Source organism: Adiantum capillus-veneris, chromosome 22 (genome assembly GCF_014529385.1).
Source record: "Adiantum capillus-veneris isolate H3 chromosome 22, ASM1452938v2, whole genome shotgun sequence".
NCBI lineage: Eukaryota > Viridiplantae > Streptophyta > Polypodiopsida > Polypodiales > Pteridaceae > Adiantum > Adiantum capillus-veneris.
Window position 1 is genome coordinate 50100166 of NC_140952.1, and position 144179 is coordinate 50244344.

The 144179-nt window shown below is 44.3% G+C and overlaps 1 protein-coding gene across 1 annotated transcript; it reads right to left on the reverse strand.

The window, feature by feature from the left end:
- Positions 1 to 20742: 20742 nt before the first annotated feature.
- Positions 20743 to 99530, reverse strand: LOC147429327 (uncharacterized). Its single transcript, XM_086495468.1, has 9 exons — positions 98521 to 99530; positions 58415 to 58672; positions 58053 to 58295; positions 57701 to 57895; positions 56095 to 57608; positions 21569 to 21660; positions 21379 to 21460; positions 21128 to 21247; positions 20743 to 20914 (listed from the first exon to the last, which is right to left on the reverse strand). The coding sequence occupies exons 1-9, from the start codon at positions 98959 to 98961 to the stop codon at positions 20758 to 20760; spliced, it is 3102 nt and encodes a 1033-aa protein (XP_086351594.1). The 5' UTR covers positions 98962 to 99530; the 3' UTR covers positions 20743 to 20757.
- Positions 99531 to 144179: the final 44649 nt, after the last annotated feature.

Here is a 144179-nt window from a genome sequence, read left to right on the forward strand (position 1 = left end):
GTTCTTGTGGTACCAAGGGATCCCGAGTAGAACGTCACTCACGTGCCTTGAACACCCCTGTCATTGCAAACGAAGTTTGCCAATGCTCGGTGTAATGGAAACATCCCATCCGGGTGCCAGTCGAACTACCTCCGCCTGTGGCGTCAGTCTGTCGGGCGCAGTTCCAAATCGAGCCGCCAATTCCAAGTGAAACGAAGTTGGCCTTGGCTCCTTCAAAAGAGCTTCCTGATCCTTCACTTTGCCCCGAAAGCGGCAAAGTTTGTACTTTTGTTCATTAGATTCGGTGCAGGTCCCACGCCATGTGGTACCAGTTCTGCTTTTCTATCTGCCTTTTCTGCCACATTCCTCAGCTGCTCTCGAACTCTCAGACCTGTCGTCGTCTTTATCATTCTGTTCTTTCTGTGCCTTATCAGGGCACTTTGCGGAAATATTTCCATGTTCCCCGCATCCAAAGCACTTCCCCTCTCTGATGAAGCGAGCTGTCTCCTCAAGAGTAAGCTTGGGTCATGCATCCTTTTTTTTCTCTGGGTTGCTCTTTTTCATTCTACTTTCATTCCCAGAAGTCTGTTCGGCTCGTTGTGTCATGGCCTCATCTGTGGGGTAGGTCAGACTGCCAGAGTGAATGGCAAAGCCCCGCTTCGCATGACTCATCAACTCCTGAATAGAAGCTGACTTCTGTTCCAAGCAGTGATCTCGGATCTCTGTAGGTAGACCCAAGGTAAACCGCTCAATCTGTTCTCTGAACGAGATCTTCTTGAATGAAGAGGCGGGTAGAAAAGAGCTCCAGAATCTTTCACAATAAGAATTCACTGTATCGCTCTTGGTCATCCGGAGATGGTTCCAAGCAGCTCGTATATCTCGCTCAAACTCTTGAGTCAACCAAGAAGAAATAAAAAGCCTCTTGAATTTCAGCCATGTAACTGGCACAGTCTTGCTTAATAGAAGCGTGGACCACCAAGTACGAGCATTCCCCTCAGAGTAAGAGGCAGCTCTCCGAATCTTGGAGTGCTCTGAATAGCGTCCTCCCGCGAAAGCGATGTCAAACTGCTGTATAAAAGACAAAGCCTTCGAAGCATCTGAGTATCCTGAAAAGTATCAAACTTGATCGAGTGGCCACCTTCCTTAAACTCTCGGACTTTCTTGCTTTTATCTTCGAGAAAGTTATACTGGTTGGCTTTGTAAAAATTCTTCTTGTTCGCATAAAACTTTCCGTCATCGGAATCTGAGCTGTCTGTAGACGAGTCCTCAGTAGAACTGTCAGTCTCTGGGCGAGATGTAGCCTTCTTTGCCTTTTTCTTGCCCGTTCCGAAGCTTTGTGTCTTGCTTCGCTTTTTGCTTTTTTTATGTCTTCTTCGCTCTAATCCGAGGAGCTAGAAGAACTGTCAGAAGAAGAAGAAGAAGAACTGGGTACTCCTTCAAATAGAACACGCTTCTTCCGTTTCTTTGCTTTGTCGAATGTCGACTGATGACCCAAATATCCCGGGAAGTCAGTACCTTTGTTCTGCTTTTTGCCGTGCTTTTTGCCTTTCTTTTGCACGTCGAAAAGCTGAGCAATCCGTGCATCAACCACGTTCTCCAGTTCCTTCTCCGTATATTTCTTGGAGACAGAAGGTTTCTTGAGAGCGGGTTTCGGGAGTGGTGTTGTGGTTCTCTGCCACTCCATCTGTACCTCTTTCAAAGAGGTCTGGTTCATATATTTTACCATCTTCGGGTCCTTGGCAAAATTGAGCATCATCTTTGTTGCATCGCCAATCAATTGACGACGCTCCATCTCTGTTTGCTCCGCCTGAGTAGGCAAAGACGGGCCATACTCTCTGTCTGAATCTTCGTTGTGATCCCAGCCCGCATCTCCAGATCCAGAGGGAGTCGACTGATCATTGCCTGAAGCCATAGGTGCCGCGGAAAAAAAATTCGGGGATCGGATTTCCCGTAGAAGAGAAATCCGCCGTGCTCTGATACCACTGTAACAAACTTGGACACTCCAAGTCAAGAATCAACCGCGACAGCACCAAATAACCACTTCAAAACAATTCACAGATCACAATAGATTTGCACTTGCCCGGCGGAGTTCCGTGCCTAGAGATATTGGCCCCAAAGACTGGCGCCCCTTTCGGTATTTCTTTTTGTATTAATCAATCATCAAAGTACAAGAGAGCGGTTAGGGTTTCACTCTCAGACTCTGCGTCCAGATGCTCTGAGAAGTGAGGCCCTCACCACTAATTTAAAGGTTACAAGGGATGCCCAAAAGCAGAGCCCCAAAAGCTTTTAAAATCAAAAGCATCAGTTCTCTCTCTCTCTTGAGAGTCTTTTCTCTTTTTTTTTATAAAAAAAAGCAAAAGCAAAATTCGCGTCGCTCATCATTTTCCAAAAATAAAAAATAAAAAATTAATAATCCGTCTCCGCGATTTCCGGAATTTAGGGTTTTTGGCAAAATTAGGGTTTGCAGGAATTTTAGGGTTTCTGCTGTCCGCCACGTCATCACTTTGTGACAGGGGGGGGGGGGGGGGGGGGGGGAAGACATGCTATGCGTAGGAAAGGGGGGGAGACATTCTACGCGTAGAGGTTGGGGGGCTAGGGCAGCGCGTGAGCAGGGCAGGGCGGCGGGGGTGCAGGACGACGGGCGCGCGGGGCAGAGGCGGGGGTGGCAGGGCGGCGGGCGCGAGGGCAGAGGGGGGGGGGGGGGGGGGGGGGGGGGGGGCGCAGGGCAGCAGCGGCGCAGCAGCAACACAGAGAGGCTCAGCAGCGCGCGGGGCTGCAGTCGGGCAGAGTGGGGTAGGGGCAGGTGCGGGGGGCAGCGAGCAGGGCGAAGGGGCAACGAGAGAGAGAGAGAGAGAGAGAGAGAGAGAGCTGGCTCTCGATCGGCCAGTTTTTCCCTCGTCACGGCATGGAATTTTGAATGCAGCTATTTAAGTGATGGTCGCTTGCTCACTGCCAAGTAGCAAAGGTGCAAAGCGTGCCACAGGTGGGTTCCCTTTTTGGAGCAAAGTTTAGCAAGCATTTGATATGCTGCAGGAATTGGAGAGCTTCTCGAGACACACCCTTGCTAGCATTTTGAAACGCTTCAATGGGTGGTCTCCCAACGACTGGGGTTCTTTGAGCTTTGAAGTGGCGTATGTGCGACAAGTGGCCTCGGCATATCCAAAGACCACGAAGAACCAAGACCAACACCAACTAAAGGATATGAAAAGTGGATCAACCAATGCCCAATTAGCTGCCTTTGCACGGGCCAAGTTCTCAAGGAAACCATCGATTTGTTTGGCTCGAGATTGTGAAGCCAAAAAAGCAAATGCACAAGTTCGCTAGAGGACAAAGGCAAAGGCAAGCTTGACAAGGATAGCACAACCAGTACTCAGTTAGCTGCCTCGGTACCCACGAGGACCGAGATTTGTTGTTAAAAATGTGACACGACGCTTTGTTTGGCTCGGGAGTTTGAAGCAAAAGACAAGCACGAACTCACAACAAGACAAACGCAACAAAGATAACAGTGATAATGACTTGATAGAGGAGATCAGCATGCACATGCGTGGTGACGACCACAGTGGCCATGACACAAGATTTCTAGTCAAGAGGCAGTTGTTGCCACTAGCTTTAGTCAGAGAGAGGCTTGTGAGTGGCAGAGAGAGGCAAGTAGTGCTCACTGTAAATAGTTTGGACCCTTGTGTTGGAGTTCAAGTTATCGGTGTTTGAACCCATGGGTCAGAGTTAAAGGCACATGCAAAAGACAAGCAAGAACTCACAACAAGACAAATGCAATAGAGATAACGGTGATAATGACTTGATAGAGGAGATCAGCATGGCACACGCGTGGTGGCGACCACGCGTGGCCATGACACAAGATTTCTAGTCAAGAGGCAGTTGTCGCCACTAGCTTTAGTTAGAGAGAGGCTTGTGAGTGGCAGAGAGAGGCAAGTAGTGCTCTCTATAAATAGTTTGGACCCTTGTGTTGGAGTTCAAGTTATCCGTGTTTAAACCCATGGGTCGGAGTTAAAGGCACATGCACCTTGCAAGGAACTAACCACACGTGTCTAAAACACTATGGATGTGCGCACCAATCTGTTGTTGTTGGTCATATTATGGGCAAGATGTGTTCCAAAGTTCATTATCTTGGAGTATTTTGGACTTGATGTGTTCACAGTTCACGAATGGGGATTCTTGACGTAGTGTGATTTACATTCAATTTTCTACAAGGCAATCGATGCTCAAGATGGCATTCTTCTAAGGTAAAAAGCTTGGTGAAAGTATAATCGAGGTGTAACCAGTGGAGTGTACAGCTACTGGGGTGTCCACGGTAGCTTCTTCATCGACTTGATCTCACTATTTATGTCCACTATGAGCTGCAGAGAGGGTGTTAAAAGTTATGGCATCTAAAGTGCACTACCCAATGTGATCCCAATATTTATTTTGGCTTTTAGGTCTCTATTTCACTTATTTGTCAAAGTCTGGGTAGGGTAATTTACCGGGGTGGCTATATAAGCACACATAGCCCCGGTTCTATTAGTATCAACTTATTGCCAAGGTTGGTTGGTTCAGAACTCTCTCTCTCTCTCTCTCTCTCTCTCTCTCTCTCTCTCTCTCTCTCTCTCTCTCTCATGTATTTTCCCCATTGCTCTACGCTTTCGCATCGTCGAATTTGACAATCCTAGGATTCATTTTGTGCATTAGGAGGGGGTGATCAAGAGGAACTTCGGCATTTGCAGTCTGGCCTATGAAATCCTTGCTAAGATGCTAAATATTTGCCCTCAGCCCTTCAGCCTTACTGCGCTCTTATGTACTTAATTCAATCCCCTCGATCGAACTTATCATCCCAAATCTTTGCTTTTTGAGAGGCGACGGTGCTTCCATACTTGCGCAATGTTGAATGAGCACCAGTAGTTATTCCCGAATGCAAGAGGGGTTTGCAAGAGGGGTTAGAGTGGATTGGTCCTTCTTGAGGGCCCCCCATGGAGAGAACAACATTCTCCCCTGGAAGAGGTTTGGAGATGTCTCAACCTGGGCAGGCAAGAGGGGAGCTCTTCCTCCCCTCTCCCCCCAATTTGAGGGATGAGGGAGAGGCTCAGGTTATAAACCATCCCAGGCGGCTATAGAACTGATTTGTGGGATAAAGGCAAATGCTACACGGCAATCAGATTTTATCCTACTCCATGAGTCCTAATTGAACAAGGTAAAAAGAGGCTACGAGGCCATCTTCTACATAGGAGATGGAAGCACCATATCAATGGCACTGAGGGGAACTACCCTTTCGATACTACTTTTTATAATGATGAATCGCAGAGTACAACTACCTAGGAGTCATTGTACATTTCTGCTTCCAAGCTTAACTACCAAGAGTGATCCCTTGGGCTCACTTAATAAAGGCCCAAGCCAAAAGCAACTGATACAAAAAGCGGGTGCTGCCAAAAGAAACTGCTAAAATTGGCTAGCACCCAAAAGCTTGATTTGACACTGCGTAGAACCTGCCATGTCAAAAGCAGTTCAGATTTCCGGGTTCAGGCTGCCACATCAGTGGTGCAGATTTCGTACAGACAGCCACTCATCCGCAAAGCATTTGACATGGTACCGAGAGCTCGACTGATGCGCAGACTGCAGGAGATGGGGGTGCCCACAGTGTTGATTTGGGGGATTATGGCTTTATACAGATCAGTGATGGGACATGTACGCACCCCAGAGGGGATATCTCACTTAGTTCACTCCACTATCGGGGTGAAACAGGGTTGCCCATTGTCTCCTACTCTATTTGGTATGTATGTTGATGAGGTGTCTGATTACATTGACAGAGAGGGTGATAGAGGTGCCCAGCTGGCAGGGACGTGGATCCCATTGTTGTTATATGCTGATGATATTGTCTTGATCTCTGACTCACCAAAGGGTATGCAGCGACAGTTGGATGCATTACACAGTTTTGCAGAGGATAGTGGATTGTCTGTAAACCTTGGTAAAACCAAGGTCATGGTGTTTAACACCACACCGCAATGGATCAGGAGATCGGCACCGACCTTCACGTATGGTCAAGAGATTGTGGAGTATACAGATGCATACACTTACCTTGGGATAGTCTTCACTCGGCCGAGGTTTTCTTTGGGGAGAGCAGCAGAGACTAGACTGACCAGAGCTTATGCGGCCTTGGGAGGCTTGGAGAGGATGTGTTCGCAGGTTCAGTTCCAGGAACCTCGGACAAAGTTATGGCTCTTTGATACTTTAGTAGCCTCAGCTATGATGTATGGGGTACAGGTATGGGGACCTTCTGTAGGCCAGGATGGTTGGAGACGTATGGAGAGGCCCTTGGTATCTATGATCTCCCGATTGATTAGAGCCAAGGCCTCCGTACCTCACGCGATCATTCGAGCAGAGCTAGCTGCCCCCCCATGGAGATTGAGGCGCTTACCAGATCAGTGTCCTTTGTGCACAGCCTATGGGATACTACTAGAGACAGATATGCTAGACTGGCCCTTGAGTCTTCCAGACAGTTAGCTCTACAGGGGGACACTTCATGCTGGTATGCACAGATGACTTCATGGTTTCAGACGCATGGCTTCACCATGGACAGGTTGCCCACTTTCCAGTATTCTCTTCAGGCACCCTCGCTGTCTCTTACACGGGTGGAGATCACTAGACTCATTCGTCAGGACCTGATCCAGCTCGACACCAGGAGGACATGGATAGAGCCGCCTCAGGAGTTGAGCACGAAGATGGCTTTCTATAGAGAGCATCTTCTCCACCTCACAGGAGATGGGTTTGTGATTCGACCCAGCTACATGGACACACATATGTCTCATGGTTTGCGTTGTGCCATTGGTCAGATACGCACATCCTCACATCAGCTCGAGATTGAGACTGGTAGATTCAGAGGGATACCAACAGACAGCAGGATATGCCGATTATGCCAGAGAGAGCCAGAGACAGAGTTGCACTACATATGTCATTGCACAGTGTTCTATGAGATACGGGGGCGTTTCCACTGCTTATTCAGAGAGGGTTTTGGTCCTCTATCTAGGGTCATGAGTTATGAGGATCAGAGATGTCTTGGACTATATCTACTTGAGTTACACAGGTATAGAGACACTTTACTGGGGAGAGCTAGAGAGAGGCAGTCCCAGAGACACATTACAGATTTCTTTTCACTAGATATGGGACAGCCAGAGGAGCAGCCACCACTGTAGAGCTCGTCCCACACTCATTCGACCACTACTGGCACTCTCATCGACCGAGCATTGGAGCTACAGAGATACAGACGACCGCGACTGAGGAGAGGAGCTACACAGCATCGACGGAGACTACAACAGAAGATTCGAGCCATACTCTCTCGACATCCAGAGTGCAGATGAGGATGGATCCTCACCATTTCTTCCATCTTTGTTTCACACACTGTTACATCCAGTTTACCGGGTACCTATTGTATCAGCTGCTACACCCACGTAGTTTTAGATTGTAGTAGTAGTAGTAGTATTTTGTTCCACTTCTAGTTCTTTTGTACCCAGACATGGTATTAGATTCACTATTTTGTAACTGATTGGTCTCATAGGTCATTTTGGCCTTTTGAAGACGTTAATATAACATTTCATTTCATTTCATTTCTCTCTCTCTCTCTCTCTCTCTCTCTCTCTCTCTCTCTCTCTCTCTCTCTCTCTCTCTCTCTCTCTGTGGAAGTGCTACGCGCTGAAGGCTGACGGGCTCGCGCAGGTGCAACTGCAGGAGAACGCGCAGGCGCAGCAGAGGGGGAGCCTGGAGCAGCAGCAGGTGCAACTGCAGGAGAACGCGCAGGCACAGCAGCAGGGACCAGCGTGCGGGTGGCTGATGTCGTCCTCCTCCTAGCAGCGCACACTGGTGTAGAGTCACAGCAGGCAACGCGCGCGGTTTGGGGACGTCCACGCAGGCAGCCCCATGGCGAGGAGCTGCTGCGGCCCCATCGCGAGGACTCTCGCTCTCTCTCTCTCTCAGCGAGGCAGTGAGGCAGCGGGCTCACCCAGGAGACGCGGTACTCCGTGATTCCCTACGCGTAGAATGTCCTCGGCACCTCTCCTTTACCTACGCGTAGAAGGTCCTCGGCAGCCCTCCTTTACCTACGCGTAGAAGGTCTTACATTTTCTACGTTAAAGTTTAAAGGTTTTCTAAGCCTTGAAATAAACTCTTAAAGTTCAAAGGCTTTTAAGCTTTAAAATAAACTTTTAAAGTTTGCCTTATTCTCGGTCCCTTACCTTAATACCCTACCCCACATTTGCGGGGCGGGTTCGATGGATCCGCTTACCGAAGAGGAAGGGCCGGGTGTAGATAGCTACACCACCCCAAAAAAAACAACAGCCACATTTAAGCAGAGAAACAGAGATACTGTACTATCACCAGGATCATTACGAGTGGGGAAAACGTCCAAGGTACGTGATGAACTAATGATGAAGAAGGTCCAGATGATGCTCAAATTAGAGCTAAACTACATGAGAGATGACATCAGGAAGGAAATGCACACGAGCGCGGAGAGCTACAGGAACTCCATGTATGGATACATGATGAGAGAACTAAGGGGAGAGACCCGGGAGATACAAAATGAGGAGATTCAGATCTTGAAAACAGAATTACGAAACCTAATCAAGGCCAAAGTAAATGTAGCAGAATGCGTTATGCAAAAGAAACTCGATGAGGCAGTAGCAAGTTTCGAAGCATGGAGAACAAATATGGAAAAGCACATGAGGGAAAAAGATGCAATAATCGAGGAGCTAAAAGGAGAACTTGCGGCCTGCAAATCTACAACTAAGGAGAAGGGAGACGACCAACCTTCGGTGCTCAAGGAGCTTGAGGACATGAAGGATCAAATGAAAGCTCTACGGGAAGGAGATGAACAGAAATCGAAAACGGCATCTTCATGGGCGGAACGTCTCTTTAAGACACAAGAAAAGGTTGATGAAGCAGAGAAATGGATTGAGGATGCGAAGAAAGGAAGACCCAGATGCCCGAGACCACACCTATCTCCACCATTATTAATATGACTATTGAGGAAGAGCAGAAAAGGAAGACTCGGGCTCTGCATGTGCGGGTAACAGGAGTCAAAGACAAAGAGAATGTAGATGAAGAAGTGAAGGAACTGCTACAACGCATGGGCATCACAGAGCCCACTCATACGAGTGCATGGAGAGTGGGCAAGAAAGGAATCGATGAGAAGGGACACGTAAAGGATAGGGCACTTATTCTCCGCTTCCCAAATATAGAAATAAGGAAAGAATTTCTAAAGAAGAGGCCAACTCTTAAGAAAACCGGTATTTTCCTCGGAGATGACCTTACATTGGCACAAGTGGCACACATGCAAGAGTTGATGCCAGAGATCAGGGCTGCACGAGAAAAGGGGAAAATCGCCTTTTATAGAGGAGGGAAAGTAGTGGTTTTGGAAAAGCGCTCAGCATGACGGTGCGAGACCTATGGGACGACACTACAGATAGCGGCGTGGAATTGTAATGGATCATATAGGCTAGATGTAGGTGCCTTTGAAGACAGCTTTAGGGACAGAGACATAGTTTTCTACTCAGAGACACACCAGATACCGGGACAGCGTATGCCACATGTGAAGGGTTATTTATGGGAAACAGCTGGTCGACCAGACAAGAGATCTTTACAGGGTAGCCGGGGTTCAGGAGGAGTAGCAGTCTTATTTAAAGAGGAGCTGAAACCACTACTACAGATTATCAGGAAAGATGAGCAAGCAAGGTATATGTGGGTGAGATTGAGAGCCGAGACAGGTAGATTTCTATACATCGCTATATGCTACTTCCCTCCGAATACCTCAGTCTACTCCTCACCTAAAGGACAATCCCCTTTCTCCATATTGAATAATGACATATGGGAGTTCTCTAGAGATGGAGACATCGTTCTCTTAGGAGACTTTAATGCCAGAACGGCCAACTCTCAAGCAGTATTCTATGATACTTCTGAGGAAATGCTTGCAGAAGTGGATTTATCACAGAGGGGGCTTACTAGAAACTCACAGGATAAAGAACACACTGAATATGGGAGACATCTCATGGAGATGGCAACTATACATGGTTTGGCCATACTTAATGGTCTAGAGAATTTCCCGTTATCGGGGGGATTCACATGCTTCCCGCACAGGCATGGGGCCAGTACAGTGGATTATGTCATGACTTCACCAAGCTTTATTTCTAGTATCAAGGAATTTAAGGTGGGACCCAGACCGGTTGGGATTGCAGTGGATCATGCTCTATTGACCTTATCAATCTCCTTCCAATACAATGCCTCTCAAGTACAAAGGAAGAAGACACACACAAGATATATTTTCACGCCAGAAACTGATTCAGTCTATGTGGAAAAGATCTATAATAGGATGTGGACAGCCGAGCCAGTATATACTGTAGAGGAGATTACTTCTCAATTAACAGAGATACTACATGGAGCAGCACAAGAGGCATACCCACATACTCAACCTGATCAGAAGAGAGGAGCTGGGAACATGCCTCAAAACAGCTGGTATGACGAGGAATGCAGAGAGACGAGAACCCAAGTCCAGAAAGAGCTTACACTTGGGATCATCACATATAAGCAGTCTCGGATTGCTCTTCGGCATATAGTACGTCGCAAGAAAAGGGCATTTTTAGCCAAACTGGAGAAGGATTTATATCAGCTCTTCTTGAGTCAGGACTCACATGAGGCATGGCGCTTATTTCACGAGCACTCACCGCCTCTGACGATTACTTCTCCTAAGATATGGGGTCAATATGTAACATCATTATATATGGTATCTGGACAGCCTCCATTACCAGATCCACTAGAGCCATGCCATGCTACTAGTACTTTCTTTACTACGGAAATGGTGGAAAAAGCCATTGATAAGATGAAGACAAGAAGAGCATATGATCATGATGGTTTAGTAGCAGAACATCTGATCCATGCCAGGGATCTACTTTCAGAAGTCCTTGCTCGTCTGTTTAATCGGGTCATGTGTGAAGGATTCCCTGAATCTTGGAAATTATCTACTATCGTACCTATTTTCAAGTCGGGGGATCCTATGATACCCAGGAACTACCGTACCATTATGGTAGGACTACCGTACCATTATGGTAGGTCACACTTTGACCCGACTGTACGCATCCATTCTTGAACAAAAATTGAGTAGATGGGCAGAGAATCAGGGCATAAGGGCAACGGGACAAGCTGGATTCAAAAGGGGTTATTCCACTTTAGATCATATTCTTACGCTCAGAGCCATTATTGAAGAAGGAAGAGCAAATGGGAGAAGAATGTATTGTTGCTTTGTGGATTTTCGGAAAGCTTTTGATACAGCACCAAGGGCCAGATTGATGCGCAGGATGCAAGAGTTAGGGGTCCCCAAAGAGATTATTTGGGGGATCATGGCCTTATACGGATCAGTAACTGGTTATGTACGTACTCGAGAAGGGGATTCCGACATTGTTCACTCCACCGTTGGAGTAAAGCAAGGATGCCCACTGTCCCCAACTTTATTTGGTATGTACATAGATGAGGTATCAGATTACATTGATAGAGAAGGTGACAGAGGTGCTCAACTTGCAGGGTCATGGATCCCGCTGCTACTGTATGCAGATGATATTGTATTGATAGCAGAATCACCAGATGGAATGCAGAGGCAGCTAGATGCTTTACATAAATTCGCGGAGGACAGTGGACTGTCGGTAAACTTGGGTAAAACCAAAGTTATGGTGTTTAACACCACACCGCAGTGGGTTAGGAGATCGGCACCTACATTTGCATATGGCCAGGATACAGTAGAGTACACAGATGCATACACATACCTTGGGGTGGTATTTGCAGGACCGAAGTTTACTCTCAAGAAACCAGCGGATGCTAGATTATCCAGAGCCTCTGCAGCCCTGGGAGGGTTGGAGAGGATGTGTTCATAAGTGCAGTTTCAGGAACCACGAACAAAACTTTGGCTCTTTGATACTATGGTGGCTTCGGCTATGCTTTATGGGGTCCAGATTTGGCAGGAACATTTTTCGCCTTCATTTGCAATAGCCGATACAGATGGAGGCTCATGCTCTACCTTAGAGGGATTCAAATGAAGCCCCTTCGCCCGACCCCGCCGAGCCCACCATCCGACTTGCTCTATCGCTAGCAGAGCAAGCGAGCCTTGCAGCAGAGGTGGAGCGCCTACAAGCCACCTATGTGAACTGCAAGATCATTCGCAGTCGACCCAGCAGAGGTGATGTCACGTGACACATCCAACCCTATGTATCCATGGACAAGCTACAGCATGACCAGGGTTTAGTTCCGTCAAGTCAGTCTAGAATAGGAAGTGATCTGGCACTTTTGTGAGTCTGTTCGCAGACCGTGCATGACCAGTCACTTAGATTAGATGCATATCCTCCGGTTGCACACAGCATGATCATCAGCATTCCCATCAGAATCCATTAGGAGAATTTTCCAGTGCATTAAACCTATTTTCCCAATTTTTGACATTTTTCACTTATTTTTAAGTGACTTTTGTTGGAAAGTAGGTAGGGCAATTTTGCTAAGTTTGTATATATAAGCAAACCTAGCGCTAGCACTTTCTGGTAGAAGAGGCAGCAGGAGCACACGTTCGACAGGCAACTTCTCAGCAGAACCCCCAAGAGGCCTAGCGTTTTTGCTCCACAGCATAAGCCTAGCGTTTTTGGACCAAATCAGCCAGCGTTTTTGGATCTTGCAGATTCCTGGCGATAGCAAGAAGCAAAAGCCTCAGCGTCAGCAGTTTCTATAGTAGTTAGTAGATTTCCACCGCAGAAGATCATTTTCAGCCCTAGCGTTTTTGTATCTGCAAGGCACTTCAGCGTTTTTGCAGATCTTTGCGACGGAATCCCCACAAGCATCAGCGTTTTCAGTTTTCAGCAGTCAAACTCCACAGTAGAACCCCCGAACCTCGCAGATACTCACCTTCCCCCACAGATCCTCGCCGCACGATGAGATTCATCAAGGTTTACAGTTTCAGCCCGGAAAACGCAGATTTCAGCATCTGCGTTTTCAGCGCGTCGTCGTCGTACCGTCATCATCGACATCGTCACCGACATAAGAGTCAAAATTCAGCAGATAAAGATTTGCAGATTTCAGCCCGTCTCGTCGTCGTCCTCATCGTCGTCGACATCGTCGGCAAGTCAAAGCATTGTAGAGATTTGTGCAATCATAAGTAGACCGCTCTCGCCATAGAGAATGGGGCCTTCGGAGAAGGGTTTGACAACATCTCTGGTCTCGTATTCTCTTCTCTCTCTATCTCTCAGTCTCATGCAATTCCATTCACAGTGTTCATCCACTTTGTTTGTGTCCATTGCACTCTCTCACTAAAGGAACCGAAGGCTCTCCCTTCCGTAAGTAAAAGAATCCTTGAGCACAGTTCGGAGCATTCATCTTGAGCAAAGTTCAACGTTCATTCCGCTGCACCTTACAGGTGAGGTGCACGACCTCCTAGACGTCTCCTAATAGAGGTGGTAAAGATCATCGACGTACAGCTTCGCGGGCAAGGGTACTACCAGATCGAGTTTGAGACTCGTGAGATGGTTGTCGAGGTTATTTCGATGAGCCCGCTAGCCATTCAAGCGATCACGGCTCATTTCCGATAGTGGCGTCATGGTCTCGCCCCAGCTTTGGATGTTCCTGCCGAGGAAGGAGATCTGCCCATTTCGGTTTGCTTACCCGACCTGAGGAGAGCTTCAGTTGTTGCCAAGATTGCACGTATTCCCACAGTACGCGTTTTGATTCGACACACTCATACCCTCCCGAAGGTAGTTGCTCTCCTAGGGTGAGTGGTGGGTGGCTACGCCAGAGGGTGGAGTATTCTGGACTCCCAAACCAATGCTTCATTTGCAGACAGATGGGCCACTTAGCAAAGGCCTGTCCTCGCAGGAGGTCTCGACCCGCATCGCATGCTCAGCCTCCCAAGGCTGAACAAGCGCAACAAATAGGTACCCAGAACACACAGGTTGGCACTTCGACGGAGGCCAGCGACCAGCCAACTGATGGCTCGCAGCAAATGCACTGCCTCCATTGACAGGGAAGGGCTCACCACACCGCCCCCACTGGTGGCCAACCTCCTGTAGCCCAGTAGCATTGGGTTCCGACAGGGAACTGTTTCGACCCTTTGCAATAGGATTCCCCTCTGGAGACTTCCTCCACCTTAGCTTCACCGCCGTTAGCCCCCCCCCCCGGTTGGGCCCTCAGCTTCATCACCCGATCCAGCCCACACTCCTCCAACACAGAGGACTGGACACTCATCCCCAGCTCGACGCTCTCTTGGTAGTGCTTTCACTACGAGCCGAATGGCTTGAGAAGGACAACCGTACTTGCGGACGCCGCTTATAGTACAGGTCTCTCCTTTTGCGTCAGTCCCTCCGACTCCCCCGTGGGCTGACTAGTTTTGACATTGGCCGATGATGGAATTTCTTTGACTACATCTTCACCCGATTCCTTGGCGACTCATCTTCTGACCTTGAGGTGGCTTGTTTTCGAGTTCATGTCCTCTTTCTAGCCACCAGAGGCACCGAGGCTTTGGATATAGCGGTAGGCTTTTCCTTTCCGTTGTGTGGCAAGGATCACACAGAGTGGGCTTTGCACACGGTCCTTGACTAGCTTCTGGTCTAGGCTTTAGGTTTTTCATATCACACAAGGGACTTGGGGGTGATAGATTTGATACAGGCACTTCCGGATGCAGCTCAATGTAGGCACATTGTGGTTCACTTTTTTGCTGACACTCAGAGCTTCCTTTGCTATGTATAAGGAAATGAGGATTCTCAGACAGAAGATGTAGCCCTAAGGACTGCACGCTCTACTTGGACCTGGGTAGGACAGTCACTTCAGACACGCCTATCTTGAGGTTGCTCGGATGCGGATTACTCCCCATTCAAGCCGGCCTCGAAGATAGCGAGGTTGGTTGTTGTTACGGCATCAGTCTTTTCTCACTGATCCCATGAGGATTGTCTCATGGGGTGTGTAGGGTTTACCTTGTGGGTGGTATGATTGATATACTTATGCTTCAGGAGCACCATCTTTGTGAGAGCCGCATTTGGCAATGTGGCCAGATTCTGCATGGCCACTATGAGACCTTTTGGTCAATTGCTTTTGGGCCGGGAGGCATCCAAGGAGATGTATGTATGACTATTGCGCACTCATGGCAGCAGGCCATTGTGGGCAGAGGTATTATTGTGCCAAGTAGGGCCCAATGGATTACTATGCACGTTCACGGCAACCTCATGGGATTTCTGAATATCTATGCGTCCAACCAGGTGAGTACACAAGCCGAGTTTTGGTCACACATTGTCCTATCATGAAGGGCAGAGGTGTGTTAAGGGGACTATGTATACCATGAGGATTTCATATTTTGGCAGCATGCACACTTTGTGCGACCCCCAGGCAACCTATCCTTCTCTCAATCTCACCGCAGAGTAGGGGGGGTGAATCTATCTCGGATGGTTAGCTTCTATACCAGTGACCGCATCTGTGCATGGGAGGATCTGTATGCATTTTGACAACGACTACCTTCTGATATTGTTATGCCCTCTCATTTGTGACAAGTGCAGACCCATTTCAGCCGATGAGTTTGGTGCAGTGCCTGCTTCACAAGGGGGGAATCACTCCACTCCCTCGTCACACAAATCAGCACAGATTGGGAATAGAGTCGATCATTTTGTCTTGAACAGTTTGCAAACACTGAGTTGACAGTACTCTATTTTGTGCTTGCTTTGTATATATACATTTGTTTTGGTTAGAAATCAAAAGCAATTGGTTGAACAAGGATTACTGTTTCGAATTTGTATGTTGGTTTTAGTATGTGAGGTAGAATGTCTGCAACATTTTATATTTTTTCACAGGCAGCGGTGATAGTGCATCCAGACATTTGTGAGCCATCAACGCCGCTTGGATGTGATGGCTAAAGGATTTGTAGTGGATCATGGGGACTAAGATGTGAATGTGATTGATGATTCTAGCCTAACATTCAGTGTAAATTTGGGATTCGTGCTAGTGTAGTTTATTGATCCTATTGTCTAATGTGTAATGGTCAATGTCATCTCTGCATCTTGGCTTTCTGTTTGTTTTGTAGGACCAATTGAGGGCAATTACTCTTCTTTTACCAGGAAAGGGGGTGGGGGATGTGTGGGTTGTGGGGGGGACAGGGGGTTTGGAGAGGTGGGGGGGGGGGGGGGGGGGGGGGGGGGGGGGGGGGGGGGGGGGGGTATAGGTATATATCACAACTTGGTGATGTGGCGACAGTATCCGCAACTGGACCAGAAAAGGAACAAGATGATCCATGCCGAGCTCGCGCCAGAACGACTGCAAAACGCAGCGCAAATCGCACGCCTGTGCAGACATGTGCTGGCCTAGCATGTACGGACGGTTGATGACCTAGCTGCTTACAAAGATGCTGGCGTGGAAAATGTTTTTACACTAGGAGTATTTTGGGGCGCCCAATTATTGAAAGCCTTGAGTTTTGAATGCTTTTGGGATTACTTATTAAATGTAGACGCTTTGTGGGCCAAGTGCCTCTAAACATGGCCTGCAGTGAGCCAAAGCACTGAGAAAATTGGTGAGTGGGCTCACACCGTAACCAACACAAGTCGAGCTAATAAAAATAGATACCACAAGGGACGCCTGATTTAGGGACTAGTGCATCTGGTGGGAAACTCCGCCCCACTGTGTCTCATCGCTTGTGTTTTCTTTCAATTCAAGTCTAATGTTTTCAGCCTCTTCATGGTGGTGTTCTATTTTTGTCACGTGCACATCTAACCCTATGTGTACGTGGACAAGCTACTTCATGACAAGGGTTCAGTCCAGTTCAGTTAGCCTAGATTAGGAAGTGTTCTAGCACCTTTGTGAGTCTGTTCGCAGACCGTGCATGTCCAGACACTTGGAATAGATGCATATCCTCTGGTTGCACACAGCATGATCATCAGCATTACCATCAGATCCCATCAGGAGCACTTTACAGTGCAGAAAACCTATTTTCCCTACTTTAGCCATTTTTCACTTATTATTTTTAAGTGACTGTTGGGAAACTAGGTAGCGCAATTTTGACAAGCATGTATATAAGAAAAGCTAGCGCTAGCATTCTCTGGCAAAAGAGGCAGCAGCAACCGTGTGTTCAACAGCGCACCTTCTCCGCAAGATCCCCCGGGCATGATCACCTAGCGTTTTCAGCCAAGAACAAGCCAAGCGTTTTCTTCAAGTGTAGATTCAGCCCAGCGTTCTGCAGTTGCAACAGCTTGGCGACAATAGACACAGTAGATCCCCCAGCATTTTGCAGCAAGACTTCAGAATAGCCCTAGCGTATTTGGGACAGCAAAATCCTTAGTGTTTTTGCAGATTCCCGGCGGTAGAACACCCCTTGCATCAGCATTTTGCATTTGCAGCAATCAGATTCCGTACCGCAAGTCCCAAACCTCGCAGATTTCACCTTCCGCAACAAATCCTCGCTGCACGGTTACATCAGCCAAAGTTTGCAGATTCAGCCCGGAAAACACAGAAATCAGCATCTGCGTTTCCTGCGTGTCGTCGTCGCATCGTCGTCATCGCCGTCGTCATCGACATAGAGTCAGAATTCAGCAGATAAAGATTTGCAGATTTCAGCCATTAGCGTTTTCAGATTTCAGCCCGTCTCGTCGTCGTCCTCATCGTCGACATCGTCGGTAAGTCCACAGCAATATAGAGATTTAATCAATAGTAGACCGCTCTCGCCATAGAGAGTGGGGCCTTCGGAGGAGGGGAGGAGGGTTTGATAGCATTCTGGTGTCGTATTCTTCTCTCTCTATCTCTCAATCTCAGCACTTTCATTCACAGTGTTTACCACTTTGTTTGTGATCATTTGCACTCTCTCACTAAAGGAACGGAAGCCTCTTCCTTCCATAAGTAAAAGGAACCCTTGAGGACAGTTCGGAGCACTCATCTTGAGCAAAGTTCAACAATCAGTTCCGCTGCACCTAACATTGGGTATCAGAGCTTTGGCAGTGTTCTGTATCACTCAAGGAAAGAACCACAAGAATTCTTTTTGCTTGTTGCGGTCGTACGTAACCCAAGTCCACTTGGGCGTGTCGATTCCTAATCGTTTTTTGAAGAGTGACAAGAAACCCAAGAAAGAAGGGCTTGTCCAGCCTCCCTTGTGCCTCTTTTCACTCATTGAGAGCGGACCGTGCACTTAGCGGCCGGCCAATCCACGTGAGGTGGGAAAAAGCAACCTTGGTGTGAGCCGCCAAGGGGTGCGCCCCCGGAAAAGCGTAGAGCTCGGCTAAGAGAAAATCCTTCTCTAACACACATTGCAAGAGAAAAAAGCACCTCAAGAACCTCAAGAACCCAAGAACCAAGACCCACAAGAACCCAAGTTCCTCGTGAACTTAAGAACCCAAGACTTCAGTGTATGGTCATTACCCGAAGCGGAATGGATACTTCGCATGGAGGTGATGAGCATGGCAATGGCGCAGAAGAATTTCCCCCGCCAGGAGGTTTGTCTGACCCTCTTCCTTCCCCATCTACGCCAAGGATTGCAACAAATCCTATGGAGGCTTTGGTCAAATCGATGATGGACATGATGTTACACCAAGAAGCGCAACGCGTTACCTTGGAACGCGAAGCGCGCTTGGCGGCCGAGGAACGAAAAGAAAGAAAAGCAAAAAGAAAGGCAGCTATTGAGCGTGAGCGTGAGCAAGCGCGCTTGGCGGCCGAAGAAAGAAAAGAGGCGGCCGAAGAAAGACGAGCGGCCTTGGAGTCAGAGCATGAGGTGCAGAGAGACCTACACATGCAAGAGTTGGTCCGATAGGTTCTCACCTCGAAACCCGAGCCGGCCAAAGATGTTGGTGGTTCATCAAGTGGCACAAGCCGAGATTCGGACTCCAACAACCCCGTCACCGAGAAGTTGACTTTTAGTAAGTATGACGGTAAGATGGATGCTAGTGTTATTCATTCTTGGTTGCATCAATTTAATGCTTAATTTGCAGAACACTAAGAAGACAGGGAATAGCAAGGTTCTTACGGCAGCTATGTACCTTTGATACTTTGAGAGACTCCAGGGCACCTCCGACCGCATGCGGGAGCGCGCAGAGAGGCTTTCCTTCGACTCTGGCGCCCCGGGCCTTTCTTCACCATGGTCCAGGGTGTGCTCAGATGGCACTACCGTCCACCAGTGTGGCTCTTCCCTCCTCCCATCTCCTGATTTAGCCTGTACGTATGCTGTTTTTTTCATTGGGAGAGTCTCCCTGTATGATTGTTGTAGCCCTCTCTAGTATAGCCCTATGGACAGTTTCATTAACTAAGAGAAGGATCTTTTTCTCGGAGAAAAAAAAACTATACAATATGGTTTAAATGTATAAGTACTCTACCTTTGGCATGCAACCTCGTGCATACTCCCATTCTTTGTCGGTGATGTCCTCCCCACGTGCCTTCGCTTCGGTCATTCTCTCATGAATCCACTCGGGACTAAAGAGATCTGAAAAACATGCAAGGTGTTGAGGAGCTGGGAGTGCCCTCCTACCTCAATGAGCTTGCTTCCATGCTTCCCTCTCTTAAATATGTGCTACCTTTACCATTGTCCACGAGTCCACATACTTGGTCATAACCTTTGCGTTGAGGATGCAAAAATTATTGACCACACCCGAGCTCGCGCCGGAACAACTGCAAAACACAGCGCAAATCGCATGCCCTCCTAGCATGTACAGACGGTTGATGACCTAACTCCTTACAAAGATGCTTGAGTGGCAAATGTTTTTACACTAGGAGGCTTTTGGGGTGACCAATTATTGAAAACCTTGAGTTTTAAATGCTTTTGGGGGTACTTGTTAAATGTAGACGCTTTGTGGGCCAAGTGTCTTTAAACACGTGGCCTGCAGTGAGCCAAAGCACTGAGCAGATTGGCGAGTGGGCTCACACCTTAACCAACACAAGTCGAGCTAATAAAAATAAATACCACAAGGGACACCTGATTTAGGGACTAGTGCATCTGAGTGGGAAACTCCGCCCCATTGTGTCTCATCCCTTGTGTTTTCTTTCAGTTCAAGTCTCATGTTTTCAGCCTCTTCATGGTGGTGTTCTATTTTACCGCCTTGTCAAATGCCTTGTCGGTCTCATTTGGACCTTTCTAGCAAAGACAATAGCATTGAGCTGATTCACAAGAGGCTTTCCAACACAGAGGCATGGCAGCCCCTTGTCGGTTGAGCACACTAGAGCGTAATATAACAACCCCCCCCCCTCTCCTTGCCCGTCTCTCTCAACCGGGTTAGCTTCTTTTTCTTAAAAACTGGTTCTTTGGATAATCCACATTGATGGTGAGTTTTGGACCACTCATTCCCTGCTGTAATCTTTTGAGATCAACCCTCGAGGCTAAGGTGTAGCCTACGACTATTTCATAATTATTATGTTAACCGAAAACACTCACTGCAACAAACCCCCCCCCCCCCCCCCCCCCCCCCCCCTGCCCGTCTCTCTTAACCCGGTTAGCTTCCTTTTTTTTTAAACTGGTTATTTGGATAATCTACAATGACGGTGAGTTTTGGACCACTCATTCCCTGCTCTAATCTTTTGAGATCAACCCTCGAGGCTAAGGTGTAGCCTACGACTATTTCATAATTATGGCAGGATCTTTTACGTTAACTGAAAACACCCACTGCAACTGGGCTCCACTTAGGGTAAAACTGATGTTTTTCTTCAGTCTCCACTATCATAACATATATGAAAACACTAAAAGGTTTGAGCTTCCAGCATCCACACAAGCTTTGTAAGGTGTTTCTATAATTTTATACAATTAGTGTGAGATGTTTCTATGAGTAAAATTTATTATCACAAAACGAACCTACACATTAGCAATGGACTAAAATCCAGATGAATACCTCTTGAGTTTCCAGGAGAGAAGAATGGCATCAAATACATCAAGACGTTTGCCTGAGTACCTCCAAGTACAAGCTCCTCAAACATTTTGAGCTGCTTTTGCTCCCAGCTGGTCATGCAAAGACATGTTTCCAATGTCAATATAAGAATTTTGACATACGGTCATGCCATATACATAGGGCTAATTTCATTGGAAAAGCAATAAGCTAAATATGAGGAATCTAGACATGACGAGTTGAATACTAATAACAGAGAGGTGCACTATGGTTTCCAAACCATTCAGCAAGCTCAGCATGAAGTACAGAAAAGGGAAAAAGAAAACCTTTCAAAGTCAGGGGCAGGTCCATTGATTTCGACTTTCCGAAACATTTCTAAAATCTCTCTGGAGAGAGCTATATCACGTGTCAAGATTAAATATGACGCTCCATGCCCTATATCAACTCTTTCACCAAAAAAATTATGTACGTGATTTGTTAGTAAATGTCGTCTCACAACAAAATATTGTCTGATATCGATCAAACAAAAGAGTCAAAAGACCAGTATTGATCAAATGAAGAGTAAACAAAATGTCACCTTATGGCTTGCAAACCCAGTCCAACCATAATCTTCTTCACTTCTTGTAGACCATGAGAAGCCAATACATACATACCAGATCCTGCAACAGTAAAGAGTCCTCGACATCACTAAGAGGTAATTTTAATAACATTAAAGATGAGACTTTGCTAGCCTGAACATTGGCGCGTCAGCACCTGGATCTCCTTACCTAACCCTGATGCAGACAGTTCACTATCTTTGGAGATGGACTTTGCAATCATGTACAGGTTGTCCTTGTTACTCAATAGAAAATGAACATCCCTGCGCACACGATTAGAAACATTAATGACATCCCTACAAAACTCCTGAACAATTAAGAGCATTCACAAGCAAAGTGTGCACATTAGAGCACGTTGTGCTCTGATGGATAAGCTGCAAAATAGCACTTCAACTCAGTACACATTAGTTAATTTCCTAGTACCCACCAACTTATAAGAGTAGCGAGGGGCCTAATTGACAAACCTCAGATATGCTACCATTTGATTCTCTTGCTGCTCCAGAATCCTGTGATGAGCCGTCATCCAGTTCCCTTGATTCACTCTCTTCACTGGAAGACTATTGCCCTGTTGAGGTGGATACTATCCTATCTGTAGGATAAGTCAATGAGCCGGCATGCATTTTAAATCCTTGCTTAGGCATGTCCCATAAGTCTTTGAATGGAGTAAGACTTCTGTTGTAGACAATACTTTTGGCAAGCCACAACGAAACCGCTCAATCTGGTCCCTCAAAGTAATCTTCCGAAAAATCCGTGAAGACGTCTCTTTCATATTCATCTGATATACAAGTTGACATGAAAATTTTCTTAAAATTTACCCATGTCACACGTACTTCTCTGCGTAACAACAGAACAGACTACCATGTCTATGCAGTTCCTTTCAAGAAAGATGCCACCCTTCGCACCTTGGAGTGTTCAATGAACCAACTTCCAAAGAAGGCGGCGTCAAACTACTTTACAAACTCAACGGCTTAATGGGTGTCTTAGCCTGAAAACATCTCAAACCTGACGGCTTGACCCCCTTCCTTGAACTCCTTGGTCTTCTTCCTCATCTGCTCACTGTCAGAAGAGGTCAAGCTCTCCTCCCCTAAACTGCAAGATGGCCTCCCCTGCCATCTAGACTTTTTTCAAAAATCTACTTTCCTTGCTTTTCTTGCTTTTTCTCCTCTTCTTCCGCCTTTTCTCATCCTCACTAGCACTAGAGGACGACCAACTGTCGGAACTCTCTGAAGACGAACACAAACCTGAGTCATCCTCGAAACGAGCATGCTTCTTGGATCTGCTTGCCACCTCAAAAGTTAACTTCCGGCCCAAACAACCAGGGAAATCCCTCGATGTCCACTTCTTTCGAGAGTGCTTCAAGCCTTTCATTATCTGGTTCATCTTCTTGTAAAGAGCTTTGTCTAGCTCTTTCTGCAAGTACATTTTCCACTTTTCTGCTGCTTGTCACTTAGCTTGCTTCTCAACCTGAGAGGAGAATCAATGGCCTCATGCCATCTCGAGTGAATCTCATCCATCGGGTAATTCTTCAGGTGTTTCACATATTTTAGGTTCTGGGAGTACTTCATAAATCTTTTCACTACATGTGTCAAACTGCAGTTGACATTCGTACTCTACTCTGGCAAACTTCACCGTCGAAAATTTGCTCAATTCTTCATTCTTTTCTTTAGTTTCCACACGGGATTTCAACTTTTTCTTCGCCTTCCCGCTAAGAGGTGTCATCTCTGCCAGCTTCTCCACAAGAACCCATGTGTGATCTTGGGTTCTTTATGGCTTATGCCCCTTAAGACGGAGCGATGAAGACGGGAGAGTGCTTGATGCGTGATGGACTAATGGTGGGAGTGGCTAATAAGTCCGTGGCAGGGATACGAAGATTCTTTGACAAACAAACAAATCTTCACTGCTCTACAAACTAAATCTTGACTTCTCTGTCAGATTCTCCTCGAGAACCTGTGTGTGCTGTTGAAGAAATCGGATCCTCTGTAGAAGAAGAATCTTTCTGAGCTTTGATACCACTGTTACATGCTTGCACACTCCAAGCGAGAAATCGATAGCAACACACAAACAAAAACTTCAAAATCATTGAACTTTACTAGAGAGAGAGAGAGAGAGAGAGTCGACACGCCACGACGGAATTCAGTGCCCAGATGCATTGGCCCCAACAACTGGCGCCCCTTTCGGTTTTCCTTTATTATTGCTCACAGCTTTGTACAATTCCTGAGGATCCTTTGCTCTCAAACTCTGCATCCAGATGCTTTGCAGAGTGAGAGACCCAAGGGCTCTTTAAAACTTACATGGGATGCCTAAAAGCAGAGCCCCAAAAGCATTAGATTCAAAAGCACTTAATCCCCAAAAGCATCTGCTCTCAAAAGCTAGCGCTAGAAACTGCAAAAAGCAGCCAGCAAAAATTGCGAAAATCTGTACAGCCTGCTATGTGGCATCAGCAACGCAAAACACGAAAATTTTGTGTTGTCCTGCCACGTCATCATCCGTATGGACTACCATATCAACATGTCAATGCATTTTACGAAAATCCTCAAGCATTTGGTCTCTAAGGTTTTAGGCGCCTCGGCCGGTGCTCCACAAGTTCTTTTAGTTGGTTCGATCGGTTTCTCTTGTCCATCGGCCATTTCTCTTCCAATTGGACATGCCACATCATCAATTTGTGACACCTTGACCCTTCACATGGTTTACAAGGCATCACACGGTACACATGGCTTATAATATGGCTTCTCCTACATGGATAGGGGGAGTTCTTGTGGCGCAACAAACCCCCACCTCAACAACCCTCCCCGTGTGGGTTTTGTTGCACAATAGGTTGATAGTAGCACTCACACCAATTGTCTCCCCTCAAAACACACGAAGGGTGAGCTACACACATGTCTTCCCTAGCACAAAGGGTATAGATGCACAATCCTCCCCTAGAACAAAACTAGGTAGAAGGAACACAAAACCTCCCCTACCATACATCAGGGTTTAGGAGCACACTCCTCTACACAAAAGGGTGGGACACAAAGTGAGGCTACACAGTTTGTAGTTTGAAGGAGATTTTTTCTCAAGCAAAAACTGCATATTGCTATACTTGTCGTTGTTGCCATGGGCTTTTTACAGTTGATTTTGTTCTTTGATCTCTTGACATTGTTTGTTGTTGTTGTCCTTTTTTTTGTTCGTTGGTTAATGCTCCATGTGATGGTTTGAATGATCATGTGAGATTTTTCCTAGATGACTAATGCCTTCATGGTAAGAATGACATACATTTCAATTTGAGTGCACGTTTCTCTTGCCCTTAAGGAAAATAAGTGAATAGGCAATCATATAAACATACATATCAAGTGTGAGGTTAAAATGGTGTACATTGCTTTGGAAGTGTGTCGGTGCTCACAAATCGACACATGCTCTTCTTTATAAAAAAAATGGCACTGAACTTGTGGTGTGAAGAGCTCCTTAAGGCTTGAAGGTGTGTACTTGAAATTTTGACAGTGGAAACGAGGGTTCACCATAATCTTTTTGATGTAAGACAGCCTGGGAAAAGGCTCGATGCAATTATTGATGCAAGACAAAGAAAATGAGACTTTATACAAATGTAATAATGCGTACAAGTAAATGCTCACTAATTAAGCACACATCTATTGTAATTACTTCAATAAGGGTAGTGGCTCAAGGTATACACCAGGAACTTGCTCAAAAACTAGTGCAATTAACAGGTAGATTAGCGCTAATCTAAATGCAAATGCAAAGAAAATCGATTGATTATGTGAGCAAGAAGGAGACTCACATAATCTAGCATAGAGGGGATGAATAGATACGGATTGATTAGGATGACTAGGAGATTCTAATCACCATTATTGCTTTGATTTCCTGTTGAAATGTTATGATGAATTGCACAATGAACCATTCATGTTGAAAATGAGCATAGTGATTGCATTCGATTAACTTCTAAGTACAAATAGCCTTCTTATTTATATAGACAGCACTTGTAACCTGTCACAAGACGGGCACCACATGCCAATAGAAAAGAACAGACTGAACAAACTTTTAGCACTTTAATAACAAGTGAACTGAAAGAGAGAGACGACACGCGACACAGAGTGGCGGAATTCCACCCCAGAGAGTAAGGGCCCCAAACCTTGGCACCCCTTTCGGTATTTCTTTATATTGCATCAACACAGTACAAGCCGGTACTCCAGACTCTGCACCTTCTCCAGGAAGCATGCCAGAGAATGAGCCCTAATCTCATATGTAAAGGCCCTTGGCCTAAAAAGCAATTTTCAAACTCAAAAGCATTTGGTCCAAAAGCAAAACCAAAAAGTTGCTAGCATAAATCACGGAAATCCGTACAGCAATCGACGCAAAACGCGGAAATCCGTATAGCCTGCCACGTCATCATGCCAGCGCAATTTTCGAAAACTACCACGTCATCATCTGCGGGTCCTACTTTATTTTAATCCTTTATGTCACTTGGGACCCCATCGGACAGGGTCCCCATAAGTTGGGAGGACTTTTTTTATTACTTGCTCTTCTTAGGGTTTAGGCCCCTCGGCCGGCATCTGTAAGTTGGCTCCCTTCTTTAGGCTTTGACGCGTCAGCAGTTTGTTACATAACCTTTACACATCTCCAAAAGACATTAACTATTCTCCAAAGGGCAAGATGCTAACTTGGCCCTTGACTCTTCACATGGTCTATGGAGCATCACATGATACACATAGCTTCACACATATGGCATCCAACGTGGATAGTGTCACAAGACTGTGATGAACACTCTCTTTATTTGTTGGTTTCCTTCCCTTGATTTTTTTTAAATTTTTGGGACTCTTTTTGAAATCACAAATGCTCGGATATTGTATGGCCAGCATGCAACAGTCGTTGGCCGAGAGTTTCATCCGCAAAAGTCAAGGACAGGCAGCCACGAGATGGTTGGGCCGATCGGCACTGACATTTGACTAGTAAAAGGGTGGCTCGGCTCAATTAATGTCAGTTAGGCCCCTCGGCGGGACTTTACAAGTTGGTGGGTACTAGGAAATTAAAATGGCAACAACCCGCACGTCAACACTCATATCCAAAAGCCTCATCCCAAGAGGGAGTGCCAAAAATTGAGGTGGCTGATTTTTGCTCATTAAGTGAGTACAGTGTGCGCGTGAGTAATGGGCATAGGTGATCACAGCTTTACTGGAAAGCTTGCCCTCTCCCTTGTCTCATGTAGCGTGATGATTTGCTCTCGTGCATCTCTCTCCCCCCTTTGCACATATGGTAATGCCCCACTGTTGGGCTTCTTAGATGACCATGTACAGTTTTGTGGGCTTTATGTGTGTTTGCCAAGGCAAGAGCCTTCTGTACAAGAACCAGATTAGCTAATCGCTAATCCCCCGCAAGTACGCACAGTTCCGGTACGACAAATTGCAAAAATGGAGAGTTTTCTCGCGTGAAAACTCTTCCAATTCAAAGGGGAACAGTCCCATTGCATGCAGGAGCTCTTGAGACACGCATAGACATGTTTGCTCCACTCAAAACGATCCAAAACAGAGAAATACAGCCTGCTGTGTTTATTTGCAGGTTTAGGGTTTCACACCTAAACTGCAAGATAACACCGACCGGAAAGCCTTGGGGTGCTTATACAGGGCTTTGGGCACCTGAGAGTGACCAAAACAGGATATTACAGCATGCTGAAATTGACCTGCAGCTCATTGGAAAGCTTCGAAGTGCAAGGGAATCCGTCCTAAACGTGTACCTTTGACCTACAAGGTTTTGGCGTCATTATGCTGCTGAAATTAGGTCAAAAACCTGCAATAAGAGCCCTTGACAGGTTTGGACAGCTTGGTGAGAATTAGGTGAAAGTGTTCAGGTTGTTTATTTGCAATAGATTAAAGAAAGATGAAAGAAGCACCAGTCTTTGGGGCCTAGAGGGTGATATTGGGGAGCCCTCTAGCTCCAAGACTAGATTGTTTAGACGTGGTGAATTCCAGTTACTTTATGTCGTAAAGTACAGGGGAAGTTGACGGTTTATTTACGGGTGAAAGCCAAAGTTTTACCACCCTTCAGTAAGGCTACAGGCCAGTTTTCGATAGTGGGAGTTCTTGTGGTGCAACAAACCTTGCACCTCAACTGTTGGTTGTGCTCGGCCTTGTGAGGCTCTACTAGAGTCTAGGCATAATGGGGGATTTATCAAAGTTCGTCTAGACTGACCACCACTTGGCCACTTATGTGTGAGCGCCCTAGTTTTACAGGCTTTATGAGTCGTGGGGTTCTTTTGTGAAGAGTCCAGCAGACACGTTTCAACATATATGGGGATGTAACCATGTATGGCTGCAGAGCATGTATACTTTCTTGTGTTGCACAATGTGCCCTAGGAATTTAACACACACCCCCCCCCCCCCCCCCCCGCCTCTCTCTCTCTCTCTCTCTCTCTCTCTCTCTCTCTCTCTCTCTCTCAATAAACCTGGGGCTTTGACCCTTTGCATTACATAAAATTGACTATAGGTCCATATACAAGAAAATGGGAAAAACCCTCAAAGATATACAAGGAGATCATGGGGAAAAATCCCAAATCAATCCACACGATATATCAAGGGAAAAGATACTCTAATCAAGTGGTGAAGAATAGCTATCTGGACAGTGGATTGTAATCAAGTCCACCCAAATCTGCCCGAAGCTCTATCCACCTCAAGTGATGTAGCGAATACCACAAATTCTAGTGTTGGGTATCTGACTGATATAAAGCATCTGCTGTAACAACCTCCTATAGCAGCTCACAAAAGCCAAGGGACTGTAAAACCCCTAATCCGTGCCTCCAAAATCATCCGCATCCACTCTAACATTTCGTGATATGGACCCAAAAAAAGGATGCAGATCTACGACACAACCAAACTATAAGAGAGGCAGGAGGGACCCACTCGCTTTCCACCTCAAAAGCCAAAGGAAGGTACCAAGATGCACATCTCTCTAAGGCCTCTCTAAACTGACTCTCAAACAAATCTACAAATTGTCTGATATCCATAAAGTGATTGGCCTCCACCATTGTCTCCTCCTATATGGTATCATAGACAACCTCCCTCATCCAAAAGGAGTCATCATGTAAAGCCTGTACTCTAAATCTGATCATGGGAGCTCTCTCTCGACCGAGAAAAATGTGATGTGCTCTTGACAGATGCAGGAAAACCATGTCAACACATAGTGGCCCACTCCTCAAAGAGACATCTAGAGATCTCCATGGACCAATTGCAAAGAGCTAAGCACGCAAGATCTAAGAAACCAGGACATCTGCTGGTAATGAAGCCTACTAATAGCCAGAATCCGCTGCAAACTGTAAAGACTCACCCTCCTGCTCCCCCTAACACTTCCTACTATGAGAGGCACCTGAAACTAAATCTTCAAGAGATTCAAAGTCTTTTGGAGTTGCCTATCTTGGGGCAACTCAAGCTGCTCCTGGACTGCCATCGATTCTTGGTCGTCCTCTATCCCTCTATCCAATTGCCCCCTTCCAACTGCCCCGGTACCTCCTCTCGATCTTGATCTAGTAGCCTCTCCTCTAGGGGTTTGTCTGGGGGCTGCTCTGTCTCTGCCAACCTCTGTCTCACTACCCGTCTATAAACAAGGATAGGTTGTGCATGTACCTATCTGCCTACCTGTCTGTCTCTGTCAATATCATTGTGTCTCCTCAACACTGTGATGTTGTTGAACACTTTGCTGCTGCTGACTCTCCGTAGGGCCCTGTTGCTGAGTAAGAACTCCGCAATGTTTGTTGTGGCTGTGAGGATTGTCTCCTCCTGCCACCAGTCTGTCTCTGTTGTCACCCTCTAGGGCAATCCCTCACCAAGTGCCCGATCTCATGACATTTTAAGGCGGTCTTCCCGTAACCACAATCGTTTGTGCGTGTAGCACCCCTTTCCACTCAAAAGTGTAACATCTCGAAAGACTATGGAAGGGGTAGTAGCCATCTTTATAGATAGCACAGATATCTGAATTTGCACTCAACGCATGAATGGTATGCCAAAGATAGATTCCATCTGCCTCAACATGTCTAGCAACCAAACAGTGCAGGCAGCTCTGGAAAAGCTATTTTTACTGGATACTTTGTATCTGTCCTCAAACGCAACTTATGTAAAATCCTCGTACCACGAATGCAAAAAAACCAATCTGTCCGACACTAGAGGCAAGTTCCTTTAATGCGAAAGTAACAATGAAAGTACCTCTACCTAGCAAGATGATCTCCTCCACTTTAGTGTATGAGGCGGGGTTGGAGTGTGTGTGTGTGTGTGTGTGTGTGTGTGTGTGTGTGTGTGTGTGAGAGAGAGAGAGAGAGAGAGAGAGAGAGAGAGAGAGAGAGAGAGAGACGATGTGTGTGTGTGTGTGTGTGTGTGTGTGTGTGTGTGTGTGTGTGTGTGTGTGTGTGTGTGTGAGAGAGAGAGAGAGAGTATGAATGAGCAGATGAATGTGAGTGTGCTGCTACAGCCAAGTTGAAAATGAAAAACTTGTTGAAAAGCATGAGCAGGCAAAACCAGCGTGGCAGGTTGCAAGTACAACAAGCAACACCGCCAACTGAAGGGACAGTGGCTTCGGTGGAAGGGGGTGGTGCATCGGCTAGTGCAGGAGGTGAGGCTAAGGTGGTCGTAGCAGGTCCAAGGGGGTGGAGTAACGAAGGGATGCAGACAGGTTAGGGTTTACAGTTTACACGTCAAAGGGGGGAGCGAAAAGTGCTGGGGAGAGGCTCGTATAGCAAGAAGGTGTCCCTTTGACAAAGCCACAGTTGCCTACAACAGCACAAACTTGCTGCCTGCAAATAGACGTCGTTCACGTGGAAAGCTTCGGCAACACAAGTTCAAGGACAGGTCCATGCAAGTTGCAAGGTCCCTACAGCTTATTAGGGTTACGCTTAGGGCTCGCAACAGTCAGGGTTAGGGTGTTGGGGTAAATACCCAAACATCACCTCCAAACCGTTTCCACCGTGTATGTACAAGCATTATACTTCATTTATTGGCCTTTGGGCCACTTGGACTATTTTTAATATTTCACATTGTCCAAGTGGCCAAACGGCCCATTTTAATAAAAAGGGTCCCAAACCTCATCACTTGAGGTTTTTTGGACTTCACAAAATCGTAACTCTCTTCTGCAACTGTAATGGGCCCGAAGGGCGGTAGACATTAGCTTTCACCCGATCATTATTTTAACTTTACGACACAAAGGAACTTCACAAATAATCCTCTGACTAGAAATTACACTTCAAACAAACCATGGCTTGGCAAGTAGAGTGCTTCCAAGCAGACAGTGACACCGCGTTGGCCCCAAAGGTTGGCACCCCTTACGGTATTTCTTTATTCTTATTACACTTCAGAAAAAACTGTAAACTTCTACTAGTTGTCCCACTTTTGTCAGGCTGAAATTCCCCTACTCTAACCCGACTTCGGTAGCATAACCACAATAGACGCCTCCACGAACAAAATCCCAAGTAAACAGTGACTTTCCACGCACTTTAGAGCACTTTACAAAATCTAGCAAAATATTACAGCACGCTGAAATTTCTGTTTTTGGCCTCCAATTTGCACCAAAACACCTGATCAGTGATTCCCTAGCTTACCCAAAACTCTTGGGACCTATAGGCATCAAAACTGGCCAAAACCCTAAACCTGCAAAAAATACAGCAAGCTGTAATTCTCTGTTTTGCGTTCTGATTCGCGTGTCCATCGCTCCTGTGGGTAGCCCTCGAGCTCCCGCACCTGTAGAGTCACTTGCCCTTTGAATTTGACAAGATTCGTCGCGGGGAAATCTCTCTGAATCATTCTTTACAAGCACCCAAGGCTCTACCGAGGCCCTGGAGATATCTTGCCGTTTAGGTGCAAAACCCTAAACCTGCAAAAAAATGTAGCAAGCTGTATTTTCTGTTTCGCATCATTTTGAGCGGAGCAAACACGTCTACGCATGTCTTAGAAGCTCTTGCACGCAATGGGACAATTCCCTTGTGAATTGGACGAGTTTTCACGCGAGAAAAACTCTCCATTTTCGCATTTCTTCGCGATTTAACTGTGCATACCTATGGAGGATTAGCAATTAGCTAATCCGCTTCCTGTACAGAAGGCTCTTGCCTTGGCAAACGTGCATAAAACCCCCAAAATTGTACATGGTCGTCTGAGAACTGTGCATACCTATGGAGGATTAGCAATAAGCTAATCCGGTTCCTGTAAAGAAGGCTCTGCATTTTCGCATTTCTTCGCAATGGAGCTGTGCATACCTATGGAGGATTAGCAATTAGCTAATCCGCTTCCTGTACAGAAGGCTCTTGCCTTGATAAACGTGCATAAAACCCCCAAAAATGTACATGGTCATTTGAGAAGCCCAACTAGAGGGGCATTACCATATGTGCAAAGGGGAGAGAGAGATGCGCGAGAGTAAATCATCGCGCTGCATGAGACAAGGGAGAAGGCAAGCTTTCCATTAAAGTTGTGATCGCCTGCACTCGCTACTCACACACACACTGCATAGCACAATGTTCAAAAATCAATCGCCAACCTCAAATTGGGCGCCCCCTCTTGAGACCTTCTGGAGTGATTTTTGACCAGCAACCTGCTCTCCTACTGCCATGTGTCCACTTTGCTCCTTTGGTTGAATTCCTAGTACCCACCAACTTATAAAGTCCTGTCGAGGGGCCTAAATGACTTTAACTGAGCCTAGCCACTTCTTTACTAGTCCGATTCCAGTGCTAATCGGCCCAACCATCTCGTGGCTGCCTGGCCGTGACTCTTGCGGGTGAATCTCTCGGCCAACAGCCGTTTCATACTGACCAGGCATTTGTGATTTTAACAAGAGGGTCCCAAAAATTAAATAGAAATCAAGGAAAAGAAACCAGCAAATATATATAGTGGTTGTCATAGTCTCGTGACATACCCCCCTCTTAAAAAGCAAACGTCCTTGATTGCATGCCATATAGACATGCCATAGATGATTTAGTATGGTAAGCACCCTTTTATCATCGCATGTATCCGCAAGAAAGACTGTCAAACATGTGTACAAATGACTTAATGAGACCTTCATACTTTTGTCAAACTATGTACACTGCTATGGCACTGAATCCTTATGTACATATGAAGTGCTAGCTCTATCTTCACCCCTTTTTTGAGTACGTGTCAAGCCCTATGACCTTTGCTCTACCGAAGTGATCTAAGTTGGAGAATACACGGGTTGTAAACCAAAAGCTTCAAGGTAAAACTGCAACACACTTGGTGACTGTATCAGTTCACTTTCTTCCATCCACTTTGTATCCATAGGTGGATAGCTTTTGAAGTTTGAACTTCACCAAATAACGTCTTACAATTTTTCCCTTAACTTTTCTTTCTTTTGGTTTGTCCTTTAGAAGACTCGGCTGAGTCTTTAGCCTTCTCTGCATTTCCTAACCCCTGGGAAGCCTCAGGAGTCATTTTTGAAAAGGACCTCTTTGCTAAATTTTTCTTTTGCTAACCCCCTTTGACGTTGCCCTGAAACCCACTGTCCTCTCCCTTCAACAAGGCATGACCAATGTTGTCAACTTCCATAAGCTAAGGGTGACCACTCAATTCTTTGTAGAGTAGTCTAGAAGCCCTTTAGGAAGCCCACAACAATACTTCTCAATCTGCTCTGTCAAGTGGCACAAACCTGTAGGAGGTTACTGAGAGCAACACTTTACACAACCTCAAATTATACTCCTCAAGGCTCTTGCAAGTAGCCGCAGTGAGTTGGTGCAATCTCTCATGACACCGAATTCAAATTCATTTGACAGCCACGCATAGCAAACATTTGCTTGAAGTATTCCCACGTGGCAGGTGCATTGTCCTTGCATTAACAAAGTCGTCCACCATGAACGTGCATTTCCTTTCAAGAAAGTGGCAACTTTTCTGATCTTGGAGGCCTTTGTAAAGTTCCCCCTACATAAGCTGTATCAAACTACTGGAGGAGAGTAAGAGCCTTTGTAAATGCCCCCTGCATAAGTTGTATGAAACTGCTGGAGCCTTTGCCTTATCCTCAAATCCGTTGGAAGTCTCAAACTTCACAGTTGCACCACTTCTTTGTATGCTTTTGACTTTTCCAATGCTCCCAAATTATCATAGGAAAGTGTCTACAACATGGGCACTCTAATAGGGATCATCGGCGCCCCTTAGCCATTGACATTCTGAGTCACTAGTGCCATATTTGCCTGCTAGTCGGAAAAACCAGCCATGCCAAAATTGCCCTATGGCACCCCAAAATGGCCCTGATGGCACTGAAACCCTTGCTGCATGCCAATCTTACCATACATGGGGTTTGGCATCATGCCCTCCATACCCCCAAAGATTGTTCCTAACATGTGCTACTGGTTTCCAGGAGCATAACCAGCCATGCTTTGAAACACAGAATCGCCCTCGAAATACCCAGGATGTACCGTGGGTTGTGGAAAAAACCTGCCACATAGCATGGAAATTGATTCCCTGTCCATTTAAACCAACATTTGGACTCCCAAAGGTGGTTGGCTGAACTGGTAAAGCATGTGGAACTGGCATCCTAACCATCTGTTCGTGGATAGAAGGAATTTGCCTTGGAGGCCTAACTGACTCCGCAACATGCAAGTGCTCCCTGCCCTACTAGGACACATAAGGGACCTCGGCTTGAGCCTCGATGTCACCTGCACATCTAACCCTATGTGTACGTGTAAAGCTACTTCATGACATGGGTTCAGTTCAATTCAGTTCAATTAGTTTAGGAAGTGTTCTATCACTTTTGTGAGTCTGTTCACAGATCGTGCATGCCCAGGCACTTAGATTAGATGCATATCCTCTGGTTGCATACAGCATGATCATCAGATTTCCATCAAAACCCATCAGGAGCATTTTTACAATGCATAGACCTATTTTCCCTATTTTAGCCAATTTTCAATTTTTATTTTAAAGTGACTTTTGTTGGGAAACTGGGTAGGGCAATTTGACTCAGCCAGTATATAAGAAACCCTAGCGCTAGCACTTTCTGGCAGAAGAGGCAGCAGGGACCTGACATCCAACTGTGCACCTTCTCAGCATGACCCCCCCCCCCCCCCCCCCCCCCCCCCCCGGGCGGATGAGCTAGCGTTTTCAACCAAGAACAGCCAACGTTTTCTTCAGCTTTGCATATCAGCCCAGCATTTTGCATTTGCATCAGCCTGGCGACAGCAGGACACAGCAGATCACTAGCGTTTTTGCAAGTACCAGATCAGCCCTAGCGTTTTTGGATCAGATTCACTCATTGCGAGCCGACCGTGCACTAAGCAGCAGGCCAATCAACGTGAGGTGGGAAAAAGCAACCTTGGTGTGAGCGCAAGGCCGCCAAGGGGTGCGCCCGCGGGAAAGAGACGAGCTTGGGTAAGAGAAGATCCTTCTCTAACACAGATTGCAAGCTAAAGAAGAAACTCAAGAACCTCAAGACTCGAGACCCTCTAAGAACCTCAAGACCAAGACCCACAAGAACCCAAGTTCGTTGTGAAATTAAGAACCCACGACTTCAACGTGTGGTCATTACCCGAAGCGGATACTTCACATGGAGGTGCTGAGCATGGAAGAGGCGAAGAAGAATTTTCCCTACTAGGAGGTTTTTCTGACTCTTCCCCTTCCCCATCTACGCCAAGGATTGCACTAACTCCTATGGAGGCTTTCGACAAGATGATGATGGACAGAAAGTTAGAACACGAAGCAAGAAAAGCAGAAAGAAAGGCAGAATCTGATCGTGAACGCGAAGAAAGAAAAGCAGAAATGGATCGCAAACACAAAGAAAGAATGGCAGCCATAGAGCGTGAGCACAACAAAAGGAAAGCCGCATTATTCCGACTCTTTTTAATGTGCAGGCGCAGCTTAAAGAGATTCGGGAGAAGGAGACTCTCTCAGTCTTGTCTTCTCCAAAGCACGACACACATAATTTGCATGATAATGATGAGCATGATGAATTGCATGATAATGATAAGCATGATGATTGGCATGATCAAGACGTGATTATTCACGAGCATGATGATTTGCATGATCAAGATGTGATTATTCACGAGCATGATGATTTGCAGGATAATGATGTGATTGTTCACGAGAATGATGGTTTAGTTGATACTTTGTCTAGTGAAGCTAACCTCATTGCAGATTCGATCGATCACAAAGAACCGATCTTGGCTCTCGAGTCGAGGTCCAAAGAACCCCCACAGAAAGTATTCTGTGTTCGAATGATTAGTCAGCACGCATTGTTCGAGTGTTTCATTCGTGATGGTTTCCTGTATTTTAGTCACCGTCTTTATGTGATCCCTTTTCATAGGCATGCCATATTGCACGATGAACACGATTCACTCATGAATGAGCACGGATGTATGCGGATTACTCATGAAAAGATGAAATGTTTGCACCCAAGGAATTCACATTCCAAGTCTCTTCCTTGGCATGACATAGTATCCGAGAGAGCACAAGAAGGATTGAGCATCAAGCATGGGCATTTCCATTGTGATTTGCCACAGTTGCTAGATTTAGATCAGAAAGGCAAGTTTCGATTCCATTGTTGGCGTGTGTATGATGAATGGTTTGGCACTCCGTCTATATGTACATCTACATTGCATAGACGGTCTTTAACGAAGACTAGAATTTTTCCAGTCACTTGACATGGAATGGGTATGTTCATGTTTTTGTGTTGGAAGTGGTTTCAGGAATTTTCATCCTCGGAGATTCTTGAAGAAGGTAGACGCATGACTATAGACGAACTTGAAGCATTGAAGGAGCCACAGATGACTGTGTCGCTTTCGGCACGGCCCAAAGAAGCAAGTGTTGCAAACCTTTATGAAGTTCAAGTATCGCGCGACCCACACATCAGAGTGGGCCGACGAAGAGTCCTTCCCAGGATTCAAGAAGTTGTTGGTGATCTCCCTCGACGCCATACAATTCGGTACCAGTACCTCACTTTGAAAAGGAGGGGATGCGTGGACAAGCTCCTTCATGACATGGGTTCAGTTCAGTTCAGTTCAGTTAGCTTAGGAAGTGTTCTGGCACTTTTGTGAGTCTGTTCGCAGACCGTGCATGCCCAGGCACTTAGAGTAGATGCATATCCTCTGGTTGCACACAGCATGATCATCAGATTTTCATCACAACCCATCAGGAGCATTTTTACAGTGCATAGACCTATTTTTCCTATTATAGCCAATTTTCACTTATTATTTTTAAGTGACTTTTGTTGGGAAACTGGGTAGGGCAATTTGACTCAGCCAGGATATAAGAAACCCTCGCGCTAGCACTTTATGGCAGAAGAGGCAGCAGGGACCTGACATCTACCAGTGCACCTTCTCAACAAGAACCCCCCCCCCCCCCCCCCCCCCCGACGGATGACCTAGCGTTTTCAGCCAAGAACAGCCAGCGTTTTGTTCAGCTTTGCAGATCAGCCCAGTGTTTTGCATTTGTAGCAGCTGGCGACAGTATGACACAGCAGATCACTAGTGTTTTTGCATCAAGTACTAGATCAGCCCTAGCGTTTTGGATCAGCAGAGCCACTTAGCGTTTGCAAATTCTCCGCGACAAGACCATCATAAGCACCAACGTTTTCAGTTTTCAACAGTCAGACTCCGCAGTAGAACCCCCAAACCTCGCAGATCTCACCTTCCCGCAACAGATCCTCGCCGCACGGTCAGATCCACCGAAGTTTGCAGATCCAGTTCGGAAAACGCAGATTTCAGCATCTGCGGTTTCAGCACGTCGTCGTTGCATCGTCATCATCGCCGTCGTCACCGACATAGAGTCATAATTCAACAGATACAAGATTTGCAGATTTCAGCCATTAGCGTTTTCAGATTTCAGCCCGTTCATCGTCCTCCTCATCGTCATCGATATCGTCGGCAAGTCCATTGCATTGTAGAGATTTGTGCAATCAATAGTAGACCGCTCTCAAATCTCTACAATGCTTTGGACTTGCAGAGACGATGAGGACGACGACGAGACGGGCTGAAATCTGAAAACGCTAATGGCTGAAATCTGCAAATCTTGTATATGTTGAATTATGACTCTATGTCGGTGACGACGGCGATGAAGACGATGCAACGACGATGCGCTGAAAACGCACATGCTGAAATCTGCGTTTTCCGGGCTGAATCTGCAAACTACGCTGGATCTGACCGTGCGACGAGGATCTGCTGCAGGAAGGTGAGATCTGCGAGGTTTGGGACTTCTACTGCGGTGTCTTGATGCTGAAAACTGAAAACGTTGATGCTAATCTGGGTCTTGTCGCGATGAATCTGCAAAACACTAGGAGTCCTGCTAATCCAAAAACGCTAGGACTGATCTATGATCTGATGCCAAAACACTAGGTTGGTTCTGTTGTTCTGCTACCGCCGGGGCTGATCTGCAATGCAAAACGCAAGGGCTTGCTATTGATGGACAACCCTAGGCTTCTGTTGTTGGAAAAAACGCTAGGTTTGCTGATGGGGAAGGTCTTGCTTAGAAGGCGCCTGTTGAACAATGTGTTCCTGTTGCCTCTTCTACCAGAAAGTGCTAGCGTTGGGTTATATATTTGCTTGTCAAATTGCCCTACCCAGTTTCCCAACAAAAGTCACTTAAAAATAATAAGTGAAAATTGGCTAAAATAGGGAAAATAGGTTTTCTGCACTGTAAAATGCTCCTGATGGATTCTAACTAAAATCTGATGGTCATGCTGTGTGCAACCAGAGGATATGCATCTACTCTGTCTAGACATGCACGGTCTGTGAACAGACTCACAAAAGTGCCATAACACTTCCTAATCTAGGCTAACTGAACTGAACTGAACCCTTGTCATGAAGTAGTTTGTCCACGTACACATAGGGTTAGATGTACACGTGACAGGACATGTACGCACCTTGGAGGGGATATCTGATTTAGTTCACTCCACCATTGGGGTGAAACAGGGCTACCCATTGTCTCCTACTCTATTTGGTATGTATGTTGATGAGGTGTCTGATTACATTGACAGAGAGGGTGATAGAGTGCCCAACTGGCAAACACGTGGATCCTATTGTTTTTATATGTTGATGATCTTGTATTGATCTTTGATTCACTAGAGAGTATGCAGCGACAGATGGATGCATTACACAGTTTTGCAAAGGATAGTGGATTATCTGTAAACCTTGGTAAAACCAAGGTTATGGTGTTTAACACCACACCACAATGGATCAAGAGATCAGCACCGACTTTCACTTATGGTCAGGAGATTGTAGAGTATACACATGCATACACTTACCTTGGGGTTGTCTTCACTGGGCCGAAGTTTTCTTTGGGGAGAGAAGCAAAGACTAGACTGACTAGAGCTTATGCGGCCTTGGGAAGCTTGGAGAGAATGTGTTCGCAGGTTCAATTCCAGGAACCTCGGACAAAGTTATGGCTCTTTGATACTTTAGTAGCCTCAGCTATGTTGTATGGGGTGCAGATATGGGGACCTTGGGTAGGCTAGGATGGATGGAAACGTATGGAGAGGCCCTTGGTATCCATGATCTCTCGACTGATCAGAGCCAAGTCCTCCGTACCCCATGCTATCATTCGCGCAGAGCTAGATGCCCCTCCTATGGAGATACAGGCACTTACCAGATCAATCTCCTTTGTGCACAGCTTGTGGGATACGACTAGAGACAGATATGCTAGACTGGCCCTTGAGTCTTCCAGGTAGTTAGCTCTTCAAGGGGACACTTCATGCTGTTATGCACAGATGACATCATGGTTTCAGATGCATGGCTTCACCATGGACAGGCTGCCCCCTTTCCAGTACTCACCCTCGATGTCTCTTACACGGGTGGAGATTACTAGACTCATTCGTCAGGACCTGATCCAGCTGGATACCAGGAGGACATGGATAGAGCCACCACAGGAGTTGGGCACAAAGATGGCTTTCTATACAGATCATCTTCTCCATCTTACAGAGATGGGTTTGTGATTCGACCCAGCTACATGGACACACATATGTCTCATGGTTTGCGGTGTGCCATTGGTCAAATACGCACATCCTCACATCAGCTGGAGATTGAGATTGGTAGATTCAGAGGGATACCAGCAGACAGCAGGATATGCCGCTTATGGCAGCTAGCGCCAAAGACAGAGCTCCATTACATATGTCATTGCACAGTGTATCATGAGATACGGGACCGTTTCCACTGCTTATTCAGAGAGGGTTTTAGTCCTTTCTGTAGGGTTATGATTTATGAGGATCAGAGATGTCTTGGGCTATATCTACTTGAGCTACACAGATATAGACACACTTTACTAGGGAGAGCTAGAGAGAGACACTCCAGAGACAGATTAGAGATTTCTTTTCACTAGATATGGGACAACTAGAGAGCATCCATCACTGTACAGCTGGGCCCACACTCATTCGACCACTACCAGCACTCTCATTGACCGAGCACTGGAGCTACGAAGATCCAGACAGCCACGATTGAGGAGAGGGGCTACACAGCATCGACACAGATTACCGCAGAAGATTCGAGCCATACTCTCTCGACATCCAGAATACAGATGAGGATAGATTCTAGTAGTAGTAGTAGTAGTATTTTTGTTTTATTTGTTTTGTACTCAGACATGGTATCAGATTCACTATTTTGTAACAGATTGATCTCATAGGTCATTTTGGCCTTTTGAAGACGTTAATATACCATTTCATTTCATCATCATCATCTCTCTCTCTCTCTCTCTCTCTCTCTCTCTCTCTCTCTCTCTCTCTCTCTCTCTCTCTCTCTCTCTCTCTCTCTCTCTCTCTCTCTCTCTCTCTAAAGAAGGAGGCTGATTCTAATACTTGAAATCTCTAGGAACACCCTAAAGATGCCTATTCTGAGAGCATATACATCATTGGTTACATAGCCGTAGGCATGAAACTAAAAAATGAAAAATGGTATACAACTAGGCACATGGCCGAACTGAAAACACTGAAAGCCAAGGAAAAACCTCTCCTAAGGAGAGTAAAAGTGCCCTGGCAAGCTAAGCACTAGCGATGAAGATGGCAGTAAGCAACTGCGAGAAGCTCAGTGTCGAACAAATGCCCGCCAACTAGTAAAATCTGGGAGCAGAAGGTAGGGGAGGATGTCACAAAAATCGGAAGCGAAAACTGACTGTTAAATGCAATTTATATACTCAAGAGACTTTGAACAGAGAGAGAAAGCTTGACACATCATTGGGGACCAGAAGATGGGCTGGCCCCCCCCCATAAAGAGAATATCTTTATTACTAAGGGAGAATTCTTTACAAGCACAGGAACGGGACGAAAGACCGTCCTCTATTCTTTCTTGTCCTTCTTCTTCTTCTGACTGAGAGAGTAGAAGAACTGCTCTCCTGACTACTAAGAGGATCTTTCCTCTTCTGTGAGATTTTGGGAAGCTCTCGTAGATGAGAGTCTATCTTCCACAAAACTCATCGGAAGCTCTCAAAAACGAAAGTCTATCTTCCGCTAACTATGTCTCTTCGGACATAATCATTCCTGCAGTCAACCCACAAAGGAAACATGCAAAACACACGCACACACGCTTGCTGTAATTTTCTGCACATAACCAGAAATTGTTACCTCAGCGCGTTCCAATGCCGAAACGGAGGTCCTTTTCGCGACGGAAATGCTCCAAACTTTGTGTGTGTGTATAGTAGGTAGAGAGGAATAGTTTCCTACTAAAGATTTGCTGAAATTCACCCTAATACAGGTGATTAGGGGCTGAAAACAGAGAATTTGCAGCAGCTAGTAGAGAGAGAAAAAGAGTTTTCTACTACTTTACGCGATGAAACTTCTCCCACAGCTGCCTATGACCATGAGAGGCCTTGTTCTAAGTGATGGGTGCACAGAGGCTCCACATACGCCACAAGGTGCTGCTCTCAAGCTTCCATGGAGAGCTTCACTGCGTAGAGGACGTTCAACTTAGGGGGGGTAGTGCACTGCCAACCTGGCAAGAGGGGGAGGGGCTGCTCTCTTATAGCCTCCCAGAAGAGGGGGCGCTAGCATGAAGAGAGAGAGAGAGAGAGAGAGAGACAGAGAGAGAGAGAGAGAGAGAGAGAGATTGCGTTGGAAAGTGTGCCAAGTGGCACACTTACTTTAAAATTTAAAAACCATTCAACTTTTGACTTTAAAAATCCTATGCTAGTTAATGAAATGTGCAATTAAGTGCACAACTGCACACATAGATGCAACCAATTAAATTGTTAGCTGCTCCCCAGCGCAATGTCGTACTGACACTGCTCTGGCATTACCTGTTTGCACTTGTCCGACCATTTGATCCAGCGCAAATCATTTAAGAATACTTTAACTAACTTATCTAAGGCCGTAAAATAATCAGGCCTTAGGGTTATTATTCTAAGGACCCCATCTCATTCCTGTGCTTGCACTAGCGCGCGTAATTTTCTGAGCCTGAAATATGAGGCTACTATCTACCCCTTCATTGAAGACCCGATTTCCCAATCGCTAGGGCTTCAGGGTATTTTCTGCTAGGGTCTCCCTGAGGTGCACTAGCCCAAACTTGGGCGCACCTGAGGCCCCACAACTGCTAAATCTATTCTGATGTGCACACAACTAATTAGATAATTCTTTTCTCGTAAATAAATTAATTATTTACAAAGTCTGACTTAGTTACATCCCTCTTGGTTCTAAACAGTTGACCTCAACTGTAGAGCGTCAGCATAACTGTGCAAGATGTCTGGGTAGTCCTTAAGATCGGACTCAATCATCCACTTTGCATCTAAAGGAGTGTAATTCTTGAACTTTACTAAATACTTTCGATGTAAACTCCCCGACTTGAGTTGTCTCTCCGAGTGGTGTATTATCTGTTCAGGTTGAAGGATTTCCTCAGTCTCTTCGACTTCTGGAGGATCTTCTTGTACTGGCGCCACGGGAGGAGGTCCAACATATGGTCGGAGGAGACTGACATTAAAAGCATTATGGATGCGCCAGTTAGAAGGCAAATCCAATCTGAAAGTCACGTCATTGACTTTATCTGTAATTTTGAAAGGGCCGTAAAATCTATGGAAAAGTTTGGCAACTTTCCCTTTGCCGATCCGCTTTTTCAATCTAGCTTTCTCAAGCCGAAGCAGGACATATTGTCCTTTTTCTAGATTGAGATTCCTTCTGTGCTTGTCTGCTTTTCTCTTCTGTTGCTCTTGAGTACAAAGAATCGCTTGCTTTACTTGTTGATGGGCAATATCAATATTGCGCACAAATTCATCTGCGGCGAAGATGTTTTCTTTGGTAACCATAATAGGAAATAAGAGTGGCTTCCCATAAATAATTTCGAAGGGAGCTTTACCAGTTGAGGAATGTATGGTATCTCGCATCTGAGTAATCATTGACTACATGGAGTGCACCATGTATGAATCCGTTGGCCTGTACTTATTTATTGGATTTGAGAGTATTAGATAATTCAAAACTGATGGTCGCCGGCTCCTCCATGTGTAGTAGTTATCCTACGATTGTCGTCTACGGATTGGAAAGATAGTAGGGTTAATCCTAAGGTGTTGAGGTGCATTGTGATACATTGTTTCATCTTGTGGCCTCTTCTCAAACCACTTGTTGCACTAGAGCGGTTGATTCTCCAGTATTGTGAGCACTTGATCTGCAGAGATGGAAACATCTTTGTAATCTCCTCCTTGATTCGGCTCAAGGGCTTGCAAAATCTTCTTCCACACTATAGCCTCTTGTTTCATTAGTGGGAGGGAAATTATCTCTTAGCCAAAAATTTTGACCACTTCATTTGGCTTTATCATGAATAAGGCTGCACATTGAAATATTCTAGCCATGTGATCAGCTTTGATCGTCTTCTTTACTGGAAGAAAATGTGCTTGCTTACTGAATCTGTCTACTATAGTCCAGATTGCATCATTTCCATTCTGGGATCTTGGTAGATCCGTAATAAAATCCATGGCAATACTTTCCCATGGCGTGTTAGGCACAGGGAGCGGCTGAAGCTTGCCATAATCTTTATGTCTGTCATATTTTACTTTTTGGCAGACTAAACACTCACGTACATGTTTTTCAATGTCCGCACGGAGTGTTGGCCAAAAGAAATACCTTTCGAGGGCACTAGTGGTGGAAGCAATTCCCCGATGCCCGGCATAAGGGAAATTATGGGCTTCATCCATCACCTTCTGTCGTAAGGGTTGAGCTATGCATATTGCTTGTTGACGATAGAGCGTATTATCCCTAATGGAATAAGGTGGCCTTGAGTGACCAGCTTGAAGATCTGCCCAAATTGTGGCGAAGTTTGGATCTTGAGGATACATCTCGCTGAGAGATTCTAGTTCCTCATGATAAATTGTTGTTAGTGCATTGATCTTTGGACGCCTGGAGAGAGCATATGCAACTGCATTCTTCGTTCCAGAAGTATGTAAAATCTGAAAATGGAACATTGAAAGAAAGTTGGCCCATCTCATCTGCTTTTCTGATAACTTTCTCTGTGTCAGAAAGTAGCGAAGACTTTGATGATCTGTCTTGATAATAAAATCAGCTCCTAATAGATAATGTTTCTAAATGGAAAGAGCATGAATTACTACCATTAGCTCTTTCTCGTATATGGAGACATGCAACTCTGCATCTTTAAGGCGCCGACTTTCATAGGCTATCGCGTGACCCTCTTGGTTCAAAACTGCTCCTACACAATCTCCAGATGCATCGCAGTATACCTCGAAAGGTTTGCGAAGATCAGGGACGGTGAGAACAGGTCCGTGACTGAGTAGATACTTAAGCTTTTCGAAAGCTTGTTTTCGTCCAGACCCCCAATGGAATGGAATCCGCTTCTTTGTCAGGTCATGGAGGGGACCTGCTATCGCGGCAAAAGCTCGAATGAAACGTCGATAATAGAAACAGAGGCCAAGGAAACTTCGTACATCATGTACTGTAGTTTGCGTAGGCCATCCTACAACTGCTTGAATCTTATCAGGGTCCATTCTCACCTGATTGTGAGATACTATATGGCCCAAATAGTGGATTTCTTTTAGAAAGAACTCACTCTTCTTAGCATTCACAAATAATTTGTGTTTGCGTAATTCTTCAAACACTAAGGCGAGATGCTTATAGTGTTCGTCTTCCGTCTCTGAGAAGATTAAGACGTCATCAAAGAAAACGCCTGTGAAGCTTCTATATTAGTGGAAGATTCTATCCATCATTCTGTTAAATGTGGCTGGTGCATTAGTGAGTCTAAAAGGCATCACTAAGAATTCATACAACCCGAAGGTTGTTCTAAATGAAGTCTTATGCACATCTTGAGGAGCTATGCGGATTTGATGATAACCGCTCTTCAAGTCTATACGACTAAAAACACTTGCTCCTTGTAACTTGTCAAGAATGTCGCCAATCCGAGGGATTGGAAATCGATTCTTGATTGTGATCTTGTTTAGAGATCTATAATCTATGCACATGCGGAATGTGCCATCCTTTTTCTGTACTAGCAAGACAGGTGAACAATATGGAGAAGTACTAGGCCTTATTAAGCCCTTCTCCAAAAGTTCGTTACCCTGCTTGAGAATTTCCTCTTGCTGCATTAGACTAACTCGATAAGGGGGCTGATTTGGAGGAGAACTTCCTGGGATCAAATCAATTGTATGATCCTCAGGTCGCAAAGGTGGGAGTTCATTTGGAAGTTCATCTGCGAAGCAATCTTTATAACTTTCTAATAACTTAAGTCTTTTTTTCTCTAACGAGAAAGAAAGTTGTGAAACAGACACATCTCTCTCTCTTGCAAAAATCAAGTACGTTGAAACACACTTTTTCATTTCTTTCTTGATGGCAATGTGATTGGCGATAGGAATACGCCAATCACCTGCATCTGCAAGTACAAGATACTCCTTTCCTTTATGAGCAAAGGATAAGGTTTTCTGAACATAGTCAGGAATGGGATGCATCTTGTAGTGCCAAGGCATTCCCAAGATAACATCGCATCCTTCAAGTGAAGCTAGTAAGAAAGACTCTTGATCCTTGTAGTCATCGACCTTTAGATTCAACTTCCCTATGATTGGAGTAGAGTTTGAGTTTTGCCCTTTGAAAGCAGATTGTGCTTGAATAGAAACTCCAAAACGATTGGGCTGCAAGTTCAGATCATCAGCTAGCTTGGTAGAGATGAAGTTGTCTGTACTGCCAGGGTCAAACAAAATGAGAGCCCGTTGGTTATTGATGCTACCCCATGCCTTAAGAAGAGCTCTTTCTTTTCCATCCTTGGTTGTATTTCCCTGTACATCTGGGACTGCATTGGAAGAGGGTGGTTGTGGAGGTTTGGTAGGACAGTCACCCTTCATATGACCAACTTGTCCACACTTGAAGCATCTTCCTTCACTAATGTAAGTTTGCAACTCAGCAAGAGAGAGATATCTCCCTTTCTTAGGCTGATTTAGCTTTGCTTCTGCTTCGGAGGCGGTTCTTTTCTTCTTTTGAGAAGAAAAAGTAGAGGTAGGCTGCTCATGGAGAGCCTTCTCCTTGGCATGGTAAGTGCTTTGCTCCATCTTCCTGGGAGTACCCTTGTCATGTATTCCATCAGCTATGCGGGCTGATTCCATAAGTATCTGCAAGCTACCTCGAGGGTAAAGCTTCATAGCCTTTAGCAAGGCTTCATACAATCCTGCTTCAAACTTGCGCATCTTTTCCGAATCGTCGATCTTCTTGAATGGAGTGACTTTCAAGAGAACGTCCCAAAACCTATCCACATAGCGTGGAACAGTTTCGTTCTCCGACTGTGAAAGTCAATCCCATTCTTTCTTTACCTCTTCCTAATAGTCTGGAGGAAGGAACTGTGCGTAGAACTCCTTGAAAGCAGTCCAATCTTGGGGTTTACGATCTTACAGGATAAGGGTTAACCACCAACTGCTGGCGGTGCCTTTCAGGTACATACTAACATGGCGAAGCTTGGATCTTTCTTTAAAATTCCCTTCATCAAATGCAACTTCGAATTGGCGGATGAAAGCCACCGCTTTGTCATTATCACGCTGCCCATTGTAGGTGTCGAATTTCACATCTTTGTCTCCCGACTTGAATGTTTTCTGCCTGTGGTGCTTCTTCTTATGATGCTCCTTCTTTCTATGCTTAGACTCCTTATGGACAGGAGTCTTTTCCCTTGAATGAACTTCTTGCTGCGACGGATCTTCCAGGAACATGTCTTCCGGAGCAACTATGTCATCCAGATCCTTCATGAAAGAGAATTGAGGGGAATCAGGAGGATCCTGCTCTTGAACCTTTGGGTTAAACCGCACATGACGTTCTAAAGGTTTCCTATGCCTCTCGTGCATACGGGAGGTTCCAATCAAAGGATCTTTCCTTGGTTCTGGGGCCTTTGGGTTCTGCGGGATTTCTCCCGACCCCATCGGCATTTTCTCCTTCCCTTTCTCAAGAGTATGGAGAATCTTTTGGACTTCTGGATGGGAGAGAGCTTTTTGCAACTCTTCCACCTACTGTTGAAGGAGAGAGAACTCTATCTCGCGTCCTCCCATTTCTGCAATCTGCCAAGAGTCGTCAATCCCTTAAGGAAGAGAGAGATGACCTTGCTCTGATACCACTATCACAAAAATCGAAAGCGAAAACTGACTGTTAAATGCAATTTATATACTCAAGAGACTTTGGAGAGAAAGAGAGAAAGCTTGACACATCATTGGGGACCAGAAGATGGGCTGGTTCCCCCCCCATAAAGAGAATATCTTGATTACTAAGGGAGAATTCTTTACAAGTACATGAACGGGGCGAAAGACCGTCCTCTATTCTTTCTTGTCCTTCTTCTTCTTCTGACTAAGAGAGTAGAAGAACTGCTCTCCTGACTACTGAGAGGATCTTTCCTCTTCTGTGAGATTTTGGGAAGCTCTCGTAGATGAGAGTCTATCTTCCACAAAACTCATCGGAAGCTCTCAAAAACGAAAGTCTATCTTCCGCTAACTATGTCTCTTCGGACATAATCATTCCTGCAGTCAACCCACGAAGGAAACATGCAAAACACACGCACACACGCTTGCTGTAATTTTCTGCACATAACCAGAAATTGTTACCTCAACGCGTTCCAATGCCGAAACGGAGGTCCTTTTCGCGACGGAAATGCTCCAAACTTTGTGTGTGTGTATAGTGGGTAGAGAGGAATAGTTTCCTACTAAAGCTTTGCTGAAATTCACCCTAATACAGGTGATTAGGGGCTGAAAACAGAGAATTTGCAGTAGCTAATAGAGAGAGAAAAAGAGTTTTCTACTACTTTACGCGATGAAACATCTCCCACAACTGCCTATGACCATGAGAGGCCTTGTTCTAAGTGATGGGTGCACAGAGGCTCCACATACACCACAAGGTGCTGCTCTCAAGCTTCCATGGAGAGCTTCACTGCGTAGAGGACGTTCAACTTAGGGGGGGTAGTGCACTGCCAACCTGGCAAGAGGGGGAGGGGCTGCTCTCTTATAGCCTCCCAGAAGAGGGGGCGCTAGCATGAAGAGAGAGAGAGAGACAGAGAGAGAGAGAGAGAGAGAGAGAGAGAGAGAGAGATTGCGTTGGAAAGTGTGCCAAGTGGCACACTTACTTTAAAATTTAAAAACCATTCAACTTTTGACTTTAAAAATCCTATGCTAGTTAATGAAATGTGCAATTAAGTGCACAACTGCACACATAGATGCAACCAATTAAATTGTTAGCTGCTCCCCAGCGCAATGTCGTACTGACACTGCTATGGCATTACCTGTTTGCACTTGTCCGACCATTTGATCCAGCGCAAATCATTTAAGAATACTTTAACTAACTTATCCTAAGGCCGTAAAATAATCAGGCCTTAGGGTTATTATTCTAAGGACCCCATCTCATTCCTGTGCTTGCACTAGCGCGCGTAATTTTCTAAGCCTGAAATATGAGGCTACTACCTACCCCTTCATTGAAGACCCGATTTCCCAATCGCTAGGGCTTTAGGGTATTTTCTGCTAAGGTCTCCCTGAGGTGCACTGGCCCAAACTTGGGCGCACCTGAGGCCCCACACAACTGCTAAATCTATTCTGATGTGCACACAACTAATTAGATAATTCTTTTCTCGTAAATAAATTAATTATTTACAAAGTCTGACTTAGTTACAGAGGAGCAGCAAGGAAAGAGCATTTGTAGACAAAGATGAGGGAGAAGAGGCTACTGACATCACCAAGAAACTTCAGGAGGATGTCACAAATGGGTAACAAAGCACTGCACCAAAGCTAACAAGAAGCTTTCATCTAGGAGATCAAACAATCCACTTGCTGAAGGTGGCTCCTTAAGACCGAGTCTAGAGAGGGAACAGCTAGGAGACAGAGGAGGCGGCTTTGACACAACGTATCTATCATGCGAACACATAATACTTCCTGTGAGGGTTCTTTGGACCTAGGCTCGAGAGGCAAGATCGATCCTTCGTGATTGATCAAATCTGCAACGAGGTTAGCTTCGCTAGAAAAAGCATCAACTAATACATCATCCTTGTGAACAAGCACATCTTCTTCATGCTTGTGAGAAATCACATCTTGATCATGCAAATCATCATGCTCGTGAGAAATCACATCTTGATCATGCAAATCATCATGCTTGTCTTTATCATCCAAATCATCATGTTGATCATTGTCAATCAAATCATCATCATGCAAATCATTGTCATTCAAATCATCATGCTGCTCACAATCATGCAAATCTTGTGTGTCATGCTTTGGAGAAAAAGAGACTGAGAGAGTCTCCTTCTCATAAATCCGTTCAATCTTGTCCTGCATATTAGCAATGAGAGATGGAGAATGAACAATCTCTCAATGAGAGATGGAGAATGAACAATCTCTCCAAGAATGACAATGGGAGATTCACTTTTGGCATTGAGAGTGAAAGTGTTAGCCTCCCAATCAATGAGAGGGTTAGCATCACGAAACCATTGAATGCCCAAAATCATATCACATCCTGAGAGAGGAGAGACAACAAATCTTCTAGTGAAGGCAGCTTGTTGAATTGCAAACAACACATGAAGGCACTCCTCCGTGATGAGAGCGTCCATACAGGGAACAGAGCCACAGACCTCGATAGGAGATCTCTGACTAACTTCTAGGCGGGCTCTCTCAACAAGAGAGGGACTGATCACATCATGCATACTACCTGGTCAAACAATATGACAAAACGTTGCCCCGTCATATGACCATAACATTTAATGAGAGAATCATCAATGGGAGGGTCATGAGAAACTTGGGGCACACCCGTGTTATCATTAATTGCATTGACAAAGGAAGTGGGTTCTGTGGATTCTTTAGATTCATTCGATTCAAGCTTAGGACATGTTCTTTTTATGTGACCCTTAATGTAACAATGAAAACAACGACCTTCCTTAGAATAAGTGCTTTGCTCTTCCGACGTGATGTATCCTCCTACAATTCCTTGTGCTACCTTTTCATCTGGAGTGAGCTTAGGTTTAGCAATTGTGTTAGCCTTACCCTTAGATTCATTGGAAGAATTCTTTTCTGAGAGACTGTTGGAAGATTGGTTAGAAGAGTTACCATTCTTACCATTCTTAACGTTCGTACCGTTCTAAGGGTTCTGAGAAGTCTGCGAGGTACTTGTGGAAGTCTTTTTCTCCTTAGGCTTTCCCTTGTTGTGCTTCATCTCATGTGCGAGAGCATTCGCTACCGCCTTGTTGAGATCGATTGGGTCCAAGACTTCTACATCAAACTTGATATAGTTGTCTAACCGAAAAAGGAATGCCTCTTTGCGTTCATCATCCGACTTGTGTAATTGGATACCTAGCTGCAAAACACGATTAGAAAAAGACATAACCGGCATACCATTTTGCTTGAGAGCGCGCCAATCGTCCTTCAATCGTGCGAGGTACTGAGGTGGCATAAACCGCGCCTTGAGCTTGTCTTGGAAATCAGCCCAATTGAAGGAAAGGGGCGCGAGTTCGTCGGCTTCCTCTAGGTGCGCGGCTAACTGTGCCTCTTGCCATGCGTGATACCAATTAATGGCATCACAGGCAAGGTACATGGCTGCCGTCAAAACTTTGCTATTTCCTATCTTCTTAGTTGTCGCAAAATAAGCATTAAATTGATGCAACCAAGAATGAATAACCGTAGCATCCATCTTACCATCATACTTGTTGAAAGTCAACTTCTCTGTGACCGGATGGTTAGAATCTGCATCGTGGCTTGCGCCACTTGAGGAACTCCCACGATCTTTGACTGGTTCGGATTTCGAGGCAAGTACTTGTCGAATCAATTCTTGAGTGCGTAGTTCTCTTTGAGCCTCACACTCGATCTCCAAGGGCACTCTTTGAGCTTCACGCTCGGCCTTTCTTTCTGTTTTTCTTTCGTTTCGTTCGTCGCGCTCGCGTTCTAAAGCAAGGCGATTTGCTTCTTGTTGTGCAGCAATTCTTTCGTTTCGTTCGTCGCGCTCGCGGTCCTTAGCTGCCTGTTGTGCGGCAATTCTTTCGTTTCTTTCGTCGCGCTCGTGGTCCTTAGCTTCCTGTTGTTCTGCTTTTCTTGCTAGTTGTGCCAACGCAACTTGATTCGTTTCTTGTTGTTGTGCCATCATGTCCAACATCGACTTGACCATCTCCTCCATAGAAGTTGATACAACTCGTGGCGTAGATGGCAAAGGGGAAGGGTCAGAAAAATCTCTTGGTGGGGAAAATTCTTCGTCGCCTCTCTCATGCTCATCACCTGTATGCGAAGTATCCATTCCGCTTCGGGTGACGACCATGCACTAGGGTCGTAGGTTCTTGGGTTCTTGGGTCTTGAGGTTCTTGAGGGTCTCTTTCGCTTTCAAACCGCGTTTGAGAAGGATCTTATCTTCACCCGAGTTCTACTCCTTTCCGTGGGCACACCCCTTGGCGGCCTTGCGCTCACACCAAGGTTGCTTTTTCCCACCTCACGTCGATTGGCTAGCCACTAAGTGCACGGTCCGCTCTCAATGAGTGAAAAGAGGCACAAGGGGAGGCTGGACAAGCCCTTCTTTCCTGGGATTCCTATCGCTCTTCAAAAACACGATTAGGAATCGACATGCCCAAGCGAACTTGGGTTCATGCGACCGCAACAAGCAAAAAAAAAATCTTGTGGTTCTTTCCTTGACTGATACAGAACACTGCCAAAGCTCTGATACCAATGTAAGGTGCAGCGGAATGAATGTTTGCACTTTGCTCAAGATGAGTGCTCCGAACTGTGCTCAAGGTTCCTTTTGTTCTTATGGAAGGTAGAGCCTTCCGTTCTTAATGAGAGAGTGCTATGATCACAAACAAAGTGAATGGACACTGTGCGTGCAAGTGTATGAGACTGAGAGATAGAGAGAGAAGAGAGATACGACACCAGAGACGTTGTAAAACCCTCCTCCGAAGGCCCCACTCCCGTCGACGAGAGTGGTCTACTTATGATTGCACAATCTGGTACAAATGGAATGCATGAGACTGGTGCAAGTCTAGGCTATGTTGACGACAACGACAGGGATGATGAGGCCGACACTAGGGCTGAAATCTGCAATCTTCCTATTGCTGTCCAAAAACGCTATGGGCTGAAATCTGCGACTTAGCCAAAAATGCTGATTTGGGGGCTGTTTTTGGTGGGTCTTCGACGCTGAAATTCTGCAGGTTTAGGGCTGAAAACTGAGGTTCCTAAAGGCTGAAAACTGAGGTTCTTACCGGGCTGAATCTGCTACACTTTAGGGCTGATCTTGCAAGTCTGCTAATGCTGAAAAAACGCTGCCTTGCTGAATCCGAAAACGCTGAATCTGGGACCAAAAACGCTAGAGGCTGAAGCTGGACCAAAAACGCTAGGCTGATGTTTCAGCTGGCGAGGATGCTGATGCAAAAACGCTATATGCTGTGACTTGCTGGCGATGGTGCTGATGCAAAACGCCAGGCTCGTGCAGTTCCAAAAACGCTAGTGGAAGGGGTTTTCTAGCGATGGTCTTCTTGCTTGGTGGGAGAAACCGCCAAGGTCTTGTTGAGAAGTTGCCTGCTGAGCTTGGCTCCTGTTGCCTCTTCTGCCAAATAGTGCTAGCTCTAGTTTGCTTATATACAAACTTAGCAAAATTGCCCTACCTACTTTTGTTGGAAAGTCACTTAAATTAATAAGTGAAAAATGCCAAAAATAGGTAAAATAGGCTAAATGCACTGGAAAATTTCCCTGACTGATTCTGATGCATTCTGATGAGAATGCTGTGTGCAACCAAAGGATGTGCATCTACACTAAGTGACTGGGCATGCACGGTCTACGAATAGACTCTCAAAAGTGCCAAATCACTTCTAAATCTAGACTGACTGGACTGACTGAACCTTGATCATGTTGTAGCTTGTCCACGGACACATAGGGTTGGATGTGTCACGTGACAAAGCAAATCGGAGCAGAGGTCAAATGCGGCTCTTCAACAAGGGAACGGGGTAACCCTGTCTATTGAAGCCTGGGCCTGTAGAGAAGACTTCCCCGCAGGGGAACATAGAAACAGTCCTCAGGATCGGAGGATGACAGGCTGGGGTCGCTGGCAAGACATGAGAGTGATTGGTCTCCACAATCAGAGGGGCAATGCACCGCCACCTTTCCGTATAGGAGAAATAAGCCCCGAACCCACATAGACCGGCATCTCTCCAATGCCAAATATGTGTTGTAAGCCAGAAAGCATATCGGAGTTGAGCACATCCCAAAGCTACAAGAAAAATTATTGAGTCAACCCATCCTCTCCAAGACAAGATGCACCATCTAGGGCAACCACCATGTCATGCATCTCCTGCATAAAGGTGTTGGCAAGTAAAGTGTGGCACATAACCTCTGTAACCACAAGCTGAACATGGCTCAAACCTCTTCTTTGGCATGCAAAATATCATCAATCAGCTGATCTTCTGTCACGGGGACGTGGCAGCTGTTAACTATGTCACGAGGATGTGGCAACTGCTAACTTTCGTTGTTGGTTTCTTTCCAATGGGTTTTGTTTTATTTTTGAGACCCTCTTCTTGAAGTAGCAAACGGTCGGACATTGTATGGCCAATGTGAACGGTAGTTTCACCCGCAGATGGGTAGTGGTCGGCACTGGAATTCGTATGGTAAGAGGATGTCTAGGCTCAGAGCAAGATCATATAGGTCCCCCCGTCGCACTTAGCAAGTTGGTGGATATTAGGAAGTGAACTCAATAAAGGCCTAAAGTCAAGGTGTGACTACCAACAGAAAGTATCCGACAGTTGGGCCACATTGCACTTTTGGATACGGTCCCAATGAGGATGGATGGTCAGAAGACCATTGGGAGCCCAACGGAATCATTTTCTAAAATTTAGGGAACTGCTATTTTGGGCCGTGAAATGTGTTCGTGTCATTACCTCCGGTATGACTAGGAGAACACTTTACAACTCTGCCGCGAAGTCAACTGAGCAACCAATCGGAAGATTTTTAAGCGGCAAACCCGAAACGGGAAAATGCTTGTAAATGCGCCAAGTGGCACAATTCTGTGCACTTGCCTCATGCATCAAGAAGTGGCACTGAATTTATAGCTGGGAGGCTCATTTTTGAGTTCTCGCCCACAAGTTAAGAGCTATGGAGTGCTTCCTTTCCCTCATGTACAGTGTGGTGCCAGGAGTGATGCCCTGCACGCTACACACTGCTCTCTCTCTCTCCCTTACGTGCAGTTATGTGATGCCCCACAAGAGGGCTTTTCATTTGACTGATGTACAGTTGTGTGGGTTCATGCACGATTGCCGAGGCAAGAGCCTCTTGCACAGGTACTGGGTTAGCTAGTTGGGGCTAATCCCCCGCAGGTACAGGTGAATTCGGAGAGGTTTCACGTGAGAAATCTTGTCCGATTCAAAGGGCAAGTAGCCCTACAGGTGCGGGAGCTCGAGATCTTGCTACAGATGCGACCAGCACGCGAAACGGAGCCCAAAACAGGGAATTACAGCCTGCTGTGTATTTTTGCAGGTTTAGGGTTTCGGCCCTAAACGGTCCCTAATACCCCCAAGAGGTTCGGGGACGCGAGGAGACCGCTATACAGGTGATCTGGCGCATTTTCAGGGCAGAAAACAGAGAATTCAGCGTGCTGCTGATTCTCGCCAGGTTTTGCAAAGTGTCCGTATGCGTCGGGCAGCCATCTATTGCGTGGGGATACTGACTGTGAAGCGTCCTAGTACAGTTATGCTGCCGAAATCGGGCCAGAACAGGTGTTTCTTACCCTGGATTGTGCGGGGCACCTCGTAGGAGATCACAGGTTTTATTCCCTTTGTTAAAGAATAAAGAAATACAGAAAGGGGCGCCAATTTTGGGGCCTACAGGTTGTCGGCGTCTGCTCGGAGCATTCTAGCTTCCGAGCCGTGTGTGTACTTAGGTGTTAATCCCCGTTACAGGTTACCTTTGCAAAGTGCTCTGTGTGTGTCTAAAGTAAAGAATTTCGGGTGAAAGCCAACGCCTACCGCCCCACGGGCCGGTTTCATCTTCAGTAAACAAATGCTCAAAATAGTTTGAAGCTATGTCAAAACCCTCATCGGGATCCGTGTGCAACCTCTCTATAGAATCTCGTAAGACCCTACTAGAATTCCCCTTAGGACGCTCCCACAAGAGTGGAAAGAAATCCTTATTCATCCGATCCGCTTTGGATATCCATGTCGATGCCGAAGCATGATAGGCGAATTTGGATTTCTCAGTCTGAATGTGACTAAGAGTCTCTCTAATGTCCACCTCGCGCTCACCAAGAAACTCATCTCCTGAAAATTCCTAAAGCTGCCGGCATATGAAACCCAAATGGTCTTGTAACGCACGTTCCCTATGGAACACGCCTCATTGCCTCTCTGCAGCTGTCTGTCTGCAAGCTTGGAAAGAGATAGTGATGCATGTAGCCAGATGGGACATGGAATTTTCAGAACCAATGTGTGTCCAAACATCCTGAATCATCTGAGACAATGAAGCATCCTATAACACCAAGTCAGTTATGTGCAATCCTCGTCTAGGCATAGAGGAAGTCTCGAATATCAAATGCAAAGAAGCTGGGACATGATCAGAGAGCACTATAGCAATAACTGTCCCACCATGATATGCTGCCCAAGCGCTGACGTAAAATCTATCTAGTCGCTCTAGCAAACGACCTGACTCCCTCCTGAAACCCCACAAAAACTGCAATAATTGTAGTGTGCGAGTCACAGATAGGATGTGTCATGCATCTGTACCAGAAACTGCAAAAAGGAATCTGTCCCAAGCATCTCTCTCACATGGTACTAGAATGGTAGAGAAGAGGCTGAATAGCTCACAAGTCCTCAGCGGTCTCTACATTGTTGAAATCACCTCCAACACCCACGAATCCACACTAGGGAATACATTCACAATCTGCTGCCAAAACCGGCTCTCTTTCGCTGAAGAGGGGGCACACTCTCTCTGTCTGTTGTACGAGAAATTCGAAAGGGATCATGGCTCACACATGAGCAATGCACTACTACTCAAAGATTAGAGTTTGGATTCGAAATTGCTATCCAAGTGTACACCACATGAAGTCCACAGTGTCACCTAAGGAAGGTCCAGAACGATTCCCCCTAGTGAAAAATTTGTACAAAGACATAAGCTACTATTGTATATTGACTTTAATCTGACAAGCATATCTTCCTACTCTTTGATGTTTTGTTGTGCAAGATGCATGTCGAGCTTAAAGAAAATCATTTTATTGGAATGTTGCATAATAGTGTAATTCATGATTATCTTTGGACAGACTCAAGTCTTTGTTCTCTGTAGTTAAGTTGGGCAGGTATACTGGTAATTCGTTTCCAAAGCCATTTGAACAAATTTAAAAGAATTGAAAAAGCGATGTGTTGTTAGTCGAAGAAAAACCATGCCATCACTCACCTCTCTACAGGAGAATCTTCCCAGAGTCGAATACAACCACACCGGACACATTTGCTGCATTCTTCTCCCTCTTCTACGTTTGCAATTCTCAGCGTGAACAACATCTTCACTTCATCATCTATATCGAGAACTGAATCGTGTACTCCACATTCTGCTTGCTTTAGAGAACCATGTGTTGCGGTAGCACTAGAAGAAACCTTGCTTGCAGACAGCAAAGTCGTATTGCAATCAGGTGTGCTTGAACTTTCATGTAAGACTGGAGCCAAACCACTTTCTCCATCATTCTCTTTGTACAGCTCAGTGGTTGGCACCCTTCTCGGCTTTCTTCTCCTTCTGGGCTTGCAGTTTTCCAGACTTTGTCCACCTCCAGCATTGGCCCGAATATCATCAGTGCATGACGGACTTGAATGACCACTTCTTGATGCCTCTGTAGCCTTTTCAGAATTTTGGAAGCCTTCAATCTCATCCGCTTTTTGATCGCTTAAATCACTAGGCAGTCTCTCCTTTGTGGTATGATTACCAACATTAATCTCTACTTGATTGTTTGGATTCTGCCATATATCCCAACACTTTGACATGGAGCTTTCCCTGTTTAGGTATCCCATAACTTGTGGACTGCCATCCTCAGACCTGGAAGAACCTGAGATCATGATCAAGCTATCATCACTGCTACTCTCACTTTCACTTGAGGAGGGAGCACAACCCGAGTCAAAGGAGAGCCGTAACAGCTCCTCTTCCAAGTCCTGGCGTTTCTGTAAAACCTCCTCATGATAATGAGGAGGTGAACTGAGAGCACCTCTTGTTCCTTGGGAATCAATCACCTCATCAATCAGTCTCCAGGATCCAAAATCCATGCTGGTTTGCTCATTGTGTACCGGTTCCACTAATCCGTGCTGCTTGCTCCTAGCAATTTCGGCACCACTAAAGGGTTGTTTGAGAGGTCCTATAGAATCTTCCCGGTCGGACGACACTTCATAAGTCGCAGAAGTTCTTGGACTGGCTGCTGCTGAATCAGATTGAATGCCACTTGGAGGTGTATGTCCTTTGCTACGACCTTCTGAACTTTGAGATTGTGATGCAGCATCTTTTTCAGATTGTGAGTGAAGACTCCCTTCCAGTTCTTGGTCTGCACCTTCCTGCTTATATTTGCTCAACTTTTTCTTTAAATACCTGCGCTGACGCCTACTGTGCCTCCTAGAACGTAATCTTCTTAACTCCTTTGACCCCGACTCCATGGTCGAACTGAAAACTTTTTTTGAATGCTCAGAAACATGTTCATTGTTGTCTAGTAAATCCTTCAACTCCTGTAGCCAAGTGTTGGACCCTTCCTCTTTCAAAGCCTCAACCTTCTCCATTAAATGTATTGCCTTTGCCTTATCATGCTCCCCCTCAAAAACATCCTGCCACTTTTCCTTTACATCTTTTGAAAGAAATCTGGGAGAGTCATCCTGTTCAACTACTTCTTTCATGAGTGTTTCCACATCATGTATCAAAGCAAGCCTCGAAACCTTCCCCTACACAATAAACAAAACAAATCCATTGCAAAGTTTGAAGACCCACCCTCGACAGATTAGGCACTCATTTCTTGGAAGTTGCATTTACTCACCCTGGGATTGGATGTTCCTGTGTCTGAAGCTGAGTCTGTGCCCTCCACTGAAGGCACTGCCCTAGCTTGCATTTCTGCAACAATTTCAGCTGGAGCATACGCTCCATACAAAGCTTCTTGTTTCAACCTCCGTGATTTGATACTATTGACAGTCCAAGACTCAGACTTCAGGATTTTTCTTCCATCTAAAGATACCTACACATTATTGCAGAAGGAAAATAATAATGAGCACATCCCAGTCAATTTTGAATACGTTAAGTAAAAAAGAATAATTGCTGAGCACTTAAGCCAGAAGATAAGAGTATAGATTGTAATTTGTGACAGAGACATCAGACAATACAGAATGAAGTACCTTGCTGGGATCCTGGAAGAAGCTGAAAACTTCCTCTCTGTACCAAACAGCAGCACTTATAGGATTGCCTTCTAATAAAAGAATTTGAAGAGAGGGTAGCTTTGCTAAAGACTGAATTTCTTTAAACTTAGATATCAAATTGTTTGAGAGATCAAGTGCTTCTAAGAAACTCAGAGCAGCAATCCCATAAACACTTGCAAGAGCATTGTTCTTTAGCACCAACTTGGTAATCGGACTTTTTATCTGCAATTATGTGAAAATTATTTGCATCAATGATGTATGTAACCACATATTAGAATGCATAGCTAGACCAAATGGTGCATTGACTTGAGAAAAAAACTAATGCAACTTCAAAAGCCTACCTGTCGTAGAGATGAGACATTCCGAAGCTGATTGAACCCAAGATCCAGAAACTTCAATTTGCTACAACAATGTAGGTTGCCTACCTTGGCAAAATGGTTCCTGCTAAGGTCTAAAAACTGCACAGCTGGCAGCAGCTGCAAAGAATCATCCATAAGAACCATCCCATTAGATGTGCAAGAGACATAGGCCAACCGACTCCAAACTGGGGAATCTTTGACTTCCAATATTCGTTCCATAAAAATATGCCGCAGGGCATCCTGTAATCAAAAAGCGGTCAATCGATGAAAAATACTATATAATTTGGCTACTATTAAGTGATATTAGAGCTCAATATTAAATAATTACGCTCCTATAACATTATTTTGTGACTATTTTGCTCCTTTTATGTCATTTGAGCTGAAGAGAAAGGGATTTAGCACAAACACCTTAGCTTGAAAAGCAAAGATTACAAATTCTGCAACTTATCAAAAACATACCAACAGATGAATATTAGCAATGATATGAATACAGCGCAAGCTGAAAAAATCAGATTAACAGTGTGTTTTCCGCTTATTAGAAGGAAAAAAAAGGTGATAGACCCATGGGCAAATCGTGTAATTACAATAACTAAGGTTGAGAGATGGTTAAAGTTCCAATATAATTATAATCTCTCTCTAATATGTGACGAGGAGCAGGATAATACCCCTACATCGGTAAACCTATTAGAAATGCAAGTGCTCGTATAGAGGGTTGTAGGGGCTGATGTTGTGAGAAGGAGAATAGAAACTTCTATTTTTCTGAGTGGCAAGTGTGAAAAGTGTCTGCTCACTTCTAAGGTTCTAACAATTTACTTTCAGCTTTGTAAGAGTGCAGATGTGCACATAAAAAGCACACCAGAAGAAAATTTTTGATGAGGATCCCTCCTAGAGGGGTAAGCAGATAGGCCAACATGTATCAATGTAAACATTTTTTGCAAAAAGAGAAGATCCTTCATCCCCAGCTAGGCAAGAAGGCCCCAACACATATCAATTGTCAGTATGTGCAGCGGAAGGAGAGGAAAAAGACAATTGCACACAAGACAAGAGAGAAGACAGATGGACAAAAGGCTAGCAAGCCCAGTAACTCCATACGGCAAACTCTACAAATGATAAAATGACAAAGGACAGAGAGACCCCTACACCACATGTATATGTGAGCCAAGGTGAGCTCCGGTAAAAATCTCTGTCAAATACCACGACCAAAAATAAAGCCCTCGTCCAAACAAATAAGAAAATGGCAAAAACAGGCCTGAAACGTGCAAAGTGTATGTGCAAACCCTATATATGTTGAAATCCTGTCCCCCCACAGTGGCCAACCCACAACCAAGGGCCAGTGCACTTGTTGTCACGAATGTGATGACGTGGCATTTCGCCTTTAAAGGACCTGTTTAAGCACCCAAAAGTGGCCAAAATCGACCAGAACCAACCTTCACATAAAAAATGATGACATTGCATGCTGTACGGAGATCCCAAAATTCGTGATGGATTTTTTGGGGTGTGCCCTATGAGTGCCAACTTTTTATAACTGATGCTTTTGGCCTTGGGCCTTTAAACATGAGCCTTGGAGGCCCTCTCTGGCAGTCTGCAACGCATAGAGTGCAGAGAAGGAGTTCCCGGCCGTTGTATTGAGTGAACCATCAATAAAGAAAAAAATATTGAGAGGGGCACCAGGGGCCAATGCATCTGGAAGTGGAACGACGCTGCTGCATGTCGACTCCTCTCTCAAAGCGAGGATAAGGTCGTGGCGCTCAAACAGTAGCAACAAGTTCTCTCTCTCTCTCTCTCTCTCTCTCTCTCTCTCTCTCTCTCTCTCTCTCTCTCTCTCTCTCTCTCTCTCTCTCTCTCTCTCTCTGCGCGCACCACTGCTGTTGCTCCCTGCGCGCGCCACTGCTGCTGCCCCCTGTGCGCGCCACTGCCCTGCCTGCTCGCGCCCTGTTTGCCTCTCTCTCTCTCTCTCTCTCTCTCTCTCTCTCTCTCTCTCTCCCACGCTACATGGACACATATATGCCACATAGCTCACGGGTGGCGATTGGTCAGCTGAGAGTGGCTTCACACAGGTTAGAGATTGAGATCGGGAGACATACTGGTGTTCCCAGGGAGGAGCGCGTCTGCAGAGCCTGCACAGAGGAGGTGGAGAGTGAGGAGCACTTTGTATGTAGATGCAGAGCATACACTGAGATCAGAGGAAGGTATGAGGCCATATTCAGAGGACAGCCCACTCTCCGAGAGATCATGGACTCTCGGGATCAGAGACAGCTCGGACGGTTCTTACTAGAGATACAGAGCCATCGGGACACACTACTACAGCCCCACACAGCTACACAGACAGAGGGGAGACAGTCGCAGCTCACAGGCTTCTTTCAGAGGATTACCGCCCCTCCCCCACCAGACACTCAGAGGGGAGTGACACTCCCACAGGCGGAGGTGAGCCGAGCTAGACGACGACCACGAGTCACAGGCTACAGGGGCGCGAGCTCCCACCACCGACAGATCGAGGAGATCCGAGCCCGGGAGCGCCGTGCCACTGAGGAGCGAGTGGCCCAGATGAGGGCCGACCCGACAGCTTTCATCCGGGCAGCCTTGGCACCAGACCCGCCCATGTACCACATCTTACATCCCCCCATTAGTACAGGATGGAGCTAGATAGCTTGATGCATTCTCATGATTGTACTACCTTGAGCATATAGACATGCATATACCCCTATAGATAGAGCTCCATCCCTCCTCAGATACCCCACTACCTACATTCAGTTCAGTTTTGTATCAGTTTTGTTTCATTTGTCTTTCCGATAGACGGATGACATACACACCATGTACATTTGATTTGTCTCATAGGCCGATTTCGGCCTGACATAGACGTTAAAAATCTTTCTTTCTTTCTTTCTTTCTCTCTCTCTCTCTCTCTCTCTCTCTCTCTCTCTCTCTCTCTCTCTCTCTCTCTCTCTCTCTCTCTCTCTCTGCGCGCGCCACTGCTGCTGCCCCCTGTGCGCGCCACTGCTACTGCTGTTTCACCCCCTGCGCGCGCCACTGCTGCTGCTGCTGAACCCGTTGTGGCTGACCTGTTGCGACTGCACGCTGCCAAGGCTGTAGCACTTGCCGCTGCCTCACTGTTGCAGCATTACCAAGTGCACCAGGCCCGCTGCCCCCAATCTCTCACACACGGATACATACCCACACACACACTACACACATACACGCATACACACAAGTACTCCCTCTCTTCCCCTTCTCCCCTCTTCTTCACAATATGAAGAGAGGGTAGTTACGAAGACAGCCATGTCTTCCCCCATCATCAAGACGCCGGCATCGACAATGAAGACAACCTTCATGCTCACGAACAAGAGGCTTGTACAATTGGACAAGGACATGAAAGAATGGCGGATGGAGAGAGAGATATGGGAGGAGGAGAAAGCCACCCTCATCAAGCTATGGAACGAAGAGAAGGAGGACATGAGAGCGGAAATCCAAAATCTCAAAGAGGAGAAGGAGAGAAGGGAACGGGAGAACGGGAAGGAGAGGGAGAGATGGAGGAAAGAGCAAGAAGAGATGAAGGCACAAATCGATCTCCTTCATGCTTCCATCACATCCCTCACCCCCGAAGAAGGAGAGATTAAAGAGGAGGCTAAGGAAGCCCTCAAGGAGGAGATCACCAAAGCCCTCACCGCAAGCATTGAGGACAAATTAGAGGCCACCAAAGAAGGATGGGTCGAAGTGGTCAAAAAGAACATCAAGAAGGTTGCAAAAGAGGAAACCCAAAAAGATGAGGTACTCATCGTACACACAACCATCGAGGAGGAGAAGATGCGACAAGCTCGCCGTCTCAATGTGCGAGTGACCGGCATCAAAGAAGAAGAAGGGTCTACACCCGAGAGCGATGGGAAAGCTTTATGCAAGAAAGTGGGATACAAGGAAGAAGAGATCCCTTTCTCCAAAGTTTGGAGAGCCGGCAAAGATCCAAAGAAGAGAGCTCTCATCCTCCAATTCGCCTCCGAGGAGTCTCGAACTTCTTTCCTCCGAAAGAGGGTCATCTTGAGAGGGCTAGAAGCCCCCCCGATTTATCTTGATGATGACCTCACAAAGATGCAACAAGATCACCGTCGCGCGTGCATGCCTAGAGTCCACCAAGCCCGCAAAGAAGGGAAGAAGGCAGTATATCGAGATGGTAGGGTTATCATTGATGGCAAGACCATCGCATAGGGACTCGCGGCCTGTGGGACACACGAGGAGATTCATGTCACGGTTTGGAATTGCAATGGAGACCTATGGACACACCTAGAGAGACTTGAGGAGGTGATGAGAGGTCGAGACATCATTCTACTTACAGAGACACACGAGAGCCCAGAGAGAGCGCTACCACGGATACATGGATTCCAGTGGGAGTCTCTACATCGGGGATGTATGCGCCAGCACACCACTCGTGGCTCAGGAGGAGTGGCCATACTCTTTAGACAGGGGCTTCACAGCAGACTACAGATTGTTGCCCGGGACCCACAGGCCCGCTACATGTGGATTCGCCTCGAGCTCTCACGAGACAGGATCGTCTACATTGCCCTTTGCTACTTTGCTCCCACAGGCTCCAGATTCGCCCCTATTGAGCAGGAGTCACCGTACGCATGCCTCACGGAGGAGATTATGGAGTACTCCACATTGGGTGAAGTCTTCCTTATGGGAGACTTCAATGCTCGTACGCGCAGTGAGCAGTGTGAGGCATATGACCACGAGGACCCAGAGGCACTACACACTCTAGATGAGGAGGCTACTATGAGAGATACAGCAGACAGAGCTCCAGTCACAGCCTACGGACGACATCTACTTCGACTTGGCTCCCAGCACCGTCTCGTTATTTATAACGGGATGGTCCAGTGGCCCACCTCAGGGGGCCTGACTTGTATGCCACATGGAGTTGCAGAGGGAGGGGGGAGTACAGTCGACTATATTCTGGGACCCAGGGAGGCTACACACCTTATCACATCCTTCACCATTCCACCCATACCCATCGGAGCCGACCACACATACCTCTCTTTCTCCATCACCGGAGATACCATCCCACACAGCTCCACAGCACACACTCCACACACCACCATCCATTTCACACATGAGCTAGCCTCTCTTTACTCGGCCGAGGTCGAGCATGGCCTATGCCTCCTCCACCCATCCACACCACTCTCAGTTCTCACATCACATATCTCTTCCGTTCTCCACACTTCAGCTATTAGCTCTTTTCCACACACCACTCACACAGGACGCACTCCCCCCCCCGGGACTATGCCTCAGAACCGTTGGTATGATGATGAGTGCAGAGAGCTATACCGACGCCTCCGCGCACAGCGAGCCTTAGGAGAGATCACAGAGAGAGAGGCCAGACGGCATATGAAGACGCTGACACGCCAAAAGCGGCGAGCATTCGAAGAGGCACAGGAGCTTGAGCTATACCGCCTATTCATGAGCATGGATAGCGCGACGGCATGGCGCACCCTGCGCGAGCCACGTCCGACTACAGCCATTGAGGATCCACAGATATGGCATGATTATGCAGAGCGACTTTACGAGGTGCCAGGACAGCCTCCTATCCCACAGCCACACGAGCCACGCCCCACGTGCTCCTCCTTCTTTACAGCACAGATGGTAGAGAGGGCCATACGCCGCATGCAGCACAGACGATCAGCTGACCATACTGGATTACAGAGTGAGCACATCATTTATGCGGCCTCCACTATAGCCCCGTTGATTGCACATGTCTTCAACCGGGCTATAGGGGAGGGCTTCCTAGAGGAGTGGACACAGCACACCATAGTGCCTATCCACAAATCTGGCGACACCCTGGATCCAGGGAACTACAGACTATCATGATTGGCCACACGATGGCCAAGCTATATGGAGCAGTACTTGAGGCACAGCTCAGCTGCTACGCAGAGATCAAGGGTTTACGAGCTCCAGGCCCGGCAGGTTTCAGACGAGCTTTCTCCACCACTGATCACATCTTCGTTCTGCGCTGCCTCATTGATGGGGCAAAGGCGCGGAAGAAGAGGCTTTACTGCTGCTTTGTGGATTTCCGCAAGGCCTTTGACACAGTCCCACGCGAGAGACTCTTCCAACGCCTTCACAGCATTGGGGTACCAACACAGATGATTTGGGCCATATATGCTCTCTACGAGAAGGTGGCGGGTCGAGTTCGTTGCCCAGGCGGTTTTTCAGAGACCATTGCTAGCACCATTGGTGTTAAGCAAGGATGCCCACTCTCCCCAACACTCTTTGGGCTCTACATCGACGAGATCTCCGACTACATACTGCGAGCAGGGGGAGAGGGGAGCGACTTGGCAGGTACTCCGGTCCACATCATGTTATATGCTGATGATATTGTGTTGATTTCGGAGTCACCCGAGGGCTTGCAACGCCATCTTGAGGCCTTGGACGAATTCAGCACACACAGCGGGTTGACTGTGAACCTTGGCAAAACCAAGGTTATGATCTTTCACACATCCAGTGCAGTGAGGAGCGCTGCCACCTTCACAGCAGCAGGAGGACAGGTTGATGTAGTCACCTCCTATGTCTACCTTGGCATCACATTCACCAGCCTACCAGGACCCTTCACTATGAGGCAGGCTGCTGCTGACAGGCTCACCCGAGGATATGCAGCTCTGGCCATGCTAGAGCGGAGATGCCACCAGGCACACTTTCAGGAGCCCCGCACGAAGGGGTGGCTTTTCGACACCTTAGTCACCCCGGCCTTGATGTACTCGGCGGCAGTATGGGCACCAGGATTGACAGCTGACCAGTGGACACAGCTTGAGAGGCCACAGGTATGTATGATCTCACCCTTGCTCCGCAGCAAGAAGACAGTGCCACATGACATTATTAGAGCCGAGCTCGCCACACCACCCATGGTGGTAGAGGCACTATTCCAGACAGTCTGCTTCATCCAGAGGATGAGAGAGCTACCTCCTGACAGACTTACTCGTAGAGCATTTGAGGCAGCTATACAGCTATCAAAGAGTGGGCATGAGAGAGCATGGTACTCACAGGTCAGAGCATGGTTTGAGGGACACGGTCTTGACATGGAGAGCCTACCACCATTCCAGCACGACCCCCACTCACCATATGTTCACCTCTCTCGCAGTGAGAGGAACTTGGTACTGAGACAGGATCTGTGGCAGCTATACACTAGGAGAGTCTGGGAGTCACCTGGCTTGGGGACGAGGATGTCAGATTACAGAGACCAGTTTCTCACCATATTGTCTGGGGGGTTCATACAGAGACCACGCTACATGGACACATATATGCCACATAGCTCACGGGTGGCGATTGGTCAACTGAGAGTGGCTTCACACAGGTTAGAGATTGAGATCGGGAGACATACTGGTGTTCCCAGGGAGGAGCGCGTCTGCAGAGCCTGCACAGAGGAGGTGGAGAGTGAGGAGCACTTTGTATGTAGATGCAAAGCATACACTGAGATCAGAGGCAGGTATGAGGCCCTATTCAGAGGACAGCCCACTCTCCGAGAGATCATGGACTCTCGAGATCAGAGCCAGCTCGGACGGTTCTTACTAGAGATACAGAGCCATCGGGACACACTACTACAGCCACACACAGCTACACAGACAAAGGGGAGACAGTCGCAGCTCACAGACTTCTTTCAGAGGATTACCGCCCCTCCCCCACCAGACACTCAGAGGGGAGTGACACTCCCACAGGCGGAGGTGAGCCGAGCTAGACGACGACCACGAGTCACAGGCTACAGGGGCGCGAGCTCCCACCACCGACAGATCGAGGAGATCCGAGCCCGGAAGCGCCGTGCCACTGAGGAGCGAGTGGCCCAGATGAGGGCCGACCCAACAGCTTTCATCCGGGCAGCCTTGGCACCAGACCCGCCCATGTACCACATCTTACATCCCCCCATTAGTACAGGATGGAGCTAGATAGCTTGATGCACTCTCATGATTGTACTACCTTGAGCATATAGACATGCATATACCCCTAGAGATAGAGCTCCATCCCTCCTCAGATACCCCACTACCTACATTCAGTTCAGTTTTGTATCAGTTTTGTTTCATTTGTCTTTCCGATAGACGGATGACATACACACCATGTACATTTGATTTGTCTCATAGGCCGATTTCGGCCTGACATAAACGTTAAAAATCTTTCTTTCTTTCTTTCTTTCTCTCTCTCTCTCTCTCTCTCTCTCTCTCTCTCTCTCTCTCTCTCTCTCTCTCTCTCTCTCTCTCTCTCTCTCTCTCACACACACATACACGCGTACCTGCTGCACCAGCGCGCGTACCTGCTGCTGTGCTGCTCCAGGCACACTACTGCTGTACTGCGCGCTGCTGTGTCACCCCAGCTGCTCAGCGCGCCCACCCCACCTGCACAGCACCCCCAGTACCCGCCTGTTGCTGCTGCTGTTATACCAACCTGCTGCTGCTGCTGAATAGCCACTCCTTGCTACACACGTACTCCCTCTCTTCCCCTCACGCAGCCCCTCCCCCCCCCTCACGCAGCCCCTCCCCGCAGCCTCCCTCCAGCCTCCCCCTCACGCAGCCCCCCTCCAGCCTCCCCCTCACGCAGCCCCCCTCCAGCCTCCCCCTCACGCAGCCATCTCTCTCTCTCTCTCTCTCTCTCTCTCTCTCTCTCTCTCTCTCTCTCTCTCTCTCTCTCTCTCTCACACACACACACACACACACACACACACACACACACACACACACGGATACATACCCACACACACACTACACGCATACACATACGTACTCCCTCTCTTCCCCCTCTCCCCTCTTCTTCACAATATGAAGAGAGGGTAGTTTCGAAGACAACCATGTCTTCCCCCATCATCAAGACGCCGACATCGACAATGAAGACAACCTTCATGCTCACGAACAAGAGGCTTGCACAATTGGAGAAGGACATGAAAGAATGGTGGATGGAGAGAGAGATATGGAGGGAGGAGAAAGCCACCTTCATCAAGCTATGGAACGAAGAGAAGGAGGACATGAGAGCGGAAATCCAAAATCTCAAAGAGGAGAAGGAGAGAAGGGAACGGGAGAACGAGAAGGAGAGGGAGAGATGGAGGAAAGAGCAAGAAGAGATGAAGGCACAAATCGATCTCCTTCATGCTTCCATCACATCCCTCACCCCCGAGGAAGGAGAGATTAGAGAGGAGGCTAAGGAAGCCCTCAAGGAGGAGATCACCAAAGCCCTCACCGCAAGCATTGAGGACAAATTAGAGGCCACCAAAGAAGGATGGGTCGAAGTGGTCAAAAAGAATATCAAGAAGGTAGCAAGAGAGGAAGCCCAAAAAGATGAGGTACTCATCGTACACACAACCATCGAGGAGGAGATGCGACAAGCTCGCCGTCTCAATGTGCGAGTGACCGGCATCAAAGAAGAAGAAGGGTCTACACCCGAGAGCGATGGGAAAGCTTTATGCAAGAAAGTGGGATACAAGGAAGAAGAGATCCCTTTCTCCAAAGTTTGGAGAGCCGGCAAAGATCCAAAGAAGAGAGCTTTCATCCTCCAATTCGCCTCCGAGGAGTCTCGAACTTCTTTCCTCCGAAAGAGGGTCATCTTGAGAGGGCTAGAAGGCCCCCCGATTTATCTTGATGATGACCTCACAAAGATGCAACAAGATCACCGTCGCGCGTGCATGCCTAGAGTCCACCAAGCCCGCAAAGAAGGGAAGAAGGCAGTATATCGAGATGGTAGGGTTATCATTGATGGCAAGACCATCGCATAGGGACTCGAGGCCTGTGGGACACACGAGGAGATTCATGTCACGGTTTGGAATTGCAATGGAGACCTATGGACACACCCAGAGAGACTTGAGGAGGTGATGAGAGGTCGAGACATCATTCTACTTACAGAGACACACGAGAGCCCAGAGAGAGGGTTACCACGGATACATGGATTCCAGAGGGAGTCTCTACATCGGGGATGTATGCGCCAGCACACCACTCGCGGCTCAGGAGGAGTGGCCATACTCTTTAGACAGGGGCTTCACAGCAGACTACAGATTGTTGCCCGGGACCCACAGGCCTGCTACATGTGGATTCGCCTCGAGCTCTCACGAGACAGGATCGTCTACATTGCCCTTTGCTACTTTGCTCCCACAGGCTCCAGATTCGCCCCTATTGAGCAGGAGTCACCGTACGCATGCCTCACGGAGGAGATTATGGAGTACTCCACACTGGGTGAAGTCTTCCTTATGGGAGACTTCAATGCTCGTACGCGCAGTGAGCAGTGTGAGGCATATGACCACGAGGACCCAGAGGCACTACACACTCTAGATGAGGAGGCTACTATGAGAGATACAACAGACAGAGCTCCAGTCACAGCCTACGGACGACATCTACTTCGACTTGGCTCCCAGCACCGTCTCGTTATTTATAACGGGATGGTCCAGTGGCCCACCTCAGGGGGCCTGACTTGTATGCCACATGGAGTTACAGAGGGAGGGGGGAGTACAGTCGACTATATTCTGGGACCCAGGGAGGCTACACACCTTATCACATCCTTCACCATTCCACCCATACCCATCGGAGCCGACCACACATACCTCTCTTTCTCCATCACCGGAGATACCATCCCACACAGCTCCACAGCACACACTCCACACACCACCATCCATTTCACACATGAGCTAGCCTCTCTTTACTCGGCCGAGGTCGAGCATGGCCTATGCCTCCTCCACCCATCCACACCACTCTCAGTTCTCACATCACATATCTCTTCCGTTCTCCACACTTCAGCTATTAGCTCTTTTCCACACACCACTCACACAGGACGCACTCCCCCCCCCGGGACTATGCCTCAGAACCGCTGGTATGATGATGAGTGCAGAGAGCTATACCGACGCCTCCGCGCACAGCGAGCCTTAGGAGAGATCACAGAGAGAGAGGCCAGACGGCATATGAAGACGCTGACACGCCAAAAGCGGCGAGCATTCGAAGAGGCACAGGAGCTTGAGCTATACCGCCTATTCATGAGCATGGATAGCGCGACGGCATGGCGCACCCTGCGCGAGCCACGTCCGACTACAGCCATTGAGGATCCACAGATATGGCATGATTATGCAGAGCGACTTTACGAGGTGCCAGGACAGCCTCCTATCCCACAGCCACACGAGCCACGCCCCACGTGCTCCTCCTTCTTTACAGCACAGATGGTAGAGAGGGCCATACGCCGCATGCAGCACAGACGATCAGCTGACCATACTGGATTACAGAGTGAGCACATCATTTATGCGGCCTCCACTATAGCCCCGTTGATTGCACATGTCTTCAACCGGGCTATAGGGGAGGGCTTCCTAGAGGAGTGGACACAGCACACCATAGTGCCTATCCACAAATCTGGCGACACCCTGGATCCAGGGAACTACAGACTATCATGATTGGCCACACGATGGCCAAGCTATATGGAGCAGTACTTGAGGCACAGCTCAGCTGCTACGCAGAGATCAAGGGTTTACGAGCTCCAGGCCCGGCAGGTTTCAGACGAGCTTTCTCCACCACTGATCACATCTTCGTTCTGCGCTGCCTCATTGATGGGGCAAAGGCGCGGAAGAAGAGGCTTTACTGCTGCTTTGTGGATTTCCGCAAGGCCTTTGACACAGTCCCACGCGAGAGACTCTTCCAACGCCTTCACAGCATTGGGGTACCAACACAGATGATTTGGGCCATATATGCTCTCTACGAGAAGGTGGCGGGTCGAGTTCGTTGCCCAGGCGGTTTTTCAGAGACCATTGCTAGCACCATTGGTGTTAAGCAAGGATGCCCACTCTCCCCGACACTCTTTGGGCTCTACATCGACGAGATCTCCGACTACATACTGCGAGCAGGAGGAGAGGGGAGCGACTTGGCAGGTACTCCGGTCCACATCATGTTATATGCTGATGATATTGTGCTGATTTCAGAGTCACCCGAGGGCTTGAAACGCCATCTTGAGGCCTTGGACGAATTCAGCACACACAGCGGGTTGACTGTGAACCTTGGCAAAACCAAGGTTATGATCTTTCACACATCCAGTGCAGTGAGGAGCGCTGCCACCTTCACAGCAGCAGGAGGACAGGTTGATGTAGTCACCTCCTATGTCTACCTTGGCATCACATTCACCAGCCTACCAGGACCCTTCACTATGAGGCAGGCTGCTGCTGACAGGCTCACCCGAGGATATGCAGCTCTTACCATGCTAGAGCGGAGATGCCACCAGGCACACTTTCAGGAGCCCCGCACGAAGGGGTGGCTTTTCGACACCTTAGTCACCCCGGCCTTGATGTACTCGGCGGCAGTATGGGCACCAGGATTGACAGCTGACCAGTGGACACAGCTTGAGAGGCCACAGGTATGTATGATCTCACACTTGCTCCGCAGCAAGAAGACAGTGCCACATGACATTATTAGAGCCGAGCTCGCCACACCACCTATGGTTGTAGAGGCACTATTCTAGACAGTCTGCTTCATCCAGAGGAGGATGAGAGAGCTACCTCCTGACAGACTTACTCGTAGAGCATTTGAGGCAGCTATACAGCTATCAAAGAGTGGGCATGAGAGAGCATGGTACTCACAGGTCAGAGCATGGTTTGAGGGACACGGTCTTGACATGGAGAGCCTACCACCATTCCAGTACGACCCCCACTCACCATATGTTCACCTCTCTCGCAGTGAGAGGAACTTGGTATTGAGACAGGATCTGTGGCAGCTATACACTAGGAGAGTCTGGGAGTCACCTGGCTTGGGGACGAGGATGTCAGATTACAGAGACCAGTTTCTCACCATATTGTCTGGGGGTTCATACAGAGACCACGCTACATGGACACATATATGCCACATAGCTCACGGGTGGCGATTGGTCAGCTGAGAGTGGCTTCACACAGGTTAGAGATTGAGATCGGGAGACATACTGGTGTTCCCAGGGAGGAGCGAGTCTGCAGAGCCTGCACAGAGGAGGTGGAGAGTGAGGAGCACTTTGTATGTAGATGTAGAGCATACACTGAGATCAGAGGCAGGTATGAGGCCTTATTCAGAGGACAGCCCACTCTCCGAGAGATCATGGACTCTCGAGATCAGAGACAGCTCGGACGTTTCTTACTAGAGATACAGAGCCATCGGGACACACTACTACAGCCACACACAGCTACACAGACAAAGGGGAGAGTGTCGCAGCTCACAGACTTCTTTCAGAGGATTGCCGCCCCTTCCTCACCAGACACTCAGAGGGGGGTGACACTCCCACAGGCGGAGGTGAGCCGAGCTAGACGACGACCACGAGTCACAGGCTACAGGGGCGCGAGCTCCCACCACCGACAGATCGAGGAGATCCGAGCCCGGGAGCGCCGTGCCACTGAGGAGCGAGTGGCTCAGATGAGGGCCGACCCGACAGCTTTCATCCGGGTAGCCTTGGCACCAGACCCGCCCATGTACCACATCTTACATCCCCCCATTAGTACAGGATGGAGCTAGATAGCTTGATGCATTCTCATGATTGTGCTACCTTGAGAATATAGACATGCATATACCCCTAGAGATAGAGCTCCATCCCTCCTCAGATACTCCACTACCTACATTCAGTTCAGTTTTGTATCAGTTTTGTTTCATTTGTCTTTCCGATAGACGGATGACATACACACCATGTACATTTGATTTGTCTCAGAGGCCGATTTCGGCCTGACATAGACGTTAAAAATCTCTCTCTCTCTCTCTCTCTCTCTCTCTCTCTCTCTCTCTCTCTCTCTCTCTCTCTCTCTCTCTCTCTCTCGCGACTTTCAAGCGGAGGAAGAGAGATAGTATACTCTCGCCAAGCTCACTGCGAGCAGGGAAAGCCGTCAGAGTCCAAGATGATTTAATGATGGAAAGGGTTCAAGTGATGATTAAATCTGAGCTCAGCTTTATGAGAGATGACATCAGGAAAGAGATGTACGCAAACGCAGATAGTTATAAGAATTCTATGTATGCAGATATGCGGAAAGAATTAGATAAACGATGCTTGGTAGGCATGATGAGATGTATTTATCTGTGAAAGGGGAGATGCAAGCTCTAATGCGTGCAGAAGTGAATGTAATGGAATGTATTATGCAGAAAAAGTTGGATGAGGCAATTACAAGCTTTGAATCTTGGAAAACCAATATGGAAAAATGCACGAAGGAAAAAGATGCAGTGATTGCAGAGCTTAAAGGGGAACTTGCAGCTTGCAAAATTATGCCCAAAACGGAAGGGGGAAATCAGCCCTCGATGTTAAAGGAGCTCGAAGATATTAAGGAGCAGGTGAAAACTCTGCGCGAAGGAGAAGAACAAAACTCGAAAGAGGCTTCCTCATGGGCGGAGCGCCTTGTTAAAACACAGGAGAAAGTTGATGAAGCATAAAAATGGATCGAACATGCAAAGAAAGGGAAGGCCCGGATGCCAGAAGCCGCACAGACTTCTACCATCATCAATATGACCATTGAGGAGGAACAGAAGAGGAGGACTAGATCCCTCCATGTGCGTATTACTGGTATCAAAGACACCGAAAATGTAGAAGACGAAGTGAAGGAACTCTTGCAGCGCATGGGCATCCCGGAACCTATGCACACAGGTGCTTGGAGAGTAGGAAAGAAGGGAGTGGATGAGAAGGGAAACATCAAAGAGAAAGCACTTATTTTGCGTTTCCCAACTTTGGAAACAAGGAATTCATTCCTGAAGAAGAGACCAGCACTTAAGAAAACTGGAATATTTATGGGGGATGACCTTACTTTAGCACAAATAGCACATATGCAAGAGTTGATGCCAGAGATCAAGGCAGCAAGGGAGAAGGGAAAAATTGCCTTTTACAGAGGAGGGAAAGTAGTGGTTTTGGAAAAACGCACAGCATGACAGTGCGAGACATATGGGACCACACTCCGGATGGCGGCATGGAATTGTAATGGATCATATAGGCTGGATGTGGGTGCCTTTGAAGATAGCTTCAGAGATAGAGACATTGTCTTTTACTCGGAGACACATCAAAAATCTGGACAGCTGATGCCAAGTGTGACTGGCTATTTATGGGAGACATCTTGTCAGCCAAACGCTAGATCCCAGCATGGAAGTCGAGGTTCAGGAGGGGTAGCAGTCTTATTCAAGGAAGAGTTGCAGCCGCTATTACAGATTGTTCGGAGAGATGACCAGGCGAGATACATGTGGGTGAGACTGAGAGCTGAGACAGGCAGATTCCTATACATTGCTATATGTTACTTCTCCCCTAGCACATCAGTCTATACCTCACCTAGAGGGCAATCCCCTTTCTCTATACTTGATGATGACATATGGGAGTTCTCTAGAGATGGAGATATCATTCTCTTGGGAGACTTTAATGCCAGGACGGCCAACTCCCAAACGGTATTTTATGATACCTCGGAGGAGATACTTAGAGAGATGGATATATCGGAGATGGGACTTGACAGACACTCACAGGATAAAGAGCACACAGAGTATGGGAGATATCTCATGGAGATGACAACTACGCATGGTCTGGCATACTTAATGGTCTAGAGATTTTTCCTTCGTCTGGGGGATTCACATGCTTTCCACACAGACATGGGGCCAGTACAGTGGACTATGTCATGACTTCACCGAGCTTCATCTCTCATATTCAAGATCTTAGTGTGGGCCCTAGGCCTGTTGGAGTAGCAGTGGACCATCCTCTCCTGGCTTTTTCAGTCTCTTTCCAGCATAGTGTCTCTCAGACACCACGGAGGATTGCACACACACGGTATAGTTTTACACCAGAGATGGATTCAGTTTATGTGGAAGAGATTTACAGACGGATGGGGGCAGCTGAGCCTGTATATACAGTGGAGGAGATCACCACTTTATTGACTGAGATCTTGCATGGGGCAGCAGCAGAGGCATACCCACACACTCAACCAGGTCAGAGAAGACGTTCTGGGAACATGCCTCAAAATAGTTGGTATGATGAGGAGTGCAGAGAGATGAGAGTTTAGATTCAGAGCGAGCTTATACTTGAGAGTCATTACATATAGAAAGTCTCGGATTGCTCTTCGGCGTTTAGTGCGACGGAAGAAGCGGGCCTTTTTAGCCCAGATGGAACGTGATTTGTATCAGCTCTTTTTGAGCCGAGATTCAGGTGAGGCCTGGCGTCTCTTCCATGAGCACTCACCTCCTCCAGTGATTACCTCTCCCGAGATTTGGGGTCAATATGCAGCATCATTATATACAGTACCTGGGCAACCACCATTACCAGACCCTCTAGAGCCATGTCCAGCCACTAGTACCTTCTTTACCACGGAGATGGTGAAGAACGCCATTGACAGGATGAGGACTAGGAGAGCATATGATCATGATGGTTTGGTGGCAGAGCACTTGATACATGCTAGAGATTTACTGTCAGAGGTTCTTGTGCGGTTGTGTGAGGGACTACCCGAGTCCTGGAGATTATCTACTATTGTACCTCTTTTCAAGGCACGGGACCCCACAGTACCAGGGAACTACCGTACTATTATGATAGGGCACACATTGGCACGGTTGTATGCATCCATTCTTGAACAGCAACTGAGTAAATGGGCAGAAAATGAGGGCATACGAGCAACAGGACAGGCTGGATTCAGGAGGGGTTTCTCCACGTTGGACCATATTCTTACACTCAGAGCCATTATTGAGGAGGGTCGGGCACATGGGAGACGGATGTATTGATGCTTTGTGGACTTCCGCAAGGCATTTGACACAGTGCCAAGGGCCAGATTGATGCACAGGCTACTGAAGTTGGGAGTACCCACAGAGATCATATGGGGGATCATGGCTTTATACGGCTCAGTGACTGGCCAAGTACGCACTCTTGAGGGGATTTCTGACATTGTTCATTCCACTATTGGAGTGAAACAGGGGTGTCCTTTGTCCCCTACACTTTTTGGTATGTATGTAGATGAGGTCTCTGACTACATTGACAGAGAGGGTGACAGAGCTTATGTTGGAAAATGCCGAACTCAAACAACGCTTGAGTAAGCTTGAGGAGACGAAGGCAAAGGAGAACGAGACTCTGCTAGCAAAAACACACAAAGTCGAAGCGTCTCTCACTGAGACAGTCAAGGTGGCCCAAAAAGAAGCCCATGAGGTAGCACATAAGAAGATCGACAACAAAATACAAGCAGCCTTACAAGAATGCCGGCTACAAGAATCCCTTGCTCTCAAGATTAGGATTAGAGGGCTCTCCTCACCATGGTGCACCGAGGAGGACACACTCGAAGAAGCCTTCACCAAGCTCAACAACATTCTTCAACCAATTAACATCAAGCCCGATAATGTTTCTTGGATCAACGACACGCATAGGCATGTGTCATCTGGTCAATGAATCCTCACTTTCAAGAACAAGGAAGAACGGACAAGCCTGCTATGATAATCCTACCGCCTCAAGGAGACAAAGCTTTGGATCACCGAGGAATTGACCACAAACCAAATCAAGCTTAAAGCAAGCGAGCTCAAGAAGATGCATGAAGCCCGTAAACAAGGTAAATGGGCAGTCTATCGTGGCGGTAAAGCCATCATCCAGGAGTTTCAAACTCCCAAGCCAACTCTTCTCCACCTGATCCCCCTTAGATTTTGTTTCTTGTTCTTTCCCTTTTTCCCTTGATGGACCCTCAGTTCCTAACTGATATGTATCTAACGCCTTCACCACAAAAGAACAGATGTAATATTTTGTTTTTGTCCCATTTGGACGATAACTCTCTCTCTCTCTCTCTCTCTCTCTCTCTCTCTCTCTCTCTCTCTCATCATCACACAAGCTGATGGCTTCTCCACACAACAAAACACCCCCAAGGACATTGAAGGCGACTTTAATGCTCCCACACAAATGGCTCACAGAGATGGAAAAAGAGATGAAGGCACGGAAAGCTGTAAGGTGCAGCGGAAGTGAATGTTGAACTTTGCTCAAGATGAGTGCTCCGAACTCTGCTCAAGGTTTCCTTTTACTTATGGAAGGGAGAGCCTTCCGTTCCTTTAGTGAAAGAGTGCAATGGACACAAACAAAGTGATGAACACTAAGAATGAAGGTGCATGAGACTGAGAGATAGAGAGAGAAGAATACGACACCAAAATGTTGTCAAAACCCTCCACCGAAGGCCCCACTCTCTATGGCGAGAGCGGTCTACTATTGATTGCACAAATCTCTACAATGCTTTGAACTTGCCGACGTTGTCGATGACAATGAGGACGACGACGAGACAGACTGAAATTTGAAAACGCTACTGGCTGAAATCTGCAAATCTTTATCTGCTGAATTCTGACTCTATGTCGGTGACAATGGCGATGACGACGATGCAACGACGACGCGCTGAAAACGCAGATGCTGAAATTTCCGGGCCGAAATTGCAAACTTTGCGGGATCTGACCGTGCGGCGAGGATCTGCTGCGGGAAGGTGAGATCGGCGAGATTCGGGACTTCTTCTGTGATGTCTAGCTGCTGAAAACTGAAAACGCTGATGCTACTGTGGATCTTGTTGCGATGGAACTGCAAAACACCAAGGGTGTCAGGCTGATGCAAAGAACATTGGGCTGATCTGGTCTTGCTGTGGAGAATCTGCTAACGCCGGGGTTTCTGCTTGGTCTGCTGTCGCCAGGAATCTACAGATGCAAACGCTGGCTGATCTGGATTCTTGATGCAAAACGCTAGCCTTGCTGCTGTGTTGCAAAAACCTAGGCCCGTTGGGGGTCTTGCTGAGAAGGTGCTTGTTGACCCGAGTTCCTGCTGCCTCTTCTGCCAGAAAGTGCTAGCGCTAGGTTTCTCTATATACTTGCTTGTGAAAATTGCCCTACCCAGTTTCCAACAAAAGTCACTTAAAAATAATAAGTGAAAAATGTCAAAAATAGGGAAAATAGTATGCATTATAAAAATGCTCCTGATGGGTTCCGATGGAAATCTGATGATCATGCTGTGTGCAACCAGAGGATATGCATCTAATCTAAGTATCTAGACATACACGGTCTGCGAACAGACTCATAAAAGTGCCAGATCACTTCCTAATTTAATTGAACTGAACCCATGTCATGAAGTAGCTTGTTCACGTACACATAGGGTTAGATGTGTCACGTGACAAAAGCGAAGATGGAAGGTTGGAGGGAGGAAAAGACGGGTTTCTTCCAAAAGCAAGCTACCAAAGAGGAACAATGGAATGTGGAGAGGGAGGACATGCGGGCTGAAATCAACGCGCTCAAAGGGGAGGTATCGGGAAGAGTTGGCTGAAGTTGAGACAAGAGGGGAACTTGAAGAAGGAGAATTTTAGGCCTCATCGATCGAAGAGCTCAAAGTCATCAAGGAGCAAGTGTAGGCGATTAGAGAGGATGAGAAGCAACATGAAGCAAAAACGTCTACATGGGTGGAGGTGATCACCAAGACGTTGAAGAAGATGGATGAAGCGAAGAAGTGGATAGAGGTCGCCAAGAAAAGAAAAGAGGAGGCATCAACCCCCACACCAACCATCATCAACATGACACTAGAGGAGGAACAACGCAGACCCTCGCGTGTTGTACATGTGAGAGTTACCGGTCTTGAAGATCGACATAAAGTCGAGCAAGAAGTAAGAGAGCTCATGGAGTTGATGGGAATAGATAAACCAACCCACACAAAGGCATGGAGAGTCGATAAAAGAAGTTGGACGTGTTGGAGAAACATCGAAGGAACGTGCCCTCATTTTGCGCTTTCCCACTATAGAGGCGAACAAAGAGTTTTTGAAGAAAAGCAAGACCAGCATATTCATTGGCAATGATCTCACTCTATCACAGCTTGCTCACACGCAGGAAGTTATGCCAGAGATTAGGGCGGCAAGGGAAAAAGGAAAGATAGCCTTCTATAGAGAAGGGAAGGTGGTCATTATGGAGCGACGCTCCACATGAAGGTTGGAGACCTATGGGACCAAACTTAAAATAGCAGTGTGGAACTGCAATGGGTCTCTCAAGCTTGATGTGGGTGCCTTTGAGGACAGCTTTGATATGACGTTCTATTTAGAGACTCACCAAGCCCCGGGTCAGATGATACCACATGTGACTAGATACAGATGGCAGACAGTTCATCGAGTAGATCTGAGATCTGAGCATGGGAGTAGAGGATCGGGGTTTTTTTTTTTTTTTTGGGGGGGGGGGGGAGGGGGGGGGGGGTTAAGCAGTTTCTTTCAGGGAAGATTTGCAGTAGCTTGTACATATTGTTCGGAGAGACGATCGTGCCAGGTACATGTGGGTGAGATTGAAGGCTGACACAAGCATATTTATTTGTATTGTCATATGCTACTTTGCTCCAAGTACATCAACCTATGTGTCACCTAGAGAAGAGTCTCCTTCCTCTGTGCTTGACGATCACATATGGGAGTTCTCTAGGGCTGGGAACATCATTCTCCTCGGGGACTTCAATGCCTGAATGAGCAACCATCAGATAGTCTTTTATGATACCTCGAAGGAGATGTTGAGCGAGCTAGACACCGTAGACATGGGGCTAGTCACAAGATACAGAATGTACAGAGTATGGGAGATACTTGCTAGATATGGGCACCACACATGGGTTAGCCATACTTAATGGATTACAGAGATTCCCAATAGCCGCCGGGTTTACTTGCTTCCCACATCGTCACGGGGCTAGCACAGTGGATTATATTATGGCCACGCCAAGATTTCTTTCACATATTAAGGACTTCACAGTTGGACCCCGGCCCATTGGGGTAGCAATGGACCATGCCCTTTTGACATTGGACATCTCCTTCCAGTTCACCCCACTGCTGAAGGACACAAGGAGGAGGTCCTACAAGATATACTTTCACTTCGGAGACGGACTCTGTTTACATGGATGGGATTTATAGACACCTATGCACAAAGGATCCAGGGCAGGGCAACCTTTGGAGGAGCTCACCCATATTCTGGCAGAGAGACTACGAGATGCGGCTAGGGAGGCTTATCCACATACACAGCCCAAGCAGAGACGTCATTATGGGACTATGCCTCAGAACAATTGGTATGATGAGGAGTGCAGAGATTCGAGAGCCTAACTATAGAGACGTCATTATGGGACTATGCCTCAGAACAATTGGTATGATGAGGAGTGCAGAGATTCGAGAGCCTAACTATAGAGAGAGGTTTCTCTAGGATTCATCACTCATAAACAGTCCCGCATTGCCTTCCGGCGTTTAGTACGTCGGAAGAAGAGGGCCTTTTTGGCTAGCCTTGAGCAGGAGTTTTATCAGCTATCTTTGAGTCAGGATTTGGCTAAGGCTTGGCGGCTTTTTCATGAATCCTCTCCCGCTCTAGTTATTACTTCTCCAGAGGTGTGGAGCCGATATGCAGCATCCCTATATACAATGTTGGGGCAGCCACCTCCACCAGGTCCACCAGAGCCATGCCCACATGCATATGTCTTCTTTACAGCGGAGATGGTAAGGAAAGCCATTGACAGGATGAAGCATGGGAGAGCTCATGATCATGAGGGATAGTGGCCGAGCATTTTATTCATGCCATAAATATGCTTGCAAAGCTTCTAGCTATGATGTTCAACAATGCTATGTGCGAGTGTCTGCCTAAAACTTGGAGTTTGTCTACTATCGTGCCTATCCTAAAGGCACGAGACCCTATGGAGCCTGGGAACTCCCGTACTATTATGATCGGTCACAAATTAGCACAGTTATACGCATCCATTCTCAAGCAGAAGCTGAGCAAATGGGTAGAGAGATAGGGTATCCGAGCAACAGGACAGGCAGGTTTCAGGAGGGGTTTCTCTACTCTTGATCACATCCCGACTCTACGAGCCATTATTGAGGACAGCACGTCACGTGGGAAATGGATATATTGTAGCTTTGTGGACTTCCGCAAAGCTTTTAATACAGTGCCCAAAGCTAGACTGATGTCACGACTGCAGGTCATGGGGGTACCCACACAGCTCATTTGGAGGACTATGGTTTTATACACATCACTTGCGGAGCAGGTACGTACTCTCGAGGGGTTTTCTACCCTGGTTCACTCCACAATTGGAGTGAAGAAGGGATGCCCGTTATCTCCTACTTTGTTTGGTATATATATAGATGAGGCCTCTAATTACATTATGAGACTAGGGGACAAAGGAGCACAGCTAGCAGGGACATGGATCCCAATTTTGTTATATGCTAATGATATTGTGTTGATTTCGGACTCCCCATAGGAAATGCAGAGCCATTTGGATGCCTTATATGTGTTTGCGGAGGATAGTGGGCTGTCTGTCAACCTTGGTAAAACCAAGGTTATGGTGTTTTCACCACACCGCAGTGGGTCAGGAGGTCAGCTCCCACATTTACCTATGGGCAGGTGATTGTGGAGCATATACTTATCTGGGGGTAGTTTTCAATGGGCCAGTTTTTCCGCTGAGAAAAGCAGCAAAGACTAGATTGACAAGAGCCTATGCAGCCTTGGGCAGACTTGAGAGGATGTGTTCGCAGGTTCAGTATCAGGAACCTCAAACCAAACCTTGGCTTTTTGATACTTTGCTGACCTCAGCTATGATGTATGGGGTGCAGATTTGGGGCCCCTCAATTGATTGTCACGGTAGAGTGAGCAACACTAACGGATGGAAAGGGATGGAGAGGCCCTTGGTATCTATGATTTCCATGATGATTAGAGCCAAGGCCTCAGTACCCCATGAGACTATTAGAGCACAGCTAGTTGCCACTCCGTTGGTGATTATCAGTCTCTTTCATACATAGCTTGTGGAACCTTCCCATAAACAGATATGCCCAACTTGCTCTTGAGTCTTCCCGACATTTGACCTTACAAGGAGACATGGCCTACTGGTATGGACAGATGAGTTCTTGGTTCCAGATGCAAGGTTTTAGCATGGACAAACTGCCTCCCTTCCAGTACTCTTTGGAGGCCCCCTCTTTCGTTGTGATACGGACAGAGATTACTAAACTTATCCGCCAGGACTTAATTCAGATGGACACCATGAGGACTTGGATAGAGCCTACTCGGGAGTTGGGCACGAAGATTGCTTTTTTCAGTCAACATTTTCTTCAACTCACGGCAGATGGCTTTATAGTCAGGCCCAGGCTCTAGCTGTATGGATACACATTTATCATATGGGGTGCGGTGTGCTATTGGCCAAACACACACATCCTCACACCAGCTTGAAATTGAGACTGGCAGATATAGAAAATTCCGATTGAGGCCAAGGTATGTCATGTACGCCATATGGAGCCAGAGACAGAGCTACATTACATGTCATTGCTCCGCATATTATGGGATTCGCGGGCGATGCCATTGCTTATTCAGGGAGGGTTTTGGACCACTTTCCAGAATTAAGGGATACCAGGATCAGAGATGCTTGGGTTTGTTCTTGCTTGAGTTGAGGAGACATAGAGAGTGCTGGTTGAGGCGACCAGAGAGACAGACTCAACGGCAGGTTACGGACTATTTCAGGCCAGCCAATACCACTAGACAGACATGTTCTGCAGCGCAGTTTGGATCCCACCTCCACTAGAGCACACTGATTTACCGTGCGATGGACCTAGGGTGATCCAGGCGTCCACGATTACAAAGGAGGGCATCCCAGCATAGACGGAGATTACAGAGGAGGATTCAGATTATTTTGCCCAGTCAGGTTTTTGACATGGAGGACATCAAGGAGATTCGACACCGATCAATGCTGGATTTACTCTGAGCTCGAGGATTATCCCCTTCTTAGTAGCTTAAGTTACTTGCACCCCTCATTATTTTGTACCTTTGTAATGACTAGAGAATCTCTGGTCTTTCCCCCACTTTCACTTTCACTACAACATTTTGTTTAGGATGTTAGTCTTTCTTTCAAAACACAGACTTTGTATTAGATTCACCAGTTTGTAACTTGTTCGTCTCACAGGTCATTTTGGCCTTTTGTAGACGTTAATATATCATTTCATCTCTCTCTCTCTCTCTCTCTCTCTCTCTCTCTCTCTCTCTCTCTCTCTCTCTCTCTCTCTCTCTCTCTCTCTCTCTCTCTCTCAGAGGTTTGTTACAGATTCTGTTCATGTGTTGCTATTGATTTCACACTTGGGCGTCCAAGCATGTTACACCTATGATGAGAAGCATATAAGCAGAAGAAAACAGATATAAAAGGTGAACATAGTGCTCTAAAACCCCCCTCAACAACAGATGTTGAAAAGCTGCTAAGAACGAATGCAATATGTGTTACAGGCTTGGACACTCCAAGCGAGAAATCAATAGCAACACACGAACAGAAACTTCAAAGTCACCGAACTTTGAGAGAGAGAGAGAGTCGACACGGCACAGCGGAGTTCCATGCCCAGAAGCACTAGTGAAACCGGCCCGTAAGTCAGTAGACCTTAGCTTTCACCCGATCTTTACACTGTTAATTTTATGACACACAGGAACCTTCACGAATAAGCCTGTGACTCAAATTAACACTTTAAAAAAACCACGACCTTGCAGGTAGAGTGCTACCAAGCAGACAGCGACACCCCAGTAGGCCCCAGAGACAGACGCCCCTTTCGGTATTTCTTTATTCTTATTGCAAGTAGACGATCCGAACACTTTCACCTAACTCTCACCAAGCTGTCCAGACACTGTCAATGGCTGTAATTGCAGATTCGCTAGCATTACATCGCAAAACCTCTGTAGCTCAAAAGTACATGTCAAGGACACTTTTCCTTGCAATTTGGAAGCTTTCCAGTGAGCTGCAGGTCAATTTCAATGTGCTGTAATTCCTTTGTCACTATCAGGTGCCCAAAGGCCTGTTTAAGCATCCCAAAGCTTTCCCGAGGCTCCCCTAGCGATATCCTGCAATTTAGGTGCAAAATCCTAAATCTGCAGAAAAGCACAGCAGGCTGTAATTTTCTGTTTTGGATCGTTTTGGGCGAAGCAAGCACATGTGCGCGTGTCTCAGGTGCTCCCGCACGCAATGGAACGGTTCCCCTTTGAATCGGACAAGTTTTCATGTGAGAAAACTCTCCGATTTCGCAATCCTTTGCAATGGAATTGTGCGTAACTGTGAGGAATTAGCAATTAGCTAATCCGGTACCTATTCAAAAGGCTCTTGCCTTGGCAAACACACACAAAACCCCCAGAACTGTACATGGTCATATGAGAAGCCCAACTAGTGCGGCATTATCATATGTGCAAAGGGGGGGGAGAGATGCGCGAGAGCAAATCGTCACGCTACATGAGACAAGGGAGAAGGCAAGCTTTCCATTAAAGCTATGATCACAAGCACCCACTACTCACACACACACACGGTAGGCTCACACTGAGAAAATCAGCCCCTCTCTCAAGTTGGGCGCCCCCTCCAGCTGATGTGTCTGGCAGAGAAAAGCATCAAACTCAAAACAAGTGGTCCCAAAAGCACTAGCGCCAAAAGCTGCCAGTGCATTTTGCGGAAATCCATACAACTGCCACGTCAACATGTCAACGCAAAAGATACAGACAAGGGTGGCCGTGAACTTCCGCCACACTCAAACACTAGAGGAGTAACAGGCTGTCGGTCCTGTGAAGAATAACCCTCTTCCCTGGTGTCGTATGTCTTGTTAGCCATAGTGTAATTCCAAGTTCCTGTGCTCTGTCTTCGCTGCAAACCAACCAAGGCTCACTCTGTAAGGAAAAAGTGATTCTATCCCAGCGACGGAACCATGAAACCGGCCCGTAGGGTGGTAGACTTTAGCTTTCACCCGATCTTTACAATGTTAATTTTATGACACACAGGAACTTCACGAATAAGTTGTGACTGGAATTAACACTTCAAACAAACCACGGCCTGGCAGCTAGAGTGCTACCAAGCAGACAACGACACCCTGTAGGCCCCAAAGACTAGCGCCCCTTTCGATATTTCTTTATTCTTATTGCAAATAGACGATCTGAACACTTTCACCTAACTCTCACCAAGCTGTCCAAACCTGTCCATGGCTGCAATTGCAGATTTTTGACCCAATTTTGCCAATATAACGATGCAGAAACCTCTGTAGGTCAAGAGTACACGTCAAAGACACTTTCCCTTGCGATTTGGAAGCTTTTCAGTGAGCTACAGGTCAATTTCAACGTGCTGTAATTCCCTAAGCCCTATTTAAGCATCTCAAGGCTTTCCCAAGGCTCCCCTGGCGATGTCCAACAGTTTAGATGTGAAACCCAAAACCTGCAGAAAAACACAGCAGGCTGTAATTTTCTGTTTTGGATCGTTTTGGGCGGAGCGAGCCAAGTGCGCGTGTCTCAGGTGCTCCCGCATGCAATGGGACAGTTCCCCTTTGAATCGGACGAGTTTTCACACGAGGAAACTCTTTGATTTCGCAATCCTTTGCGATGGAACTGTGCATACCTGTGGGGGATTAGCAATTAACTAATCCGGTACCTGTTCAAAAGGCTCTTGCCTTGGCAAACACCCACAAAACCCCCACAATTGTACATGGTCATCTGAGAAGCCCAACTAGTGGGGCATTCCCATATTTGCAAAGGGGGGAGAGAGATGCACAAGAGCAAATCGTCACGCTACATAAGACGAGGGAGAAGGCAGGCTTTCCATTAAAGCTATGATCAATCGCACCCACTACTTAAACGCACATTGTAGGCTAATCAGCCCCTCTTCTCAATTTGGGCGCCCCCTCCAGCTGATGTGTCTGGCAAATAGCTCACATACCACCATGTGTCCAGTTTGCCTCTTTTGAGTTAATTCCTAGTACCCACCAACTTAGAAAGTGTAGCGAGGGGCCTAAATGACTTCGAATTGAGCCTAGACACCCTTTTACTACCCGGATTTCAATGCCGACTGGCCCGACCATCTCGTGGCGACCTGCCCTTCCTGACTACGGGTAAAACTCTCAGCCGTTGGCCATTTTACACTGGCCACACAATGTACGGACATTTGTGACTTCAAAAAGAGGGTCCCAAAAATTAACGAAAAATCAAGGGAAAGAAACCAACAACTAAGGTTAGTGATTGCCATAGCCCCATGACAATTGTCCCCAAAGACTGGCACCCCTTTCGGTATTTTTTTTTTATTGCTCACAGCAAAGTACAACTCCCGAGGGCCCTATACTCTCAGACTCTACGTCCATATGCTTTGCAGAGTGACGCCCCAGGGGCTCTTATAAACTTACAAGGGATGCCCAAAAGCACAGCCCCAAAAGCATCAGGTTCAAAAGCACTAAACCCCAAAATACTACCAAAAGCTCACGCAAAACTGCCACGTCATCAATCGAGTGCAAATCGCGAAAATCCGTACAACCTTCCACGTGGCACCAGCACTGTAAATCACGGGATTCTGTATAGTCCTGCCACGTGTCATTTCAGCACATTCTCCTCAGAGTTCAAGCTTTTGGTCTTTAGGGTTTTAGGCCCACGGCTAGTGCTCGTAAGTTCTTCTAGTTGGTTGGTTCAGTTCCTCTCGTCCACTCGGCCATTTCCCTTCCAGTTGGTCATGCCACATCATCACTTTGTGACATTCTATGTACTCATGCACCAGACTCCACCAATCCAGCACTTCTACAAAGACATCAGTCACTGATCAATCACATTTTTGCATAGTTACCCGGAACGGGAAATCGGAACTGGGAACGGGGAACGGCAACATGCATGAAATGCCATTCCCTGTTTCGAATACTCACGTTTGAAACACGGAACGGGGATTCGGAACGGGAAATTGGGATGGGAACGGGGAACGGGGACCTGAAAATGGCCATTCCCTGTTACTATGCATTTTTGTCGAGGATCGCAGATACAAATTCTGATCATTGTAACCGTTTAGCAATCACATCCAGAACGCACTGATCTTTTCACGGATTTCTTGATCTACTAAATCTTGTTACTATTAGATATGTTCATTTCACATTTCAACCAAGCAAACCATGCCGGTGACCATCCCCACAAGACAGTACACCCAAATAGCATGCAATTCACAAAAAATTCGCATTGAACACCATGTTTTCAATCATTCAGTCTTGCCATCTCATTTCGTCCAAAACTCTTGATGCACCTAGATCACTGTGCAGCCTGATGAATGCACCTAGATCACTGTGCAGCCATGTCATCATTCCAAAACTCTTGATGCACTCACACCAGTATCGAGTCATCCCATCCAAAGACATCTTGATGCACTAGAATCTCATTATTTTTATATTCACTTATGCATCACATCCACATCTCACTGATCTCTAACAGATGTCTATATGCACTAAGTTCAAATCACTTTCATTCTTCCTTCACTTAGCCATCACATCCAGACCTCACTGATCTTTAACAAATGTCTAGATGCACTAAGTTCAAATCATTCATCAGACAAAATGTTGCAGACACTTCGTCTTTCTCTACATGTCTCTAACAATGCACACGATGTGGTATTTGCTTTAGATTGCGTAAATGAAGTGTATACACAATGCAATACCTCAATGCAAACTCTACTGACTCAAGGGATGATTGTCGCCACCGTAACTCCTCTGAAAGAGGCACCTCCGGGGCTGATTTGGGGCGCCTTGTATCCTCCTCGATGTGGGAATGACATGAAAGAGCACATGTTTTCAATTCAATCAAGGAAATGTCCAATTCAGTGCACACAGTTCATAAAGTCATTCTGTAAAATATTGTCAGCCCATTAGTACCCTAAAATCTCAAAGAGAAATTAGTGACTTTATTCAATCTAGGCAATCTGTGACAAAAGGAGTGGAGTGGCTCCCCTCTTGTGCAATCCATACTGCACAAGATTCAACCTGCTGATTCATCCGTAACTTTTGGCATAGACACTGCTAGTAGCCCAAAACCTTCAAGTTATAGCTCTCTCTGAAGAGAATTTGTGAGGTTCTCTTCTTCAATCCACTTTGCATCGAGGGCCAAAAAGAACCCTTAACCAAATTATCTGGTGGACCTAGCTTACCTTTCCGTTCTTTTCTAGTGCCGTGGGACCTATTGGTAGCCCTATTGGCCTCCCTGTCCTTGGCACCCCAATCTCGATCTGTGGAATTCTCTGATGTACCAGCTGATTCCCTTTCCTTTCTTTCCTTGTGCCCTAGGACCTGTGGGTAGCCTCGCTAACATCCCCTGTCCATTGGGTCGGTCTCAATCGGAACCCTGAGACACACTATCATCCGATCCTTGTTCTTTTCCAGAATCCTCTCATGAACTTGCATCTGGTTCCCTTAGTTCGTCGGAACTCTCGGATGCGCTACATTTGATTCTCTTACTACTCCAGAATCCTGTGATGATCCGTCATCGAGTTCCCCTGATTCATTCTCTACACTGGAAGACTCTTGCCTTGTTTAGGTGGATACTATCCTATTGTCCACCCGGCCAAATTCTCTTCTAGTTGGGCACGCCATGTCATCACTTTGTGACAACTAGTGGCTAGCCCAAAGAGTGCAAAAATCTGAGACGAACTTATCAGTGGTCCTTTGTCGTCACCAATGCTGTAAGGTGCAGCGGAAGTGAATGTTGAACTTTGCTCAAGGTGAGTGCTCCGAACTGTGCTCAAGGTTCCTTTTTCTTATGGAAGGGAGAGCCTTCCGTTCTTTAATGAGAGAGTGCAATGGACACAAACAAAGTGAATGGACACTGTGAGTGAAGGTGCATGAGACTGAGAGATAGAGAGAGGAGAGAATACGACACCAGGGAGTTGTAAACCCCTCCTCCAAGGGCCCCACTCTCGATGGCGAGAGTGGTCTACTATTGATTGCACAATCTGGTACAAGATGCTGATGCAAATCTAATAGGCTATGTCGAGGCCGACGGTGGTGACGACGAGGACAAGACTATGGCTGAAAACTGAATGCTTTGAGGACGACGGCGACTTCTATCTGCTGCTATGGCTTATGCGGCCGATCGGAAATGCCCATCTGGCTATCTCCAAGCGTTAGTATTGCTGACACTATAACCGCCGCTTTCGCAGCCCTTGAAAAACGCTGATGCTGTCCCTAAAAATGCTGGCTTGTTGGCTTTAAAAACAGTCCTTATGGTGCTGAGATGCTGCCTAAAAACGCTGAGGCTGCTGTCCTTCTAACGCTGGATCTGGCTGTCCATAAACGCTGTCTTTATGGTGCTGAAAGGCTGCTGCAAAACGCTGTCTTGCTGGTTGTGCTACTGCTGCAGAATCGCTGCCTGTTGGTGCACAAAAACGCTACTTGCAGAGGCTGGCTGATCCTTAAATGCTGGTGGAAATGCTATGCTGCTGGCTGAAATCACCAAGTCTCCAAGGCTGAAAAACGCTAGACTGTTGGGGTTGAAAACGCCAGGTTCTTATGTAACAGACTTGGACACTCCAAGTCAAGAATCAACCACCACAGCACCAAATAACCACTTCAAAACAATTCACAGATCACAATAGATTTGCACTGGCCGGCGGGGTTCCGTGCCTAGAGATATTGGCCCCAAAGATTGGCGCCCCTTTCGGTATTTCTTTTTATATTAATCAATCATCAAAGTACAAGAGAGCGGTTAGGGTTTCACTCTCAGACTCTGCGTCCAGATGCTCTGAGAAGTGAGGCCCTCACCACTAATTTAAAGGTTACAAGGGATGCCCAAAAGCAGAGCCCCAAAAGCTTCAAATCAAAAGCAATTGCTCTCTCTCTCTCGCAGAGAGTCAAAACATGAAAGCAAAAGCATTCTCTCTTTCTTTCTCATTTAAGTAGAGAAAAAGCGAAATTTGCGTCGCTCATCATTTTCCAAAAAATATATTTTTTTTTATTTATTTTTTTAAATTTCAGCCTCCGCGATTTCCGAAAATTAGGGTTTTTGGCAGAAATTAGGGTTTGCAGGAATTTTAGGGTTTCTGGCAGAGATTAGGGTTTCTGTTGTCCGCCACGTCATCACTTTGTGACATACCCCCCTCTTGAAAGCATTGTAATCGACCGCGATTACGCCTGCAAAACCGACAAAAGCCATAAACCGTCTTAGCAGACACTGACTGTTAGTACCTACGTACTAGGAACACACATCTAGCACATGTACAAAAGCAACAGTCACATCACACGACATCACAGGACATCACCAGACATCACAGGACATCACATGACATTCAACATTCATTCGGATCTTAGACCATGATTTATCTACAATGTAGCTAGCAATCACATCTAGGTCCAATCGGGACCTCATCGATGTCCGATTGACTAACCCCTATTGCAACCATGTCTATTCGAAATCAATCAAACCAAAATGCTTCAGTCATTTCGGCATCAGTTCCTGCACTCACAAGAAGTCAAGAACAAATCAGTATCATTATCAGGAATTCCATTTCATAAAGTCATCCAACAGAATACTGTCAGCTCTCAGTATCCCTGAAGCTCAAAGAGACATCAGTGACTTTAGTATCAAAATCGAGGCATCTGTTGACAAAGGAGTGGAGTAACTCCCCTCTTGTGCATCCCACTGCACCAGATCTTCGGCCAACCTGAATTCTAGTTCCATTTGGAGTAGACTATGCTAAACCAAAAGCATCGAGGTCAAGTTTCACAATCTGAGGAGTATCTGCTAGGTCCTCCTCCTCCATCCACTTCGCATCAAGTGCAGGATAATTCTTGAACTTAACCAAGAACCGCCTTCGGACTTTACCCTTATTCTTCGTATCCTTATGTGCCAAAATCTGTTCAGGAACAAGGATCTCCTCGTTTTCTTCCACTTCGGGTTGCTCATCAGGCTCCCCATCATCAGGCACATCACCTTTAAAAGGTTTCAAGAGATTCACATGAAATGCATTGTGAATCCTCCAAGTATCTGGCAGTTCCAGTCGAAAGGAGACTTCATTTATCTTTTCAGTAATCTGGAAAGGGCCGTAGTATCGCATACTAAGCTTTGGAAAAAGCCTCTCCTTTCCCTTGTTCTTTCGTAGGCGTGCCTTCTCAAAACGTAAGAGCACCCAATCATCCTCCTTCAATTTCATGTCGCGACGATGGCGATCCGCTGCCTTTTTCTGTCATTCTTGAGACTTCTGCAAAGTCTCGCGAACCTTGGCAAAAGCCGTATCCAGATCTCGCGTATATTCGTCCGCTTCAAAGATCTTATCTTTCGTGCTCAGGAAAGATGGAACCTTCGCAGCACTTTCAACAATCTCACATGGCGTCTTCCCCGTCGAAGAGTATATCGTGTTACTGTAGGCAAATTCCACCAAAGATAGGTTCTTTTCCCATTGAGTCTTCTGATCCAAGATACAAGACTTCAATAAATCTAAAATCACTGAATTGGCAATCTCAAATTGCCCGTCAGTCTGCAAGTGGAACGATGACGAGAACTGCAACTGCGTGCCAATGTTCTCCCAAATTGCCTTCCAAAACCAACTCATAAATCTGGGGTCTCTGTCGGAGAGAATCGTCTCAGACGTGCCATGTAATCGGAAAATCATCGTGATCATTCTGTATTCTCGGGAGATTAAAAAAAAATGAAATCCATTTCAATATTTTCCCAGGGGCGGGTGGGTATGGGTAAAGGCTGTAACAATCCCTGTGCCTTATGCCTGTCAAACTTGACCTTCTGGCATACCAAGCAACTGCGCACAAACTCTTCCACATCCTTCTTCAGTCTCCGCCAAAAGAAATCTCTCTCTACCCCTTTCATGGTGGTAGCAATGCCGCGGTGACCCGTAAAAGGTGGACAGTGGCAATCAGTCATAACCTTTTCCCTCAACGGCTGTGTAACGCACAACATAGTCTTTTTCATCAAGTAGCCTTCCCGAACGGAGTATCCAGCTACTGTCTCCCCATCCCGTATCCGTGTGAAAATATCTGCAAAATCTGTATCTGTGGCACACTAATCGACCATATCCTCGAAGCTCCTATGATGTATCGCGGAAATAGCCAGAACCAACGGTTTTCGAGACAAAGCATCTACCACCACATTCTTCTGTCCCTGCACATGGACAATCTGGAAGTGGAACTGTGACAAGATGTTCACCCACCGCATCTGCTTTTCCGAAAGCTGCTTCTGTGACAAGGAGTAGCGCAAACTCTGATGGTCTGTAAAGACAGTAAAATCCGCTCCGAGTAGGTAATGCCGCCACTGAGTAAGAGCGTGGATAACCGCCAAAAGCTCTTTCCCATAGATCTGTGCTGTCATCTCCGGCCTAGAGAACAAACGGCTCTCGTAAGCTATGACATGGCCTTCGTGCATCAAGACCGTACCCAAACTACGACCACAAGCATCACAAAATACTTCAAATGACTTCTGCAAGTCCAACAAAGTCAAATCTGGTCCTGTAGTGAATTTCTCTTTCAATGTCTGAAAGGCAGTCACCTCTGTGGGTCCCCACGAAAAAGGTACTCCTTTGTGTGTCAAGATATGCAAAGGGGAAGCAACCTCTACAAACTTTCGTATGAACCGCCTGTAGTACGAACACAGTCCCAAGAAGCTTCTAACTTCATGGACATTCCTCAAATCGGGCCAATCACGGATAGTCTCTATCTTGGCCGGGTTCATTTGCACTCCTGTTGTTGACACAATGTGTCCCAAAAAATGTATCTCTGGTAGGAAAAATTCACTTTTCTTAGCATTAATCACTAATGTGTGATCTCGTAATGCCTGAAAGACTTGAAGCAGATAATCTCTGTGTTCTGCCTCATTCTAGGAGAAAACAATGATGTCGTCAAAGAAAGTGCCAACAAATAGCCTGTACTCTCAAAAAAATCCTATCCATCATCCGGTTAAATGTCGAAGGAGCATTGGTTAAGCCAAAAGGCATCACCAAAAACTCAAATAACCCAAAAGTCGTCCGAAAAGCTGTCTTGTAGACATCTCCTGGCACTATCCTGATCTGATGATATCCACTCTTCAAGTCAATCCTGCTAAAGCACGAGGATCCCTGTAACCTGTCGAGTATATCATCGATCCTAGGAATCGGAAATCTGTTCTTGATGGTGATTTCGTTGAGAGTGCTATAATCGATGCACATTCTCCAAGATCCGTCTTTCTTCAAAACCAACAACACTGGAGAGCAATACGGTGAAGTACTAGGCTGGACAAGACCCTTTTCCAAGAGGTCTTTCACTAAGTTCATAATCTTTTCATTCTGTACTCGGCTCACACGATAAGGTGGCCGATTCGGTGGCGTGCTTCCAGATATCAGATCAATGGTATGATCTTCAGGCCCTCTCAAAAGCAATCGGCATTAGCGTGGAGAAAAAAAATCTTGGCGTTCTTTTCTTCAGGTCAAAACATATTCAACTTTTATCCATCGTTCAGTTCTCCCAAAAGAATGAGTAAGAAAACTAAAGTTCATCAAGTACAATCTCTAAGCCCTTCATTTATCAAAGTCGCTTTCTCGGCCCGGTAGTCAACCACGGCGTAGTTCTTGTGGTACCAAGGGATCCTGAGTAGAACGTCACTCGCGTGTCCTGAACACCCCTGTCATTGCAAACGAAGTTTGCCAATGCTCGGTGTAATGGCAACATCCCATCCGGGTGCCAGTCAAACTACCTCCGCCTGTGGCGTCAGTCTGTCGGGCGTAGTTCCAAATCGAGCCGCCAATACCAAGTGAAAAGAAGTTGGCCTTGGCTCCTTCAAAAGAGCTTCCTGATCCTTCACTTTGCCCCGAAAGCGGCAAAGTTTGTACTTTCATTCATTAGATTCGGTGCAGGTCCCACGCCATGTGGTACCAATTCTACTTTTCTATCTGCCTTTTCTGCCACATTCCTCAGCTGCTCTCGAACTCTCAGATCTGTCGTCGTCTTTATCATTCTGTTCTTTCTGTGCCTTATCAGGGCACTTTGCGGAAATATGTCCATGTTCCCCGCATCCAAAGCACTTCCCCTCTCTAATGAAGCGAGCTCTCTCCTCAGGAGTAAGCTTGGGTCGTGCATCCTTTTTTTTCTCTGGGTTGCTCTTTTTCATTCTACTTTCATTCCCAGAAGTCTGTTCGGCTCGTTGTGTCATGGCCTCATCTGTGGGGTAGGTCAGACTGCCAGAGTGAATGGCAAAGCCCCGCTTCGCATGACTCATCAACTCCTGAACAGAAGCTTACTTCTGTTCCAAGCAGTGATTTCGGATTTCTGTAGGTAGACCCAAGGTAAACCGCTCAATCTGTTCTCTGAACGAGATCTTCTTGAATGAAGAGGTGGGTAGAAAAGAGCTCCAGAATCTTTCACAATAAGAATTCACTGTATCGCTCTTGGTCATCCGGAGATGGTTCCAAGCAACTCGTATATCTCGCTCAAACTCTTGAGTCAACCAAGAAGAAATAAAAAGCCTCTTGAATTTCAGCCATGTAACTGGCATAGTCTTGCTTAATAGAAGCGTGGACCACCAAGTACGAGCATTCCCCTTAAAGTAAGAGGCAGCTCTCCGAATCTTGGAGTGCTCTGAATAGTGTCCTCCCGCGAAAGCGATGTCAAATTGCTGTATAAAAGACAAAGCCTTCGAAGCATCTGAGTATCCTGAAAAGTATCAAACTTGATCGAGTGGCCACCTTCCTTAAACTCTCGGACTTTCTTGCTTTTATCTTCGAGAAAGTCATACAGGTTGGCTTTGTAAAAATTCTTCTTGTTCGCATAAAACTTTCCGTCATCGGAATCTGAGCTGTCTGTAGACGAGTCCTCAGTAGAACTGTCAGTCTCTGGGCGAGATGTAGCCTTCTTTGCCTTTTTCTTGCCCTTTCCAAAGCGTTGCTTCTTGCTTCGCTTTTTACCTTTTCTGTCTTCTTCGCTCGAATCCGAGGAGCTAGAAGAACTGTCAGAAGAAGAAGAAGAAGAAGAAGAAGAAGAACTGGGTAGGTCTTCAAACTTGACGCGCTTCTTCAATTTCTTTGCCTTGTCAAATGTCGACCGACGACCCAAATATCCCGGGAAGTCAGTGCCTTTCTTATGCTTTTTGCCGTGCTTTTTTGGCTTTCTTTTGCGTGTCAAAAAGCTGAGCAATCCGTGCATCAACCACGTTCTCCAGTTCCTTCTCCGTATATTTCTTGGAGGCAGAAGGTTTCTTGAGAGCGGGTTTCGGGAGTGGTGTTGTGGTTCTCTGCCACTCCATCTGTACCTCTTCCAAAGAGGTTTGGTTCATATATTTTGCCATCTTCGGATCCTTGGCAAAATTGAGCATCATCTTTGTTGCATCGCCAATCAATTGACGACGCTCCATCTCTCTTTGCTCCGCCTGAGTAGGCCGAGGCAGGCCATACTCTCTGTCTGAATCTTCGTTGTAATCCCAGCCCGCATCTCCAGATGCAGAGGGAGTCGACTAATCATTACCTGAAGCCATAGGTGCCGCGGAAAAAAAATTCGGGGATCGGATTTCCCGTAGAAGAGAAATCGGCCGGGCTCTGATACCACTGTAACAAACTTGGACACTCCAAGTCAAGAATCAACCACCACAGCACCAAATAACCACTTCAAAACAATTCACAGATCACAATAGATTTGCACTGGCCCGGCGGAGTTCCGTGCCTAGAGATATTGGCCCCAAAGACTGGCGCCCCTTTCAGTATTTCTTTTTATATTAATCAATCGTCAAAGTACAAGAGAGCAGTTAGAGTTTCACTCTCAGACTCTGCGTCCAGATGCTCTGAGAAGTGAGGCCCTCACCACTAATTTAAAGGTTACAAGGTATGCCCAAAAGCAGAGCCCCAAAAGCTTCAAATCAAAAGCAATTGCTCTCTCTCTCTCGCAGAGAGTCAAAACATGAAAGCAAAAGCATTCTCTCTTTCTTTCTCATTTAAGTAGAGAAAAAGCGAAATTTGCGTCGCTCATCATTTTCCAATTTTTTTAAAAAAAAATTAAAATTAAAATTTCAGCCTCCGCGATTTCCGGAAATTAGGGTTTTTGGCAAAAATTAGGGTTTGCAGGAATTTTAGGGTTTTTGGCAGAAATTAGGGTTTTTGCTGTCCGCCACGTCATCACTTTGTGACATCTCATGTTGGTCTTGCTTGAGAATTGGCCTGCTGAGCAATGGTTCTGCTGCCTCCTCTGCCAGAAAGTGCTAACTCTGATTTGCTTTTATATTATCTTAGCAAAATTGCCCTACCTAGTTCCCAACAAAAGTCACTTAATAAATAATTGAAAAATGTCAAAAATAGGGAAAATAGGTTTTATGCACTAGAAAATTCCCCTGATGGATGCTGATGGGGATGCTGATGATCGTGCTGTGTGCAACCAAAGGATATGCATCTAATCTAAGCGTCTAGACATGCACGGTCTACGAACAGACTCACAAAAGTGCCAGATCACTTCCTAAGCTAGATTGACTTGACTGAACTGAACCCTGGTCATGCTGTAGCTTGTCCACGTGCACATAGGGTTAGATGTGTCACGTGACAAATGCTAAGCTGCTCCTCATATGATTTTGCGGCAAGCCATTACATGCAGTGTATTGGAAACAAGGAACCCCAAGGTGCTAAGGAGAGGCAAAAGGATTCTATCACCACCACTCTCCAATGTCCCATTGTAGCCGGAGCCCCGAAGGCCCACAACCTCCAATCTCCTCTGACTGAATCCTCAAAATCAAGATCCAAGGACCATTGCCACGCTGATTTTGCTACAACTCTAAGTCTCTGGATAGTGCACTCTGGAGCTATGTCAAAATTCAGGCGGATTCACAATAAACGCAAGCAAGTCGACCCTCCTACACATCAAAGAAAAAGCACTCTCCCTCTATTGAACATGCTCTGTCTGCAATCAACATCTCAATCTGCATGAGCGCTCCCATACAAACTGAAGCCTGAAGCTCAAAAGGTGTATGTCAATCTGCCAACTACGTCCTGCCTCATGACAAGAACAATCAATCTATCCTCCTATACATACACCAACTCCCCACAATTCTATGCAAGTTCAACCATCACGGGACCCCAAGCTCCATATGGCCTACATTCTAAACATATTGACCATGTTGGCTGTGTTGCAAGGGGTTGCAAATCAGTGGCTAGCCAAGTCTCTCCTCCATGCAAGAAGCCAAGTCGCAGCCTCTCCCATGCTCTCAACAATCACATGGCAAATATGGCCTCCCACTACCAACTCAAGCCGGCCCTCTATGGAAATCCATGGAGTCTCAGGGCGCCACAACCTCTTGCTAGGGGAACTCAAGCCTGAATCTTGGCCAGAAGAAGCTCCTTTCTAGTCTCAACACCCGGAAGGAGAAAATGGACAATGCGTTTCCCTAGTAGGGCCCGACTTTGAAAAGCAAGATCTACGAGCCAAAGATCAGGTAAAGTGATGACCAGCCAGACCACCTTTGCGCATCCAGGCTGTCCATTTGTGACAGGCTTTACAGATAAGGTTTCTGCGTCCAGACCGGAATGCAACTAATCACTGCATATTTTCGGCAAATCAGAGACAAAGACTCTCCATAGAAAGCTGGTCCATGCAAATCTCGAGTCATAGCAAGTATCTTCCTAGCCTCCCTAGAGAGTGCTCATTTTCTCTCCAAACCTGAATCCAACTGTTTACTCTCTCTAGTCCAGATTCCTCACCCTTCTCCAGAATTATTGCAAGAATTCACAGCCCTCTTTAGGTTCACATTTTTGCATCTGCAAGCAGCAGCGATCAGCATCAGTTTTCCCTCCTAAGCCTTGAGTGATCCTTTGACCACATTTTTGTCGCGGAAAAAGCCTACAAATCTGGCCTTGGCCCTAGAGTTTTTGCAGCAGTCCATCAGCCCTCAGATCAACAACATTCAGCCCTCGTTTTGGTGCCAGATTGTCCCCAGAATTGCCCAAGAAAGTTGCAAAGTCATACCAGTCCAAGACTCTCAGTTATCAGCCAAGATGCAACAAACTCATCAGATGGTTGAAACTTGGTTGAAAAACAATGTAGGCAGTCAACGCTCACATAGGTCAAGGGTTCACTTCAAGCAAGATGGGATAGTCATATACTGGTACATCGCCTAAGAATAGTGCATAATTTTAACTATTTATGTTTGAGCACAGTCACAAGAGTTTTAACTCGTGCTTTTCGTTGAAGCAGTTGTTATTGCGATTCGTATTATTACTTGTTTTCCAGCATGAGCCATGTGCCAATCTGGGTAAGCCTCCGTCTATGGGCTACTTCAAGAGCAAGCCAAGAGCCTGTAATTTCAGCATCTTTGGATGTGACGCCTATGCACATGTCCTTAGAAGCTGGGCAAGGCATTGTTGGAGAAAAAATGAAAGAAGGATCTTTTTACATCTATTAGAGGCCGAACGTGGCCTATGAGAGAAATCAAATATACATGTGTGTGTCCACCATCTATCGGGAAAGGACAAATGTACAAAGTAACAAAATGAGCAACAAGATACATGTTATTTGATACACACACATGTTACATGATTGTTAACGCGAACTTAGTTTTAACTGAGGCTATGTTGAAAAGTGGTTTTGGCACATGACCACTTGCACAACGCCAATTAGCAAAGGATATCTCACCCTTGGAGGAGCCTAGTAAGCCACCAAACATTTCAGAAATTATCATGATGATCGCCAAGACTCAAAGCAGGAGGATCACTAATACCAAGCTCCTCCATATGGGTCTAGCAGACACGGGAGGAGGATCACGAGTATCAAGCTGCTCCATATGGGTTCAGCAGACAGAGGCAGTGGAGGAATCATGCATTTAAAGTATTCCTCCCGAATGGGAGGTGCAAGCTAGTCCTAGATGGTATCAAAGACTTCAATATTTAGAACTTCCAGGCAAGTGTTTATATACTGACTATGGGTTAATGTCACATCCCATGGCCCTCAGTTAAATGACTTAAGTGGGAGACTCATACAACCTCATTGGAAAATAGCTATGGAGCAAGAGCTTGAAACCATTGAAGGGAAGGTAACTTGAGAAAAGCCGTAGAAGTATGCCTGCTATGCTTGCTATTAGCTCCTAATTAATGTTCCCCCCTATGACTTCTTATTACAGGACCACAAGCTTATATGCTTTTATGTACTTCCTTCAAAAACCAAATATACAAGAAAATATAGCAAAGCCCAAAAGCGCATAAACGGAATGTGTTTCAGGGTGCATTACTAGGCAAAATGTCAAATAGGTCATGCAATGATGTGTAAATTCTGACTTCCTTGAAAGTTACTTGTTCCAAAGAGATGTTAATCAAACGTCTGTCAAAAGAGCTGCTTGCACTATCACTCACAAAAAGCTTGACAACCAAGCCTGAGATATAAATTGACTCCAAAGTGTAAAGCTTTCCCCATTAAAAAAAAAACTAACAGAAAAGAGGCTTCTTAAGATCTTAGACTTAGCCATCTTTGCTAGACGCTAAATATAACTTACTGCTGAGTTGTGGCATATGAGCCTTTCCAGAATGGGCATAAGCTGAAGAAAGCCACGGGCTGCTGATGTAGACAAATCGCATCCTCGAAGCTCTAGAGACTTCAAACGTCCAAATGGGGAAAGAGTGACAGGAGAGGGATCTCGGGCAGGAGATGGAAGAAGAGAGACTACTTTCACAGATGTAAGCAAGCTTAGAACTCGGCTAAGTTGCTCAAGGGCACGGTGATCACCGAGATCTGAAATGTATGCTCGCAAGTAGTCCACAGGTGCTCCAGCTCGAAGCCTCTCAAGCTCATGGAGTGCATCAAGCCTGGTTTGCACATAATGTAGCCCCACTGGATTCAGCTTCAGGACAAGGCTTCCATCTAGCAATCCACCTGCTTGTTCTTCTACAAAGCGGGCAAGAAGGTCCAAGTAGCGATCCCCAGTGACGATCGCCATGCAACAACAATGAGTAGATCATGCTTCTAGGGCTGTGATGATGGTGTAAGCATCCAACACCGGTTCCGTTTCTTGTCGGGTGCATTGAAAGAGGCTCCTGTACATAGAATCGGCACTACATGCTGCTGCATAGCTATGTTTTGGCCCTTGTACATACAAGTGGCCCTACATGGTGCTGCATGGCTAGATTTGACTGGAAACGAGTTACATCACACTCTTGGGAACTCCAACTTTTGCTGATTGCTTGAATTGAACAGATAATCTCTTGAACCTGAATTCGAGCAGATCCACCGCTGCCAAGCAATTAGTCCAAATAAGGTACAATCTGCAAGAGCAATGTCGTCAATACAGGCTGGTGTCGCCGATGCTGCATGCAAGCGAATTAAGCGTATGGGCACTCCCCACAACGTAGAACAGCAAGAAAATGCACTGACTAAGCATACGAAGCTAAACTGTCGCGGAGATGAATGATCGCATGCGACAAGGGAGGAAGAGACAGGGAAGATGCCACATGTACACCTAACAGAAAAAACACACAAAATATGCCTACATCAAATTCTCGTGAAATCTTTTGCCCTTGTGATTGCAGCATAAATACTGTGCTCTTTAGTTTGTCCACTTTCCTCAAAACTCACACAGCTCCCACGCAGTGCAGCCGGTAATTTGCTCTAGCAAAGAGATAGAAGGCACCAAGAGAACAAACATGGTCTCACAAATGGCCTAAATAAGATTAAGCCCACAAAACTCACACATACGACATTGCTCCCACGCAGTGCAGCCGGTAATTTGCTCTAGCAAAGCAGGTAGAAGGCACCAAGAGAACATGGTCTCACAAATGGCCTAAATAAGATTAAGCCCCATGTTAATGCCCCCCTCGAATACTAATAAGATGATGAGAAATAGTGTGTGGCCTCTTAGGTAATGCCTCTCTTAACAAAAGTAGAAAAACATGGATTTGCCATGTGACCCTATTGAAGAAGCTTATGCCAATGGTCCTTGCTCCCAAGAGTTCCAGCCTCCAGGAGTCCTCTAAGGCTTTATAGCCCACTAGAAGATGAAGAAGAAGCTCAAAAGCACACAACACAATAAGTAGTATACGTGAGTGTGCTAACACAAAAACAAATCTTGCCTTGGAATTATGAACAAAAATAGTAGCTAGGGAGAAAAAACCTCCTAGTGAGGGAAAACGTGTGCTCACAAACATCACTATCATATAGTATGGAAACAAATCCCCCCCGAGAGTGATGTGGTAAACATGAGCTAGCACTCATGTACAAAGAAGTGACAAACCCTGTGTGATCAATCCGCAAAGGGGAGTAGGCCAAAAGCTTTGCAAAAAGCTTTGAACTTCTTATGAGGCAAAGCCTTTGTGAAAAGATCAACAGGGTCTTGCATAGGCACATAAGTCAACATGGCCTCTCTTGCAACAAAGAATCTCTCCGTGACATAAGGATAATGCACCTCGATGTTCTTTTTGTGTAAGCATTGAACACTACCAAAGCACTCTTACTATTTGTAAAGATGGTGGTGGTAGAACACCCAAGTCAGTCAAAAGGCATTTTAGCCAAATGCACTCAACAATAGCTGTGAACGCTACATTGTTCACAATTAGAAGTGGCCACTGTAAGTTGATTTTTGCTCAACCAAGATATGCATGAGTTGCGTTGACCATGGGAGAACCAATGTGAGTCTGAAAAAGCATGTCAATCTAGTGGCAATGATTTGCCCTTGGGATACAACAACCAAGATGTATAGTGCCACTTAAGCAGTGAAAGATCATCTTAACTACCTTCCAGTGTGTAAACACTAAGTTATACATTGATCTGCTCACCCTACGAGACTACATATTGAACATCTGGCCTCATATATACACAAATGTATTAGGCAATCAAGATCGTAGAAAATGATAAAATGGTCTCCAACATGAAGATCAAGCTTCAAAGTTTTTTTTGTAAGAGTATCAATAGTCTTACAGCTTCAAGGTAAAACCTATGAGCACTATCTCAATGTACTTTGTATGACGAAAGGCAATACCTCCATCAACCTGCTTAAATTGTATGCCCAAATAATGAGGCAAAATCCCCAAGTCTCATATTTCAAAAAGAGGCATTCAACTCACCCTTAAAAGCAGTAATATGTTTCTCATTTGGTGTAGTGCACAACATGTCATTAACATAGAGTGCAAAATTATCAGAAGTACATCATCCTCATGCTTGACACACAAAGTGCTCTTGATTGGACTATTTTGACACCCATGCGCAATGAAATAAGCATGTATATTTTCATACCAAGCCAATCAATCTTCTGAATTTAGTGCTTCATCCAATGACAAAAGTTATTTCTCGTCACACATCCAAAAGATAATAATCTAATACATAAGTGACATGCTAAAAACCTAAATGACTACAACTCAAGCTATGTGCACCCAATTTATTGGCATGCAGCTTATGCACCAATTATTTTGGCATACCTCTAGCTTGCGCATTTTAAGATGTATCCTCTCATTTACAATTTATACATCTACATTGAAAATTGGTCGAACTATAATGTCATTGAAAACTTGCATTGGTTGTGCATATGTCTAATTAGAACTTATATTTGTAGCCCCACCTGTAGAGAGTGGAAAAACATATCATTTACATTCTTGATCTCGAATATGTCTCCTTGGTACATGCTACCAAAGGATGAATTGCACCTTCCAAAAAAAAACATATCCACTCAACAAGATACGCTTCTTCTATGTATTTTACACTCATTATACAACCTATAACCTTTGCTTTCTAGACTATAACCAACAAAAGTACATTATATAACCTTATCATCCAATTTTCTATGTTGTTGCTCATGCAATAAATCATAAGCCAAGCAACCAAACACATCTAAGTGACCAATAGGCGGCTTCTTACCGTGCCAAGCCTCGAGAAGGAGTGATGGACTACAATGCTTTAGTGGGCCACCAATTTAGTAACTTGTAGCACATCGAAACCTCAAGCCAAAACACACGTGGTAAAGCTTGGATTTTGACCATACATCATGCCACCATAAGTGACATGCTTTCCGGCTTAACAACACTATTTTTTGATGAGTTTACAATGTTGTACATTGGTGTTTTATTCAAAGACTTTCCATAAGTGCATTGAACACTTTAGACATATACTCTTACCTCAATTAGAATAGGGGTGCCCATAATAAGATACCATAAGACATATTTAAGAATTTGGGGAATTATCCAAGCCTCATTTTTTACAGTGCTACTCAAAGTCTTAGTATTTTTGTGTGGTTTGAGCTATCATCTATTTGCGGGCACACTCTATGACCCATTAAAATATATCCCTTGACACCTATCTATAAGGGCGCATGGAAAAACCATGGAAAAATCAAGTAGGTTCCAGGCATATTCCACATTACACTATAGAGAGCTTCGTAAAAAATTGAGGTATTATTTCTAGCCAAGTCATGAAAAACTCTCCATGCCACATCCAAGTTCTTGTGATATATGATTCAATATCCACTTAGAAGGTCTGTCTTTTGGCATGTTGTTTGCCTTGTTATGACATTAATTTTGTATGGTGTAGTTAAAAGCATAACTCAATAATACGGCGAGACCTCTGCAATCTATTAGTGCTCCAAATCCACACCTCAAACCATTGCATGAAAAGATCAAGAAAACTGAATGTGTCTTAGTGAATAAAATGCCAAAAATGTCTACACTTCTCAACAAGATGCCTATGTTTTCCCCAATCTGGACATACATCACCATGTTGCATCTCAATCATGTCTTAAGTGAAACACCATTGAGTTCAAGGATTAATACTCTTCTTTGTTTCCTTGTAGTATCTGAGGGTGGTGGGATCCTTTTCCTTCTAAGCCTAAGAGTCCCCAATGACATGTGCCACCTCAACAATAAGTGATTTCTACATTTGAAATCAAAATTATGTGCTTATGAAGTTCTTGTTCAAAACAAAATGCATGGTCAATGGAAGAGTCAATATTTTCAAGTAACACATTGTGTGCCAACAACACCTATTTCATCCACGATATATATAAGCGTAAACCTTGAGACGATAGATTCTTCAATACAAAAGAATATATTGTTCTTCAATACATAAGGAAATCTCCTACAACGAGCTCCATCCACAAACATAAAAGAGAGACTTTTTTTGCAAGATTGAATATATCCAATTGATTAGATATGTTGGTGTACAAAGTTGGTTCATGTTCCATGAATTGAACCCATCTACGCACATTGGTTTGGCCAAAGGCATTCTAGCTCCTTCTCCTTAACACATTTCCACCACTCTTGATGTATGTGAACATCCCATGTCATTGAGTCAAAGCACACGCCAATATCTCATTGATTGTTTTTTTTCTAGATGCAACAACAAATATGCTTGATTAGCTTAAAATTTGATTAAAGTTTACATAATGTTGGATAAAACTAGACAGAATCCTACCCATAAGCTTAAGTAAGTTTTTTATAGCTTTGATATGTATGCTTCTATTGCAACTCTACTATTAGTAGCATAAGCAATAGCAAGATGACCAGTCAAATTGTTTGTTTTGTGAGACAGTTTTAACAAGTTCGTTTGGCCAAACTTGGATGCCAAAATAGCTAGATCCTTGCTTAAGTCGTTTACTACTTTCTTGCCCCTACCTGCTTGGACATAATCTAACTTGTTAGTGTACAATGGTAGCTATGCAGATGCACAATATGATATCTTCACTTAAACTGAATTGTTGTTAAGCTCTTCCCTTAGAATTTGGGCATTGAACAGACACCATTCTTCCATTATGTCCTGAAACTTTGTAAATAGGCCATGAACCTCCGTGATTGGAGATTTTCCTAGTCGATTCAGTGAAATAACAAATCTAATGTCATCTGTGTTTTTAGATTTAAGAGATATGGTAGAAGGTCATTGCAAAATAGGTAGTCATGCCCCCTTGAAAACTTTTAGGATATAAGCACTTATCTTTTGGGTTAATACATACCTTGAAAGGGTTATCATCATTGAGCAATGCATTCTTCGTATTAAGTAAATTTTTGAAATGGTATTGAACTCTCAACAAAGGCTTAAACATAGCCTCAACATTAGGCTTATCAGGTCTATACGCTTTTTGAAGATTATGAATATAGCAATCTTCTTGTGCCCATACCATAGAAAAAAAAAATTGTGCATGCTTTTCAAGAGTGTTCACATAAGTACAAACATTCTTTTGTAGCATGGTGGACCAAATATCAACACGAAAGTACTGACATATCTTTTCCAAAAATTCAAAACTACCCAAATGAACAACAATTGCAGTGCGACCAAGGTCAATTTTGACATAATCTGTACATGGATGCTTCTTGTCTTCTTTGTTGAGTAAAACTCAATTCTTTATGCTAATTGCATGAGCAATATTTTTTGCACACGATACAAAAGAATGATAACAATTTAAGGTTTTGCACCTATAAATCTCAAAACAGGGTGCAATGAATACAATCAAAGTTGCACAAATTTATTTATGTTTCATGCTCCCATACTCATCTATAACGATGTCTTTTGAAATTGATTGCATCTCTCTATTGATGTGGAAAGACTGAAGTACTAGTTTATCTCCATCTCTCTCAAAATAATAAAAGATTTTAAGTGGCCTACGTTTTTGTGCATCGATCAGAACGTAACTCCTCAACATGAATGTCTTCTTGTGGCACACTTGATCCATGATTTTAATTTTGAATGTCAATGGCACTTGCAAACACAATGTCATAGAATTTTTGGATTTTCAACCAAAAAGGGCCATATCCTACAGTGGTCACATTGGAAAAATATGTAGCTTTGTTTTTCTCACGTCCTTCAATCCCTTGCTCCCTTCCTTGAATGTTTAGGACTTTGTTTGTACTTTGTGTAGCTTTTCTTGTCAGTTTTATTTTGTACCTCCCTGGTTGTAAGAGTACCTTGGAGCTCTTCATTGGCTTCATCCTTCTTCTTACTACCCTCTACATCCTCATCTCTTAGAGGCATGTTGTTAGTGTCTTTAATAATGTCATCTGAAGGTTTTGGAGAAGTTTTCACAAAAAGATCACTATGCTCTACCACAACCATCTCCTCTTCACTATTCCTAGTGTTGCTTTCATGAATTTGGGTCTCTCCAACAATGGGTAGCAAGTTCTTACTCCCTTTAGTCATGTCATTTGAAGGTTTTTGAGAGGTTTGCACAACAAGATCACTTTCATGCTCTACAATCTCTTGGTAGACATAACATTGCCTTTATGAAATTGGGTCTCTCCAACAATGGTAGGAAGCACTTGTTTTTTTGCTTTAGTCACGTACCTTCGTCTTCTATTTTGTTTTCTCCGTCTGAAATATGAAAATGAAACCATTGTTACCTATTTTTGCAATAGTGTAGTGAATTTCCAATAACCATAGAGCCCATTTCATTTCCATCTAACCTAAGACTTTTATGCTAGAAAGGCTCCGTTGAGCCTCCGTGTGAGATACCTTTTGTGATTTTGTCATGCTTAAAAGAACTTGAAAGTTTGGCTCGATCCTAAGTTTTGAGCCTCATTAATATGATAATGTGACGAGCACCTAGCATGCTACCTAACACACATTTGGAGGTGAGGCTCAGACTAAGTTCAAGCGTAAGGCAAGCCCTTCACTATGTGTATTACTCTTATATCGTGTGCATTCAAGAAATATTTGTAAAACCCCTTATCTATGAATTTTTCAAGGTATGATCATTTTTTCTTCATAATCTATGAGTTTGTTTGTTATCTGTAACAGTATTTTGCTACATTGCTAATGAGGCTGGACTCACATGGTAGTGCTACACTTAAGCCATTCACTATGTGTAAAACTCTTATATCATGTGCATTCAAGGCCTATTTGTAAAGCCTCTTGTCTATGAATTTTTCAAGATATGATCCTTTTTTCTTCATAGTTTGTAAGTTATTTTTGTTATCTGTAACATTATTTTGTTGCGATGCTCATAAAGTTGGACTCACATGGTAGTGCTACACTAACATATGGAGGGAAGACTCAAACTTAAGTTCGGAGCCTACAAAATATATGTCAATTCCTTGTTAGCTACAAAGAGATTATGATTTTCACCTAACATATGCAAGTGCTACACTATGATATGGAATTTTGAGCCTCACTTGGAACTACTCAACTAGGAGTCTATGACAAGGACTTTTGTGGTTGAGGCTCATACACACAATAATGTGACGCTAATCGAGCGTGTTACCTAATGCACATTTGGACGCTCACCTAGCATGTTACCTAATGCACATTTAGAGGATCAAACTTAAGTTCAATCCTAAGTCTTAAGTCTCAACCTTAAGCTTATGTTTCAAGCCTAAGGATTAAATCCCAAGCCCTTTCTAGTCACATGTGTATAACTCTTATATTGTGTTATTCAAGGCCTATTTATATAACCTCTTATATCTATAAAATTTTCAAGGTATGATCCCTTTTTCTTCATAATCTAGAAGTTTTTTTTTAATCTGTAAGATTCTTTTGCAACAATGCTCTGAGGCTGGCTTGACATGATAGTGCTACACTAACATATGGAGGCAAGGTTCGAACTTAAGTTCGAGCCTACAAACTAAATGTCAATCCCTTGTTAGCTACAAAGAGATTATGATTCTCACCTATCATATGCAAGTGCTACACTAGGATATGAAATTTTGAGCCTCACTCGGAATTGCTCAACTAGGAGTCTATGACAAGGATTTTTGTGGTTGAGACTCATACACTAGTGCTTCACTAGCTCTCCTAGCTAGGCTTGAACTTAAGTTTGAGCTTCAATGGTGTTTGGTAAAGTTATTATTGTCTCACCAAAACCAAAATTGCTAGCCTTTGGTATATTTCCATAAGAGCTACATCCTTAAGCTAGCTATAATATGTGGATGGTACTCTAAATAGAAAATGTAGGCTTTGTGTTGACTGGCTCAAACTCAATTTGTATCCTCCCATAATAATCTTAAATGTGCATAGATGCCACTCAAAGGACAATTGATTCTAAGAAAAAATCTTTGAACAATCACTCTTTGCATTGTATCATATAACAAGTTTGACAAAATGTTGTACAATTTTAATTACAAAATGCTTTTAGAGAAAGACACAAGATAGTGTATACAAAATAATGTTTGAAGGACCCTAAGTTTCACAATTGATCAAGTCAATAGACTTTTCTACCTTTCACACTTTGGGAGTTTGTTGGTACATGAGAATGGCATGCATCATTGAACTTGACACCGCAATTACTCTCAAAAGCATTCCCACTTTTTTCATCATCTACAATGTTCCAAGGTGTTCCATCATCCTCTCATGCATCCTCATCTCTCGCACCATGATCCTCATTAGCTCCAACATTATCTTTTGCACACTCAACACCTACAATTGGACAAAGTTCTCTAGCATTGTCTCCATCCTTGCATGGTCAAAATTCGTAGCTTCTTTAACTTCGCTATCATCCGTGTTGTCTATATTATCATTGTCTTCATTTTGATCACCATCCTCTCTGGAGCTTTGTTTCTCATCGATCTCAAGATTGTTAAGATCTTCTTTTTTTGCATTATCCAATTCCATTGTTTGTCTGGCAAACAACAAGTGACGCTTAACTTGCACCACACCACTCTTACAAGGACAGATCACTCTCCAAAAAACCAAAGCGTTGAGATTCTAACTACATTGCTTCAAAATTATCTTCACATAGATCAATGTCCCTTCTCTTTTGTAACAAGCTTTGATCCAACACAGCTCCACTGCAAAACATTTCTAGAATGTAGCTCTACTCAAGACAAAACCCCATAATAAGCCCATCAATGAAGCTACTATCATAAATTCTTGATTCTTGTCACTAGATCCTGAGGAAAAGACTCTTTTTGTAGGAGCTTTGTCAATCACCTCAAATCTCTTAGTTTTGCTAACAAAAACAACAACCATTGCAATCTCCACAATTCCAACTATCCATGAGTCGCCTCTTGTTGTTTGAATATTGCCATATTCAATATGGACCTTACATGAGTGGCTAGAAACCCCTTCAACAAGCATTTCAATATCGATGAAATCAATGAAACACGCTAACACATATTCATGTTGTGCTGTAAGGACATGGGTCCTACGGGCAAGGCCATTGGCACGGCCGGATAGTGTGTACGCTAGGGGGAGGCTGTAAGATAGCACGGTTGGGTGGAGACTAGCACACGCATTACCACCACCCTTTCACTGGTATCTGAGCTATTTTTGGGAGGAGGCTAAAAGAGGCTTGCATGTGCGACGCTCTGCTTCTCTCCCACGTTCCGCAGACAGGGACGTCTCTATTGTGCAGCAAAAAGAAGGAAGGCATAGTTTTCTGTGCGAGCAACGCGTGGACAGACAGCGACAGTCGACCGCTACACCCCATCTACTCCTCCACAACGGGCGACCAAGGCAAACTCGACCGACAACTCGATGGCACCGAGGCTCCGAAGGCTTCCGTTGGCGTCGTTGGTTGCGCGCGTAGGAAGGCCCGCTTAACCCTTACATGAAGGAGGGTTGAACCCACCCCATGAGGGTAAAATTCTCGCAAGGCGAGTTCGCATGCAACGCAAATCACGGAGCATACAAAACACAAAGGCTTCAATTTCTCAAGGTACAAGTTGTCTTTTTTCTCCTCTCTTTGCATTAGTGTGTGTTTACCATGGCCAGTGAGGATATCCCACCTACACACACGTTTGATTTTGAGCATGTAGATCAAAATCAGGGCACCACGGGTGCTGCTAACACTAATATGCATGATGATGATGATCTAGGAGATCATGGGCTTGTAGATATGGCTTCTTTTAAGACTTTGGAACATTGCCAAAGCGTACTTGAAAGCAACCTCTCTGCACTCAATGCAAATGTTACCAATCTTACGGAGTTACTTGTGAAATTTATGAATTCATAGACGACTCAAGGAGCCACATGTGCCACGGTTCAAGGGAACCAAGCTCGCACAACTCAAGGAGTCCAAGAGACAAGTGCTGCAAAAGATGCAGAAGGTAGCAATGCATTGAAGGAGTACGAGCGGAAGTGCGACGCGAGAGAGAGTGCGAGAAGAAGAGCACGACGATATGGTGAACTCGCTCTACTGTAATGTGTAGAGCATAGTGAGTTCTTATTAGGTTTTAACAAAAGAATATGTGTACATACCTGGCGGCCCGCCCACTTACCTGGGCGACTACATTGGGCTTTATACCCCAACAACCTCCCACTTAAAGTCCAATGTGGTACTTTAAGTGTGAGAGAAGCTACTATACAACTAATATACAAGAGATGTAGAGAAGGAGTACGAGCGAAGTGCGACGCGAGAGAGAGTGCGAGAAGAAGAGCACGACGATATGGTGAACTCGCTCTACTGTAATGTGTAGAGCATAGTGAGTTCTTATTAGGTTTTAACAAAAGAATATGTGTACATACCTGGCGGCCCGCCCACTTACCTGGGCGACTACATTGGGCTTTATACCCCAACAACCTCCCACTTAAAGTCCAATGTGGTACTTTAAGTGTGAGAGAATCTACTATACAAGCTAATATACAAGAGATGTAGAGAAGTGATGTACTACCCTACACCTAACTGCTTGCGAAAATGCGCAAAGCTCTCTGAGGGAAGTCCTTTTGTAAGTAGATCAGCAGGATTTTCTGTGGTATGAACTTTGACAAGCTGAAGTTGCTTATCCTCGAGCATTTTCCTGACGAAATGATACTTCACATCCACATGCTTTGTCTTTGAGTGATAAACTGGATTGCGAGCCAATTGTATAGCACTTTGACTATCACAATATAACACAGGCATCTCTTCTTTGATTCCCAAATCTGTTACTAGTCGATTAAGCCAAATTGATTCTTTGCATGCCTCTGATGCTGCAACATATTCAGCCTCTGTAGTAGACTGAGTAACACAATCTTGTAATCTAGAACGCCATGATACTGCTCCACCAGCCAATGTAAAGACATACCCTGACGTAGACCTTCGGTTGTCTAAGTCACCTGCATAATCTGAGTCTGTAAAACCCTTTACACTTAGCTCCTGACTCCCATAGCATATACGCATACTCTTTGTAGCTTTCAGGTATCTCAATATTCCTTTCACTGCCTCCCAATGTTTCTTGCCTGGGTTTGACATGTATCGACTTACTACTCCCACTGCAAATGCAATGTCTGGGCGAGTAGCAATCATTGCATACATCAAACTACCCATTGCAGACGCATATGGAATCTTATCCATTTCAACCTGTTCTTCCTCAGACACAGGACAATCTTGTTTGCTAAGTTTCACATATGGTGGCAATGGAACACTCAATGCCTTTCCCTTCTCCATATTGAAACGTTGCAAAACCTTGTCAATATACTGTGTTTGAGATAACCAAATCAACTTCTTTGATTTGTCTCTCTCAATGCGCATACCAAGTATATGACTTGCCTCACCCATGTCTTTCATGTCAAACGATTTTGCCATCTTTGACTTCAAAGCTGAAATTTCTTCCAAGTGCTTGCCAGCAATCAACATGTCATCCACATACAAAATAAGGATCAACCAACTACCATCCTTAGCCTTCTTTGTATATAGACAGTGATCGAACTCACTATGTAGCCTTGAGAAAGCATAAACTTGTGGAATTTATGGTACCATGCCCTCGGTGATTGTTTTAAGCCATAAAGACTCTTTAACAACTGGCATACCCAATCTTCCTTGCCTTTCTCAACAAACCCTTCTGGCTGCTGCATGTAAATTTCCACATCTAAATCACCATGCAAGAACGCTGTCTTGACATCCATTTGGTGCAACACCAAATCTAATATGGCAACCAATGCAAGAAAGCATCTCAATGTAGTAATTTTGACCACCGGAGAGAAGACTTCATCAAAGTCAATGCCTTGTTCTTACTTAAAGCCCTTGGCAACAAGCCTTGCTTTGTACTTTGGCTGACTATCATGAGCGGTGATCTTATACCTGTAAACCCATTTACAAGGTAGAGCCTTTTTGCCCCGTGGTAATTTAACTAGCTTCCATGTCTGGTTTTTATGCAGAGCTGTCATCTCTGACTGCATGGCCAATTGCCAATTCCCGGAGTCCTTCATTTGCACTGCTTCCTTGTAACATGAAGGCTCATTGCAATCAGTCAACATGACATAGTTCATAGATGGAACAAACCTATCAGGAGGTCGCGTGACACGTCCAGATCTACGCACAATAGGTGGCTCAGGCTCAGCCACAACCTGTAGTTCCAATCTATCCTGTCCTTGCTCCTCTTGAGCCCTGACATTTTGTCTTGCACGTGCAGGTCCATCTTCTTGGAAGACAACTCTTCTAATCTCCTCATCTTTCTTTGGTTTAGAATGATATTTGGCTTCATTAAAGTGAACATCATTGCTGCGGATAACCTTTCTGGATTCGGGATCCCAAAGTCTGTACCCCATCTCACCAGAATTACCATAGCCTAGAAAGATGCACTTTCTACTCTTTGGCTCAAGTTTGTTCCTAAATTCCTTTGCAACGTGAGTATATGCCTCACAGCCAAAGACTCTGAGATGCTTGTATGAGGGCACCTTGCCTGACCATACCATCTCTGGCACTGAATCCTTCTGCAAAACCTTGCTAGGAGATCTATTTACAAGATGAACAGTTGTTGATACAGCTTCAACCCAAAACCCATTTGGCAGTTGTGCATTAGACAACATACTTCTGACCTTCTCTTGTATGGTCCTATTCATCCTCTCAGCAACACCATTTTGAGGAGGATTGTAAGGAGCAGTAAGTTCACGTTTTATACCTTTTGACTCACAAAAGTCCTGAAAGGCCTTTGAAACATACTCTCCACCATTGTCAGTGCGTAAGCATTTAAGCTTCTTTCCACTCTGATTCTCCACAAGTGTCACAACCATTTTGAAAACACTAAACGCTTCATCCTTGTGCTTGAGAAAGTAAACCCATACTTTCCTCAAGTAACCATCTATAAATGTCATAAAGTAAGAAGCTCCCCCTAGAGATAGGTTAGGCATAGGTCCACACAAATCACTATGAACAAGTGCCAACTGTGGATCTCTTCTACTGCTTCTATGCTTATGTGGCTGCTGTGTTTGCTTACCATACAGACAATGTTCACAGAATTTAAAATCATTAAATGAAAAGCCAGGCAAATAACCAGAACGAGACAAGATTTCCATTCCCTTCTTGGACATATGTCCTAACCGGCTATGCCACAAAGAAACGTTCGGCTGCTCGGTTACATTGATTACATTTTTAAAGACATTTGATACATAAATCATGTAAAGTCCTCTAGACTTTACTCCATGTGCTACTGTAATAGAACCCTTGGATATCTTCCACATGTTCTGTCCAAAAGTGGTGACGTAGCCAGCATCATCAAGTAAACTTGTGCTGATCAAGCTCTTTGTAATTGCGGGAACATGTCTCACATTCTTCAGCGTGAAAGAAGAGCCATTCTGAAACTTCAATTGAACATCTCCAACACCTAAGATCTCACATGTCTGCCCATTGCCTAGCCGAACATGATCTTTAGTGGTCACATAAGAGGTAAACCACTCCTTGTTTGGAGACACATGAAGTGATGCCCCTGAGTCTATAATCCAGTCACTCAGTGCATTTCCATTGGATGCTGTAAGAAGAGCTGAGTCCATTGTATTCTTCAAGAAGTAGATGTCTCCTAACACTAGACTATCATCCTCTGCAACAGTGTTTGTCACATTTATTTCTTGAATCTTTACTGAGGACTTGTTCTTCTCACCATGGTCTTCAGCTTTCTCTTTGCCTTTTTCTGCTTTCCATTCTCTGAAGTCTCTTTTCATGTGACCCTTCTTGCCACAATGGTAGCATTCTATGTCACTCTTGCCTTTAGCACTGCGGGACTTGCTACGAGACTGATTCCTCTTTCCACCTTTGTACTTTTCTTTGGTCCTTCCCCTGACAACTAAGGTTGTTCCTTTGCCTTTGTCCATTGTCTTTCTATTGGTTTCTTCAGTAAGCAGACTTCCTTCTACAGCTGCTATGTTCAAACCATCCGGAGGTGCAGAATTACTCAAAGCTGTGCGAAAAGTGTCCCAACTTTCCGGCAATGTGATCAATAGGAACATAGCTCTATCAAACTTGACACCTTGAGCTGACAACTGACTGTAGATTGTGTTGAATTCATTCAGATGATTGGACATAGGTGTCGCTTCTCTCATCTTCAAGTCAACAAGCTTCTTAAGCCAGTATACCTGTGAAGCTGCACTCTGCTTCTCATAAAGATCACTCAGCTTTAACCATGCTTGATAAGCCGACATCTCGTCTGCTACATTGAAGTAAACGCTTTCTGCCAAAGTCAGCATAATGGTAGAAAGTGCCAATTCATCCATTTCGCTCCATTCATCTTCGTCCATATCTTCTGGTTTTATCCCCTTGAGCTTTATAGGTTTTATCTGCTTCTTTTGTACCAACATGTGCCAAATCTTCTTCTTCCACAATGGGAAATTGGTTCCATCCAGCTTCTTGATATTGTAAAGAGCAGTATCCTGTGATCCAGCTATAGCTACGCTTCACAATGGTTTACTTTCCTGGGAAAAATTTGGCAGAGTTTCCCCTGTAAACTGACCTCTGAACCAATATCAACCTGTCAAATGAACCAAGAAAGCTTCAGATTCTGCATAAATTTTGGCAGAGTCTCCTTTGTAAAATGGCTCTGGTGTACTCTCAAAACAGACCAAAAAAACAGCTCAAAAAACAATGTCTCTCTGACACTGTAAGCTGCGGGTAAACCTGTCCTGCACCTGTACTGTCTCTCACTGTCCTGTCACTGTCCTGTAAGCATAGACTGTGACAATGCCTCAACGGCAGTAAAGCAAAGATGCAATCCCAACTGTTTAACTCACAGTCAATACATCCTAGCTGCCTATCTAAGGGTGCTCGAGGGATCGCTCCAAGACCTGTATCACCGAAAGGATCTCAACATTCGAGAATCCCCCAGCTCAATAAAACCTCACTCGACCCTCAACAAAGGTTGCAGTAAATCTGACAGTACATAGACTTCCCACAAAGTCATACATCCACAAATTTCCCACTATATGCTGTAACCACTGCGGCGATTGTTTGCTGCGTGACTCACAGCCAGCAAACCCTCAACAAACATACATCATCTCTGACAATACATCCTATGTGGAAGTACCTGCAATGTCAGGATGAAATCTGGAATATCAAGTAGCAAACACAAGCTACCTGATGAACTAATGGATGTCGCTTACAGTCTGTGTGTAGATGCGCCCGTGTCGTATGTGACACGCCTCCAAGAACTGTGAGCTGTCCTTCGATGTGTAGACAACCACAAATCAACACTCTGGGAGTGTCGATATCCTCAGCACCTGCAGTCGTAGGCCGAAAACCCCAAATTTGCAGAGTCGGATCTGCACCCGCCGAGACCACGTAGTCGAAAATGGCCTGTGCAGACCTTTGTCGAAGCTGAACGGTGGCCGAGATGACCTCAGAATGAAATTCTGAGAACACCAAGTCCTTCGGGGTCTCCCACAGGATTTGGGGCCGTGTCTTCGCCTGTCGAATTTCACTTCAATCTGAGCTGGTGACTCTAGCCTCCTGCAGTGCTGCCCCGAGCCTCGATCTGAGCTCTGATACCAGTTGAAGGAGTACGAGCGGAAGTGCGATGCGAGAGAGAGTTCGAGAAGAAGAGCACGACGATATGGTGAACTCGCTCTACTGTAATGTGTAGAGCATAGTGAGTTCTTATTAGGTTTTAACAAAAGAATATGTGTACATACCTGGTGGCCCGCCCACTTACCTGGGCGACCACATTGGGCTTTATACCCCAACATGCATTACTTAATAATATCACCATTCCTGAGTTTCACGGGGAAGAGCGTGATCGCAACAAGGATGCGGTCAATACGTTCTTACACAAATGGAGTGATATTCATAGATCAAGACACACCCCGGATATAAATACGGCTGTGGAAACAAGTCTATCTCTTAAAGGCAAGGCATATAAGTGGTGGATGACATTTCCAATAGATGCTCGTCCTCCGTCTTGGGCTGCGTTTCAAGCTTCTTTCTCCAAAGAGTTTTTGGACTCCAATGAAGAAGATAACAATTGGTTAGCATGGGATGCATGCCGCATGTCTGGCCTCTCTCTCACACAGTACATTTCGAAGTATCGAAATTATATTAAAACTAGAAGGTCTAGATGAATTCCAAAACATACAGGGTTTTAATAGGGGTCTTGACAAAGACTATCGTCTTCATGTCAAGACCCAACATCCAAAAACTTTGGAAGAAGCTATCAGTCATGCACAAAGATATGATGATGACCAAGAGAGGAAAGGAAATGTTCCCTACTCTAAGAATACTTTTGCTAAGAGCAATGTGGCTAAGCGAGGTAGATCTCCCACACGTTCCAAGAGGAATAAGAGACAATCTACCTCTCCATGCCCACAAGAAGCTAAGAAGCCTAAACAATCACGAGATACTCCGGGTGGGTCTCTCAGCACTGCTGATTTTGAGTGTGCAAAGAAACACAATTTTTGTTTTAGATGTCTTTCGGACCAACATAACAAGAAAGATTGTCCTCTTTTGCAAGGCAAAGAAAAGGCGATGCACACGGTGAAACGCCTCACATTGGATTCATCTCTTAAATATTGTGATGTAGACGTTCTTCATATGGAAGAAAAGCACAAGTGTTGTGTGCCTGCTTCAATGTGGCAGCCCACCTTTGGCTCCCATGATTTGATTCACATGCATGGCACTATTAACGGACAACGTGTTCATATTTTAGTGGATGATGGTGCAACTCATAGCTTCTTGAATAAGCTAGTCAAGGAATTGAAGCTTACACAGACTCCCTGCTCTCACAAGTATGTGGTGGAGAAGATGTCTAGGAATGATAAAGAAGTATGGGATACGGTAGTTCAAGGGGTTCAACTTATTGTTCAAGATCATACGATGACCCTTGACTTCCAAGTTATGAACATGGACCGTGCTGATGTAGTTTTAGGACGGGGGTGGCTGCATGGTTTAGGAAACACATTGCACACTAGTTATGAACACAACTCCTTATCCTTTATGGCCAATGGTCAACATGTGCTTTTGCTTGGTGAGAAAAATATACCTCTGCACCTCTTATATGTACAGCCGAGCTTTCTATTTTGTAGAAAGCAAACTTAATAGATAAAGTCTTTTTGTGTTACTGCTTGTCTGCAAGTCTTGTGAATTCTCAAGAGTAAAGTGCGGTGAATTCTAGTAATGGTATGCAAAGTGCAATAAATTCTATTGATAAACAAAGTGTTAACAAATCTAACGAGCAAAGTGCTCTCAATTTTAATTCTATAGAGCAACGTGCAACTGTTGTAAAACAAACATAATAGGAATTACAAGATTCTCCATCCCAGCATAACTCTAGTTTACTTTCTCCTTTTGCACGGCAAAAGCTGACTCACTTACTCACGGAGTATAGTGATGTGTTCTCAAGTGATTTACCACCGAGTTTACCCCCTACACGTGATGTGCAGCATGGCATAGATGTCTTGCCAGGCACTAAACCGGTGAGTAAACCACCTTATCGTATGAGTGCTAAAGAAGCCAAGGAGGTTGAGAGTCGGTTGGCTGACTACCTCGCTCCTAGTTTCATTAGACCTAGCACTTCGCCTTGGGCATCACCAATTCTATTGAAAAAAGAAAGATGGTACTATGTGCATGTGCATAGATTATCGCAGATTAAATACGATAACCATCAAGAACAAGTATCCTCTACCTCGGTGGATGAGTTGTTTGATCAACTCCACGGGGCAAGATACTATACAAAGATAGATCTTCGTTCAGGATACCACCAGGTACGTATCCTACTGCAAGATATCACCAAAACTACCTTTAGAACACGATTCGGGCATTTGGAATTTTTGGTTATGCCTTTTGGTCTAACCAACACTCCAACTATATTTATGACACTCATGGATAGTGTCTTAAGTCCCTATCTTGGAAAATTTGTTGTGGTTTTCCTTGATGACATTCTCTTTTATAGTAAGACTAAAGATGAACACATAGAACACTTACGATTAGTGTTTGAACATCTATGAGCTCACACGTTGTATGCTAAGCAAAGCAAGTGCGATTTCTTTACAATAGAGATACATTACCTCGGTCATGCGATCTCTTATTTTGGCATCAAGATGGACTCTGACAAGGTCGCTGCCATTCTTCGATGGCCAGATCCCAACAAGGTTGAGGAGCTTCAAATGTTTTTAGGCATGGCTGGATTTCATCGACAGTATATCCGTGACTATGCCAAAATCACTATTCCTATGACATATCAACTTAAAGCAAAAGGTAAGACCTTTTCTTGGAAAGAAGCCCAAAAACGCAGTTTCAAACAGCTCAAGGTAGCTATAGCCACTGCTCCCATCCTAGCAATCGTCGATCCACTTAAGCCGTTTGTGGTAGAGACTGATGCTAGTGATAAAGCCATTGGTGAGGTACTTCTCTAGGAGGGAAGACCTATAGCCTTTGAAAGTAAAAAGTTAGATAGAGCTCAACAAAATTATTCTGTATATGAGAGAGAGCTCTATGCCATAATTCACGCTTTACGAAAGTGGCAACACTATTTATATGGTGCTGAGTTTGAAGTAGTTTTTGACCATGAGAGTATCAAATGGTTTACTACTCATACAGACTTGAAGGCCCGTAAAGCTAGATGGGCAGAAATCCTTCAAGATTATGATTGTAAGCTACGATATCGCAAGGGGCGATATAATGTAGTAGCGGATGCACTAAGTCGGATGCCTTAGATTAACTCACTTGCTTTCACGGAACTAAAGAGTGGATTTTTGGAGTCATTACGTGGCAAGTGTGCACAAAATCAATCAAATGCTAAAGTGTGGAATGCAGTTTTAAAAAGGGATCCCTCACACTCACATGTCTCTGAACAGCCACATCAACATGTCTCTACACACGTAGATAGAAACTCCAACACATAGAGCTCCACCCCTACTCAGGAAGAGCTTAAGCGATGGAAGAATTTTTCCATTGATGATGGCTACTTACTCCACAAAGATAGAGTATGTGTGCCAAAGGACTCAGACACTAGGCGCCAAATCTTATTTGAGTGTCACGATAGTCCAAGTGCTTGTCATCCAGGTATCCGTAAGATGTATGCCTTAGTTCAACGGCAATTTTATTGGCCAGGCTTACATCATGATGTTCAAGAGTACGTACTAAACTGCCAACAGTGCCAAGTTAATAAGGCAGAGCGCCTCAAGGTAGGTGGCCTTTTACATCCTTTAGAGATTCCACAAGGTAAGTGGGAGAGTATCTCTATGGATTTTGTAGTAGGACTACCTACTACAAATCGTGGCCATGATGCCATTTGGGTAATTGTAGACCGTCTCACAAAGATGGGTCCATTCATTCCCACTAAGACTACGGTTAAGACACCGGAATTAGCATGGCTATTTGTAGAGCATATATATATACTCTACGATCTTCCAACTAGTATCATTAGTGACAGAGATCGAAAGTTTGATAATCACTTCTGGAGAGCTGTGTTCCAAAAAATGGAAACTAAACTTAATCTAAGTACGGCTGATCATCCAGAAACGGATGGTCAAACAGAATGATTTAATCAAGTGCTAGAGCATATGCTACGAGTGTACGTTAGCAAGAAGCAAACCAATTGGGAAGACTACTTACCTATAGTGGAATTTGCTTATAATAGATCAAAGCATGTGACTACAGGTTTTAGTCCATTTATGCTTTTGTATGGATTTCAACCTAGATCACCCGTTACAGTGGGGTTGGCTAAGGAAAAGATACAACAAGCGAAGGATTTTCTCCAAGACCATTTTGACATGCTTCGAGTTGCTCAACAGAATGTTAAGCAAGCTCAAGGTCGATATAAGTACGCAGATATGCATCGACGTCTTGCTACTTTCGAAGAAGGAGACAAGGTTTTCCTCAAAGTTCCGGCATTCAGAAAGTCTGAAGACGGGAAAAGTTGATAAACTTTCACCACGCTATTGTGGACATTTACCATTCTCAAATGTATAGGTCAAGTGGCCTATAAGTTAGCTCTTCCAGAGCACTCTGTTTTTCATGTTAGCCATTCACAAAAATAGCTAGGACAGAATGATAATGTCATTGACACAGGTGTGTTGGTTGACCTTATCACACCGCCAAGCATTCCTCATGAGCCCGAAAAGATTTTGGATACTCATGAGCTTCGCACCAGACATCAGGTCAGACGCAGGTGTTCGTAAAATGGCTAGATAGACCCGAAGAAGGTTCTACATGGGAGAATGTCTCCGCACTTAAGAAACATTTTCCTACGTTCGTTTTCGAGGACAAAAACGATTCTCAAGGGGGGGGTAATGTAAGGACATGGGTCCTATGGGCAAGGCCAGATTGTACCTCTAGAAAACTTATTCCCATGATAGTTTTCCCCTTGTTAGATTAAATGAGTTTATTGCTTCTTTGAACACTTGATCCTTTATGAACTTCCAAGCCATCTCATCCATGTCCATTGTATGAGGGTTATGCTTGCTCTGAGTCTTTAGCAAGACGGTTTTGTCCAGGATTTCATTTTGCAATTCAAGAACTTCACTTCTCTCAAGGTCTAAAATGCACTTAACAATGTAGGTGCTAGCATTATTGTGCATGGTGCTTGTTGAATTCGTCCACTCTTCATAGACCTTAGGATTTTCATCGAAACGTTCTTCAATCATTTCTCCATTTTTATTTAATAGCAAGCCTTGAGCATAAAGTTTCATATTCTTGACTCAATTCTTTCATAAATTGGTTTTGACAAATCCCTTTTGAAGTGTGTGTTCCATGGTCTCAACAAACACATGCAAAATTGCAAGTTCCAACGTTCATTATGACAAGGCATCTTAGTATTGATATTAAATACACTAACTTGCAGAGCTGAGGCTCAAACTTAAGTTCAAGCCTCACTTTTTAGATTGAATGTTTGTTAATATGCTCACATACATCTATGCAAATTCCAAAATACTTGGGCATATGTAAGTGAGGCTTAAACTAAGTTTGAGCCTCGCTTGTTAGTGTTAGATCCTCATATGCAAGTGAGGCTCAAGCTTAATTTCAAGTCTCACTTTGAAGTTTTAAACAAGCTCATGCTTGAGCCTATGTTAGAATCCCACTTACATGTATATATTGATCAAAGGATCGCACTCATATTTTCAAAGAATCAAACAAGTACCTTCCAAAACTCAAAGTCCTTCTTGGTTTGGTTGACACCATGCGGTGATTTTGAAGGACAACCATTTGCACTCACTATTTGTGCTTGTGCTTGCATCCGTTGGTCAAGAAAGGGCTCATGTTGCATTGACTTTGCAACATATAGATTCACATCTTTGGAGATTTCACGAAATATCTTTATTGGGAAATTGAGAATAATCTTTGATCGTCTATATTTGAACTATTGATGCAATTAAGGGGTAACCTTTGCATTGTTTGCACCCTGCAAATGTTTTGCAGCACTAATTAAATGCTGTCCAGAGATGGTCCAATAGTCAACATTGTGAACATCCTATTTGGCGAGTTTTTCAAGGGGAAATTTGGTAAAAGGATCAAAGGGAATCAAAATTGCCAATATCTCTTCTTGCTTTGGTTCTTGAATGAAGTTGAAATCAAAATCATGACCCAATCTAGATTTAGTCTTTTGTACACATAGTTTGATGGAGCAGCAAAACATCTTGTCACATCAATGCTAAAGACATCATTTATCCCAAAAAAAGGTATCTTTTCTTGATTTCTAAGGATGGCAGTGCCTTGATATCTTTTTTTGGAGTTTTAATTTCCCTCAACTCCTCTTGAAAAACCATCTTTTGCACTCTTTGTCATCTTCCTCTTTACTATTTTTTGTTGGTCTTCTTCAATAGTAGAATCATCCTTTGCCTTTCTTTTCCTTGTGAGTCCCTTTGCCTCTTGCTCCTATGAACCTTTTGCCAAGGCATTTACACCAGGGACCTTTGGAAACTAATGGTGGTAACAACCTTCTCTGCATGTTGTGAAGACCTTGCACTAGCACCTCTTGATGTTGTAAGTGCACTCCTAACTATGGCTTTCTTTGTCTTCTCCACAAGTTTCTTAGCTAGAACCGTTGTTGGTTTCTTTCCAGGTACAACCTTCTTTGGTAAGCTCAAGGTTTGCCTTGTATGTTTCACTACCTTCACTAGGTCTTCCACACAATCCACACCTAAGCCTTCTTGATTAGTAAAGTTGGAGATCTTCAATCCTAACTTTACAGTAGAATCTTATTTTCGTGTTTGCTACCATTCATGTCTTCGTATGATAACTTCCCAATGATAAGCCAAACTTGTTTGCATTTGTGGTTGTTCCAAAAGACAATACATTACATGCAAAGCATGACATTGTTGTTGCATCCATGTCATCCTTGACACGCACAACAATCCCCATGTCTCCATATTTTTATCACCTTGAGCCAAATACAAATGGATGTCACCTTTCTAGTTTGCATATGTATCATAGGTATCCACAAACCACCTCAATCTTTCTTCTTTTATTAATTCAAAGGTCTTACCAATCTTTATTCTCGGAGAAGTAGTTTTGGTTTGAGTGCACATTCCAAGAGCATCCAATGTGAAGACTTATGTACCCTGATTTGATGTAATTCATACATTGGAACCCACCATTCTTGATACAACAAAAAAAACAATTTAAAGACCTAAACAAGGTGAATGGGTTTTAGGCTAAACAATACATTTTAAGCAATACACTAGCATGTCTAGATGAGTCTCAAACCTAAGTTCAAGCCAAGACGGTGTTGTTTTATGTCCTTGCTAACCACAAGGATGTCATGAGGGTAGCCTTGCAAGCTAGTGCTACACTAGCATATGCATCCAAGGCTCGAACTTAAGTTTGAGCCTCAAAGTGAAGCTTTATGCCCTTGGTAGCCAAAATTCTATCATGCGGCTAGCCTTGCATGGTGGTGCTACACTAGCAAATGGAGAGGAAGCTCAAACTTAAGTTCAAGCCTACTATGCCCTTGGTTGCCTCAAGAATGTCTACCCTTGTACGCTAGTGCTATGCTAACATATACAAGTAGGCTCAAACTTAAGTTTGAGCCTCTTACCCTTGGTAGCCACAAAGATGTCATGAGGCTCGTCTTAGATGCTATCCAACTAGAATATTCACTTAAGGCTTGAACTTAAATTCGAGCCTAAAGATGTTGTTATATGTCCTTGGTAGCCAGAATAATGTCATGAGGCTAGCCTTGCACAATAGTGCTATACTAGCATAGGTAGGCAAGGTTCAAACTTAAGTTAGAGCCTCTTGCCTCCCTTGGTAGACACGATGATGTCATAAGGCTAGCTTGCTACACCAGCATATGCAAGCAAGGCTTGAACTTAAGTTTGAGCCTAAAGGTGTTATTCTTTACCCTTGGTAGCCACAAGGATGTCATGAGGCTAGCCTTGCATGCTAGTGCTACACTATCATATGTAGACGAGGCTCGAACTTGAGTTCCAACCTCTTGTCATTTATAGCCACAAGGATGGCAAGAGGCTCATCTTAGATGCTAGTGCTACACTAGCATATGCAATTGAGGTGCAAACTTAAGTTTGATCCTAAAAGTATTATTCTATGCCTTTGGTAGCCACAAGGATATCATGAGGCTAGCCTTGCACCCTACTACTAACATAGCATATGCAAGCGAGGTTCAAACTTAAGCTCAAGCCTAAAGGTGTTGTTCTGTGCCCTTGGTAGCAACAAGGATGTCATGAGGCTGGTCTTGCATGGTAGTGCTCCAGTAGCATACATAGGCAAGGTTCAAACTTAAGTTCGCCATTGGTAGCCACAAGGATGTCATGAGGCTAGCCTTGCATGATAGTGCTACACTAGCATAGGCATTAAGCGAGTCTCGATCAAACCCTATGGCTTTTATAGCCACAAGGATTTCATGAGGCTAGCCTTGCACGCTAGTGCTACACTAGAATATGCAAGTGAGGCTCGAACTTAAGTTTGATCCTAAAGGTGTTGTTTTATGCCCTTGGTAGCCACAAGGATGTCATGAGGGTAGCTTTGCACCTTAATGCTACACTAGTATATGTAGTTGAGGGTTGAATTTAAGTTCGAGCCTTTAAATTCGAGGCTAAAGGTGTTATTCTATGCCCTTGGTATCTACAAGGATGTCATGAGGCTAGTCTTGCACCCTATTGCTATAGTAGCATATTCAAGCGAGACTTAAACTTAACTTTGAACCTAAAGGTTTTTTTTAATGCCCTTTGTAGCCACAAGGATTTCATGAGGTTCTTGTTTCCCTTGGTAGCCACATGCAAGTGACGTTTGAGCCTAAAGGAGAAGTCTCAAGAACTATCCACAATGATTTGAAGATGCTTGCCTCCTAAGCTATTACTACACTATCATATGGAGGTGAGGCTTGCAACTTAAGATTAAGTCTCAACCTTTGCTATCGAGAACGAGCTCAAGAGACTAACTTGAGGTGAGGCTCAAACTTAAGTTTAAGCCTTAAGTTTGGAGCACTTCTATGAGGTAGCTCTATCATGCTACAATATCCACAATAAGCCCATGAGGCTAGACTAGAGTGATACATGCTAGTGATCTAATAGCATTATAAGGTGAGGTTCAAGCTATGTTACTTCATTGTTAACAAGAACACAAGGTACCAAAAACGAGATATCAAAAGCAAAGAATCTATGTGAAGCGGTAATGGCACACTCACTACGCAACCAAGTAAGTGCTATTATCCTTTTTTCTTTAAGTGATTATTTATTAAGTACTTAATTAGAGTGCAGTACACCAAGTGAGATTCTTTGTGGCAACTCTAATTAGAGATTAGTCACTTACTTTCCATTCCATTTGTAGAGCACGATTTTCACATAACTATAAAGAGATTAACTTAGTAAGAGAGGTTTAAAGGTATATCAAGGAGAGGTTAGTAACTAATGTTCAAGTAACTATAAAAATATTAACTTAGTAAGAGAGGTTAGAAAGGAGAGGTTAGTAACTAATTATGAGTGCATGTAGTCATCGATTAGATTCATTACTCAAGAGGATCAAATAGAGATTAGAAATTGACAAAACGATATTGAAGAGTAAATTTTGGGATGCACTTAGAATTCAGGAAAAGTATAATAGATTAAAAGAGAGGAAAATGTTAGTATTTGAGAAAATCACCTCAAGATTAAATTAGAGGAGATAAAAATTTTTGGAAATGTAATTTAAGAAGGCAGATTGCAATGCTTAGTAGAACAAAATACTAATTAGTGCATAATTAGGAGCGATTAAGAGGAGGTGAGGGAGTGATTGAGAAGAGGCGAGAAAGATCACACAGAGGGATTAGAAGAAATTAGGGAGTGATTAAGAGGAGCCGAGGGAGATTATACACAGAGATTAGAAGAAGATAGCTCATGCACACACACGAGAGAGAGAGAGAGAGAGAGAGAGAGAGAGAGAGAGAGAGAGAGAGAGAGAGAGAGAGAGAGAGAGAGAGAGAGAGAGAGAGAGAGAGAGAGAGAGATGTGCACTTGGATAAGATTCTGAAATTTGAATTTCAAAATTCAAACCCACTATTCGCTATAGCAGTACTTTATGTTCATTCAGAGAGAGAGAGAGAGAGAGAGAGAGAGAGAGAGAGAGAGAGAGAGAGAGAGAGAGAGGATCCATATGGATCTACAAAAGATCTACAAAAGATCTACAAAACTTAGTAATGGAGTGGCATTGCTAGTCCACCCATGTGAGGCTTTAAACTGTAGCAAACTATGCAAGAGTAGCTTGCATGTCATAGTGGAACAAGTGATATTTCAAGTTTGAATTTGGTTAGCTGGTCTCAACTCACATTTGAGAATGGTGAACCCTTAATAAAAGACATAAATCTTCTTCTACCATTGATGGTATTCAAGATCCCCTCTTGGAAGAAAACGGGAGATCCCCTTGATAAACTAGATGCTTCTAGTGAGACGAATATGAAGATGATGACATAGATAACAACATGGAAGTAGTTTTGAAGGAGGTACCACTAGTACAAAACTAGGTCTTCCTTTTCATACTCAAAATGACAGGCCTATAAAAAAGTAGGTAAGGACCATGCATTTAGCAAGCGATGTAATGTTTCAAACATTCACAAAGTTGCAATGATTGATTGTTTGCGAGATGCGATGTTGTTATATTGGAGACATATCCAAAATCATGCAAACTAGGGTAGACTTTTGGGGACAAAGCTACACTAGCTGATGCACATTTTTATTAAAGTTACATGAGCATGGATTTTAAACAAGATCAAGATGATGAATGATTTGAGTTCACATTTGATGGAAAGAAGGTTTTTAATAAAGCATGGTATGTAATGCATGGAATAGGGAAGTCAACATGCAGTGGTAGTCATGGAAACACTAGAATAATAAGGAAGAGCATGACCCATGTTGAGATGGAAAAATCACTCATACAAGGCTTCATAGATAATAATGTAGATCAAACTCCACATAAGTTAAGGACAACTATGCATGGGACTTGCAAAACTCAACGCATTCTACCATCAATGTACAATTAAGTGGACATTTTGCGTGAAGTAAACGACACACTTGTCACATTAGAATACAAACTACCTATCACAACCAACATTCTCAAGGTTATGGAACATAATCTTCAAGACATTCGCTTTATAAACAATCAACACGCTCTCTAAATGCAAAATTTATGCATTAATTGTTGGAAATAGGGTTGCAGGCAAACACACACAGCTTAGAGAAGACGAAGAAGCTCAAAGCACACAACAAAGAGTAGTAGTATTTAGTGTGCAATGGAAATATAAGTTAGCCCTAGAGTGATGGCCGTATATACAATGCACGGGGGGGAAAACCTAGTGGTGAGGGAAAGAATGCCTCAGTGGTCCTAAGTGTGTTCACACACATCACTACCACATATGTATGGTAACAAATCCCCCCTATGAGTGATAGGGTGAATGAGAGCTGGCACATAGTGTATAAGTGCCATGCCTTGAGTGGATGATCAATTCACAAAGGGGAGTAATCCCAAAGCTTTGCGAAAAGCTTCAAACTTCTCATGAGGCAATGCCTTCGTGAATAGATCTGCAAGGTTGTCCTATGTTGGCACATAAGCCAAGCTGGTCTCTCCTACTGAGAGTCTCTCCCTGACATAGTGATAATGCACCTCAATGTGCTTTGTGCAAGCATGAAAAACTAGGTTCTTCGCAACTGCCAATGCGCTCTGACTGTCAGTGTAGATGATGTTGGTAGTGTCTTGTCCAACACCCAAATCAATCATAAGGTGTCTGAGCCATACACACTCAATCGTAGCTACTATGAAGACTACCTTGTACTCAGACTCACAACTAGAAGTAGCCACAGTAGGTTGCTTCTTGCTCAACCATGATATGCATGAACTGCCAAGCATGAAACAAAAACCACTTTTGGGCACTCGCATGTCAAAACAACCAGCCCAATTGGAGTTCAAAGGGGCATGTAAATCTAGCGCCAATGATCCCTTCTTGGGATAAAACAACCCAAGATGCAAAGTCCACTCAAGTAGCAAAAAATCCTCTTGATAGCCTGCCAATGCTTAGACCATGGGATATGCATAATTTTGCTGACCTGGGAGACTGCAAACTGAATATCAAGCCTTGTGTTGCATACATAAATAAGGCATCCAACAATAGTTTGGTAAAGAGTAACATCGGCAATATCACTAGCATCGTGAAGATTCAATTCCAAACATGTTTCCATGGGAGTGGCAATAGGTTTGCAATCCTCAAGTCCAAGCTTACATAACAATGTCTCCATGTAACCTGTTTGACACAAGGCGATACACCATATAATTATTTAAATTGTATGCCCAAGTAATGATTCAACAACTCCAAATCTTTCATCTTGAAAGTAGCATTCAAATCAGCCTTAAATTCAACAATATGTGTAAGACTTGTAATTATGGCAAATAGTTATTGCTTGCATTCATAATAAACAATCTATCCTAAGCTAAGCCAACGCATGAAAAAATAACATTGGATAATACTATACAAAAGGATGCAGTAGACTATCTTTATCAAGAGAGTGAGTTTGTACAGTGGAACTCCATTTATATATGGAATGATACATGCAAGTAGTAGAGGTGGCAGATGTTAGTGCATCCACATATGTGGCTAAGTGTTGTGCGCATGAGGAGATTTAGGACAAGTGTATGCTCCATGTGGCATGTAAATGAAGTGCTAGGTGTAGGAATGTTTCCCACAATGAAGTGAGCAAGAGAGAGAAGCTAGTACATAGCATGAAGATAGGGTTTAACCTAATAAGCACCCCTTTAAACCTAGATTCATCTTAGTGATGCCATGATACATCATGGCTAGTTCTCAATGGACGCATTAGCTCATCATTCAACTGACAGACTTAGGAAAATACATGATTACACATCTGGATTCATCAAACATGATTGTAGAAAGATACATCATGCTTGGATTCACATTTGGATACATTCATACTAGCCTAGAGAATAGGTTGTAAACCTTTACAGTACATCAGTAAGAAGGGCTTGTGGTGGCTCTTCTTCTTCTTCTCCATCATTGGGAGGTTGACGTTACCTTTATCCCTATTTTGGGTCTTCTTGAAACATCTTGAATGTGTATGTCCAAGATTTCCACATAGGGTGCATACTTTGACCTTGAAACAATTACTTGATTTGTGATTTTGCTTGCCACAATGTTTGCACTTTGCCTTTTGTATAACATAAACTATATTTGATGTAGAGTTGTCATTAGAGTGCTTCTTCTCTTCATCTTGAAGTGAATTGACCACATCTTCAAATTTAGGTACAGGTTCCTTTTCTTTAATTACTATGGCTATATGGTCATACTCGAGCGGAAGTGCTTTGAGCAAAACTACAATTTTGTCCTCATCATCTACCTGAGCATCTAGAGAGGCTAGTTGAGTACAAATGGATTGAAGCCTATTGATGAGTCTTGCTAAATCTTCATTAGTAACCATCAAGAGTCCATAGAGCTGTATTTTTAGGCTAATTTTGGAGTGCTTAGCCTTTGCACCAAACATCTGTGCCAAGGTTTCCCATGCTTGTGATGAAGTGTTGCATTTATCTATGTAATGAAATTAATTATGATCTAATGCAGTGATAAAAATGCCTAGAGCTTGCTCGTCTTTTGACACAAATTGTGCATGTGCGCCTCGTGTCATAATGCTCTCCCCTTCCCCAATTGGCTTTACAACAGCCCATAGATTCTTTTTCATCAGATATCCCTTGATTTTATCTTGCCAAGTGTGAAAATTTTGGCCATTAAATTTGTCCAAATTCTTGGTGCTCATAGTGCGGAGCGGTCTTACTTGAGAGACTCTCTCAAGCAGTTTCTAGACTCCTACAAGGATTTAGAAGTTGAGGACTTTATTTACCAGCTTTTCAACGTAAATTTGATGCACCTCATTGATGTCTTTTTCCACAACTTCCTCAATTGATGATAAATTTGCAGTCAATTGTCGAGGCTTCTCTTCTATTCGCCAAAATCTTGATATTGCTGCCTTGAAAGTCTTGTTGCGTGTGTCTTTAAAGTGTTAGGCTGATTTGTTGAAGCACAATCACCACTTTCCATGCAATCTCCTTCAAAGTCAACCGTGAGACTTTACTTGTAAGGCTCAATTTCAAGGCGGATGAGCTTGTGCTCAATGTGTTGCTATCGAGAATCATGTGGGAACCCGGGCCAAGCCAAGAGAGGGAATGTGATGCCGTGGGAAACACGGCTTAGTGGTTGAGAAAGTAAATTTCAATAAAATCCATTGAATGGAAAATGGTTTGAAGATGAAGAGTGGTATCTTAGACTAGGGTGATGCGGCAGCTGGTCAGGTCATCGAACAGACGCGGATGAGTCGTGACATCTAGTAGGTGACGAAGCTCGACCAGGCTGGTTGGTGGGCAGCCGATGGTGAGGGGCAATTGGCAAGTGCAATGAGGACGAGTAGTTGAACTTAATGAGCTATAGTTGGCTGCGTGGGAGAGTGCGACCAGCTTCGGGAGTCGGCAGATTGGGTACTCAAGAGCGGTGAATAGCAATCAATAGTAGCACAGGGTACTTGGGCAATCAATGTCAAAGATCTACAGATGAAGCCAGGCAAGGATCTGCAGCATTGGGAAAAGCTGAAGCAGGTGATGCTTAGTCAATTGGCAGTAAAAGTTGCAGGGAAAAGCACGAGCACTTGCAGTAGGCTATTGATGGCGAGCTTCTAAAGCTTTAGCTTAGCAAAGAAAACTCATGAGTTAAAAGGCTATGGCCATGGAGTGAGCTCGCAGAAAATTTACGAGCAAGACGTTTGAATTTCTTGAGTCTTTTATCAAGGCTCTCAAAAAACAATCCTTTTTCATTAAATGAAGAGCGACACGTGCCTCCAAATACCAATCTCCCTATGCCACTTAGCATGAGCTGAGTGAGACACTTAGCCCAATCTAAAAATATATACACACTTAATAATATAATATTTACAATAAGATATTTTAGTACATAAACTAGCCTTACATTACGCTCTGATACCACTTGTAATACTTGTAATTATGGTGGATAGTTATTGCTCGCATTCATAGTAAAACAATCTTTCCTAAGATAAGCCAACACTTGAAAAAATAATGCTAGATAATATTATACAAAAGGATGCAATAGACTATAGTTATCAAGAGAGTTAGTTTGTACAGTGGAACTCCATTTATAGATGGAGTGATACATGCAAGTAGTAGAGGTGGCAGATGCTAGTGCATCCACATAGGTGGCTAGGTGTTGTGTGCATGAGGAGATTTAGGACAAGTGTATGCTCCATGTGGCATGTAAATAAAGTGCTAGGTGTAAGCATGTTTTCCACAATGATGTGAGCGAGAGAGAGAAGCTAGTACATAGGATGAAGATAGGGTTTAACCTAACAATATGTGCCTCATTCGGAACAATGATCAGCAAATCATCCACAAATAGAACAACAATGAGAAGTACATCACCCTCACACTTTGCATACAAAGTCCTTTCTGTTGTTGGAATGTTACAAAAGCCTCATTTAACCAAATGAGTGTCAGCTTTCTCATACCAATCATGAGGAGACTGGTTCAATCCATACAAAGATTTCTTACATTTGCACACTTTATCTTCTTGCCTTTTAATGACAAAACCACAAGGTTGTTACATAGACTTCCTCAAATATGTAACCATTCATTAAAGCAGTAACAATATCTGATTGATGTACATCCCATCCAAAATGAGCTGCCAATGCAAAAGTCTCTTCATAATCTATGCCATTCTGATATGCATAACCTTTTGCAACAAGTCGAGCCTTATAGCGATCAATTTCACCATGCGGCTTATGTTTCAACTTGTAAAGCTACTTTGTGTCAATGGCCTTTTTTCCACAACGCAAATCACATAAAGTCCATGTGTCATTTTCTATAACTGCATCATATTCTGACTGTGGTAGCCATCCAATTTTCAAAATTTTGTGCTTCATCAAATAGAGAGGTTCCTCAACATCACATAAGCTAGAAACATCCAAAGCATAACAATTTGATGCAAAAGATGCATGGCGAGAACCTGAATGAGTATGACTAGATAAAGGTGCATCCAATTTATTGTCATGGAAAGTATGCACTAGCCATTTTGGCATACCTCTAGCCTACTCATTCTCAGCCCTTTCCACATCAAGTACATAATATACAATTGCATCAGTAATAGGTTGATTTGTAACATTTTCAGAAACTCCCATAGGGTGTACGTTTGCCTCATTGAAATTTACATTCAAGTTTTCCACCACTAAAAAGAGGCAGCACACTGTCATAAATGTCCTGTGAGCTAAATTTAATGTCTCTAGTACATGACAACAAGGGCTGAATAGAATCTTCCACAAACACAACATCTCATGACACCAAGATATGTTTTGTTTGTAGATGATATAACTTGTAACCTTTGCTCTCAGTAATGGAACCAAAAAATTTGCATTTAACAGCGTTTTATTTTTTAAATTTGCTGCGTTTGTGGCACCAAAGCATAAGCTAAACAACCAAAAATGCGCATGTGATCAATAGATGGTTTTTTAACATGCCATGCTTCATAAGGAGTCATAGACTCCAAAGCTTTTGTAGGACACCTGATAAGTACATAAGTAGTACACATGATGCAATTCACGGATTTTGTGATACATACATCATGAACAAATTTCATATGATAGCATGCACAAAAAGCCTATTATGCATCCTACACAGCATTTGAAGGTGTATCTGTAATAGTTGCATTTTCCTCTTTCTTACAAGCCTTTTTTAGCATTAAGATCTGAACATTGCTGAATGAGATGATCATTTGCCTGAAGATTATTGAGATTTCATCTTCTTTTTTCCTTTATCACCAGACTTCTCAAACCTATTGCTATTTGAAGAAGCAGCAACCATCCTATCTCGGTACGCCTACAACTTGAAGAAGAATTGGAGGTGGCATATTGTGGTAATCCTTCTATGAAGTAAATCTTCTTAGCAAACATCACATCGCCAAGTCGTTCTTTTTTTAAATTGAGCCTATTGTAGTAAAAGAGAAACAAGGTCATCAAACTTCACATCACCAGGCTTATTCTATGTCTAGTAAGAGTATGATAGTGCATCAAGAACTATTCGCACAACATAATAGTAATTTATCACTCATTGAGATGTTTAATATTTGAAATAAATTTAAATCATCCTCCTCATGCTTAACCTTTGTCATTGTGTGTGCTTTTTTGCTTCGACATTGAGGAAGTCATATATGCATAAATAAATGAATAAGGCATCAATGTGGGGTCCACAAACCATTCAAGGATATAAGTTGTGAAATCAACACAAAGCTATGCGGGCAACTAGTTTAGTAGGTGACATAGTCTTGCTAAACATTGATAAAAGAGAAGGTAGGGAGGCTTCTAAATAAGTGAGGGAATTAATAAGGGGGATGTGTCTGTGGCTGAGAATATATTTTTTGCATGAGGAGGGATCATTTTTTTAGAGGGGAGTAAGACAAAGGCGTTGTAGGGGAAAAAACATCAACTGTGTGTGTGTAGAGAAGAGGGCGAATGCTTGGGTGTTGGTTGAGATATATAGTTGAGGTGTTTGGGGATGATTTGTGGATTCTTTGAGGGTGTGTATCTCCCTTTTTCACTCTCACATGAAGGATGATTGTTCCTTTTCATGCATCTCTCTTTTGACATGCATAAATGTTTTTCTAGTGTGATCTCTTTGCTATGAAGAACAAGACATCTCTCTTGGCCTTGCATATATGCTAATTGGTGAAGCATGAGCAAAAAATTCTCAACATTTTTCTCTTCATAACTTTGATGGCTGTTGATTTTTGTTATGATGTTGTTATTTGTATTTAGGATGAGTTTCATCTTCCACAAGAACAACATCTCCGCTAATCAAGCCATGCTTCATCTGTGGCTAATGCAATCTGCAACCTTTGATTCGTAGACTAGAATCAACAAAAATATATTTCATAGCTTTATCATCCAATTTCTTGTGTTGTTGCTCATGCACTAAAGCATAAGCCAAGCAACCAAACACCTACAAGTGACCAACAACTAAATTTGACCATGCCAAGCGTCTTAAGCAATGATAGACTATAATGTTATAGTAGAACACATGTTTAATATTTATGGCTTATAAATAGGGGGAGCCTTTTGAAAATCTCTCTCTCACACGCATACACACATTCTCAAAAATATTGTCTCTTTCTACCTATGTGATTTCTCTTCTGTATGTGTAACAATATTTATTTATGGTGCATCAATAAATACTTGTAGTATGGCTTACAAGTGGAAAGTAAGCTAGATGTATCTCCATTTTTGTAACACTTCTTAAACTCATAAATAGACTAATATGGGTTCATTGAGGGACCCATGTAAGGAGGAGTAGCCTTTGCTCCCATCTGGTGTTGATCTTCTCTCTACTTCTCCTCTTCTTTCTACTATTCTCTCACACACACCATACATAGCACTATACACTAGGAGGTGCACATGTTCGCATGTGTTGGAATTAGGGTTGCAGGAAAACACACACAGCTTGGAGAAGATGAAGGAAGCTCAAAGCACACAATAGAAAATATGTTACTTAGTGTGCAATGGAAAGATAAGTTAGCCCTAGAGTGATGGGTGTATATACAATTCACGGGGGAAAAAGTTCCTATTGAGGGAAAAAATGCCACAGCGGTCCTACCTGTGTTCACACACATCACTCTACCACATGTATATGGTAACAAAATCCCCCTTGGAGTGATGCGGTGCACGAGAGTTGGCACATAAAGTAAAGGTAAGTGCCATGCCCTAAGGACATGATCAGTCCACAAAGGGGAGTAAGCCCAAAGCTTTGTGAAAAGCTTCAAACTTCTCATGAGACGATGCCTTTGTGAAAAGATCTACAAGGTTGTCCTATGTTGGAACATAAGCCAAGCTGATCTCTCCTACTGAGAGCCTCTCCTTGACATAGTGGTAATGCACCTCAATGTGCTTTGTGCGAGCATGAAAAACTGGGTTCCTCGCAACTGCCAATGCGCTCTGACTGTCAATGTAGAATAGTGTTGGTAGTGTCTTGTCCAACACCCAAATCAGCCATAAGGCGGTTTAGGGCAAACACACTCAACCGTAGCTGTGAAGACTGCCCTGTACTCAGCCTCACAACTCGAAGTGACCACAGTAGGTTGCTTCTTGCTCAGCCATAATATACATGAACTGCCAAGCATGAACAAAAACCACTTGTGGACACTCGCGTGTCAAAACAACCAGCCCAATTTGAGTCCGAAAAAATAGGTAAGTCTAGTGGCAATGATCCTCCCTTGGGATAAAACAAGCCAAGATGTAAAGTGCCACTCAAGTAGCAGAAATCTTCTTGATAGCCTGCCAATGCTTAGACCTTGGGCTATGCATAAATCTGCTGACCTATGAGACTGCAAATTGAATATTCGGCCTCGTGCTGCATACATAAATGAGGCATCCAACAATAGTTTGCTAAAGACTGACATATGTAGGCATCAGCATCTTGAAGACTCAATTGCAATCATGTTTCCATGGGAGTGGCAATAGGTTTGCAATCCTCAAGTCCAAATGTACATAGCAATGTCTTTATGTAACTTTTTTGACACAAGGCAATACCACCATCACACTGCTTAAATTGTATACCCGAGTAATGATGCAGCAGCCCCAAATCTTTCATCTTGAAAGTAGCATTCAAATCACCCTTAAATTCAGCAATATGTCTCTCATTTGGTCCAAAAATCAGCAAATCATCCACATAAAGAACCACGATGAGAAGTACATCACCCTCACGCTTTAAATACAATGTATTTCTGTTGGACTGTTACAAAAGACTCGTTTGACCAAATGAGTGTGAGCCTTCTCATACCAAGCACGAAGAGATTGCTTCAACCCATACAAAGCTTTGTTTCATTTGCAGACCTTATCCTCTTGTCCTTTCTTGACAAAATCGCGAGGCTGCATTATATAAACTTCCTCAAATATGTCACCATTCAAGAAAGCAATAACAATGTCTGACTGATGTACATCCCAACCAAAATGAGCTGCCAATGCACATAGAAAACGCACAGTAGTCATACGACAAGTGGGATCAAAAGTCTCTTCATAATCTATGCCTTTTACTTGTGCATAACCCTTTGCGACAAGTCGAGCCTTATAGTGATCAATCTCACCATCCGGCTTGCATTTTAACTTGTAAACCCACTTTGTACAAATGGCCTTTTTGCCAAGAGGAAAATCACATAAAGTGCATGTGTCATTTACTATAAGTGCATCATATTCTGATTGCATGGCAGCCATCCAATTTTTTGAATTTTGTGCTTCATCAAAAGACAGAGGTTCCTCAATATCATGTAAGCTAGACACAGCCAAAGCATAACAATCTGATGCATAAGATGCATGGCGAGAGCCTGAACGAGTGCGACTAGACAAAGGTGCATCCAATTTACTGTCACGCAATGTATGCACTAGCCATTTTGGCATACCTCTAGCTTGCTCATTTTCTGCCCTTTTCTCATCAAGTACATCATGTACATCTGCATCAGTAATAGGCTGATCTGTAACATTTTCAGAAACCCCCATAGGCTGTACATTCGCCTCATTGGAATTTACATTCAAACTTCCACCACTAAAAAGAGGCAATGAAGTGTCAAAATGTCTCGTGAGCTCACATTACTGTCTCCAGTACATGACAACAAGGGTTGAACAGAATCTTCCACAAACACAACATCTCGTGAAACCATAATACGCTTTTTGTGTGGATGATACAACTTGTAACCTTTGCTTTCAGCACTATAACCAACAAAAATACATTTGACAGCCTTATCATCCAATTTTTTGTGTTGTGTTTGTGGCACCAAAGCATATGCCAAACAACCAAAAACACGCATGTGCTCAATAGAAGGCTTTCTATCATGCCCTGATTCATATGGAGTCATAGACTGTAAAGATTTTTTCAGACACCTGTTAAGTACATAAGTGGCACACACGATGGCCCCAAGCCAAAACAAATGTGATAAAGTTTGACTTTTGACCATACATCGTGCCATTTCCGTAAGTGACCTATTTTTCCTCTTAGCAACATTATTTTGATGAGGCGCATAAGGCACTGTACATTGGTGTTTTATCCCACGACTAGCCAAAAATGCATTAAATTCATTAGACATATACTCCTCCCCTCGATCGAAACGAAGGGTGCCCATAGTACATTTTGAGACATTTTCAGCCATAGCCAAAAATTGTTTGAAGGACATAAACACTTCAAACTTGGCTTTAAGCGGATATATCCATGCATGCCTGCAGTAATATAAAAGTCACGAAGTAAAGGTAAGTGCCCAAGGATGGAGTTTGAATGGACCCACAAACATCACTATGCACAAGCTGCAACCTGCATGTGGCCCTAACTAAACCATCCTTTGGAAACTTAGAATGTTGCATCTTACCCAAAATACAGCCTTCACAGACATGTTTGACATGTGCTTCAAGAGGCGGCAAAGAAGTAACCATATCAGATTTTTGCAAACGCAGCAAACTGACAAAATTTGGATGACCAAAACGTGCATGCCAAAGTTTTGCATCTGAAATACCCTTTGAATCCACAACTGCATTTGCAAAATTCTACCCACACTTTTCATACAAAGTGAGCTTTATATAGCCCACGATATAAAATGCCAGATGCAATAATTTCTCACCAAAACTGAGATCATGTACTGTACATTTGTCATCCGCAAATTTGACTACAAGACCAAGTCTAGCAAGTGCAGATATAGACAAAAGATTCTTCTTGATCCCAAGAACATAAAGTGCATCAACAAGTGTGAAAGAACTACCATTTGCAGCAGTAAGCACAATCTTTCCAACTCCTTGAACCAGATAAGAGGCATTGTTGGCACAAGTAATTGAATCCCCATGAGGGACAAACTCAAGAGAGGTGAATAAATCACGATGTGAGGTAATGTGCTTTATAGCACCACTGTCAAAATACCACACATGTGAATCTGCAGCAACTAACATGTATGCATCATGGACACCAGGATTATAGGTACACTCTGCACTAAAATCCCATTCTGCATCAACATCAGCATCATAGTCTCCATTCACAGAAGACTCAACAATAGCTGCATTTGTAGTGGAACCAACATTTGCAGTGGAACCACCCTCTTTCTTCTTAGCCTCTTTGGCCTTCAACTTAGGACACTACTTGATCAAGTGATCATTAGCTTTACAATAATGGCAACGCATCTTCTTTTTTCCCTTATCACCAAAATTTCCAGATGAGTTGCTGCCAGCAGAAGCGTTAGGAAAAGGTGATTTTCCACTCGCACCATGAGAAGTGACTGTAAAGCTGCTATCACCTTTTCTTTGAGCAGCAATAAAGGCATGTTCAATTGCACGCTGTCTAGTCTTGTTTTTTTTGGAAAGTGACTCTTGCAACAGCAATGTGCATAATGCATCAAACTTGACAACTTCAAAATTTCCTTGGGTCATAGGTCTCCAAGTACTAGCAAAAAGCCTGGTAAGAATCTGGCAAGGCATCAAGAACAGTCTGCACAAGGGAATTGTCTGAAATGACTTCACCTACAAAAATAAGTTTCTCATTGATATCCTTAACGCCAATAAGGAAAGTATCCATATCATCTTCCTCATGCATAATCTTCAACTCCAACTCTTTACACAGCAATGCAATTTTAGCCTCATTGCGACTTGCATAAAGACGATCCAGAATATCCCAAGCTTGTTTTGCAAATTTTGTTGAACAAATGTGAGGAGTAATGGTGCGCTTCACAAATAACACAATCAATGCATGAGCATGTGCATCTTTTACATCCCAACGAGCTTGTCGTCCCTTAGGCAAAACAACTCTAACATTAGCAATCCTTGCAGCAAGACCTGCAACATCCTCAACATCGCCTACATCCTCAGAACCAGGACGTACATCAATGCCTTGCACAATATTCCAGACACCCTTTGACACAAGAACATGTTGCATCATGTAAGCCCACATTGGGTTATTGTCCCCATCCAATTTGTCCTCATCAGTAAACATCTTGAACATGACGAATGCTTGCACCTTATGTAAAAACTGCCCGAAAAGAGGAGAAACAAAGTGGGAACAACACGAGCTATATAGCACAAACCGTAGAAGATTGTAAGGGACCTATTATGCAAAAAACGGCACTGATAGAAATTTTGCATAAAATGACAAAATAGCCTGCACAGTACACCCTATTGTGGAAATGGAGGCCGAAATGAGCCTGAATGAGAAATCTGAGCAGACTGAGCTCTTTGAGCATCCCAAAATTTTTGTTGACCTGTGATGAGCGCTCGCCAAATCTCATCGAAATTGGAGAAAGTGAGCAGACGTGTACTAGAGCTGCTACGACTAAGCCCGGGAGGATGCAACCTGGTCTGATACCAATCGTTGGAATTAGGGTTGCAGGAAAACACACACAGCTTGGAGAAGACAAAGGAAGCTCAAGGCACACAATAGATAGTATGCTACTTAGTGTGCAATGGGAATATAAGTTAGCCCTAGAGTGATGGGCGTATATGCAATGCATGGGGGAAAAAACCTCCTAGTGAGGGAAAAAATGCCCCGGCGGTCCACATGTATATGGTAACAACATGCTCTCTCTTCCTCTCTCTATTTGTGTGCTATGATAGTTCTATCATATACATGGATCGAAGGTATGCTTTCCCTTTTGCATATATTAAAGTGTATTTTGTAGGCTCGGTGTGCCTTTGTTTGTAGCAGTGGTATCATAATGCATGGCAACATTACTAGTGATGGAAGTATGACTATGGAGAGCTCACGTATTTAGTTGTGTAAAATCTATATATTGTGGAAAAATGGAGATTGACATGCACCAAAGATAAAAGGGTGTGGACTTACTTAGACTTAGTAAAAGGACACCTAAAGGGTGTAGGTACCCATAGGGGTATTTCTAGAGGGTGTGGACTCACTTAGACTTAGTAAAAGGGTCCATAAAGTTGTCTAAAAGAGAACACATGAGTTTACAAGAAGTGGATTTGAGCTGATTTGGAGCATCTTATGATGTCATGTATGATGCTATATGAGATGCCTACTCTAGCTCTATCTAATGAGCCTCTGTGTACTCACTTAAAATCCAAATTTTCGTGTGTTTTGGTCTAGTGAGTCTAACTTTAAGGATTGTCAAATCTTGGTTCTTGGGTCTATATTGTGGTTTTTATTCATCTATCTGTTTTTGACAAAATTTTATTATTTTTAGGCCTTTTTTAATGACCAAATGCCCCATCTATGCTTCCATATTCTATCCCTATATAGTGAATACCTTCCTTTGCCAAAATTCACTCCATGGATCGCGATCCATCATTGGCATGATTTGGCTTCAAGATTTGTACCACCTCTAGAGGAGGTCAATGGCAAGTGTTTCCCAAAAAAAAAAAAAAATGGAGACCAAAAACTCAAAGTTTTCTTATGTTTTGGTCTAGTGAGTTTGACTTTAAGGACTTTCCCATTTCTTGGTTTTGGGGTGGCTTTAAGAATCTTTTTGCATCCAAATGGGTACACTTGTTGATGTTTGAAAGTGATGATGATTTAGGATCTGTAAAAACTTTACACTTTTTTCTCTCAGCTACATAGATCGCAATCTATCATTTTTTACAAATTGCAACCAAACTGATCATAGATGTTCCTCAGAGTACATGGAAGCTAGCCCCTTAATTTTTTGTGATTTGGATTTAGTTTGCTCAGTTTTTAACACTTCTTCAAAATTTCAAAGTCTTATGTTTTTTTGGGCTTAAATATTGTTTTGGTCTAAGTTTTCTCTAACTTTTGCAACTCAAAATAATGGTTTTTGACTACTTAACCTACTCCTATGAACTTGAAATGACAAAATGCAATAAGATGAACAAAACTTGAAAAAATGGCTAATGGTGGTGGAATGCACAACACTCTTAAAACAATTACAAAATTAGTGATGAAATGCTTTGTTATACCTTCAATCGCAAACACTCTTTGCTACCAAATGAAAGATCTAGCCAGTTTCATCTCCTAAAGTCTATCAATTGACAAAAACCTTGTTTCCCTAATATGTTGCTGGTGAAAATGGAATGGGTCTTAAGTGTAAATGACACAAGTATGGCTACAAGGTTCCTCGATTATCGTAAGGTCAAATCCTCAACAATGGTGCCAATGTTAGCAGATCACAATGAATGTCTACAACATAGCTATCTGGCAGTAACATACACAACGTCAATACTCAAGGAAGGGGCATGGATTGGACACGAAGATGCATTGGGTTGTCAATCACAACACCTATGTATGAAGATGCACAAGAGAAACCATGAACTAACAATGAATGATTAGTCTTATCAGGCATGCAATCAATCCTCATGCCAACTAATCACTAAATGGTTTCCTAGATCAACGAGCTCAAAACAGACAAGGACTATTAGAACATATCTGAACCCTAAAAACCTAATTTTGGGAGATATATAAATTGCAATTCATTATTTTATAGGTCATCAAAACAAGATAAGGAACAATCTAACAACTTCTCCTAAGGCTTATGAATAACCTTCTATCAAAAGATTAGCATCTATATTTGAGAATATCTATAAACAACATATTAAGGCCCACACACTGTAGACATGAACATTCATCAAACTGACAATGAATACACTCGAAAGATAGAGCAAGAGGAGAGAAACACAATGCACTTTGTGAAACTTGATTTAGATTACCAGATTGCAAGATACATCAATTACAAAGTAGCTTTGCTCACTTTGCTGCTTCCATAGTACAAAGAGTTCTCCATTGATTAGCAATACAAATTTGTGAGCTATATATCTCAATGCTAAAAGAAATGTGCAGAAGATTCAACATGCATAGTATTTGGTCTACAACCTTTTAGATGTAAAAGTTTGGCATGCATGGTTTGCTCATCTGAACTTGGCTAGTTTGTTGCTACGTTTGCAAAAATTTGATATGGTTTCTTCATTTCCCTCTCTTGAGGTACCATCAAAACATGTATGCAGAGGCTGTAATTTGGGCAAAATGTAGCATTCTAAGTTTCCTAAGGATGGTTATGTGTGGGCTACTTGCAAATTGTAGCTTGTACATATAGTGACGTTTGTGGTCAGATGCATACTTTAACTTTTGGGAACCATTTGTAGTTTTTGACTTTTATTGATGATTACTCTAGGTGTGCATGTGTATATCTGCATAAGGGAAAGTTCAAAGTGTTTATGTGCTTTAGTCAATTTTTGATTATTGTTGAAATGTATCTAAATGTAATGTGGAAACCTCTATTTTGATGAAGGGATTAGTGCATATTTAAATATTTTAGTGAACATCTTGCCAACAAACTAAGTAAAATCAAGGGGAAAACAATTAGGAACAAAGATATTGAAGTGGGAGTGTGAAATTTCTTGCTATATTTGCAAGGCCACCCAAGTAAAAGGGTTGATGAAAGCAAATATCTCTTAAAAAGTATCATTTTATACAACTAAAAATAGAAAGGAAGTTATGACCTATTTGCTGAGTGGTGGCACTAGTTGAGGGATTAAGTAGAGAATCCACGTGACAAGGGTACTATGGAATAAGCTGGTTGGTGCTTCCCAACTTGCCCTTTGTTCTCCTTTGCATGCTCTAATTTGAGCAATATTGTAGTGTGAGCTTTTTGATATAGCAAACAATGAAGATGTGAATACTCACATAGAACAAACACAATGTAGTCCAAGACTCGTACAAAAATAACACGACCAATGAAGCTTTAAGCATGGAAAACTCCATGACGTGGAAGCAAGTGGAATCCATAATGGCCACATGGGAGAGAAGACATACATAAGCTACATGCAAGACCGAAAGGGGATGATGTCCTCATGCTCCAAAAAGACTTCAAGGTATAAGTAACACCCACTAGTTCCATCCACATATTCCTACACAGATAACTTCTTAAAAGTCAAAACCTTAGTCCAATAAAGCCTTTATAGCTGATAGGTATTGATGCTATGGGCCACCACCACTATTTGATAACAATGAATTTAGCAATCATTTGAAGGCTTCCCTACCAATAACAAAATTTAGAATAGAATAATATCTTATTTGTGATTTTAGTTTGCCTAGAAAGAATTATCAACATTATGTCATACCCTTTGGGCAGGCCAAAAAGTGGCCTACCATTGCATTGTTCAAACATAGCAAAATTGTAATCCGATAACAAATTCATGTGTGCACACACTTAGGACCACAGGGACACTAGAAATATTATGGTAGTGATGTGTGTGATGTGTTCACACAACATCACTACCCTAATATGGTAACAAATCCCCCCAAGGAGTGATGCAGTGAACATGAGTTGTCACTCGTGTATAGGGAAGTGGTAGACCCTACCCCAAGTTTAAAATTTCTAAAGAGGCATTAAGATCAGGCTTAAAAGTAGTAATGTGTCCCTCATTTGGTTATATGAGCAACATGATATCAACATAGAGAATAATGATAAAAAGAGCACCATCCACACGCTTGACATACAAAGTGCTCTTAGTTGACTTTTTTGAAAACTGTATGCAGCCATATAATCATGTATCTTCTCAGAGCAATCCTATGTGGAGATTGCTATGATCCATACAAAGCCTTTTCCAACCTACATATCTTGGCTTCTTGCCCTTTTTGAACAAAACCACAAGCATGTGCTACATACACCTCTTCATGCAAATTACCATTCAAAAATGCAATCTTAATGTCCTGATAATTTATATTCATCCCATTGTGTTGGCAATGCACAAATGCTACGAATAATAGTGATACAATGTGGAAGCCAAAGTGTCATTAAAATTAATGCCCTTTTCTTGAGCATTGCCCATTGCCATAAGTCTAGGCTTACAACAATCAACACAACCTTCCAACTTACGTTTCAACTTGATAACCCTCTTGATAAACATTGCCTTTTTTACAGGGATAAAGTCATACAAAGGCCACATGTCATTCCTAAAATAGCATCATACTCACATTATATGGCATGAAAAAGGATCTTTCTCATCATACTAATAGCATGAACAAGAAAGACTAGACAAAGCATGAAAAGGATCTTTCTCATCATACTAATAGCATGAATTAGAAAGACTAGGCAAAAGTGCTCCCATTATACTGTCATGCAAAGTTTGCACCATACATTTGGGCAGACCTCTAGCTTGTTCATTTTCAATCCTTTCCTCATCAAGTATAGCTTGTACATTTGCATCAATAACTGGGTGATCCATGACATCATTTTAAACATGCATAGGCAATACATGTGCCTCTACATGCTAACAAATGATGAACTACATCTTCCACCAAAACTACATCATTTTAAACATGCATAGGTACTACACATGCCTCTACATGCATAGGCAATACATGTGCCTCTACATGCTAACAAATGATGAACTACATCTTCCCACCAAAACTACATCTCAGCTCTCAAGATAAGATTGGTTTGTGGATTATAAAATCTATAACCTTTGTTTTCTGAACTATAACCAACAAATATAAATTTCATAGCATTACCATTCAATCTCCTTTGTTATTGCTTAGGCACTAAAGCACAAGCCAAGCAACGAAAGACACACAAAGTGACTAGTAGATGGCATGCCAAGTTTCATACGGAGTGATGGATTGCATTGCTTTAATGGGATATCTATTTAGTACAGAAGAAACAAATGTGACAATCTCAAGCCATAATGCATGTGGCAAAGCTTAACTTTTGACCATACATTGTGCATCTCCACAAGTGACCTGCTTTTTCTCTTACCAATGCCATTTGATGAGGGGTATATGGCATTGTACAAAATATTTATACTTGCCAAAAATGCCATCTTTTGCATGCACACATGCTCAATGCTAATAAAGTTCATACTTAAGGTGGGTCAAATGGTACATAGTGGACTTGTAGCTATTCAAACTCGGGACATATGTGTGGGGTAAAAGAAACACACTTGCGGAGGAGATTTAGATGCATGCAATCAAGTTGCTCTACTTTTGGTGTGTAATAAAGGGTGAGCAACCTCTTTAATACAAACCCTAGAGTCAATTCTACTTTTACATTAGTTGATACTTGTTGCGATCCCCTAGGATTAAGTTCTCAAATGCTATAGAATAAATTCCTCACTTCACCAATTTGTTTTTGCTTAGGGATTCTCTCGCTCTCCATTTGTACAGTGTGACACTTCGTAGTCTATTTGATTTTTGTAGATATATAACAACACATGTGATTGTAATGAAAACTGTTCAATTCACTCACTCATTCATACCAGTCGTGCACACAGTCTCTTTCTTTATCTTGCACATACATTCAATGATACTTGGAGAGGTAGACCAATTACCATGTTGTTGCTCTTTAAAAAAAAGGCATGAATGCTTGTAAAACAAGTGATAAAATCACAAGGCCTGCATCCAATGAGATATTTAGCAAACAAGTGAAAATTTCACAAGGTCTACCAATTAATGTTTGTAAATTCTACGCAATCAATAACACTAGGGAAGATGTTGGGTATGAAAACAAGGTAAATTTTGAGAAGGTGAAAGCTCATCAAAGTAGGCTCTAGATGATATTTCAAGTGCTACAGAAACATATATAGGAGCTTGAAATGCCCAAGAAGAACTACTTCAAACAAATCGAATTAACAATGGCCATTAATAGAATTTGCATGACCATCATGAACATAGAATAG

Coding starts and splice junctions, on each gene's coding strand:
- LOC147429327 (XM_086495468.1), bottom strand. CDS start 98,961: ATGGCGATCGTCACTGGGGATCGCTACTTGGACCTTCTTGCCCGCTTT. Junction 58,673..98,520: donor TCATATGCCACAACTCAGCA/GTAAGTTATATT, acceptor TTTTGATTACAG/GATGCCCTGCGGCATATTTT. Junction 21,661..56,094: donor GAAGATTCTCCTGTAGAGAG/GTGAGTGATGGC, acceptor TCGTGTGCGCAG/GGATGTTCATTTTCTATTGA.